Raw genomic sequence first — 144,179 nt, 5'->3', positions numbered from 1 at the left:
TTGCTTCATTTAAGCTAGAGAAAATTTCAAAAATCAATTTCAACTAACTATATTTAATTTATACATCTGTATTAAAAGATAAGCTAAATTGATTGTATTACATCATAAAATATACATCTCTTCAGAATAGTAGAAAGTTACTTGAATATATATTATATCTGATAATCTCACAAAAGCTCAAAATCAGGCTTCAGGATGCCTACGATAAGTGAAGGAACAAAAGTGATTGTAGCGATTCACACAAAAATAAAAACACTGACTGGATATACCTCAATTGCTAAAGTTTTAACTTTGAGAATCTATTAAAGAAAACTTCAACTGATACATGACACCTTATAAAAGTGTTTATAAAAAGGACTCAATTTCCAAGACCTATTTGCTAGTTAAAATGTTTATTTATGTAAAAAGTGCATTGGCAAAACATCATCTAAAATATGAAACAGTGAGAAGTTGGAATTGAAGGATACCAAATCCCCCAAATTATCCTTACCCCCTCTAGTTTTTGTTGTTTATTTTAAACAGAACCTACCTGGCGGCCATAACATAAGCTTATAATTTGGAAATTTCCTTCTGTTAGTTTATTAAAATGTGGGATTTGGGTGGAGGGGGAGGCATAGTGATGTCACTGGATAACTGAGATTAGATGAAAATGGTGTGGGATCAGAAGTACCTTTGAAGGTATAATGTTTGAAAATAACGACGAAAATTCTGTTAACAATTCCATTTTATAACACTTCCTTTCCCTTTTTTTTGCCTCCTCTTCCTTCACTCTTTTTTTCTGAGATGAAATCCCCGTGATAGTCTATGCAATAATCTGCCTCATAACTCGTCATGGATGCAATTGGAAGGCATCACATTCTTTAACTGATATCAGCTTCAGCCTCTTTCTGTTTCTTGTATGACTCAAGTCCTTGTCTGATCCGGTTACTTTTCTGTCTCGCATAAACTATACTTGAATTCTACCTCAGACCCCCGTTGACCGTAAGCTGTAGCAGTCTGTGTTATTTTAACTCCCCAAAGTTTATCAGCTCCTATTTAAAATGTATTTACTTTCACTTGCAGGCTGCTAAGCACTGTGGCAGAAAATCAAACCACTTTGCTGAGAGATTGCTTCAGAACTGAATGTGATCTTTTATACACTGACACCACCACTGCTCCACTCCCAGCCACCCCACCTTGTGGGCTGGTCATTCTTCCGGAGATCCTCTGTTGCACACTCCATTGCAGTGGTTAGTCATTTTTGCTTTAAAAGAACATATTCCTGAAACTTTTTAAAGCAGCGATAACGTGATCATCAACTGGGTGTTCATTATATATACAAAGATTAAATGCCTTTCACATATTTTTTAAATCTTTGACATTAAAACAAATTAATAAAGTAGACTGCTTCCTTCATTATTTACTTTTAGATGAGGAAATTGAGACCCAGAGAACCTACGTTACTTGGCTAAGTGTATATGCTTAGTAAGTCAGAGGGAGAGCAAATCTGTGTCTATCCAGCCTCTCTCTTTCTCATTCACTCATTGAATGTACCATATGCTGATTATGTGTTACCTGCCCCTGGATTAGGATTAAGTATCCAAGTGTCTAGAAAAGTGTGTTTCCTTGTCCTGCGGAGGTGACAGTTACTCAGAAGGGACTGACATTGGCCAAGTGATGACAGTTTTACTCAGGAGTACCAAGAAAAAGTGCACACTATGCAGATATGGAGTGGGATTAGGGACAGAAGCTTTATTAATAGTTATAAACACTTAAACTGAGATCTGAGAAATGAATAGGATTTAGCTGCACAAAGCATAATTATGGGAGACAGGAGGCATCAGATAATGCCTAAAAAATGACATTTTCAAAGTGAAACATGTTGAGCTTCATAAACTGAAACAACAATAGTTGCCTGGGGCACAGAGAAGCCGGAGAAAGGTTTATTTCTCTCTCCCTTTTCAAAGTCTCTTTAAATCGTTATTTATATACCTTGTGTTTATGGCATTTTAAAAGATAAATATATTTTCTTATAATATTTTAATGTTTATGGTAGGAGAATAAGAAAATAATATTTACTAAAAATAAAAATAAAACACATCTCTAAGTCTAACATCGAGAGATAAGCACTGTTGGCTCTTGGATGTTTCTCCTTTCAGACAGCCTCTCCGCACAGGAATATGTATATTTTTACAGGAAAAATATGCACATAACTAGCTGACTGCTCTGAAGGCTCTTCATTAATGTGATATCTGGAATTCTTTTTCATGTCTATAAATTTTCATCTGCAACATAATGCATGAACAGTGTAGTACTGATATGAGAACGGACAGACATTTGATTAAACAGAATAAATATTCGGAAATGGATGTTTCTATGCTACTATGGCTATTTAAACATCACCGTCTAAAGAAGAGGTAAGCTATTTAACAACTATTTTGAAACATTTATTAAGTATGTGGAAAAACCAGTTTTAATCCTTGACTCTTCTTTCTCTCACACCCCACAGATGCCCCTGCATACTCATCGCCTTGCCTTTGTCCCACATCATTATATTCATGTGAAGAAACTCCAAACTCCTGCCTACTGCAGGCCTATGTTCTGTTGCCAAATATCACTGGAAATAATACAGCCATGCTGCCTGGTCTCACTTTATATATGTTTTTAAATCACTAATACAGCCCTTAATGCTGCTGTCAAATCAAATTATATTTTCTGAAGCATTTCTTCTTTCATTCTCTAAGACGACTCTTCCGGACATAGTCCTTTCTCTTTAAACCTACTATACCTCCTGTTAATCTTTACTCTCAGATGATGAGCCCAATTCTTATTAAGCAAAGACAAAAACTGTAAGAATTTGAACACAATTTCCACAAGCTTCCCCTGTGATTATACATACCACCCTCTCTCCTCGATGTGTAGACCAGCATTCAGGGCTCATCCCTCTAATTGTGAAGTATCGCCCATCCACTCTTACTTTTTCAGGGATGTTGTTCCACCAATTCTCTCTGTACCTCTAAGCAGTATGACCGAAGCTTTTTAAATCTACTTGTGTACTGTTGAATCTCCAGAGCCCGGAAGGGCACTTGTCATGGAGTGGGTACAGTTAGTGAATGAAAGATAAAATGAAAAGAGAAAGATATGTCACTTTTCCTTGTCAAATCTCAGCGTTTAATGTATGATACTACCTAACCTGTCAAGGGTGGAATGGAATGATTACTCACTTCCATGGTGGATACACATCTGAAATTAAACATTTCTCAAAAGCAATCTGATAAAAAAAGTCATAAATTCGTAGAGTCAAAGCCTTAATATGACAAATTTACTGTTTTTAGCCTCTTGTAAGTAACAAGGCAAATATTAACATACAATAAAATCTTTGTTTATACAGTGTCAATTTGAGTGAAAAAGTGGAAAACAAAGAAAATTTAACAAATTATAAGGAGTTTACATGTTTAAAAAATTGTGTGTTATTGCAATGACACCCATAAAGCACTTCTATTTGCTTTGGAAATAAGATGCCATCCCAGAGGATTACGCCTGTAGTCCTCAGATGAGAGAACTGGCCTACAAGAGGTTTTGAGTATTCTTTATTATTAGTGGCCAAGTTCAATACCACTGACCACATCTCTCTCTGCAACATTACTGTCCCCTAAAGTCATGTCTGATCGAATGCTGCAAGAGTATCTGATTGATAATCTATGAGCCAGCCACCTATTGATGTGGGAGCCGGTCTCTTTGAGTGGGAATGAAAGAGTCATCAGCTAGTTTCTATAGAAGATATACAGGAACTAAGGCCTGCTGTTAAAATTGTTTGCTCAATGAAAAAAAAATGGTTTCTGTTTGTAATAATCATGCTACTTATTCATGGTCATATATTTGACTGAAAAATATCTCAAATGGAATTTAGCTTTTATATATATAAGGTAACAATACAAGCTGCCAGGAAAAAAATAATAAAAATGTAATTCACTTGCTTGTGAAATCAGAGCTGCAACATCTGCTTGCTTCACCTGCTGAGGAGATTACTCCAGCTTGTACTTTATGGTTAACAACACTGAACACTTTGAAACACACTTCTCTAGTCACCCAACCTGTAAATGAAATACATCAGCAATGCGATTATTGCACTGTGCTCTTTTCACAGGTATAAATCACATTTAAAAGAGTTGCAGTGCTGAGCAAGAAAAACTATAATTTGTGTTTTACTGTTAGTGCCTGAAACTTGACAATGTAAACCAGTGTTCTGAATTTGCAAATAGTTTTCATGGTTGTTATGATGAGTTGACCTCAGCACTAGGAAAGGAAATCAGACTAGAAAGCAATGATATTTTATGGAAACTCTCTCTTTCATAACTTGTTTCTTTCTCTTGTGTTTTGCATACCTTTAGTAGAATGGCCATATAATTTTCTATAGTACAAACTTTTTGGATTACATAGTAATTTTTTAATAAGCATTTTGTAAGACAGAAAAACAAAACCCACAATAGTAGTCAATTCTAAAAACACTCTCTAGAGAGAGTCATTATTAACAATTTAAGAAATATTTATGTATATACACTTACATATATATTTTTATATATCATTATATATATAATTATATATATATATATATATATATACAATTGTAGGTTTACTATATGCTCTGTGGAGAAAATCTTGAAAAGACAAAATATCTAGTATAAAAAGCAAATAACTTCCATACAGCCACCAAAAGTTGAGGATTTTAACATTTTGACAACTTTTTTCAATTGAAGGTTTCTTCTTTTCCTTAGAATTTTCCTGAATAATTACAGTCATGAACCACATAACAATGTTTCAGTCAATGACAGGTCGCCTATGTGATGGTGCTCCCATAATATTAGTACTATATAGACTAGGTGCGTAGGAGGCTGTACCATCTAGATTTGTGTAAGTGCACTCTATGATGTTTGCACAACAATGAACTCACTTAGACACCTTTCTCAGAACATATCCCTGTCATTAAGCAACATGGGACTGTATTTAGATTATAGGTTCATATTTTCTTTCACTTCTTCTGTCTCTTTGTTTCTCATTAACTTTGCCATATCCTTGCTTGACCTTTTCAAAATAAACAATATTGCTCTTATTTATCAAATTTCTTTTCACCTAATTTAATATTTTCTATTTATTAAAAAGTCATTTAGATTTGCATTATTATTATTTATTTATAGATTGAACTACCTAGCTCTTTGGTACTTCTAATAATAAAAGTATTTACAATTTTCATATTTGCAAGATATCAGCAGTTGTTTCTGTTGTGTTTGTTTGATTTTTCTTCTGGTATTTCCAACTCCCTAACACATTTAAACACACAGTGAGTTTCTAAATCAGCATCTAAAAGTGGAATTTTGTAGAATTAAAATAAATTACCTTGAAAAGCATTTCCTAGACTTGGGGTTAAGAATATGATTCTTATACCTAGCTGTACAGTAGAATTACCTGGTGGGGGAAAACTCTAACATATCAGATACTCAAGCTCCATCCTTAGATCCTTATTTAGTTGCTTTGTATAAAGCTGAAACATAGATTTTCTTCTGTTCTTGAAGTGGTTCTAACATACAATCAGAATTGAGACTATTCAATTCAGGGATGCAGACTGCAATCAGAATTTAGACAAAATGATTTGGGAAATTAAGACCTGAAAGTATAAACAGGTTGTTACTAAAAATTTTAATTTGCTTTCTGACCTATGATTTATTTAAATAATTGGTTTCTTAATTTTCAAATTATATTAATTTTACAAATTTAAAATCAGAATAAAAATATGGTTCACATTAATTATAGAGTACTCCAAAAATATACAAAAGCAGCCATTGTCCTTAGGCATGGGCATGAGCAACAATTTCTATTAAGTTCTTGTAACTCATTTTGCCAACTGTCTTTTATTTTCAGAATTTCACCAAATGTTATGCCAAATACAAAATACAGTCCTACCCCTCTTTTTCTTACCCCAATTTATCATAAATTAATCTCTTTGTTGGTCTAGAAATAATGAGGAAAAAAACCAGTGACCAACTGAAAAATCAGAACTCATTCAATAGAATAGCCATTCTTTATCCTGGCTGGGCATAAAATTCAATTTTTAACAACACAAAGAGCCTAGGACTATAGAATAAGAGATTCTGGGTCAGCAGGTCTAGGTTAAGGTCCTGCCATCTGGATGTCTTTTGAAAGGCCCAACAGTGATTTTGGCATGCATCCCAAGAGACGAGCCATAGAAGTTAAGGAATAAAAACACTGATTTATTATGACTAATTCAAATCATGTGCTTCTATTACAGTAAGTGAGCATTGGAGGAGAGGCCAACTACATTCTTTTCTTTTTATGAGGTGTGTAAAATCGCTCACTTTCAATTGACAAAACATGTGACTACATCATTTGCATATTTTGAATCTCACACTAGCTTTATATATTTTCCATTTACCAAAATTTGCCAAAGACCATGATACATTGGCAATTTGTCCTGATTTTCTAGTTATTAATAACTCTGTTGCTATTATTAAATTTACTCTTTTCGTTTTTTGGGACATTTTAGATATAAAGTATTGTAGTTGCAAATTGTATTTTCCACTGGTTATTCTCCATTTATTATCTTTAGTTGCAAGCTCATTTCTCAGCCATTTCTTTAGCCTTAAAAATGATTTTTTTGTGAACACCTAATACATAATGTAAATATTAACAGACCAAAAGGGACAAATAGACAGCAATGCAATAATAGTAGGAGAATTTAAAGCCCCACTTTCATAAATACATAGATCATCCAGACATAAATTCAAGAAGAAAACATTAGCCTTAAATGACATATTAGACCAGATGTACTTAACAGACATTTAAAGAACATTCTATCCAAAAGCCGCAGAATACATTCTTCTGAAGTGCACATGGAACATTCTCCAGGATAGGTCCTATGTTAGACCACAAACAAGTCTTAATAAATTTAAGAAGATTGAAATCTTATCAAGCATCTTTTCCAAGCACAATGGTATGAAACTAGAAATCCATTACAAGAAGAAAAGTGATATATTCACAAATATGTGGAGATTTAATAACATGCTACTGAACAACTGATAGGTCAAGAAGAAATCAAAAGAAAAAATATTTAAAAACTCTTGGCACAAATGAAAATAAAAATACTACATGCCAAAACTTATAGGATGCAATAAAAGCAGTTCTAAAAGGAAGATTCATAGTGATAAATGTCTAAATCAAGAAACAAGAAAGATCTTAACCTAACTTTAACCTTAAGGAACTATAAAAAGGAGAAAACATGAAGCCCAAACTTTGTAGAAGGAAGAAAATAACAAAGATCAGAGTGGAAATATGAAATAGAAGATAAAGAAACAATGGGAAAAAAACCCATGAAATTAAGAGCTGATTTTATGAAAAGATAAAAAGAAAAATGACAACCTTTTAGCTAGATTCACCAAGAGAAAAACAGACAGGACTAAAATCAAATAAAAAAGAAGATATTAAGTGATACCACAGAAATCAAAAAGATCATAAGGAACTACTATGAACAATTATTTATATGCCAACAAATTGGAAAACCTAGAAGAAATAGATAAATTCCCAGAAACATACCACCTAACAAGACTTCACTGTGAAGAAATAGAAAATATGAACAGACCAATTACTAGGAAGTAAATTGAATTAATATTCAAAATTCTCCCAACAAACAAAAGCCCAAGACCAGACAACTGCACTTTTGAATGCTACCAAACATTTGAAGAATTAATGTCAATCCTTCTTGAACTCTTCCAAAAAATAGAAGATGAGGGACTACATTCAAGCTCATTTTATAAGGCCAGCCCTACCCTGATCCCCAAATCAGAAAAGGACACCACAGGCAAAGAAAAATAAAGGCCAATATCCTGATGAATATAGATGCAAAAATCTTCAACCAAATATTACCAAAACAAAGTCAACAATACATTAAAAGGATCATACACCATTATCAAATGGAATTTACTCCAAGGATGCAAAGATTGTCCAATATCGGAAAATCAATCAATGTACTGTACACCACATCAACAAAATGAAGGATAAAAATCATGTGATGATCTCAATAGATGCATAAAACGCATTTGACAAAACTCAACATCCATTCATGTAAAAACTCAACAAAGTGGGCACAAAGGAAACATCCCTCAATGTAATAAAGGCCATATATGAGAAGTCTACAGTTAACATAATACACAATGGTGAAAAGCAAAGGTTTTCCTTGAAGATCAGGAATAAGACGAGGATGCCAACACTTGCCACTTTTATTCAACATAGTATTGGAAGTCCCATCCAGAGCAATTAGGTAAGAAAAAGAAATAAAAATCTTCAAAATCAGAAAGGAAGAAGTAAAACTGTTAGTATTTGCAGATGACATGACATTATATGTAGAAAACCCTAAAGACTCCACCAAAAAATGTTAGAACTAATAAATGAATTTGGTAAAGTTTGAGGATACAAAATCAATATACAAAAATCTGTTGCATGTATATACACTAATAACAAACTATCAGAAAAAGAGATTAAGAAAACAATCCCACTTACAATCGCATCAAAAGTAATTTAAAAACTAGGAATAAATTTAACCAAGATGGTGGAAAACCAGTACATGAAAACCGTAAGACATTGATGAAAGAAACTGAAGAAGACACAAATATGTGGAAAGATATTCTGTGCTCATGTGTTAGAAGAATTAATATTGTTAATATTGTTAGAATGTCCATACTACTCAAAACAATCTTTACATTCAATGCAATCCCTACCAAAATTCCAATGGCATTTTTCACAGAAATGGAACAAACAATCCTAAAATTTGTATGGAACCACAAAAGACCCTGAGTAGCAAAGCAATCTTGAAAAAGAAGAACAAAGCTGGAGGTATCATGCTTCCTGTTTTCAAATATTATTATAAAGCTGTAATCATCAAAACAGTATGGTATGGGCATAAAAACGGACACATAGATCAATGGAACAGAATAGAGAGTCCTCATATGTTTATACATTAGAAGTAAATATATGCATATGTGATCAACTACTTTATCACAAAGGAGTCAAGAATATACAATGAGGAAAGCACAGTCTCTTCAATAAATGGTGCTGGGAAAATTGCATGCAAAAGAATGAAACTGGACTACTATTTCACACCATACACAAATATTAACTCAAAATAGATCAAAGACCTGAATATAAGATCTGAAACCATAAAACTCCTAGACAAAAAACAAAGGCAGTAAGCTCTATGACATCAATCTTGACAATGATTTTTTGATTTAACACCAAAAGCAGAGACAATAGAAGCTAAAATAAACAAGTGAGACTATATCAAGCTAAAAAGCTTCTGCAAAGCAAAAAAAGCCATCAGTAAAATAAAAAGGTAATCTACCAAATGGGAAAAAATATTTTGCAAATTTTGTATCTCATAGGGTTAATATCCAAAATATGTTGGAAAAAACTCATACAATTGAATAGCAAAGAGCAATCCAATTAAACAATGGACAGAGAACCTGAATAGACATTTTTCTAAAGACGACATATAGATGCCCAAAAGGAACGTGAAAAGCTGCTCAACATCACTAATCATCAGGGAAATGCAAATCAAAACCACAATGGAATACCACCTCACACCTGTCAAAATCTCTATTATCAAAAAGACATTTCAAGTGTTGGCAAAGATGTGGAGAAAAAGGAATGCTTGTGTGCTGTTGGAAGGAATGCAAATTGGTGCAGCCACCATGGAAAACAGTATGGAGGTTCTCAAAAAATTAAAAATAGAACTAACATATAATCCAGCTATTCCACCTCTGAGCATTTATCCCAAAGAAATAAAGACACTAACCTGAAAAGATATCTGCACTCCCATGTTCGTTGTGGCATTATGTACAATAGTCAAGACATGGAAGCAACCTATGTATCTGTCAATGGATGAGTAGATAAAGAAAATGTGCTATATATACACAATGGAATACAACTCAGCCATAAAAATGAATGAAATCTTGCCATTTGAGACAACACGAATGGACCACAAGGGCATTATGGTAACTGAAAGTCAGACAGAGAAAGGCAAATGCTGTATGACTCCTCTTATTTGTGTAATCTAAAAAACAAAAACAAAAAATAACTCATAGATAGAGAGAATGATTGCTGATTGTGGTGGTTCCAGAAGAATGGGTGAGTTGGTGACTGAAATAGGTGAAGGTGTTCAAAAGGTATAAATTTCCAGTTACAAGACAAATAAGCCACGAAGATGTAATGGATATTACATGGTGACTATAGTTAAAATACTGTATTGTATATTTGAAAGTTGCTAAGAGAGTAAATCTTAAAAGTTCTCATCACAAGAAAAAATATTTGTAACTATTTGTGGCGATGGATATTATTATATTCATTGTGGTGATGATTTCACAATACAGTAGTTCCCTCTTATCTGTGGTTTTGCTTTCCATGGTATCAGTTACCCATGGTCACCCACGGTCTGAAAATGTTAAATAGAGAATTGCAGAAATAAACAATCCATAAGTTTTGAATTGCATTCGATTTTGAGTAGCATGATGAAATCTTGTGCTGTCCTGCTCCCTCCTGCCCACGAGACGGATCATTCATTTGTCAAGCGTATACATGCTGGACACACTGCCTTCCCCTTAGTCACTTACTAGCCCTCTCAGTTATCAGATCAACTGTCATGGTATCACTGTGCTTGTGTTCAAGTAACCCTTATTTTACTTAATAATGGCCCCAAAATTCAAGAGTAGCGATGGCGGCAATTCAGACATGCTAAACAGGAGTTATAAACTGCTTTCTTTAAGTGAAAAGATGAAACTTCTCAACTTAATAAGGAAAATAAAAAAATGTTTGCTGAGATTGCTAAGATCTATGATGAGAATGACTCTGCTATCTATGAAATTGTGAAAAAGAAAAAAAATTCATTCTAGTTTGCTGTCACACTTCAAACTGCAAAAGTTATCACCATAGTGCATGAAAAGTTCTTAGTATAGGAAGACATGGTATATATAGGGTTTGGTACTATCCACAGTTTCAGGCATCCACTGGGGGTCTTTGAATGGCTCCCCTGCAGATAAGAGGGACCTACTATTTATACAAGTATTAAACCATTATGTTGTACACCTGAAATTAACATAATGTTATATGTAAATGATATCTCAATAAAAATTTAAAAAATGATTTTTTGCTGTCAATTTTGAAGCTATATTTATAGATATACAAAATATGTTTTGAAAGTCCTATCAAAATTATATAGTAAGAGGTTTCAATTCAAGATGGCAATGTAGGAAGAACTTGAACTCACCTCCATGCACAGGCACATTGAATCTGCAGCTACATATGGAACAATTTTCTCTGGAAAAAACCTGAGTGCTGGCTCAGTGACAACTACACATCAGACGAACAAAAAGAAAACCACATGGAAGTGGGTAGCAGAGGCTGGGACAGAGTCTCACCATAAACCCCACCCCTGGTGTAGCAACCCACAATCAAGAAGGAACTCAAAGCTTGGAGATTCTCCCTGAGTAGCAAAGAGTTTGAACCTCACATCAAGAAGCCCAAGTTTTAAGACCTGCACCTGAGAGACAAGCCACAACAACATATAGCTTTGAAAACCAAAGGGGCACACATCCACAAGACCCACACGACTGTAGCAATCCGAAGAATGGTTCTTAAAGAGCTCACATGCTCAAACTCATCAGCTGCAGGGCCCAGTTCAAAGGTTGCCAATCAGGCTCAGACTTTAAGTGAGAAACTCATTTACTTATATTAAAGCATTGGCCTGAGGGACAGGCACCTAATTTAACACACACATCTAGGAGATTGCTGGAACACTCTCTGAGGACAGAGACTATTGATTGACACCTTCATGCTCTTTGTCTGCCTTGCTCTAGCCAGTAGTAACCATCTCTTTTTTTCTTTAAATTCTTTATCTTTTTCCAGTGGGTGCCATCTTCATGCTCTCCCTCTGCCTCACTACAGCCACAGGCATCATCATTACACTCTCCCCTTGCCACACTCAAGAGCACTAGTATCTCCTAGAAGGAAGCTTTTACACATGTCTAATGCCCTAAGATTTTCAGCTACCTCCCAGGATATCTCCCCTTGATTGCCTGGCTCTGGTGGCCAGGGGAGCTTTTGTTCCTGGGGTCTATGAGACTGTAAGAATCAGAGACAATTGCTAGTAGACCATCAACCCCAGGGCACTGTGCAGACAGCTGACTGAAACACACACCACTCCTTCTATGAAAGAGGCCTATTTGCTTGTCAAGAAGTTTTGGCCAGAGAGACAGGCTTCAGGTTTGGCACACACTTAGGAGCCTACTGAGTTACTCTCATGGAATGTAGGCTGGTGGGTGCCATTATTGCATTCTCCCTTTACCTCACTACAACTTACCAGCATCATCCAGAAAAAAGCTTGTACACTCATCTGGAGCCCCAATTTTTGTGACTGCTTCCTAGGGGATAACTTCAGATCACTTGGCTGTGGTGGCCAGCAAGGCTTAGCTTGTGGTCTCAAAAGACTGCATATTCTGTGGAAGCCAGACCCTTAGGCAGCAGCTTTTAATCAGCCTAAAACTAGGTGCTGACAGAGGTCCTCTCCTTTGGGACACCAACAGGTTTTGGCACATCCTCAACTACTGTGAGCTTTTAAAAATATAACAAGTTGCTATGAAAATCAAAAAGATTTGAGAAGCAACCAAGAGCTAGGGTAGAGTTGAACAACAAGCTTAATCTCCTATACAAGGCCACTCTTTCAAGACTCAGAGATGTGATAGTTTCATATAATGCATAGAAACTAACACAGAGAGCCACACAAAATAAAGAAACAAAGGAATATGTTCCAAAGAAAAGAATAAGATAAAAACCTCAGAAATAAACACTAATAAAATGATGATAACTAATTTCTCTGATAAAAAGTTCAAAGTATTGGTAATAAAGATGCTCACCAAACTCAGGAGAAGAATGTATGAACACAGTGAGAACTTCCAAAAAGAGATAAAAAATATAAGAAAGTACCAAACAGAAGTCACAGAGCTGAAGAATACCATAATTGAACTGAAAAATACACCACAGGGGTTCAACAGCAGAACAGGTGAAGCAGAAGACAGGATCAGTGAGGTCAAAGACAAAGCAGTGGAACCACCCATTCAGACCAGCAAAAAGAATTTAAAAAACTAAAAATAGCTTAAGAGACTTATGGGACAACATCAAGCAGACTAACATTTGTATTATAGGGGTCCCAGAAGGAGAAGAGAAACAGAAAGTGACAGAAAAAGTATTTGAAAAAATAATGGCTGAAAAATCCTCTAAGCTGGAGAAATAAACAGACATCCAGATCCAAGAAGGAAGACCAGAGAGTTCCAAATAAGATGACCCCAAAGAGACCTGCACCAAGATATATTATAATTAAAATGTCAAAAGTTAAAGATAAGGAGAGAATCTTAAAAGCAGCAAGAAAAAATAACTTGTTATGTACAAGGGAACCCCCATAATACTATCAGCTGATTTTTCAGCAGAAATTGTAGAGGCTAGAAGGGAGTGGTATGATATTATAAGTGCTGAAAGAAAAAAACCTGCCAAACAAGGAAACTCTACTTGACAGTTATCGTTCAGAATTGAAGGAGAGATAAAGAGTTTTCCAGAAAAGCAAAAGCTAAAAGGAGTTCATCATCACTAAACCAGACTTACAAGAAATGTTAAAGGGAGCTCTTTAAGATGAAAGAAAAGGGAAATAATTAGTAAAGAAAACATGTGAAATAACAAACCTCTCTAGAAAGATAAATATATAGCAAAAATAGTGGATTAATCACTTATAAAACTAGTTTTAACTTTTAAAGGCAAAAAGTAGTAAAAATAACAATAGCTACAATATTTAGGTAAGGGATACTAACTAACAAAATGTAAATATGTGGCATCAAAGACATAATGGGGGGAAATAAAAGTGTAGCACTTTAGAATGTGATCAAGCAAGCTGTCATTGACTGAAAATAGACTGTTATAGATATAAGTTGGTCTGTGTAAGACTTAGGTAACCAGAAAGCAAAACTCTATAGTAGATACACAAAGAGAAAGGAATCTAAGTATACCATTAAAGAAAGTCATCAAACTTCCAAAAAAAGAGAACAAAAGATGAAGAAAGGAAAAGGGGCAACTACAAAAATAGCAAGAAGTTTGTTAAAATGCTAATAATTACATACTGTCAACACTACTTTAAATGTAAATGGACTAAATTCTCCAATCAAAAGACATAGAGCAGCTAAATAGACTTAAAAAAAATCCATCTATATGCTGCCTACAAGAGACTCAATTCAGAGGTGAGGACATAAACAGACTGAAAGTGAAAAAATATATTCCATGCAAATGGAAACCAAAAGAAAGATGAGGAGTTATAATTATATCAGACAAAATAGACCTTTAAACAAAGACTATAATAAGAGACAAAGAAGAGCATTACATAATGATAAAGGAGTCAATCCAAGAAGAGGATATAAATTTGCGAATATCCATGCACCCGATATAGGAGCACCTGAACACAGGAAGCAAATACTGCCAGACTTAAAGGGAGAGACAGACAGCCGCAGAATAACAGCAGGGGACTTGAACATCCTACTTAAACCAATGGATAGATCATCTAGACAGAAAATCGACAAAGAAACATCAGCTTTAAAAGACACATTACAATAAATGGACTTAACTTATACAGAACATTCCAACCAAAAGAAACAGAACACATAATCTTCTCAAGTGTACATGACACATTCTCCAGGATAAATCATATGTTAGGACACAGAACAAGTCTTAATAAATTTAAGAAGATTGAAATCATATCAAGTCTCTTTTCCAAACACAATGGTATGAAACTAGAAATCAGTAAGAAAAAGAAAATAAAAATTTACAAATATGTAGAGATTAAACAACATGCTATTGAACAATCAACAGATTAAAGAAGAAATTAAAGGAGAAATAAAGAAATATATTGAGGTAAACAAAAATGGAAATTAAAAATAAAACAAAATAAAAGAGATGCAGCAAAAGTAGTTCTAAGATGGGAGCTCTTAGTGATAAATGCCTACCTTAAGAAACAAGAAAAATTTCAAATAAACAACCTAACTTTACATGTCAAGGAACTAGAAAAAGAAGAACAACAAAGCCCAAAGTTAGTGGAAGGAAGGATATAACAAAGATCAGACAGAAATAGAGACAAAAATGACAATAGAAAAGATCAAGGAAACTAAGAGCTGATTCTTTGAAAAGACAAACAAAACTGCTAAATCTTTAGCTAAACTCACCAGGAAAAAAGAGGAAGGACTCAAACAAATAAAATAAAATAGAAGTGAGATATTACAACTGATACCACAGAAATACAAAGGGATCACAAGGGACTACTGTGAACAGTTATATTCTAGCAAATTAGACAACCTGCAAGAAATGAATACATTTCTAGAAACATACAAAATATTAAGACTGAATCATGAAGAAATAGAAAATCTGAAAAGGCCAATTACTACCAAGGAAGTTGAATCAATAATCAAAAGCCTCCCAGCAAACAAAAGTCCAGGACCACAATGTTTTACTGCTGAATTTCATCAAACATTCAAAGAATTGATACCAATCTTTATCAAACTCTTTCAAAAAATAGAATAAGAGGAAATACTTTCAAATTCATTTTACAAGGCCAGCAATACCTTGATATCCAAAATAGATGAGGACATCACAAGAAAAGAAAATTACAGGCCAATATTACTGATGGAACATAGATGCAAAAATCTTCAACAAAATACTAGCAAATCAAACACGACAATACATTAAAAGGATCATACACCATGATCAAGAGGGATTTATTCTGGGGATGCAAGGATTGTTCAGGCTCTGTAAATCAAGCAATGTGATATGCCACATTAACAAAATGAAGGATAAAATTCATATGATTGCCTTAAAAGATGCAGAAAAATCACTGCCAAATTTAACATCCCTTCATGATAAAACCCTCAACAAAGTAGTTATAGAGGAAACTTCCCTCAACATAGTAAAAGCCATATTTGACAAGCTCACAGCTAACATCATACTCAATGATGAAAAGCAAAAATTTTTCCTCTGAGACAATGAACAAGACAGGATGCCTATTCTCACCACTTTTATTCAACATAGCACTGGAAGTGCTAAACAGAGTAATTAGGCAAGAAAAAAAATAAATGTCTTCCAAATCAGAAAAGAAGTAAAACTGTCACTATTCACAGATAACCTGATTTTATGTATAAAAGACCCTAAAGACTCCACCAAAAACTGTTAGAAATAATAACAAATTTGGTAAAATTGCAGGATACAAAATCAATATATAAAATCTGTTACATTTCAATACACTAATAAACTATCAGAAAAAGAAATTAAGAAAACAATCTCATTTAAAATTTGATCAAAAAGAATAAGATACCCACGAATAAATGTAACCAAAGAGGTGAATTATCTTTTACACTGAAAACTACAGACATTAATGAAAGAAATTAAGAAGCCATAAATATATGGAAAGACATTCCATGCTCATCGATTGGAATAATTAATACTGTTAAAATGTCTATACTACCCAAAGCTATCTACAGATTCAGTGCAATCCCTATCAAAATTCCAATGGCATTTTAAACAGAAATAGAGTAAATAATCCTAAAATTTGTACAGAAACACAAAACACCCTGAATAGCCAAAGCAATCTTGGGAAAGAAAAATAAAGCTGGAAGCATCATGCTTTCAGATTTCAAAGTATACTACAGAGCTGCAGTAATCAAAATAGTATGATACTGGCATAATAACAGACACATACATCAATGGAACAGAATACAGACCCCAGAAATAAACCTATGCATATATGATCAAGTAATTTATGACAAAAGAGCCAAGAATATACAATGGGAAAAGGAGAGTCTCTTCAATAAATGCTGCAGGGAAAACTGAATAGAAAGAATGAAACTGGACCATCAGCTTACACTATATACAAAAATTAACTCAAAATGGATTACAGACTGGAAGGTAAGACCTGAAACCAAACAACTGAAAAGAAAACATAGGCTGTAAGCTCCTTGACATGGATCTTGGTGATGAATTTTTGAATCTGACATCAAAAGCAAAAGCAGCAATAACAAAGATAAACAAGTGGGACTATATTGAACTAAAAAGCTGCTGTAAAGCCAAGGAAACCATCAACAAAATGAAAGGGTAACCAATAAAATGGGAGAAAATATTTGCAAATCATATATCTGATAAGGGGTTAATATCCAAAATATATGAAAACATAACTCAAGAGCAAAAACAAAAGCAATCCTATTAAAAAGTGGGAAGAGTAGGGGCTGGCCGGTGGTGCAACAGTTAAGTTTGCATGGTCCACTTCGGAGGCCCAGGGGCTGCTGGTTTGGATCCCCAGTGCAGACCTATGCACCGCTTCTCAAGCCATGCTATAAAGTAAACAAAGATGGGCACAGATGTCAGCTCAGGGCCAATCTTCCTCAGCAAAAAGAGGATTGGCAGCAGATGTTAGGTCGGGGCTAATCTTCCTTAAGAAAAAAAAATGTTCAGTGAATGTAGTGCTTATCAAGGCCATGAATTGACAATTGTGAAGATTGAAGTGTTCATTCTTTTTCTTTCTTTCTTTTTTTGTTGGTGAGGAAGATTGGCTCTGAGCTAACATGCATTGTCAATCTTCCTCTGTTTTGTATGTGAGATGCTGCCACAGCATGGTTTGATAAGTAGTGTATAGATCTGAATCTGCAAAACCTGGGCCACTGAAGCATAGCACATGAACTTGACCACTATGCTACTGGGCCGACTCTGAAGGGTTCATTCTTTTGTCAGGATTATAAGACAGTTGGAAAGAATGAACCATTCAGCTCTCTTACTGTCCTTCATCCCATTCTATGAGATACAGAATACAGACAAAAATCAGAGTTTTATTCTGCGCTTACTAATTCTTTCAATCTTTTAATCAAATATGACATCTCATTCTTGACTTAAATCTCACAAAACTCCCAACTATTCCATGAATATTTATTACTATATCATGAATTTAAATACTATAATAGCAAAGTTAAATATACTCTCCTATCTAGGAAAGCATCATATACTACTACTATTTTCCCAAAATATCTTAAACATGGGAAAGTTTAACACATGGGTCCATGAGAACTATTTAGTTAACCAATATGTGAACAAATGGGTGAGTCATAAATGAACATATATCCACACGTTCATAAATAGGTATGTTTTTATGCACATATATAGAAAAACAAACAAAAGCAAAATAAATATGGGGCTGGGACTGATCCACTGTCAGAATACACACTACACTGTAGTAATACATTATCCCAAGATATGGGAACTTGTTTGAGAGTCTTTAATTTCAGTTTTCTCTACCATGGCCCATCAGCGGATGTCAAGTGAGAATTAATGAAAGAAAAGCTGTTTTACTTGATATCATGTGATATAGTCAAAATTGATGGCTTATAATTAATGGCTCAGGCTCTTTAAATAAAGATAAAGTAGTTTATGAAGTACCAGAAGCAGTAAGAAATATGTTATAAAAATTTTTCATTTTATTTTGTCAAGCACTATCTATAAAAGGTCTGAGAGTTGATACTATTTACAAACTAGCAAGTTGGCCTTACTTAGAACGCTGGCAGAAGACAAGCAGAAGACTCACTGATGGTCAGAAACAAAGGATTTCATTACTTATGGCAATAGCAGTAGCTAAAGGAGAAGTGAGAAACAAGGAAAATGAAATTGGAATGGAAGAAAAGTCGCAAAATAAGGTGGTATTAAGTTGATCACACTTGTGGGTAACTGGGCCTTAATACTTCTGGAATCTTTACAGAAGAATAAAGAATGCCTTTTAGAATTGTATCTCTGATTAAGTGTTATCACCAAGATGGCAACGTAGTTTGTTCCTGAGTTCACTTTCTCTCGCAAGAATAACAGCTAACAACTAATCATGAACAAGACACCACTGAGAAAATCCTGGAACATGGGGCCAAGGCTGAAGCACCTCCCAGCACCACAGAGACAGAGGTAGTCCCCATTATAAGGATAAGAGGAGCAGCTACATGCTGCCCACATTGCCCCTCCCCCAGGTGCTGTACTGCACTGAGGATTCCCCTGAGCCCACAGTTCCTCCAGTGAGACAAATGATAAATAAATGACAAACAATAGGATATTTGAGTATATGAGGAAACCGTTTGGTGTAAAACTAATTTGGCCTGAATTTGTTTTCCCAAAAGTGCCTGACGTGGCCATTAAGCATGCATTATATATCTTTCTTAAGTATTTACTGTGTCCCAAAGGCAAGAACAATGCCCTTAAAGATAAGGATGAGGCATTTCCTTAAGGATAAGCATCTCTCCCCAAGCTAGGGATTGATTGCTGACCTGCTGTGTTCGTGGCATTGCTGTGCTGGCAAAGCAATCTCGCCTCTATTATAAAAGGGACATTCCAATCACATGTGAAACATGATCTTTGATGGTATATAACCACTCTGCATACCCCCAGTTTTTTGGAGTGCTCCATTCCTTTGTCAAAGGACTTTCCTGGGCTATATAGTACTTATATCTGGCTTATAATAAACTCACCCCAATTTTGATTTATAGATTGGTTATGGATTATTTGCAACAACACAAGAAAGCTCAGGGTGGACACTCTGTTACCTCAGCATTGTTGGCTGTTTCTTGGGGGTCCTCACTCTGGTCTTGTCTCACAGGGATCATGGGGAAATCTGCAGGACTTCACCACTGGGAACCAGATTGTGAAGGAGAAGTGGGGAGAGACTTGAAACAACCAGTGCTCAGATCTTGGCAGACTGGGCTCCTACTTGCAGTAGCCAAGTAAAAATCCCAACCAACAGTTTTGCTCATCTGCAGAACCAAGACTGTGGTACAGTCTGACCAGGGAACTTGGCGGGGCACAGGTCTACCTGTTTTGGGACCTCAAATGAAGAGCCTTGCTGATGCTGGAGTCTGGTCTGCCCACACACACACTCTCCCAAACCTCCTCCTCCCTCCAGGCAGGGAAGCTGAGTCATAGCCCTGTCCACTACTGAATGTCGATCCCCACCCTGACTGACCAGAAGGTCTGATTGTAACACCTGGGAGGCTGCTTGGTGCCTGATCTCTTGCTCCACCTAAGCATCAGCACTCAAGCAGAGAACCTGACCAGTAGGACTGCCCATCTGTAGAAACAAGCTGGTGACCCTACCTGGCAGATTTGCAGCACAGGTCTGCCTGATTAGCTCCCAAAACAAAAGTCTTGTCAGCCTGGGGTCTGCTCTGCAAATACCACCCCCAGGCAGGAAAGCTGATCCGTAGTCCTGCCCACTGCTGAATACATCCTTTGGCTATGCTAACCAGGAAACCTAACTAGAACTCCTGGGAATCTCAGTAGTCCCTCCCACAGCCTCACATCCCACATCACACATCCCACAATTACAGCAACACTTGGATGGAGAACGCAACCAGTAGCCCTAGCCATCTGGAGAGCTGGATGGTGGCCTGTCAGGCCAGGAAACTTGGTGCATAGTTCTGCCTAATTTGATCCCTGACCAAGAGCCTTGTCAGCCTTGAGGCCTGTATGGGGCCCCACCTGGCCAGGGAAATGAATTTGTGGCCCCACCCACTGCTGAATACAGCTTTCAGCCTACTTGATCAGGAGACCTAACCAGAGCACACAAGAAGTTGCATAACCTATCCTACAGCCCTGCTTACAATGGGACTTAAAGAGCACAGCCTGTGGCCTTTCCTGTCTGTAAAGCAAAAGCAATGGCCCTGTCTGGCCAGAAATTCAGTGCAGGGTCTAACCTGATTCAGGTCCTCAGACAAGGAGCTATGCAGGCCTTGGGGCCTGTTCCACTGCATTATCAAGCAGGAAAAATAATTTATAGCCTTGCCTACTGCTGAGTATACAGAGCCAATCTGATCATCTAGGAAGCCTAACCAGAGATTGCAGGCAACAACAAAACCCATCCTACAGCCTTGCATGGGCAGGGCATTAAGCCAGCACTCCTATCCAACTGTTCTCATCCAGCAGCACACCATCCCCAACCTCAGAGATCAGGCAGTGGCCTCATCCAAAAATAGCAAGCTCCATCTGCCCAAGGATGTTACCAGCTGAGACATCCAGAAGAATAAGATGAGTGAACTGGAAAAAACTATCCCTGCCAGAGTGAACCTTTAAAGTCTGGAAAAGAAAATTGCTTACTTAAATATTCAGATACCAATGTAAAGAATCAAGGATCACAAAAATAAGGTAAATATGACACCACAAAAGGACAATAATAAATCTCCAATAACTGATTCTAAAAAAATGGAGCTCTATGAACTGTCAGACAAAGAATTCAGAATAATTCTATTAAAATAGTGAACTATAAGAACACACAGATAGACAACCAAACTAAATTAGGAAAAAATGCATGCACAACACAAAAAGTTTAACAAAGAAATAGAAACCATAAAAAAGCCAAAATCCTAGAGTTGAAGAACACAATGACTGAACTGAAGATTCAATAGAGAACTTCAACAACAGACTCAACCATGCAGAAGAAAGAATCAGTGACCTAGAAGACAGGGAATTTGAAATTATCCAAAGGAGCAAAAAGGAAAAGAAGTGTAAAAGAGTGAAGAAAGTTTATGAAACTTAAGAGACACAATCAAAAGAAACAATACCCACATTATAAGAATTCTGGAGGGAAAAGAGAAAGAGAAAGGGATAGAAAAATATATTTAAAACAATAATGAAAACTTCCCAAACTTGGGAAGAGAAATGGACATCCTGATCCATGAGGCCCAAAGAACCCCAAATATATTAAACCCAAATAGGGCTACACTGAAACACATTATAATTAAATTGTCAAAAGTCAAAGACAGAGAAAATTTTGAAAGAAGTAAGAGAAAAGAGGGAAGTTAAACATACAAGAACCCCACAAGACTATGGGTGGATTTCTCAACAGAAATTTTTCAAGTCAGGAGAAAATGGGAAGATATATTCAAAACATTGAAAGAAAAAACTGTCAACTAAGAAGTCCATACCCAGAAAAGCTGTCCTTCAGAAATGAAGAGAGAAAGACTTTCCTGAACAAACAACATCTGAGGGAGTTCATCACCACCAGACCTGCCTAACAAGAAACGCTAAAGGGAGTTCTGGAGTAGAAGTAAAATGACACTAAGTTACTTCATAAAAACATAATAGGATAGAGCAAAACTCATGGTAATGGTAAATATATGGTCAAAGTTTGATTCTGTAATATGGGAATAATGGTACATGATTCACTTGAAATTCTGGTTTACAAGTTAAAAAATAGCAAAAATAACCATAACTGCAATAATCTGTTATTGGATAGACAACATAAAAATTTGTAAACTGTAACATGAATAACCTGAAATGTGAGGGGGTGGAGAAATAAAAGTGCAAAGTTTAGGAATGCTATTGAAGTTAAGTTGTTATCAGTTTAAAATAGGATGTTATAATTCTACAGTATTGTATGTAAGACTTATGGTGACCGCAAGGGAAAAACCTGTAGCTATTACACAGAAGAGCATAATAAAAAGCAGAGGGTACTGATACCAAAAGACATCAAAACACAAAAAAAGACAGCAGACTAAGAAGCAAGGAACAATAGATCTACAACATTGAGAAAACAATTAACGAAATGGCACTAATAAGTCCTTATTTGTCAACAATTACTTTAAATGTAAATATATTTAAAATCTTCAGTGAAAAGACATAGAATGGCTGAATGGATAAAAAAGTAGACAAAACAATAAGCTGCCTAAGAGATTCATGTTAGCCTTAAAGACACACAAAGACTGAGAGTAAAAGGATGGGAAAAGATATTTCAAGCAAAAGATAAGCAAAAAAAAATAGCAGGGGTAGCTATACTTATATCAGACAAAATAGACTTTAAATTAAAAATGGTAAAAAGAGACAAAGAGTGTCATTATAATGATAAAGGGGGAATCTACCAAGAAGACATAACAATTGTAAATATTTATGCACCCAGTATCAGAGCATCCAAATATATAAAACAAGAGCTAACAAAACTAGTAAGAGAAATAAACAGCAATATAATAATAATTAGAGACTTTAATATGCCATTCTCAACAATGGATAGATCATTCAGACAGAGAATAAAGAAGGAAACAGCAAATTTGACAACACTATCGACCAAATGGACCTAACAGACATATAAAGAACATTCTATCTGACAACTGCAGAATACACATTCTTCCCCAGTGCATGTGGAACATTTTTTATGATAGACCATATGTTAGGTCACAAAATGAGTCTTAGCAATTTCACAAAGATTGAAATCATATCAAGTATTTTCTCTGACCAAAATGGTATGAAACTTGAAATCAGTAACAGGAGGAAAATTAGAAAACTCACAAATACATGGAAAGTAAATAACACTCTCCTGAAACCAATGGATCAAAGAAAAAATTAAAGAGGAAATAAAAAAGTATCGGGAAACAAAGGAAAATGGAAACATATCATATGGAAACTTTTGAGACACCAAAAGTAGTCCTAAGAAGGAAGTTCATAGCAATAAATGTCTACATTAAGAAACAAGAATTAAAATAACCAAACTCTATGCCTCAAGGAACTAGACAAAGAAAACAAACTAATCCTAAAGTTAGCAGAAGGAAGGAAATAGTGATTAGAGGAGAAATAAATGAAAGAGACAACAGGAAAGCAATAGAAAAGATTAACAAAACCAAGACTTGGTTCTTTGAAAACATAAACAAAGTTGACAAAACTTTAGCTAGACCAACCAAGGAAGAATTAGAGAAGAACAAATTCAACAAAATTATAAATGAGAGGAGACATTACAACTGCTACCACAGAAAGAAAAGATCATGACAGTCTGCTATGACCAGCTGTATGCCAACAAACTGCACAACATAGAAGAAATGGAAAAATTCTTAGAAACATACAATCTACCATGGCTGAATCAGAAAGAAAGAGAAAATTTGAGCAGATTAATAACAAGTAAGGAGATTGAATCTGTAATAAAAAAATCTTCCAATGAAGAAAAGCCCAGGACCAGATGGCTTCACTGGTGAATTTTACCAAACATTTAAAGAAGAAAATGTCAATTCTTAAACACTTCCAGAAAATCAGGGGAGGGAACACTCTCAAACTCATTTTACAAGGCCAGCATTACCCTGATAACAAAGCCAGAAAAGGGTACTACAGCAAAACTATGACTACAGTTAACACTGATGAATATAGATCCAAAAATTCTCAATGAAATACTAGCAAAACAAATTCAGCAGCACATTAATCAAATCATTCACCATGATCTAATGGGGTTTATCCCTGGGATATAATGATGGTTCAACACATGGAAGTCAATAAATGTGTTTCAACACATTAAAAGAAAAAATAATCACATGATCATCTCAATAGACACAGAAAATTGCTTGACAAATTTCAACATTGGTTTGTGGAAAAAGTTTTAACAAATTAGGTATAGAAAGAATATACCTCAACACAATAAAGTCCATCTATGAGAAGCCAACAGCTAACATCGTACTCACTGGTGAAAGGTTGAAAGCGTTTCCTCTAAGATTAGGAACAAGACAAGGGTACCCATTCTCACCAGTCCTATTCAACGTAGTACTGAAAGTCCTAGCCAGAGCAATCAGTCAAGAAAAAGAAATAAAAAAGCATCAGAATTGGAAAGGAAGAAGTGAAAGTGTCTCTGTTTGTAGATGGCATGATTTCATATACAGAAAATCATAAAGACTACACCCAAAAACTGTTAGAGCCAATCAACAAATTCAGTAAAGTTTCAGGATATAAAGTTAACAGACAAAAATCAGTAGCATTTCTATACACTTACCACCAATTATCTGAATAAAATAAATAAATATGATCCCATTCACAATAGCATCAAAACAAAAATACTTAAGAATAAATTTAACCAAAAGTGAGAGACCTCAACACTGAAAACTGTAAGACAGTGATGAAAGAAATTGAAGAAGATACAAATAAATGAAAGTGTATCCCATGATTATGCTATGAAAGAATTAATATTGTTAAAATGTCCCTACTCCCCAAAGCAATCTGTGGATTCAGTGCAATCCCTGTCAGTATTTTAATGGCATTCTTTATAGGAGTAGGAAAAACAATTCTAAAATTTATATGGACCCACAACAGACCTCAAGTAGCCAAAGCAATCCTGAGAAAGAAGATGTTGAGATGCCTCATATTTCTTGATTTCAAGCTATATTGCAAAGCCATGGTAATCAAAACAGTATAGTCCTGACAAAGAAACAGAAACATAGACCAACGGAAAAGAACTGAGAGCCCAGAAATAAAGCCGTGCATACATGGTCAACTAATATTGGATAAGGATGCCAAGAATACTCAAAGGAGGAAATATGGTCTCTTGAATAAATGCTGCTCAAAAAATTGGATATTCCCATGTGAAAGAATGAAACTAGATGCCATCTTATACCACTCACAAAAATTCATTCAAAATGCGTTAAAGATTTAAATGTTAAGATTGGAAACCAGGCCGGCCCCAGGGCTGAGTGATTAAGTTCGTGTGCTCCACTGAGGTGGCCCAAGGTTTTGCCGGTTTGGATCCTGGGTCCAGACATGGCACCACTCATCAGGCCACGTTGAGGCAGTGTCCCTCATGCCACGACTAGAAGGACCTGCAACTAAGATATACAGCTATGTATCGGGGGGATTTGGGGAGATAAAGCAGGAAGGGGGAAAAAAATGATTGGCAACAGTTGATAGTTCAGCTGCCAATCTTTAAAAAAAAAAAAAAAAAGACTGGAAACCATAAAACTCCTAGAAGAAAACAAGAAAAAAAACTCCTTGACATATGTTTTGGGATGATGTTTTGGTTATAACACCTAAAGTACAAGCAACAAAATCTAAAATAAACACGTGGGATTACATAATCTACAAAGCCTCTGCACAGCAAAAAAGCTACCCTATCAACAGGAAAAATATTTGCAAATCATATATCTGATGAGGCATTAATATCCAAAACATATAAAGAAATCATATCACTCAATACCATAAAACAATTAATGCAATTAAAAAATGGGCAAAGGGCCTGAATAGATACATTTCCAAAGAGGATCTACGCACAGCCAATAGGTACAATGAGAAGGTCTCAACATTACCACTCATCAGGGAAATGCAAATCTAAGCCATGATCGGGTATCACCTCACACCTGTTAGAATGGCCATCAGCAAAAAGATAAGTACAACAAATTCTGGAAAGGACGTAGAGAAAAGGGAACCCTTGTGCACTGTTGGTGGGATTGTAAATTGGTACAGTCACACACTATGGAAAACAGTATGGAGTTTCCTCAAAAAATTAAAAATAGAACTACCACATGATCCAGCAATTTCATTTCTGAGTATATATTCAAAGATAACATAAACACTATGTGGAAGAGAGATCTATAACCTAATGTTCATTTCAGTATTATTTATAATAGCCAAGATGCGTGACCATCCTAAGTGTCCATCAATAAATGAATGGATAAAGATAATGTGGTGGATATATACTATTGAATGTTATTCAGCCACAAAAAGAAGGAAATTCTGCCATTTGTGGCATGGATGGACATTGAGGCCATTATTATAAGTGAAATAAGTCAGACAAAGACAAATATTGTGTGATATCACTTATATGTGGAATCTAAAAAGCAGACAATGACAAAAGCGAAAATCTTGTGGAAAAAGAGATCAGATTCGTGGTTACCAAAAGCAGAGGTGTAGGATGTGGAAGAATTGCTTAAAGACAGTCAAAAGGTACAAACTTCCAGTTATAAGATAAATAAGTTGGGGTTGCAATATACAACATGATGACTACAGTTAACACTGCTGTACAGTTTATTTGAAAGTCGCTAAGAGAGATCCTAAAAGTTCTCATCATGGGGAAAAATATTTTTCTTTGTTTTTACATGTATATGAGATGATGGATATTAACTAAACTTATTGTAGCAACCCCTTATGTATATATAAGTCGAGTCACTATGCTGTACACTTAAACTTATACAGTGCTGTGTGTCAATTATGTCTTGATAAAAGTGAAAATAAATAAAAAGATTGTCCGAGAATTAAGAGACTCACATTCACTAGTTTCCGTCCTCTGTTGCTTGTTTCCCGGGTGAGTATTAATGTCCCAGAACTTGCGGGCCAGGCTGGCTTGCCTGTAAGACAAGTTGGCTCCCCCGACATCTCTAATAGCAGCATTAGAGAAGCCCTGGGGACTAAAAGTGAAAGTTGCAATGACTGTGCTTCAGGAGAGATGCTGTCAGCATGAAGTGGGTCAAAGCCAGAAGTGTCCGCTGCAGCCCTGGCCGCTGGTGCTACAGGTGATGGTAAGAGATATGAGGCAGTACACAAGCGCCAACTAATTTAAATCCATATATGTATATATATATATATATATATGTATTTGAGTACATATATGATATACACATAGGAAAATTTATGGAAAAAATTTACTAAATTTTAGCATACATTATTTCAGTGAAGTAGAGTAACATTTGGTAAGTGGGTGCCTTAATTTCCTAGGGTTGCACTAAGAAAGTACCACAAACTGGGTAGCTTAAAAGAAGAAAAATTTATTCCCTCACATTCTAGAAACCAGAAGACTGAAATCAAGGTGTTGGCAGGGCCATGTTTCCTTCCAAACCTTCAGAGGAATGCCCTTCCTTGCCTCTTACAGCTGCTGGTAGTCTCAGGTATTCTCCGGTTTGTGGCAGCATAACTGCAATCTTTGCCTCCATCTTCCCATGTGTCTCTGTATCTCTGTGTATTCACATGGCCATCTTCTCTCTGTACCTCTCTCCTCTTCTTATAAGGACACTTGTCATAATGGATTAGAGTCCATCCTACTCCAGTATGACATCATCTTAACAAATTACATCTGCAATAAGTCACATACTAACGTACTGGGAGTTAGGACTTTTAATATATCTTTGGGGCATACCCAATTCAACCCATAAGAGCAGACAAAGGACACTTTCCATTTGTTAATCTACGTTTTTCTGAAATGTTTGCAAAGAATATTCTGGAAGTCATTGTAGTTTGTCTCATTCTTATACTCAATATTAGTTTCCTTTTTTACATGGCTGTGTATGCTATGAAGGTCAAATACTCATTTACCTAGTTCTCCTTGCTGCTGGCAGTGGCTCTGTGACACAGTCCTGACCATTAACAGAGACATACTGACTGGTTTTTCCTCTCTCATTTCTTTCTATTGTGAAAAAAAACAGGACATCAAGGATCGCATAACAATTTTATAAGCATAAGAGATTAGGCAAGTTTATTTAAAAAAAAATAAAAACCAACAAATACTCCGGCTCTAGCATTATAATATTACCCTAGCAGCCACTTCACCCCAGGACTTCTTGTCACCTGTGAATAAAGCACTCTTTGTGTAAGTCGTTGTTTGTGTTTTCTGTTACTTGAAGATAGATTCATGCCCAAAAGAAACATGTATGCATGTGTTCCTGTTGATGCTTATAACTTTCAAAGACATATTATAGAGAAAGTTGATATCTCAAAGGATATCAGCAGAAAAAAATGTTTTTTGCTGAACATTTTTGAAAACCATTGCAGAAAAAGAGTTGCATTTTTTTATGGAGAATAGATTCTAGAAAACAAATCAGATGTCAATATCAAAAACCCAACAACAACAACACCCACAATGTAAAACAAAGCTCTACTCCTACTACCAAGGTTTTAGTTTTAATTAGTTATTGTTAGTCTCTAAGCAGCCACCCGAAGGCAGTGATTGTATAAAATTCAAGGAGAAGCATCTAATAGATGTTGAATGCTGGCGAGTAGAATTTGTTTTTTAATAAAAGGATAAGTTTTGTTAAGATGTAAGACACAATTGAATAGACTTTCGTCTACGTTATATTTTTCAGAGTAAATATTAGAAGGTTCCATATGCAGTGTTTCTTAAAAAACTTTGTGCATATGTAATTCTAAACATTTATTTTTTATTAATTACTTCTTAGTATTTTATTTTAATAGTTCAAGTAGAATTACATGTAATGATCTATCAAGTTTTAAAATTTAATTTAATTCATGTGAAAGCTTTATCACAGATAAAATGTGATGAGTATTAAGTGATTTTGTAAACCCTAAACTTTAGGTCACAATTACTTATTACATAGATGTCATATTGTATGAATTCTGGCTGCAGAACACACTCATGCATCCTTGGACATTGTTCATCGTTTTTCACAGTCACTGCTGTCTCTTAATGGTGCTTTCCCATGAACTTGGAAAACGTGACTAGAACCCTGAAAGGTAACACAAATTCATCTGTACTTTTTAAAATGTTGATAGAGATATGCACAACCCAAGTGATGTCTCTTTTTTTTTTGTTTTGCTATCTGACTGACAAATAATTTTCTTTTCTTCATATAGTTACATACATAGTTTTACAACAGAGGTACTTAAAAAAGAAAACAAAAAGTCACGTTTTTACTGTCTTAAGAAAAATCTTTTAGAATGTCTTTTTAAAATATTTAGATCACCAATTTTCTTTATTTCCTTAACCTATTAATAATTTGGTCATGTCCCAAGAATTAATTGCTTCTCTATGGATGATGTAATCCATTGTTTCCTTTCACATTTTGTTTTTCAGATGTATATTGATCTGTCTGGATATGTCTTACCAGGATGAAGTATAAAGGGGATGAGTTCTCCTTGCTGAATGCTGAAGGGCATCACAATGTGTATATGATGTGGCATATGCCACCTGGCTGTGCTGTCTTGGAGCATTTTGAGAAGGCTTATGCAGCCAAATCTTTAAGCACACCTGCTGAGTACAGAATCACATGATAGAGAGTGACATTGAAATTCTCCCCCTACAGAACAACACATACACTGTTTCGTCTCAATATTATTATAGATAGCCAAACAAAACTCCTTTCATAACATTTTACAAATAAAAAACACCAATTAGACACATACACACCCAAAAAAATAAATAAATAGGAGGTTGTCCTGCCCTTATTAAGATTTCTCTACTTTTGTCTAAATAAACGACCAATGGAAACAGAAGTAAATACACCACACTTGATAACAAATTGGGACCTGAATAAAGGATATACAATTTCTTTTATCCCCTTCCAAATTTGGAATTGTCGTTTCTTCTAGTCTCAATATTTTCCAAATTATCTTATTTCTCCCAGAGGTAATTTTGAACAAAAATATTCAGGTGAAAACCATGTACATATTTTTTTCTGAAATGCATATTTTCTTTTTTCTTTTATTGAAATCCAAAAGTAGGGCTTAAGCCATAGGAAAGTATAGCTATCAATGATAAATTTTAAACTTTTCTTATTCTCACTATCTCTATTTTCAAACCAATGTGAACAATTAAAACACAAAGTTGCTTTGTATACGGTAATGGTCACCGGACAGATTCCAGATGAAACTAAACGCTTTTTCAGGACCCGTATGTATATGGTTGTCTTGATGAGGATTGGTCCAGGCTCCAGTCCCAGCTGAGCTGCCAAGACAAGGTAGGGATAGGCAAGCTGAAGAAGTATGGGGGCTGAGCTGGGCCTTTATGTGAACACAAAGTAAAATAAAGCAAAGCTATACTTTGTTTGCAGATAATTATGGGCAAATTTTTTAAATTCCATGGTTTTAGAAGACGGATAACCTTAGAACACAGCAAAATTTCTAATTTTTTTCTGTCCGTATAGTTTATTACAAAAGATTCTAAGTTTAATATATAAATTACACTTTATTTATATAACCATTGTATATTTTTACATACAAGAAAAAATATTATTGAAGTTAAATATGTTAATTTTATTTCCTCAACTAAGCCTCTATATTTGGCTTACCCTAAAGACAGTCTTTCTTAATATGTGACACCTGCTATAACCCATTATTCTTCTGCTTATGTTTAAAGGGGACTTCATTGATTAATTTGGCAGAAAAGAGGACTGAATAACAAAACCAAACACACAGACCTTTTGTTTAAATTTATGTTAATTATTTTGATTATCATTAAAGTCTGCATAAAATTAGCTATTTCTGGGAAGTTCCAGTTCATAATTTATAAAGTTGAGAAACTTTTTAAAATGAGAAAATACATTTATGCAAGGATGACTAATAATTAAGACAATTTATTTTATATTTTTTCTTAATGACTGCTGCCACAGACTCATAGTTAGAAATATTTCATGGTTATTAAAGTATTTGATAATTATATTAAATCACATTTAATAACAGACATTTTCAGATAGATTTACTTAAATAAAATTTTATCTGTAATCTCTATTTTACATAAGTTTTAATGAATAAACTTAAAATTCCATACTGCAATAGTTAAACAAGCAAGACCTGGATACAGATAAATATGGCTTTATTTTATTTTATTTTTTTTATAAGATTGGCACCTGGGCTAACAACTGTGCCAATCTGTTTTTTTTTTTTTCTGCTTTATCTCCCCAACACCCCACTGTACACAGTTGGAGATCTTAGTTGCATGTCTTTCTTGTTGTGGGCTGTGGGACGCTGCCTCAACATGGCATGACAAGTGGTGCCATGTCCCAGCCCAGAATAGGAACCCTGGGCCGCCGCAGCGGAGCACGCGAACTTAACCACTCGGCCACGGAGCCAGCCCCTAAATATGGCTTTAAACTCAGGTTTTATTAGTCATTATTTGTCAGATATTGTACAACTTTCTTAACTTCTCTACACTTCAGTTTCTGGATCCATAAAATGAGAAAATAGCAGTAACTCACTACTAATATGAGTTATGTTTATTAAACGATACAATGCATCTAAACTACTAAGTGACAACCTGGCACAGAGTATCTAATAAATCTTATTTTATTATTATTAGTCATTTATTTTGTAGATTATCTTTACCTTAGTAATAAAAGTGAGATAGTAAAAGTGTAACATCATGACTCACCATAGTATTCCATTAGAATAAACCACTTTGGTATATTTTCCTCTAAATATTATATTCAGTTGGTAAAAGAATTTAATTTGAACTTAATTTAATTTGAAATAAATTTAATTTGAACAATTGATTTGCTTGAAATTCACAAGACAATCCTTGTACTTGTACATTTCATTTCTTGCAGTATTTGTAATGTGCATGTTCATAGAATACCCATTGATGGCCCACAGAGGGAATTAATAACAACTGACAGCAAAAGAATAATCCTAGAAGTATTATAGATCCAGCTACAAAGACTATAAAGAAGTTCATGTAGACACTACAGTTGCATTGCATTTTCAGAGTAACATTTAAAACTTATTAGGGTGATTTGGGGACATTTAATAAGCACTTAAAATGCCTCTCTAAAAATACTGGAGGCTGGAAAAGGGGTGGAGCAAAATGGCAAGGTGAGCTGACCGGGATTCTCTCCCCTCCAAAATACAACAAAGGATTGGAAAACCTGAATTTCAGAGAATAAATCTAATGCCAACACGTTAGAGACCTACAATACCAAGAAGGCAGAGAACATGAACCTTGCTGAAGGCCTCGGAGGTGCTGGAACGGGTAGGAGAGACCCTCGCTCCCTCCCCTAGAGTCTGCGATCGCTGCTGCGTGGGTCCAGGGAGGAGCGGGGGAGGGGCCCCCTGACCAGGGGATCATCCAGGACTCCTGCTGCTGGTTCAGTGGAAACCCACTGATGGGGGAAAGCTTCTGTGCGCAGGGACCCAATAAACCCAGGGCCTCGGGAGACCAGGGAACAGAACTGATCTGAATCCACATCGGCGCGTGAGACTAGCAGCGGCTCCCTCCCAGCAAAGCACACTGGGTGCCGCCATCTTGCCCGAAGGCGGAGAGCTCACAACACGGGGCTCTTGACCCCCATCTAGTGGCAACAGGCTGTAACTGCAACCGAATTCTACCACCATGCGAAAAAACCGCTCCTCTACCATCCAGCAATTTATAAAAGCCCCAGACCAGAAGGAAAACAATAAAAACATAGAAGTCTTGAGGACTTGGATTTAGGTAAACTAATTGATAATGACTTCAGAGCAGCTATAATTAAAAAACTCAATGAGGTAGAGAGAAAGATAGAGAAACAATCCAATGAGTTCTGGAGTTACTTCACAAAAGAGATTGAAATTATAAAGAAGAATCAAACAGAATTACTAGAGATGAAAAACACAATGGACCAGATAAAACAGAATACGGATTCCCTGAATGCACGTGTAGACACCATAGAAGAGCAAGTTGACCTAATTGGAGGTAGACAGGCTGAATGGCTCCAGATAGAGGAAGAAAGAGAACTAAGAATTAAAGAAAATGAGGAAAATCTCTGAGAGATAGTGGATTCAATGAGGAGTAAGAACTTAAGGTTCATAGGAATTCCCAAGAACGTGGAAAAGGAAAATGGAGCAGAAAGTGTGCTTGACGAAATTATTGAAGAGAACTTCCCAAATCTAGGGATTGATGGAGAAATGTGTGTAGAGGAAGCTTTCAGATCTCCTAGATTTGTCAATGTAAAAAGATCTACTGCAAGGCACATCATAGTACAATTGGCAAGAAGGAAAGATAAAGAAAGAATACTCAGGGAAGTAAGAAAAAAGAAGAGAATAACCTATAAAGGAGCTCTTATCAGACTGTCAGCGGATTTCTCTACAGAAACCCTATAAGCCAGGAGAGAATGGAGTGACATATTCAAAGCTTTAAAAGATGAAAATCTTCAGCCAAGAATACTCTATCCAGCAAGAATTTCCTTCAGATATGAGGGAGAAATTAAATCTTTTCCAGACAAACAAAAGTTAAGGGAATTTGTAACTAAAAGCCCTCCACTACAAGAAATCCTCAAGAAGGCTCTCATACCTGAAAAAAGAAAAAAGGGAGAAAGGGGTCAAAATCCACAGACTAGGGTGACCGATGGATAGAAGCAGAACAGGATAGCAAATATTCAACTATAGCATTAGGGTAAAGGTAAGGAAACTACCAAAGCAAGGACGATCTTATCACTCTAACTACAAATTCATAACACAAGTTGGAATATGAAATGAAAATAATTATTTAGGAGGGGAAGAGCAAAGGGTCTAAATCAGCATTGGCCAAGTAAGTAAGAGACCACCAGAGAATAGACTATATTATACACGAGGTTCTAAATACAAACTTCAGGGTAGACACTAAAATAAAATACAGAACAGAGTCACAAATCATAAACAAGGAAAAATCTAAGAAACCCAGCATAAGAAATTGCAGTATTAAATGGGTAGGCTAAAGCACACAGGAAAAGAAACACAGGAAAACAAGATAATGAGCGACAGATTGACAGCATTAAGTCCACGTGCATCAATAATCACTCTCAATGTAAACGGATTGAACTCTCCAATGAAAAGACACAGAGTGGCAAAATGGATTAAAGAACAAGATCCAACAATTTGTTGCCTCCAGGAAACACACCTCAGCCCCAAGGACAAACACAGGCTCAGAGTGAAGGGGTGGAGGACAATACTTCAAGCGAATAGCAAGCAAAAAATGGCAATGTTGCAATTCTTATATCGACAAAGTAGATTTCAAAATAAGACAGGTAAAGAGAGACACAGAGGGACAATATATAATGATCAAAGGGACACTTGATCAAGAAGAAATAACGCTTATAAATATCTATGCACCCAACACAGGAGCACCAAGATTCATAAAGCAACTATTAACAGACCAAAAGGAAGATGTTAAAAACAACACAATAATACTAGGGGACCTCAACACCCCACTCACATCAATGGACAGATCATCCAGACAGAAAATCAACAAAGAAATAGTGTAGCTAAATGAAAAACTAAAACAATCGCACAAATAGACATATAGAGATCACTTCACCCTAAAACAGCTGAATACACATTCTTCTCAAGTGCACATGGAACATTCTCTAGGATAGACCCTATGTTGGGAAACAAGGCAAGCTTCTACAAATTTTAAAAAAAATTGAAATAATAACAGGCATCTTCTCTGATAATAATGCTATAAGGCTGCAAATTAATTACAAGAAAAAAGCTAAGAAAGGCACAAAGGTGTGGAGACTAAAGAACACACTACTGAACTAGAAATGGATCATTGAAGAAATTAAAGAAGAAATAAAAAAATACTAGGAAACAAATGAAAATGATAGCATGCGAGACCAACTCATATGGGATACAGCAAAAGGTTTATTAAGAGGAAAATTCATCGCAATACAGGCACATCTTAACAAACAAGAAAAATCCCAAATAAGCAATCTTAAACTACACCTAACTGAACTAGAAACAAAGAACAAATAAAGCCCAAAGTCAGCAGAAGGAGAGAAATAATAAAAATCAGAGCAGAAATAAATACTATTGAAATGGAAAAGGCAGTAGAACAGATCAATGAAACAAAGAGCTGGTTTTTTGAGAAGATAAATAAAACGGACAAACCCCTAGCCAGACTTACGAAGAAAAAAAGGGAGAAAGCTCAAATAAACAAAATCAGAAATGAAAGAGGAGAAATAACAACAGACTCTGCAGAAATACAACGGATTATAAGAGAATACTATGAAAAACTATATGCCAACAGAATGGATAACCTAGAGGAAATGGATAAATTCTTGGACTCCTACAATCTCCCAAACTTCACTCAAGAAGAGGCAGACAATTTGACCAGACCAATCACAAGGAAAGAGATTGAAACAGCAATCAAAAACATCCCAAAGAATAAAACCCCAGGACCGGATGGCTTTCCTGGGGAATTCTACCAAACTTTCAGAGAGGATTTAATACCTATCCTTTGCAAGCTATTCCAAACAATTAGGGAAGATGGAACACTTCCTATCACATTCTATGAGGCCAACATCACACTGATACCAAAACCTGACAAGGACACCATGAAAAAAGAGATCTACAGGCCAATATCACTGATGAACGTAGATGCAAAAATTCTAAACAAAATTTTGGCAACCAGAATTCAGCAATTCATCAAAAGGATCATACATCATGATCAGGTGGGATTCATACCAGGGACACAGCGATGGTTCAACATCCGCAAATCAATCAACGTGATACACCACATCAACAAACTGAGGAATAAAAACCACATGATCATCTCAATAGATGCCGAGAAGGCATTTGACAAGATCCAACAGCCATTTATGATAAAAACTCTGAACAAAATGGGGATAGAAGGGAACTACCTCAACATAATAAAGGCCATATATGACAAACCCATAGCCAACATAATACTCAGTGGGCCAAAACTGAACCCCATCCCCCTGAAAACAGGAACGAGACAATGATGCCCTCTATCACCACTCTTATTTAACATAGTACTGAAGGTCCTCACCAGAGCAATCAGGCAAGAAAAAGGAATAAAAGGAATCCAAATAGGAAGGGAAGAAGTGAAACTCTTGCTGTTTGCAGACGACATGATCTTATATATAGAAAACCCAAAGAATCCATTGGAAAACTCTTAAGAAGTAATCAACAACTACAGCAAAGTTGCAGGGTACAAAATCAAATTGCATAAATCAGTAGCATTTCTATACTCTAATAACAAGTTAACAGAAAAAGAACTCAAGAACACAATACCATTCACAATCGCAACAAAAAGAATAAAATACCTTGGGGTAAATTTAACTAAGGAAGTGAAGGACCTATATAATGAAAATTACAAGGCCTTTCTGAGAGAATTGGATGACGACATAAGGAGATGGAAAGACATTCCATGTACATGGATTGGAAGAACAAACATAGTTAAAATGTCCTTTCTACCTAAAGCAATCTACAGATTCAACGCCATCCAAATCAGAATCCCAATGACATTCTTTACAGAATTAGAACAAAGCATCCTAAAATTCATATGGGGCAACAAAAGACCCCGAATTTCTAAAGCAATCCTGAGAAAAAAGAACAAAACGGGAGGCATCACAATCCCTGACTTCAAAACATACTACAAAGCTACAGTAATCAAAACAGCATGGTACTGGTACAAAAACAGGTGCACAGATCAATGGAACAGAATTGAAAGCCCAGAAATAAAACCACACATCTATGGACAGCTTATCTTCGACAAAGGATCTGAGGGCATACAATGGAGAAAAGAAAGTCTTTTCAACAAATGGTGCTGGGAAAACTGGAAAGCCACATGTAAAAGAATGAAAATTGACCATTGTTCTTCACCATTCACCAAAATAAATTCAAAATGGATAAGAGACCTAAAGGTGAGACCTGAAACCATAAGGCTTCTGGAAGAAAACGTAGGCAGTACACTCTTTGACATCAGTATTAAAAGGACCTTTTCAGACACCATGTCTTCTCAGAGAAGGGAAACAATAGAAAGAATAAACAAATGGGACTTCATCAGTCTAAAGAGCTTCTCCAAGGCAAATGAAAACAGGAGTGAAACAAAAAAAACCCCACTAACTGGGAAAAACTATTTGCAAGTCATATATCTGACAAAGGCTTAATATCCATAATATATAAAGAACTCTCACAACTCAACAACAAAAAATCAAACAACCCGATCAAAAAATGGGCTGGAGATATGAACAGATATTTCTCCAAAGAAGATATACAGATGGCCAACAGGCATATGAAAAGATGCTCATCATTGCTGATCATCAGGGAAATGCAAATCAAAACTGCACTAAGATATCACCTTACACACATTAGAATGACTAAAATATCTAAAACTAATAGTAACAAATGTTGGAGAGGTTGTGGAGAAAAAGGAACCCTCATACACTGCTGGTGGCAATGCAAACTTGTGCAACCACTATGGAAAACAGTATGGAGATTCCTCAAAAAATTAAAAATAGAACTACCATACGATCCAGCCATCCCACTACTGGGTATTTATCCAAAGAGCTTGAAGTCAGCAATCCCAAAAGTCCTATGTACCCCAATGTTCATTGCAGCATTATTTACAATAGCCAAGACATGGAAGCAACATAAGTGCCCATCAACAGACGAATGGATAAAGAAGATGTGGTACATATATACAATGGAATACTACTCAGCTGCAAAACAGAACAAAATCATTCCATTTGCAATAACATGGATGGACCTTGAGGGAATTATGTTAAGTGAAATAAGCCAGTTACAGAAGGATAATCTCTGTATAACTCCACTCATATGAGGAATTTAAAAATGCGGACTAAGAACAGTTTCTTGGATACCAGGGGAAAGGTGGGGTGGGGGTCGGCACAAAGGGTGAAGTGGTGCACCTACAACACGAATGGTAAACATTAACATACAACTGAAATTTCACAAGATTGTAACCTATCATTAACTCAATAAAAAAATTTAAAAAAATACTGGAAGCTAGATGTATGCACATGTACATACACTCCTATTTTCTAATTTAAAAATAAATCATATGCATATCAATCCAAAGTTTTCCTCGAAATTTGTATAGTTGAGCTAGTTGATCAGTAGCTGGATTATACACTTAAATCAACAAGGGCCTAAATTGATATACCAGAAAAGATTATAGAGTGGAGTTTGGAATGAATGAACCAAGAAAACCTAAAAGAATATGTTCAAAGGGTCCTTGAACATAATCTGAAGGTCTGGATAGAGAGACCAAATTAGATGTAAAGCAATGGGGGAGGATGCTTTTTTCCAGGGACTTGAGGTCAGAGCAAGAAAAATTAGAACCCTCAGAAGAGAGAGGATTCTAGGAACATGACTGTTGGAACTCAGCTTTCTTTCCACAACTGAGTATTCCAATCTGTCTCCCTTGCCTAAGTCAAAGGACCACCACCCGGTCAAGGCACATAGGGACAAAAGGCTGTTTGTTCTGTGAGAGTCAAGGTAGAGAGAAGTGGTAGATGGCTTTCTCCTTCACAGTCTGGGTGAGTCTGGGGACACCAGAGTGATGAAGCACAGATGTGAGGTCCTCAAAGCAGAGGATCCTGAGAAGAACCTGATGTGCAGCTATCTGAGCTTTTTGGTCAGCAGAGATTACAACTCATCCTAATCTCACCCAAGGCAAGGAGACCAATAAGGAGGAGATTAAGATGTGAGACCACGCCTGGGCCTGGGAAAGCCTGAGGAGATACAGAGTAGGGAGAATATTTCATATTCCATGGCCTTACAAGTGTAGGGGAGAAAAAAGTTTTCCTTGACTCCCTTAGGGTACTAGCCTGAGTCTGAAGATTAAACTGACAAAGACAGATTAACAGGAGAAAGGCATATAAATTTTACTGAATATTTGCATGTGCACGGGAGCCTTCGCAAGAGAATGATGACCCAAAGAAATGACCAGAACTGGAAGCTTTTATACCTTTTATACAAAGAAACAACAAATTTGGAAAGAATGGACAAGACAAGGTGTTTGGGCTATGGGTAGTAAATGGTAAAGAAGTAATAAGGTTTGTTTATACAGGCTTCTCCATCCTATATTCCTTGTCTGCTGATAACCATGTCTTTTATCCTCCTAATATAAGGAGGGTACTTTTCACATGAGAGATTTCAGGTGCACAAAGAAGAGTCAAGGTGTCCTTCTTGTACTGGCTATTTCTTAAGTACCTTTACTTCAAAATAATCACTATGCCAAAGTGGATATTTTGGAGTGACATATTTGCCACCCTTTACAAGTCTCACTTCTTACTGTTGGCATATGTAATAAGAAGTTTCCACGCTGTATCCACTGAAAGATTGCATCTGCACAGGGTAAGCACGGAACCGAACCTGAGCCCCAGTGAGCCGACTCACTCCATGAAGAACAGTAACAGACTGTGTAAGCAGGCCCAGGAGCGACAGAGAAGATCTGTCACAGGTCAGCTTATTAGAGCAGGTGGGGGAGGATGGTTAAAAACAAACCAAACAAAAATACTACTAAAGGGAATTCTTAAGGTTAAACAGATAAAAATCTGCATCGTTTTAAAAATTTGACCTATTCATGGAATGGAAAAGAGATTGTCACCCTGAATTAGCAGCTTTGGAATTTAAAAATTATTGCCAAAAGCCGGGGTTAAAATATAAAGAGACACAAAAAAGACACATGGAAGGAAACCCAGGACACAATGTACAAACAACATTTCAAGGGAGAGAAAAAGAACAGATGCAGGATAGACAATGATTAAACAAATAATGGAAGGGAATCTATCCAAGCTTTAGGAAGACCTGTGTCTGGAAATGAATGTGCCTATCAAGTTCTAAGGTGAATTAATGAAAAGATAAATATACTTTGCTATAATGAGACAGATTTTTGAATTTTACAGCTAAAGCTAAAATCTTCAAGTTCCTAGAGCATAACTATAATTTATGCTACTGTTAATAATATTGTTAATAATCATAAAATGTTACCTACACAGGAAAAAGATTTGGCATCAAATCTCTCATTTGTAACACTTGAAAGTTGAAGAAGGTAGTCTAACATTTACTGACTACTGAGAAAAAAATTATGTATCTCCCAAATCCTATACCTACTGACATTAGTCATCATCTCACAGGCAGATGATTGATAATGTGCAACAATGTAATAAACTCCATCTAAGAGAGATGATTGAGAAATTACTTAAACCAAATAATAAAGGATCTAAAAAAGAATCCAAGGTTTAGGGACACTTGAAACAGAAGGAACATGCTAAACTACAAGGAGACTTTAATCACAGTGAAGAATTAAAATTATTAACTAGCTTAGTCAGGACTGGGGGCATTCTAAGTCCCCATAGTTGGGGCAGAACAGGGGGTGGGGGATAGGGTAAGTGAAAGTGTTTCTTTATGTCTCTTCTTAGTGGGATGAGTGACATGGACCATCTTGGTGGTGAAGCAGTATACTGTCATGGAGAAATATGTATTTTCTTTTTAAACAATAGCAGAGAAATATGTATCTAATTATAAATGCAGTGTTAGGTAAGGTAATAGAATAAAAGTTATAATTAGAATATCCAAATATGTGGGCAAAACATGAAATGGATAGCAACTTGATAAAAGCATGCAAAAGAATAAGGGAAATAGGAAAGGATAATTTAATCAGTAAACATAAAAAAAGATAGAGAAGCATGACAAACATATACAACCATTGTCCTATGTGTGGAAAGAATTATGACTCCTACTAAAAACCATCAAAAGACTTCAAAAGCATCTGTTTAAGTTTAGGTCATAAGAAATAGACTTAGAATCAATAATGAAGAAAGGTTGAAAATGAAGGGGTTGTCAAAGAGATATCTTAAAAAAAACAAAGAAAACAGAAGCCGCTTCGTTAGAGTCATACATGCTAGGCAGAGAAATTGTCCATGGCTCTCTGTGTTGGCTTTCTATTTCCATCATCACTAAGGTGATGTTATGCAGGGATTTCATACTGATTGTCTGAATTGGCAGAAAATCTCTACTGCTTCCTATCTATTCATAATGGAGCCTCTGGGACTGTAAACATCAGCTTTCAGTTCTTCAGGGAATCTCCTTGTTCTCTGCCTACTTCCCTCTATTGTATTGAAGTTTCCTTTTAAATTCTCCTTTTCTCTTTGCATTGTTAATGATTTTTCTTTGTGAATTTAGCTGCTAAGCTATTAGATATACACAAGCTTATTGCTCTTTTACCTTCTATGTAAAGTGTAACTTTTCTCATGACATAATATTCTTCTTCACTCTGCTTCATACGTTCAACCTTAAATTTCAGCATGTACATGTATGAGGCTAACAAACCTGTTGGATGAAACAGAAGAAAGGAAGAGTGAGCTTGAAGACAGGGCAGTAGGACTCATCCACTCAGAGCAGTAAAAAGAAAAAAGATGAAAAGCAATGAAGATAGCTTAAGGAAATTATGGGACAACATCAAGTAGATCTAATTTTGCCTTATAGGTGTCCCAGAAGGAGAAGAGTGAGAGACAGCTGCAGAAGTCTTTTTGGAAAAAATAGTGACTGAAAGTCTCCCTAACCTGAGGAAGGAGATCCAGATCCAAGAAGTCCAGAGAGTTCAAAATAAGATGAATGCAAAAAACTCACACCAAAATACATTATAGTGAAAGTGTTAAAATTTAAAGGACAGAATCTTAAAAACAGCAAGAGTGAAACAAATTGTTATGTACAAGGGAATCCCCATTAGACTATGAGCAGATTTTTCAGCAGAAACTTTGCAGGCTAGAAGTGTGTGGACTAATAGAAAAAACTGCCAACCAAGAATACTCTGCCTGGCAAAATTATCCTTCATAACCAAAGGAAAGATTAAGAACTTTCAAGACAAAGAAAAGTTGAAGGAATTTGTAGCCGCCCCTGACAAAGGAAGGGTTAATAATCACTGGAAAAAGCTTGCCAACAAACTGTGACCCGGAGGTGAGAAGGCCGGTTAGCCAATGACGGGTAAGACCCCCTGGGGAGGGCAACCTAAGCCAGGCGGCGGCCGCCCGGGGGCACAGATGGAGAAACGATATCCATATCGGGAGCAAGAGGGACCGTTGCCTAAGAGACCTTGCCTGCTCTGAGATAAAAATATAGGAGCACAGCAATAACATGATAATATCAAAACAGAGGCCAAGGGAGGGCTCCTTGAGAAATCACTAAGAATTCTTGGCATTTGCTAATTACTTCATCCAGAACACCTGTGTATGTTTAACAGATGTAAGCTATGTATATATTGAAACGCTGGTTATAATAAACTCAGAGTGGCCATCAGCCCTCTCCGCATCTATCCTGATGTGTACATTGGATTGCGACACCGACAGAATTCATCACCACTAAACTGGCCTTACAAGAATTGTTAAAAGTACTTCTCTAACCTGAAATGAAAGGGTGCAAATTAGTAACAGGAAAACAATGGAAATATAAATGACATTGGTAAGGTAAATATAAAGTAAAATTCAGAATTATTTAATGTTGAAATGCTGGTGGTTTAATCACTTATCAAGTTAGCATGAAGGTTAAAAAACAAAAGTAGTAAAATTAACTATAATTACAATAATTTAAGGGATACACAAGATAAAAATATGTAAATTATAAAATAAAAATAATAAAACTGGGTAGGGAGAGTAAAAATGTAGACCTTTAGAATGTATTCACACATAAGTTGTTATCAACTTACAAGAGACTGTTGCAATTACAAGTTGTCTTAAGTAAGCGCCGTGTTAACCACAAAGCAAAAACCAATGGTAGACACAGATGATAAGGGATGTAAGCATACCACTAAAGAAAATATTAAAATCACAAAGGAAAAGAGTAAGAGAAGAAGAAAGGAACAGAGAAATTATAAAACAGCTGGAAAACAATGAATAAAATTGCAATAAATACATACTTATCAATAATTATTTTGAATGTAAATGGACTAAATTCTCCAATAAATAGACATACAGTGGCTGAGGGGATACAAATATAAGACCTATCTACCTGCTGACTATGAGACTCACTTCAGATGTAAGGACACACACAGACCGAAAATGAAGAGCTGAAAAAAGATATTTCATGCAAAAGAAAACCAAAAGAAAGCTGGGGTAGCTACACTTAAATCAGACAAAATAGACATTAAGACAAACTGTAATAAGAGACCAAGAAGCTCATTACTAATGATACACTAGTCAATCCAACAACAGGAAATATCATTTGTAAACATTATGCAGTCAAAATAAGAGCAACCAAATATATAAAGCAAATATTAACAGACCTAAAGGGAGAAATAGACAGCATCACAATAATAGCAGGGGATTTTAATACTCCACTTTCATCAATGGATGGATCATCCAGACAGAAAATCAATAAGAAAACTTTGGCCTTAAATTACATGTTAGCCAGATGGACTTAACAAACATATACAGGACATTCCATCCCAAAGCAACAGAACACACATTCTTTTCAAGTGCACATAGAACATTCTCCTGGATAGACCATATGTTAGGCCATGAAGCAGTCTTAATAAATTCTAGAAGATTGAAACCATATCAAGCATCTTTTCCAACTACAATACTAAGAAACTAGAGATCAATTACAAGAAGAAAACTGGAAAATTCACAAATATGTGGAGATTACACAACATGTTCCTGAACAACCAATGGGTCCAAGAAGAAATCAAAAAAGAAATCAAAAAATACTTAAAACAAGTGAAAACAGAAATGCAACATACTAAAACTTATGGGATGCAGTGAAAGCAGTTCTAAGAGGGAAGTTCATAAGGCTAACTGCCTACCTCAAGAAATAAGAAATATCTCAAATAAAAACCTAATTGTACACCTCAAGGAACTAGAAAAAGAATAAATAAATCCTAGTTAGTAGAAGGAAGGAAATAACAAAGATCAGAATGGAAATAAATGAAATAGAGACAAAAAAGAAAATAGAAAATATCAATAAAACTAAGAGCTGGTTTTCTAAAAAGATAAAATTGACAAACTTTAGCTAGACTCAGCAAGAAAAAATGAGAAGATTCAAATAAATAAAATCATAAATAAAAGGAGACAACTGATACCACATAAATACAAATATTCATAAAAACCTACTATGAATAACTATACCACAAAAAAATGGACAACCTAGAAGAATTGGGTAAATTCCTAGGAAACGTAACCTGAATCATGAAGAAATAGAAAATTGGAACATAAAATGACTAGTAAGGAGATGGAATCAGTAATCAAAAACGTACCAACAAACAAAAGTCCAGGACCACATGGTTTCACTGATGAATCCTACCAAATATTTAAAGAATGAATACCAAACTTCTCAAATTTGTATAAAAAATTGAACAGGAGGGAACACTCCCAAACTCATTCTATTAGGCTAGCATTACCCTGACACCAAAACCGGACAAAGACATTACAAAAGAAAATTACAGGCTGATATCCCTGATGAACATAGATGCAAGAACCTAAACAAAATATTAATAAATCTAATTCAACAATACTTTGAAAGATTCAGACACTATGATCAAGTAGGATTTATTCCAGAGATGGAAGGATGATTCAACATCCAAAAATCAATAAATGTGATACAACACACTGACAAAATGAGGGGTGAAAATTATATGATTGTCTCAATAGATGCAGAAAAAACATTTGGTAAAATTCACCATCCATTTATGATTTAAAAACTCTTAATGTAGTGGATATAGAAGGAAAGTACCTCAATGTAATAAAGACCATATATGACAAGCCCACAGCTAACGCCATATTCAATGGTGAAAGCTAAAACTTTTTCCTCTAACATCAGGAACAAGACAAGGATGCCCAGTCTCACACTTCTGTTCAACACAGTACTTGAAGTCCTAGCCAGAGCAATTAGGCAAGCAAAAGAAATAAAAGGCATCCAAATCAGAAAGCAAAGGAGGAAGTAAAGCTGAACTATTTGGAGATGACATGACATTATATAGAAAACCCTGAAGATTCCAGAAAAAAAACTGTTAGAACTTGTAAACAAATTCAGTAAAGTTTCAGGATACAAAATCAATATACAAAAATCTGTTTTGTTTCTATACACTAATAATGAACCATCGGAAAGAAAAATTAAGAAAATCATCTCATTTACAATTGCTTCAAAAAGAATAAAATAACTGGAAATAAACTTAACCAAGAAAGTGAAAGACCTTTACTCTGAAACTATAAGACATTGATGCAAGAAACTGAAGAAGATACAAAGAAATGGAAGGAAATTCTGTGCACATGGATTGGAAGGATTAATTATTTTTAAAATGTCCATACTACCAAAAGCAATCTACAGACTCAATGCAATCTCTATCAAAATTCCACCAGCATTTTCCTCAGAAATAGAATAAATAATCCTAATATTTGTATGGGACCACAAAAGACCCTGAATAGCACAAGAAATTTTGAAAAAAGAGAACAAAGCTGGAGACATCCTGCTTCCTGATTTCAAACTACATTACAAAGCTATAGTCATCAAAATAGTATCGTATTGGCATAAAAACAGATACATAAAACAATGGAATGGAATAGAAAGCCCAGAAATAAACCCACACAAATATGGTTAATTAATTTATGACAAAGGAATCAAGAATATACAAAGGGGAAAGGATAGTCTCTGCAATAAATGGTGTTGGGAAAACTGGAAACCACATGCAACAGAATGAAATTGGATCTTACACCATACATAATAAAAATAATAATAAAAATACATAATAAAAATTAACTCAAAATGGATTAAATATTCGAACATAAGACTTAAAACCATAAAACCCCTTGAAGAAAACACAGGTGGTAAACCCCTTAACATCAGACTTGGTTGTGATTGTTTTGGCTTTAATACCAAAAGCAAAAGGAACAAAAGCAAGAGTAGACAAGTGGGACTACATCAAACTAAAAAGTTTCTGCCTGGCAAAGGAAACCATCAGCAAAATGAAAAGGCACCCTACTGAATTGGAGAAGATAATTTGCAAATCATGTATCTGATAAGGGGTTAATATAAAAAATATATAAAGAACTCATACAACTCAAGAGCAAAAAAATGAACAATTCTATTAAAAAATGGGCAAAGGATCTGAGTAGACATTTTTGCAAAGACATACAGATGGCCAACAGGTATATGAAAATGTGCTGAACATCACTAGTCAAGAGGGAAATGCAAATCAAAACTAAAATGAGATATCACCTCACATCTGTTAGAATGGCTATTACCAAAAAAACAAGAAATAAGTTTTGGCAAAGATGTGGAGAAAAGGGAATCCTTATGTACGGTTGGTGAGAGTGTAAATTGGTGCAGCAACTATGGAAAACCATATGCAGATTCTTCAAAAAATTATAAATAGAACTAGTATATGATCCAGCAATACCACCTTTGGGTATTTATCCAAAAGAAACCAAAACTCTAACTTGAACAGATATATTCACCCACATGTTCATTACAGCATTATTTACAATAGCCAAGACCTGGAAGCAACCTAAGTATCCATTAATAAATGAATGGGTAAAGAACATGTAATGTGGGTATATGTATGTGTGTGTGTCTGTGTGTATATATGGCTTAATATTCCACTGTGTGAGTACATACACAGTGGAATATTATTCAGCCATATAAAGAAAGAAATCTTGCCATTTGTGAGAACATAGATGGACCTTGAGGGCATTATGCTAAGTGAAATAAGTCAGAGAGAGAAAGACAAATACCATATTCTCTCATTTATATGTGGAATCTAAAAACAAATACATAGATACAAAACATAGGTATAGAAAATAGATTGGTGGTTGCCAGCGGTGGGGGTGGGCAAAATGGGTGAAGGTGGTCAAAGGTATAACCTCCCAGTTATAAATAAATAAGCATAAGGATGTAATGTACAGCATGGTGACTATAGTTACTAATATCATATTGTATATCTGAAAGTTGCTAAGAAAATAGATTATAAATGTTCTCATCACAAGAAAAAAAATGTGTAACTATGTGTGGTGATGGATGTTAACCTGACTTATTGTGGTGATCATTTCACAATACATAACAATTCAAATCATTATATTGTACACCTGAAACTAATATAATGTCAATTATATCTCAACAAATAAAGAAAAAGAAGGGTTTTATCAACCTCTGTAAATAAAGAAAAAAGGGCCATCTGCAGCATGTTCTTGGTAGTCTCCCGTATGTGGTTTGAAGACGGGGCACTTTCTAATTCTAGCATTCTTCCTCAAAGCTGATGGGGTGGGGACAGATGGGTCCTGAATATCCCCATGACTTGATCACTGTGGTTTGCCAATATATTTTATTTATATTTTATATTATATTACTGTCCAGTGGAGAACAAAGACAAAAAGAAATTAAAATGCAGTTAAATATAGATACAGATAATAAAATATAGGAAATACTGAGCTGGCATGTGGTAGAAATGAGAGGCACTGAAAATTACCTGAACTAACAGAGCCGTGAAAGTCTTTCCGGAGGCAGTTGCCTATAAGCAGAGATTAAATAGGGGCGAGAAGAATATACCCAGCATGGGGATTCAAAGTCTAGAAAGAACCTAGTGATTGTAGAAGGGGAAATAATTTCTGTATAATCAGTTACAAAGGTAAGAATGGCAAGACATGCAGTTGAATAGATAGACAAGATGGAGTATAGGAAGCTATATGAACATTTTTTGAAGTGGAATAACATTGTCAGTCATTTTCTGCTTCTATAAGAAATATAAGAGACTAGGTAGCTTAATTAACAAAAAATTATTTCTGACAGTTCTGGAGGGTGGGAAGTCCAAGATCAAGGGGCTGATCCATTCAGTTCCTGGTGAGTACTTTCTTGCTGGTTTGCAGATGGCTGCCTCTTACTGTATCCTCACATGATGGAGAGAGAGCACTCTGGTCTTTTCATCCCCTTAAAAGGACACAGTATTAAGGTTCTCTAGAGAAGCAGAACTAATAGAATATATATATATATAGGAAGAGATTTGTTATAATGAATTGGCCCCCACAATTATGGAGGCTGAGAATCTCACTATCTGCCATCTGCAAACGGGAGACCCAGGAGAGCTGGTTAATGTACTTCAGTGCGAGTCTGAAGGCCTGAGAACTAGAAGTGCCAAGGGCAGGAGAAGATCAATGTCACAGCTCAACCAATCAGGCGGGAAGGGCTGAATTCTTCCTTTCTCTGTCTTTTTCTTCTCTTCAGTCCCTCAAAGCATTGGAGAATGTCCACCCATATTATGGAGGGCAAAACACTTTACTGAATCCACTGATTCAAATGCTAACTTCAGCTAGAAACATCCCCACCAACACACCCAAAAATGATGTTTAGCCAAATATCTGGGCACCCAAGATCCAGTCAAGTTGACACATAAAACTAACCATCACAAGTCCAGCCCTTGTCAACTTGGTACCCATATGCCCTTGAAGCATACTTAATTTCCAAATAAAGACAGTAACAAGGCCTAACATGGTACAATTATATTCTGTGTACAACCAAAAATTCACTAACCCCTTCCCCAGGAGAGGAGGTACAGACCTCGAGTGAGGTCTATTCTTACCCTTGATATCTTGTGTCATAAGTAATGTGATATATAAAGTCAGTATATCTTACATTACATGATAAGAGAATAAGAGAGAAAAAATGTACACACATACAAACATATTCATTAAAAAAGGAGAAAATAACTCATGACAATAACAGTCCTTGTTTCTGCAACTGGTCATGTGGTTGTAGTTGGTATTTATAACTACCTTCTTCCACTATTTATTCTGTATTCTCTGTGCCTTCAGCAAATACCTCATCTCGTTGAGGTTCTTTATCAGGTTAAGTGACTCAAACCTTCATTCCCGAAATGTCTGGGCCATTAGCAGTCCTGCCTGATTTGAGTTGTTTTAGTTTTCCCTTGACCTTAATCACAGGGCATGGTAATACTGAAACACCCCAAGTGATCTCCTGTATTCTGGACGTACTCTTATTTACCTTCATCATGAAGTAGTAGTCCAATTTCCCACTGGCAGTCAGGATCAATCACCCTAGCCCACACAATAACTCACTACTTTGTTTCTTGATTCAGAAGCATGAGGAGTCCAAAGTGGCCAGGTGGCAGTCCTAACTTCCAGTTCAACAAAATCATTGTTATTTTTCCTGGTGGAAGCATTCATCCCTTTCTAACTAAGACCTTTAGGCTAGCAGAGTATAAAGTCATGAGAACAGAAAGCCAAAATTTTGATAACGGATCACTAGGGGTAATAATGAGTGGTGCCACTCCCACTTCCACCCCTTGATTCCTGGACCCATGAGTCTTGGCTATTGGAGAAACAGCAACATATATTAGACACTGATTCAGAGCACATACGACCTTCAGGAGAACCTTACCCCAGCCATACAAGGTATTACCACGCAGCTGGCATTGTAACTGAGCCCTTGATGGTGGCACTAATTTATGCAGTCCCTTCAGGAGCTGGCATTGCTTTTGATTTATAATTTTTAATTATAGGTAGGCAGAGGCAGTTCTAGTGGCTTCTATTTGGCCTTTCCAACCATAGTAGCCCTCATTCCACGGGTCAAGGAACCAATGTGGGGATTCTGCTAGGTGCTGCATTTATCTATTCTAATTATGCATTCTGGCACTGGGAAATAACCACAGTGTTGGTTTGGGGACCCGCTGGATTCACTATGAGACACATCTGAGCTAAAACTCCATTCATCACCTGACCTCTATAAGTTCCTATTCTGATGGTGGGCAACAGTGATGTTTGAGGTCTTCCAGAATTAGTGTCAGTTCAGAGCCAGTGTCCAGCAGCCTCTGAAAGGTCTGATTATTTCCTTTTACCTAATATAAAATTACTCTGACAAAACGCCATAGGTCCCTTTGTGGAAAGCTAGGAGAGAGATTAACATTAAAAATTTGTCGTAGTGTACCAGGTCCTTCCTCAATGGTACCCGACCTTCCCTTCATTAAGGGAGTTCTGCGTCTATAAACCAGTTCAAATCTGGGAATTGACTGAAGATGTGTGATTCTGTTTTTATGATTCAGGTTATATTTTGTTCACTTGACCTAGAACTTCTATGCTTATACAGATAGAGTAAGAATTTAGTAGGATTCCTATTTCACTTTAGGAACATCATGATGAGTTTGCCAATGCCGGAGATCTGCACAAGCCATACTATTCTGACAGCTTCTTTGAATCTCCTGTCTATTACAGTAACCATGCCCACCTTGCCTTTGGTGGTTGAGTGCAGCCACTTGGCCTCTGCCACCTCCGGATCCAATTTATTCCCATTACCTTTAGGTTTCCCAGTTGAGTGCCTTCAGTTACCATTGTAAGTTCTGGCCTATAGAAAACAGTTATCAAGGAGCACTTCAAGGACGCTGGAGCTCCCCTCATAAATTTATTTCTCACAATATTCATTAAGGGAAGGTTGTCTGGATCCTTCCAGTGTGGGTGAGTAGATCTTCGGTGACAAAGCCACTTTAACAATTCAATATCCCTAAATCTTTGAATCCCTTCCTCCACTAAACCAAAGCTGCTTGGGCATTTCCACTTTTCTCATCGTGGGCTATCTCTTGGCCCATGTTTCAGCCAACCAACCAAGCAAACTGTTAGAGATCTTGCTAATTTTTGAGCTACAATGTTAAATTCAGAATTTCTGCTTAGTGAGTTCATATCCATAAATTCAGCCTGATTCTATTTTATGCTCCTTCTACCATTTTCCCACATCCTTTTCATCCATTCCCACACATGTCCCCAGGTTTCCGTCTATATAAATTAGAAAACCCAAGTAGTTCTTTTGGACTGTAGCACACCTCTTCACAGGTCACACTTTGTACCGCACTTTCAGGGGCCTGCTGGGACTTGAGTTTAGTTATAGGTCTAAAAGCAAAGGGAGCGGTAGGAGTTGGTTCTGAAGAGAATCAGCATTGTCTTGCATGGCAACTGCCTCAGGGGAGGCCACTGCAGTTTCCTCACACAATGCAGGATTTATCCTCTTAGACAGAGGTGGAAAGGCCAATACCTCTGTGGGTGGAGAGGTCAATATCTCTGCGAGTGGGACACTACTGCCACTAGGGGTTGGGAGGCCACTTCTGCTGGAAGTGGGATGGCTAATTCCACTGCAGGGTGGGGAGATTTCTTCCACAGGCAAAAATGACTCATCAGAATTTAGGTGCTCCAAGACCCCGTCTTCATCAGAGTCTTTCCACACATCCTCATTCCAATTTATACCATCCCATTCTTTCTTAATCTACCCCCTCACTTTAGCGGTAGACACCCTGTAAGGCTAGGAGTTCAACTTGTGTTGTAATTTAGCCAGTCTCAGAATGAGGCTTTATGTTTGATTTCAACAATTTCAGCCCTGTTGCTCCAGGAGATGCAGCTCTCCTTCAGGGCATGTTTAGAAGCTCTGATGTCATTTATGCTAAACTTGAGCTGAGAATTTGAATCCCCGAGGCCATCCTTTTCTTTTACCACTTTGTTCTGGGACATTAGGAACCACCAACCAAAGTCAATAGATTCATTAGTTTTAAAAAAAAAGTTCAAAAGTATCATATGCAGAGTCACTGAGCTCCTTGTTTTGTTTAAATCAAGGATTAGGTACATCTAATGCATGTAATTTGCATATCTCTATAAATAGTTCATACCATGGACTATCAGTGCTCTCTTTACTACTAGAAATAGTCATTAGAGTCTTTAAATCTAATCAGAATAGAGACCAAAGTCCAGAAACCTCAGAACCAATTCAGAAAACTCATCCTTAGCATTTTATGCCTCTAGATCCACTCTAAATACCAAAATCTGTATTAGTCAGAGTTCTCTAGAAAAGGAGAGCCAATAATAAATATGTATATATATATATGTATAAATATATTTGAAGAGATTTATTTTCGGAATTGGCTCACATAATTATGGAGGCTGAGAAGTCCCACAATCTGCCTTCTGCAAGCTGGAGACAGGAAAGCTGTGCTTTCGGTACAAGTACAAAGACCTGAAAACCAGCAGAGCCAATGCTGTAGATTCCAGTCTGGGTATGAAGACCTTAGAACCAGGAGTACCAAGGGAAGGAGAAGATTGATATCCCTCTCAAGCAATGAGGCAGGAAGGGATGAACTCTTCTTTCTCTATCTTTTCGTTCTATTCAGGCCCTCAAAAGATGGGAAGATGCCCACTCACATTGGGGAGGAGAAACTGCTTCACTAAGTAAACCAATTCAAATGCTAATTTCATCCAGAAACACCCTCACAGACACACCCAGAAATAATGTTTAGTCAAATATCTGGGCACCTAAGATCCATTCAGTTCGACACATAAAATTAACCATCATAGGCACCAATCCTGTCATGACAGCACCATGCACACAAACTCATCCAAACCCAATTACATCCCAAAGGCCGCACCTCCAAATACCATCACATTGGAGATTAGTGTTTCAACTTGACTGGGGGGGCACTGAACTCAAACATTCAGTTAATAATGAACGTCGTCAGATGAACAAGTTAGGAAGCCCATTTGTGCTGCAAATCTGAGCAGAACAACCCAGAGGAAAGTATCTGCCTAGGATAGTGATAATAAGGATGAACATAAATAGACATATTCAGCAAGTGTAGGAGGTAGAATCAAAAACTCTTGGCAATTAATTGGATTTTGGAGAAGATGAAATTAAATAAGACCCAGGTGTATGGTGCTGAAGGCATACTGCATGGCGTCATGAATAATATATTACAGATTATTAAACTCCCACATCTTTTTCCCCAGGCTTCTTCCCTAAAAGTTGTAAGAACTTGTAAGTAGGTGGAATCTTTATACGGAATGCTCCAGTTCTACCTCAAAGACGTTGATACTGTTTATTTTCTGAACTTTAATGGTGTTTTGCATCTACACATGTTAACATACTAAACAATATTTTGAGCAAACAGCAACCAAAAAAAAATGTCTGTCTTCTCCCAGAAGAGACCTTTTAGCAAGAAATAACACATCAAAGGGAAACACAGCGAGACAGAAAAATGTAAAGAAAGTATTCATAGCTTTCCAAATCTAATTATTTTTCAGTAGTTTTCCCACAGAGAAAAATGTAGACTTAGTTACCAGGGACCATCTCAATTTGCAGAAGAAGTATTTTCAAGAAAAATAAAAAAGATATTAAAATTATTGAGCACCTAGCTTGTACCAGGAACTGCGTTAGATCAACACTGTCACCTTCAATCTCCATAAGCCCTGTGAGGCTTTTCTATTTTAAAGATAAAAAAACAACGTTGGTAGAGTTTACATAAATCATCCAAATGCCAGGGAAGGATGGTGATAAAATTCAAATATAGGTTTTCCTCTTTACGTTAAATGCTCTCCAGAGAGTAAGACTTTCAGAAGTATTATGAAAAATGCAATTTTAAGTTTCAACTCCCTTAGGTATAAAAATTTAACCTCTAATTAAAAGAAATTAAGTTTCCACGTCTAAAAGTTTAGAATATAGGCAATAATATTTTTAAGAAAAAAAATGATGACAAAGCCTCAGGCCACCTCTTCTAGGTGTAGAGCTGCACATTAATGCTAGTTAGACTAATTATAATCTTCTGTAAGGAGCTGTCAAAAGTTCTAGTAAATAACAACCTCTTGGTTTGAATGTTATCAATAAATAATCTACTTAGCATAATTTGATAAATTTAGATATAGTCATTTACTATAAAATGTTATAAGTCATAACAATTTAAATAAATCAATATTATAAGAAGAAAAATAATCAAAAGAAGAACAGAATTTTCTCTTAAATTACTTAATGTGTTAAAATATACTTATTTCTTTTAAGGTCATTTTTTAAATAACAGCATATGTATCTTTTTTCCTATTTCACAAGTTATATTTTTTGATAGAGTCCATAGTCTGCTAAATAAAAACAGTAAGAGTATTTCACAAACTATTGTACAATTTAAATCTTATAAATTTAATTTCACAAAAAAATAGTTACATGTTCATACTGGCTAACTAAAAATTCTATCTTTCATCTCTGGTGTAAAATACTTTATGAGAGATTCAGTTCCAGCACTAAAAGTAATCCTATCACTGCTTTTTTTACATGTTTTACAACAGTTTCTGTTCTTAAGCAAAAAGACCCACAGACTAATTCAGCATGTAAAAGATAATTTTTTAAAAATCCCAGACAACACTTTCAAATCTTCTTTTATTTTCTTTTCTCCTCCTCACATCCAGAACTTCTCCATACGTCACATTTCTTGCAGCTGCTGAGACATTTGATGTTGGTCAGGTCCCATTTTATCCCGAAAACTTTATTGACATCAAAATACAACAGTTAACCAGTATTAAATCCATAAAATATTTACATAGTACAGCACGTTAAGCTTTAGATACTTGGCAATTAAACCACATAAAAATAGGGCAAGACCCTCTACGTGTTCAGAATCAGGTGTTCACTGTCTATATCTGGTGAGTGTATGCTGGTTCAAGAGGCAGCAGAGGTAACAAGTAATTACTTCAGAAGACATCAAACGCCATGATCTGGAAGCACGTTACGATGTTGCCCCATTGTCATGTACCACCCCATCTTTTGCCAATGTAGTCGCATAATTCTAGAAAGGCAGAGGAAACTTGATACAAAATGCAGACAGACAATACAAGACTTACTCTGTGGAGATATCCTACTCATACTACGCACCCACTGTGATATTGAACACAACTAGTCCTAAAAACTAGTCACCATCATCTTGGTTTTTCATTTTGAATGATCCATCAATTCAGCATTCTACTGTTATTTCTCTCCCACTACTGTTAGGCTCAAAGACAGTGTGTATAGCAACCTAATGGCTGTAGACCTAACATGCAGGTTTTTTCCACAATATGGGAACTTCTTTGTTCACAATTTCATTGGGAGGATAAGTTGATAGAACTGCTGTATTTTCATTTTTGAACCACATGCTACCCTTAGTTTTCCTTGAGGCTTTAATCTACTTATTCTGTTTATTTTTATAAGAATACAAGGGTTTCCTTTTTGAAGAGCCAAAATCAGGATCATGCACACCACTGCATTCTTCAAGTAAGAAAACAGGAGACTGACATGCAACATAAATTGGACTTTTCTGTTCAAAAAGTGCTCCATCAGGACAGACTGTGTGCTTCTTCTGTCCTTCTAAATCACATGGCTTTAGAAACTTTCAAATGTCTTCGATGTACCCTTTATAGGAATTTGGGTCAGACACACTGAACATGTATTCTAAGGCACTCGCTGTTTTTTGAAAAGCCCTAATTCTAGACTAGCAATCTGATCATGATATTTTGGAACCTCATCGTTCACAGTCCAAAGTGTAGCCCACATTAGAACGAAAAGAGTGCAGCCAGGAACCCATAAAACACTAGGCAGAAGATCAAGATCAAACCCCAGCTCTTGGCGGTGTGCCCCAGGAACTCTCCAGGGGTTGCATTGCAGATAAAGCACTTCCACTTAGCCAGGCTCTGGTTGAAGGACGTTTCTTTCCTGTCCTGGTGTATGTGCTGAGACGGGGGGAGCAGCGGCCACGCGGATGGAGGCGGCGAGGACACAGGCACGTCCAAGTTCAAGCGGCGAAGCCGGGATGGTGGCGGAAGGATGGCCAGGCTGAGGACACGTCTTCACTGCAGAGTGCGCTCCAACTGCCTCCACATGTACCTTTTAACGCTGATCCACGTGCCAGGCGCTCCAATCAAATGACACCATAAATTAGGTGATGTTTACCATTCTAGAGTTGATGGAACTGAGCTCCAGATTAATTATCTTTCCTTAAGTAATAAAAATAGTTAACGGCTGAGCTAGGTTATAAACCGTTTTCTGACTCCAAAGCCAGTGTTATTTACTAGTACTTGATACCAACACAGTTATGATTTTCTTTTTTCATTCATTCAACAAATATCTTTTGAGCACCATTAAGGCCAGCCACTACTCTAAGTCCTAGGGACACATTAGGAAAAATAGAGAGAGAAATGCCTGCCCTCTTAAAAATGATGATCTGCATTATTCTGTTATGACATTATATGATTTTTAAATATTAAATAATATTCAGTGGCTAAACATTTTAACAACCTTCCAAGTCACAGGTTTTATAAATCCATGTATAAATCTCTAGAACCTATTGCAGAGTGAATGCTATTACCACATTTAAAATTCAGTTTTTCAATAATTTCTAAAATTCAGTTTTAAAATTTACATTTTATCCATAGTATAGAGAAAATAATGAAAAAGCAATTATTTGTGCATGTTTATTATAATTGGCAATAATTTTAAATCCAAACCAATATATTCCAAAATGTTATTTTAGTAGGTCTGTTTACACTTACCAGCAACGTTGAAGTCTCTACGTTCCTTACATAACCTTAAAGATGAGTACAGAGTCAAAGGGGGGCCTTACTGATGACAAAAATTTTATTTAAAGGGGCGTAATATATCTGTAGACAGTCTTATTTTTAAAGATAAAAACATAAACATTATGAAAAACCACTTTCAAAGAAGTAGAACCTAGATCGATGCCTATTTTTCTCTTCGTATTTTTAACACTAAAGAAAACAAATACTGTTTCTCTGTCATACTCAGAAAAGGCAATCGAATCACTTCAAAGAATTCCGGTGTCTTGATTGCTTTGTTCTGAGTGACACTGACAACAGCTGCTCTGTAAACCGGATAAATACCTTGGGCTTGAGACAGGAGCCTGGAAGAACATATCCCTGGGGTTGCTTTATTTGTTGGCTGCCTTACTGATTAACTGCTATACTGAAGACATTTCTTTAATAATTGATATTCCTGTGAGGGGTTCGTTCTCGGGAAGCATCATAAATGCAAGTAGAACTGAGGCTCAAAGACTTGCACATCCACTTATGTGGATCTCAAAGCCCAGTAGAATATTAGATACTTAATGAAAATCTGCATTTTTTTGGACCCTTGAATAGTGTATTCTTTAAAGATTGGGAAGATATGCCCAGAGACAATAATACCTAACTTTTGGGAATGGAGGCAATAGGGTAAAATTACTACCTAAATAGAGTTTGCACAATATGCTTATATACTAAAACCTTGAAAAGTTCATCTTAATTTTACAAGATGGGAAAATTTTTGTAAAGTATATAACATTTCCTGAAATTATAAAAAGAATACATAAACTGTTTAATATAGAAGTATTAATATTAATCACTGTGCAGTAATGTAACCATTTCATTAAACATATTGGTCTCCATATGCAAGTCATAAAGCAACTTTCTTTTCCCAGGCTCTTCAGACTTACTCATTAGCCTGATTCTGTGTGCTTCTGGGATAAATTCATGGGTAAGTCCTCAGGTACTTCCATGCCTCAAAATAGTTCCATTTAATGAGGCAAAATCACGAGTTAGTATAATAATCAGAACTCTGAACCTCAGTCGTGTCAAAGCTTCTCTCCAGCTCCCACTGAATGCCGCTGCAGGTCTGGAAATGTGTACTTGGTAATAAGAAAATGTCAGTTATTTCCTCCTTTGCCAATTTCTCCCCTATTCCCTAGCCTCATCTTCTGATCCCGCAGCCTCCATCAAGGATTTAATCGGAGGAGAGGTGGTTTGGGGTGAGGACAGTTTAATTCTATTCGATCTGCTATTGGCCCTCTCTCGACCTGGCAGATATTCAATGCTGACTGCTTTCTTGAAATGATTTTCTTTGTGTTTCTCAGAGAATCCCCCCTCCTACCCTGACAAGGTCCAACTGCAGCTATGCTGTTAAAGTCTTCTCCAGCTGACCTTTATGCCACCCCTACCCTGACTCAGATTTGTGTCTAATGGGACACTCATGGAGCCTCTCTTGCAGCCCACATCTGACCCAAGGGGAATGTACTTTTGCCCTGCGGTCTATTCTGCCACTTCAAGCAAATAATGATATTCTTTTATCATTATATTTTTTGGCTGCGTTTCAGACTCGCTTCTGTGGTCTGCAGTACCTGGGGATATATGGGAAGCTTTCCTAGTGGTTCTCATGAGACTCTTCTCATTTGGTTTAAGGTGGTGAGGATGAGAAATCCCACAACACTCCAACAATTTCTACCATTGTAATTCTGCTTGTCTCATTAACTGCACCCTCAATTTTCTATCTACCCCTTACATATCCTCAAAATGGATGATGAGCTGAGTTCAAAACCATTTGTCAGCTCCTCTTATGCAAGTTCTTTATACATCTTACAGCACATTCCATTGGAATTTGGGAGTGTTCTTGGCCTTGCACCTCAGCCAATAGGGGCTATTTTGTTCGGATCAGTTGTTGACTCCTTCACTAGATGGTCAAAAACTGCAGCAGCAGCACCACCACAGCATCACCACGTTCATGGTGTTTTGATCCTCACAAATTCAAGCAAGGTTGGCTTCATGCCATTTGCAAAGGAGGATACTGTTATAGACTGAATGTTTGTGTCCCCCCACCCAAATTTATATGCTGAAGTCCTACCACCCAATGTGACAGTATTTGGAGATAGGGCCTTTGGGAGGTAATTAGGCTTAGATTAGGTAGGGTGAGTCCCTCATGATGGCATTAATGCTCTTATAAAAACAGGAAGAGATCTCTCTCTCTCTTTCTTTCTCTCTCTCTCCCCTCATATGCCTCAAGGGAGAATCCTCTGAGAACACAGCCAGAAAGAGCCATCAACAAGCCAGGATGAGAACTTGCATTGGCCCCGGTTGAGCCAGCATGTTGATCTTAGACTTCCAAGCCTCCAGAACTGTGTGAAATCAGTTTCTGTTGTTTAAGCCACCCAGTCTATGGTATTTTGTTATGGCAGCCCTGGCTGGGACAGACACCAAGGTTCAGACTCTTGGAAACATGTCAAAAATGTCACAGCTAAGCGGCTGAGTCAAGATTCAAACCTAGGGCTGTTTGAATGTAAGCCCTCCTCTTTTGACATAGCCCCCTGCTATCTTCTGTGGTTCTGCCCTTCTTGGACATGCTTTTGTGGCAGTGTTTCACAATTTTTCTGCTTCTTCCATAATTGTATTCATCCCTTCACCGAATATCTCCCAGGATCTTAAATTGGGCTGAGACTTATCTTCCCGTTGGCCACCACTAGCAGTACCTCTGCTCATCCTTTTGGTTTGCATTTATGTACTGTTTTGGTCAGCCTGTGTGTGTACATACACTTTGTGTATTACATGTATATGTGTGCATACGCATTTTTATTTACAGTATGTTCAAACAATGCCGATTGCTACATTTTGTTAACTACTGATACCTAGCTCCTTGACATTGGTGTCTGTATAATCCTTTGAAGGTAAAACACATATTTGGATCTCTTCTGTTAGCAGCATGCATAGATCTGAAAATATGATCTAATTGTTACCTACTTAGGCTTTTCCAAGGCCTGCAAGGGATCAAAATGTTTTAGGGTAATTCATGTTAAATGATGTTTGATAAAACCATGTGAGGATTTACATTTTTGATAAACAAAGCATATAGACAAACAAAAGCCAGAAACCTAATGTGCTGTAATTCTATATAAATCCTGGCAGGCCCTCTCTATTACTTTTCATTTGGCAAGTCCTCTCTCTAAAGAAAGAAAGGGCTGGGATAGCACTGGTCCATTGTTAGCAGTACAGCTTAACAACCTTGCACAGAAAATCCATTCTAACTCACTAGAGCCAATTAAATTGCTGATATACTTTCTTATCTGATTACAACCAGCTTAAATTACTGTTAAATGATCTCAATATTCCACATATGATCTGAAATCAGTCAAATATTTCCATATTTCTTTCCTTTAAACATGATATTTACTTGGCATTTATCCAAGTGTATGAGACAGAGCAACAGAAATGTTGACAAGACTGAGATGTAATGATCACAAAACTTGTTAGAATTAAAATATTCCTGTGAATAGCTCAGTGGGGTGTTAAACTTCAGAATATGTAATATATCTCAGTTTTCTTTGATCATGTATGTGTTTAACTGACTGAAGAGAAAATACATTTTCTAGTCACCTGAGGTTATTATTTCAGATCAATTCCATTTTGAAAATAAAATGATACAGCTTCCTACTCTATAAAAAGAGTTGAACTAAATCACTTAAATTTATTTCCAGCTCGGAATTTCTGCGCCTAGATGTGAGGTTTAATTCTTTGTAAAAATTCAAGCTCTCCTATAAATGTGATCAATATTTTTGGGAAAGGAGTCTAAACAGGCAACAGATTATACAAATATAAGCTATATTCGGCACAGTAAGGTGAACGAAGTCTCCCTAATTTCCTAAACAAGTAATCTTCAAGAGAAACTAGAACTCAGATATGTGTCATAGCTGGTTTCAGCATTGCTAAGGAATGTACATTTTGTGTCCTATACCCTAGACTGTACACATTTCAGCTACTAAAATTTAGGCAATTTGTATTATGGATGATGCTGACTGGATAAAATGCAGTTTGAACAGCAAGCTGTCCTTACCAATAATAGAAATAGCACAGCAGAAACTTGAGCCAATGCATATATGCGGTCCTCCTGCTTGTTAAAACCTTAAAACGGTGTTTATTGCCCTATCAGGAGGGAGGGATAGAGGGACCTGCTGTTGTTGTCCTGTAGTATTTTTATTCCATTAGCAAGTGTCATTCTTCAAACCTCATTATTGCTCCTAATGAAGCAACACAGCAAAGCTAAATTCAAGTTAGTATAAAATATTTCAATGAGTTCCTGCAGTGTGTTGAAGTTGGTGAGAAAGCTTTAGAGCAAAGGGCAAAACCAGAGAACAATCTTTCAAGTATCATAATTTCCATGATAAATGATGATACTCCTAGTTCAATATTTGCCTCAAACTGATGCACATATAAATAACACAACAGCTATTTGTAGGGCCAACTATTTCTCCTGGTGCTTCTTCAAATAGTGATAAAATGCTATGGTTTGTGGGCAAGGCAACACACAGCAAAGCTACTTTCTTGAAATCTACAAATCACTGGGCAGGAGTGCTTGTCCAGGAAAACAATGATGAAGACTTTGCTGCTAAATATACAAGTTTAGAGGATTAAGTTTCCCAATTCAAATTCTTTACTGTGTAAGATTTTCATCAGAGAACCAAAGATATAGAGCCCCATTTTTATATATTCCCATGAGCATATGTAAATAAGGCAAAAATAATGTCTTAAAATGCAACTTAAAAAGAGCCTTCTGTTATCAACCAATCTAAGTAAAATGGTACTACCTTCAAGAATAAGTAATGTAAAGTTAGGATGTTTACATTTTAAATAGTAATAAGATTAAAAGTTAAACGGGTGAACAATTACATAAATAGGTGATAAAGTACAAAATTGAAGAAATTTAGTAAAAGAAAACAGGGGTTGAAAAATAGAGCAACTGGATAGATAGTGACAAGGTGGGGGTGGGGTGGGTTGCTGTTTTGTTTCGTGAGCTCAGTTAGACCTTTTAAGGAGGGTGTGGGATAGAGCCGAATTCATGGAGGAAAATCTAGGAGAACCTTTGGGAAGCACATGCCAGGCAGAGGGCAGAGCAGAGCAAGGCCACTGTGGCTGGAGCTGCGAGAGCGTACCCACAGGGTCCTCCACATGCAACTGGCTCACCAAGGGCAGAGAACTTTCTGAAAACAAAGCCAGAATTCAGAAATGCTCCCTAATGACACACATTTTCTGGCATCTTGCCGGATGATAGATTAGATGTGCTGTGGCACAACAGGATCTCACGTCACCCATCAAATATGCCATCAGGCACGCCTTTTGTAAAGTAGTTTGCATGACGGATACATCTAACTAGTAATACCTTCATGAACTTGCCTGTATCTTGGTTTTCTCATTTGTAAATGGTAATAATATTTCTCAACTCCCAGAGGTTTAACTTTATCATTCATTTATTTCCTTATTTTGAACCACATATTTATTCAATTGGATTAATTACACTGTTTGCTTTATGACACACTCTCATAATTTATCCATGGGAAATCTTTTCTTTATGTATTTACTTATCTATAATAATATAATAAACATCTACGAGACAACTGAAAACAAAACCTGGACCGTTGATAACATCTTACATCTACCAGTATGTACCCCCTGACCAAACCCCTATTCCAAAATAACCATTATCCTAAATCTTATGTTCAATATTCCCCTTCTTTCTATGTGTAATTTTATCACTTTTCTTATTTTAACATTTTTAAAAAGACTTTTAATAAAAATTTAAGTTTATTAAAAGGCTGTCGTATTCTATGTAATATTAGGGAGGGTTTGTCATTCTAATGTCTATTGCTATTTCATTAATATTGTTCCATGTAGCTATAATTTTACTCCTATAAAATATTTCAATATAAATATACTGCAATTTATTAATCCATTCTCCTGTCAGTGCGTATTAAGATTCACGCAAGGATTTTGCTATTATAAACCTTTTTTTTTTATTATGTCCTCTTTAATACCTACGCAAGAGTTTTCCTTGACCATATATCTGGGGATGGTATTGCTGGGTTTTAGGACATGTAAATGATTGACTTTATATGACAACATCAAATGTTTTCCTAAGAGGGTCAACCACTTTACACTCCCACCGGCAATGTATAAGAATCCACTTTCTCTCCAATACTTGGCATAGAGCCTCTCCTTTTGAGGAGTCACATGGGAGTTGGCCGTTGAGCAATTTTGTCCCTGGGAAATATTTAGTGCAATGATAAATGCTAATGTGATCTTATTAGTATTCAGAGGTTTCTGTAGCTTGTTATAGATCAGTTACTAATGCAAAATAACCACCACAGTGCGTGGCAAATAGTATTAGTTTGAACCATATGAAATTGCTGTGTTATTAGACTAAAAAAATCAAATGTTAGTAATTTCATATGATTCAAGAGCTGCTTAAGAGATTCCATTGTTGTCCTTCTTCCCAACAATCCTGAATGTCTGTATCAGTAATCACCATATTTTCAGTCGTCATCTCTTTTATCATGTACCTGCCACTATTCTTGTTTATGCTTAAGTGAATCACCTGTATAGAGTTCTTTTTCCAGACCTTTCAGTTTCAGTAGAAGATGACTGATTCTATTTCAATTAACAGTGCCTTTTTATTGTCTCTTCTTTCTATTCTCGAATTCTTAGGTTTGTGACTGCAAATATATTTTTTAAAAGTTCATTATAAAAGATTTCTGCCAACAGTAGTATTTCAAACAGAGCACAGACATTCAAGTTGGGGTAAATGTATTCCAGTCATTAATGCAAGCGCACAAAATAAATGAAAATTTAGGGATAGTCTAAATTTCAGATTGAAGTTATGGTCAAGTGTGGTTAAATTCTGAATCTTCAAATTTCCATTTATGCTGGATGTTTGTTTTGGATATAGGAGAAAATATGAAATAGAAATTATTAATTTGGAAATTTAATCAAAAATTTATTCAGAGTATAGAGAAAATATTGGATTAAAAGAAGAAACAGCAGATTTTAAAAATAAATAGTGACAGCCTGTTTTAAATAAATGAAAACCATATTGCTTCCATATTGAATTTGACTTCTGATTATTTTTAAATATACAGAAACTACAGATGAACATGTGATACTCTGATGTCATTCCTAGTGCCCTGAACAAAATCAGGAGGCTTTTTTTTTTATCCAGAGGTTTATTTTAGTAGAAGCTTAATATTTGGACATTTTGGATATTTGGTTATACAGTCTTGCTCTCCTCCACAACAGCTTTGTGAACGAACAGAGTGCCATTGCATAGATCTCGAGTGTGGGCACAGCTTTCCGTTTCTTTAGCTGTAAACTTGTGAACACATTCATCTAATTTCAGGACCAAGTTGTCACTTGTATGTATAAATCAATTTAACTTATATATTCACAATGAAAGTTTTAAAGTGCTTTTCGCCGTGACCTATTGTTTTGTAATATATGTCAGTGCCTTAGGCTCCTGATAGAATGACAGCATTAATAGAAAGAAAAGTTATTGTCTCTAAATGTCCTTATCAGTGTCCTTATCAAATGGAAAATAATGTTCCCTGACATACACACTATAAAATTCCATTTTTATCATGAAATGAGATCCTGACATAATACAGCAAACCTGACAAATACTAAATTGCTGGTATTTAAGCATAATAAAATGTAGAATTTCTTGAATATCTTGCTCAGTGGATCAACAATGTCTATAGTTTTTAATATACTCACTCATTAAATATGCATTTATGGAATACCAACTATTTCTCAAGCACTATCTAGTTTCAAACTTCAAAGACCTCAGAATCTGGTGAGTAAGTAGACATTTACAAAACCGTAATGCAATGTGATAGATGGTGCAAAATAGGTATTCTGTTAAGGATGAGTGCCTAGTAATGCCTCCTCAGATAAAGCTTTCCAAAGAGATGGAAAATATTTTAACTATTTCTTGAAAAATAAATATTATTTCTCAAGTCATAAAGTTATTTTCCAAACAAAGGAAATTATTCATTTATTCAATCACTGTATAACTCACTCAGTCCCTTATTAAATATACAAGTCAGACACAGAAATAGAAAAGACTCCATGGATCTCATAGGAAAAGCGCAGTATTTGGGTAGAGAGAAAATACCACTGAAAAAAATCAAGTTGTCATGTAATTGTGAAAAAGTACTCAATTACTGTTGACACTAGTAATTCCCTAAAACATGGTTTTTCTTATTTATTTACTTATTATGTGTGCCCAACTCTTGCCTTTAAAGCATCTACAACCTCCAGGAGGAGAAGAGCCTTTTCTGTCTCTGTATCTGTCTTGGATATTAAATTAATGACCAATTTATTGAGTGAATGAATAAATATGCTACTTTTGCTTGGAAAATAATTTTATGACTTTAGAATCCTACATTTAAAATTACACTTAATGTTGAAAGCATCTCCCTAAGCCTGGCAACAACAAATCCAGAACATCTGCTCTCACCACCCCCATCTATTCAATGATGTGCTGAAGCCAGCAAAAGAAAAACAGGAATAAATATTGGAAACAAAGAAGGGAAAATCCGTTCAGAGATGACTTGATTGTTAACGTGGGCTATCTTATGGAATCTAAGAAAAAGAACTCTATTCAAACTATAAATGAAGTTAGCAAGTTTGTAGGATTCAAGATCAACTTCAACAATCATATGTGTTTCTACAGCTGCAAACAATTTGAAAATAAAATAAAATACTACTTAGTAGCATAAAACACATCAAAATTCTGTAAGAAACAAAACAAAATGTGATTTTAGACCTGTATAAAACATGAGTGGAAGTATCTAAAGAAAATAGAGATATACACCATCATCATGAATTAACAGAGTCAACATAAATGGAAAAAACCCTAAATTTTAACTTTTAATTTGAGGTACATTACAGTTCTATATGTAAAATCCTACATTAAATCTAAAACTTCTTGATGACATTTTATAATATCTTCAAAATCTTTGGAAAGACAGAAATTTTTTAGACAAGACTTAAAAACATTTACCATAGGAAAAAAAACAATCAAAATTATAAACTTTTGTTAATCAAAAGGAACTTTTAGAAATGAAAAGGTAAGTCACATACTGGGAGAAAAAAATGCAATGCTTATGTCTGACAAAGAACTTACATCTAGAACATGTAAAAGAACTTTTATAATTTTATGGTAAGAAGACAAACACCCCAATTGACAAAGTAGGCTATTTGAATAAACTCTTCACCAAAGAAGTCAACTGCTTGCAATGATTCCTGATCAGAGAAGTGTAAGTTGACCCCATCATGATGATATATCACTTCGCACCCACTAGAACGACGAAGAATGGATGGCAGTACCAAATTCTGGAAGGATGCGGAGAAACTAGAATTCTCATATATTATTGGAGGGAATGTAAAATATTATACCCACCTTGGAAAAGTGGTTTCTCATAACACTAACCACGCACTTACCCTATAACCTAGCAATTTCCCAATGTATACTTTACTGAAGAGAAATGAAGACTTATATCTGCAATATGACTTTAACAAAAGTATTTCTAGACATCCTCTCATAATGGCTAAAAACTGAAAAAAACCAAAATATCTGTTTACCAAGAGAATAGATAACTAAGTTGTGGCATATTCATACAAAGGAATACTATTTAGCAAAGAAAGAATGAACTAATGATGATGTGACAGCAAGGATGAATCACAAAACTATTTTGAGCAAAAGAGAGAAGACATAAAGAGTGTTTACTATATGGCTTATTTTATATAATATGTAAAAACAGGTAAACTAACATACGATGATAGAAACCAAAACTGAATGACCATGAGAGTGGAGATTGACTAGAGGGGAGCATGTGAAAACTTTCCTGTACGATGGAAAATATTTTATGTGTGAAATTTCATTGTAAGGATGTATAAATTTGACAAACCTTATCAATTTGCACATTAAAGATGTGTGTATTTTCCTGTATGCAGATCTAACACAGACACACTCATCAGACACATTTATTAGCAGATATGACATGCTGAAAGAAATTAGTGAACATACAGTAGGTGAGAGGAAAATTCACAGAAATACAGAGGAAAATAGAGAAGAGAGGTAAGAGATGTAGAAAATACATCAGGAAAATCTAAAATACGTTTAATTGGATTCAGGGAAGGAGAAGAGTGAGAGAATGGGACAAAGTCATACTTAAAGAGATACTGGCTGAGAATTTTCCAAAATTGATGAAAAAAATCAATCGTAGAATCTAGGAACTCAACAAACATCAAATGGGATGAATAAAAAGAAATCCATGAAGAAATATCAGAACAAAACTGCTGAAAATCAAAGGTAAAGAGAAAATCTTCAAAAATGCCAAAAAAAGAAGAATATAAGGTGGCCAAAACATTTGAAAATCTATCAGTGAAACTAGGCACGTTAACAAAATAAAGTGGAAAAAAGTATCTCTATAGATGCAGAAAATGCGCGCAATAAAATTCAGCATCTGTTCATGCAGTAAGAATGATGAAATGCCCATAAGAAAATTGGTAGATATTAGAGATATGGGGGCAATCCTAGTTCTGCCATTACTCAGCTTAGTTATCCTGGACGACTCTGTTACCTACCATCTCTATATACCTAAAGACAGACAAAATCGATAACTTTGAAATCCCCTTGTTAAAAGGAAATCTTTTAACACCTGATGTGCAGAACAAAAAATAAGACAGTTTCTCCATTTTTCAAAAAACATGTTTTTTTCTAACCACCAGAATGAATGATTAAGGACACTTTAATATCTGCACAATTTTCCAATAAGAGCATCATACATTTCTGTAGCAGGGAGAGTTCTGAGACAGCCCCCAAGACTCTTCCCTCTTGACTCATATCCCCCCAAAAATCGCCTTCCCTTCTGTGTGGGCAGGATGGGGAATATGATGGATTTACTCCCATGATTAAATTATATTACAGGACAAAAGTAAAAAGATTTTCAGATATATATAGTTAAGGTCTAAAATTAGTTGACTTTGAGTTTATCAAAAGGGAGATTATTGGGCAAAAAACGGGAAATTATTGTTTGTGAATATGAGTCCCTAAAAGGAACTGGACCCCTCTGAAGGAAGAGATTAGAAGTATGAGAGAGACTCTCCTGCTGGTCTTGAAGAAGTAAACTGCCATGTTTTGAGAGGGCCAGGACCTGACAGCAGCCTCTAGGAAATGAGAATGACTCCCAGTCCACAACCAGCAAGAAAACAGGGACTTCAGTCTTAAGAGAAACTGATTCTGCCAACAACCTGAATATGCTTGGAAGAGGGCCCCAAGTTCCAGATGTGAACACACCCCAGTGACACCTTGATTTCAGTCTTCTGAGACCTTGTGCTCTTTGATGCCTGGACTTCTGATCTGCAGAAACTGTGAGAGAAGAAATAAGCATTGTTTTTAATCTTCTAAATGTGTGAAATTTGTTACATGGCAGTAGCAGACTAATCGAGTTGCCGTAGAAGAGCAATCTTATTTTATAATTCAGAGAAAGAAACCCTTATATTCCATTAATTAATTGACTTTAAACAAACAAGTCTAGTTCATTTATAACTGCTTATTTACAACTTCTAAAATGTTTAGAGATTATATTACCATTTTAGGAAAATTGAACCATAAAAGGGGATAACTTTGTTTTTCAAATACACTTTATTTGATGTTTGACATTCTCTTTTGATATTAGCCTTATTTTTAAGTGTCCTATATAGTGGTTGCCCATTCAGAATTTCCAAAACTTTTCATGGATTTGTTTGCTAATAGTATGTAGCGTGATAATGACTTCCAATTAAATGCTGGATGTTAAAGTACTAACTCAAAATGTGTTGTGGATCTAATGATGTCAGAAGGGGAGTCATGTTACTAATAGCTCTGTAAATTAAAGTGAATTATGGTCTGGAAAACTCTACTTCTTTTCAAAGTACTTTCCCCAAACCTTTTAGATTCCCTTGTCTGGATCTCAATTAGTTATATTGATTTTTCCAAATTATTGTATTAATTCCAATTATTTCACTTAAAAATGCATCAGCATACTTTCTCATGTGATTCTTAAGAGCTCCACACATTTTCAAATTGAGACAGTCATACGAAAACAGCCTGATTTTGTAGGAAAGAAATGCAATTGAACCCACACTGTCTTTATTTGCTGATGTCCATAAAAAACACACGCTCTGTAATTCTATGTCTAACAGAGTTGTCCTTAGACTAAAAGTACTGGGTATGTCCACACATATTCTTAATTACCAAGTACAGGTTTTCTTTGAAATCAAACAAAGCTTTCAGTTAAAGTGAGATATACAGAAAATAAAGCCTGGTATTCTGCTGATGTGTAAATAAGGTCCTAAAGCTTTATTGTTCAGGGAATAAATCTTATCACTTCTCTGCTAATACACTTCTGTGATATTGCATGACCTGCACCTCCAACTGTGCTAGGAATTTCTCTTCAAAAGGACTATAATATGGCAACAAGGCAGGGGGTGATTTACATTATCATCTTATTGTGATTGTATCAAAAATTCTATTCTCTTTAATTTGAGAGTTTCAGAGGAAGTCAAATAGAATTGAAATGAATTGATAAAACTCATTGTGTTTTCTATAAAAGTTCTTGGCATAATTGCCCACACTTTAGTCTGATCTCATTTAAGCCTGTATTTATTATTACCTTTAAATTGTATGGTAATTAGGTTAATAGCATGAGGGCAGGACAAATTAAGATACTTTCACTGCAAGTTTTCAACCTGTGTCCTACTGCCTATGACTCAATTCATGATTCTTTTTGATTAAAGAGGATACATCAAGCTACTGACCCATAGATTTTTAACTAAAGTCTTAGCTGAAATCATGCCTCCTGATGTTTGAAATAAATATTTTATTAGATATGATAGTAACCAACATAATTTATTAACCAATGACAAATATTTGGAAAGGCTTAGCTTGTTTGCGAATTTTGCTGAATGTTGTCCTGCTGGGAGGATAGAAGCTCTGAGGACTTGTAATGAGCCACACAGTCCTAAGTCTGTTCCCTGAGGGAAAAGCCATTATGACGTTGTGACTGTTAAGTAATTTTTATATATCTGGGGCCTTGAACAAATTACTCACTAGATTCAATAAAAAAAGCAGCTCTGACACAATCTGTAACTTGCACTCTAGTATTTAAATAGGACTAGATTGTGAGTTTAAACCTAACGTTACCCAAGACTATAAAATAAAAACTCTAATTCAGAACATGATTGCTCTATTATAACTCAAGTGTATGTTTTCACCAAAAGCCTCTTTCCAAGGTTGCTATTATGTAAGTTATCCAAGAACTGGACTTTAAGTTATTAAAACCTGGTACAGTTGAGAGAGAGAAAGACCTCGATTAGCAAGGAAACCAGTACTCCCCAATATTTCTGGTTCAGGATGTGCTTTATGAATTCCCATTTCTATTTAAAATATTTTTTAAGTGGGAAATTAAATCAGTTTATTATTTTCATTAATATAAAAGTGCAAGTAAGTCACTTGGTAGATTGGAATAGTGATGGATTCAGTGTCAGGGGACTTAAGGTAAAATCCTCGCCCTGCATTTACTAACTTTATGACAAGGAGTGGATCAACTAAACTCGTGAATAGGAAGAAAGTACCCAGTACAGAGATGTCCTCCCAGAGATGTCAAGAGCTGAGACTGGAGGAAAGCGAACTGTCTTAGAAACAAAGCAAAAGGGAATTCTTCTCAAAATGAAAAAGATCTGACTCTGTAATGTGTTAACAAAATCTCTGATTTGTTTCAGTGGGAATTATGATGAGGCATGGAAAGCAATAAGTAACTGATACGGATAAGGATCTGAATAGTGTTAAGACTGACACATTTATTTTCATTAGCACCAGCTGGAAGATAACACCAGGACTATGTGATATTTTTAGGTAACTTTTTTTTTACTTTATTTAATCAATATGTAATCATTTTTAAAGAAAGGCTTTGGGGGAAATGAGTAACTTTCTATCATAGAAAGAATTTATTCATTTACAATTAACCACAGTTGTTCTTATAAACTACAGAGTAAAGGAAGTCCACCAATGAATAAAAATTATCCATATGAGCCTGGAGACATCACCAATAATTCCGCCAACTCATTGTAACTATACTGTGGTGGCCACATGCTGAACAATTGAGTTGGTTGCTTATTATGTCTACCTGTTTTAATATATTGACCATTTTAGCAAATAGATTATTATAAAGTTAATTGTAGAGCCTTTGTTAAATCAGTCACTGAAATCTTAAATAACTGGTTTTACATTGACCAGTTAATATTTTAATTTATGGAATAATATTACATTGACCAGTTAATATTTTAATTTAAATTATGGAACTGTGGACTACGAAAATATAGTGAGTTGCAATAAACCAAATGGCATTATATCCTATTTTAACTGTGCATTTTATAATTTAAGTTGCATCCTTAATATTTTTGCGTCTCCATTGGATTTGTGTGGGAATTTCCTAAATCAAATACTTTCATAAAAAAATTGTAAAACCATCCTGGTAGAATTTACTGTGAATAATTTTTAAAAAAGATAGAATTGGTTTTACTGCTTTATTTCTACTGCTGTGAACCTGGAATCCGCAGAGGAAGATTAATTTATTCATGACCTGGAGTTCACAGAGCCCATAAAAGGCAGAATTCAGGGCACACCCTTGAGTTACAAACCTTGCTCTAGAGCCCATGCTCCTAATGGTTGTATATGATACTGTCCTGCTTTGGCTGATAATGACTTTGAAATAATACTCATCTCACTCATTTGGATCTTAAAGTTCAATGAATAAGAAAGAGAAATAAAAGGGGCAGAAACTTGATTTATTATGTCAAATCTCTAATAAAAATCAATCTTCTGTCCCAGATGCAACCCAGGGGAAAGTTTGGTTTTCGTCTCACACCAACACTACGATGTCCAACTGAGATGAGTTGCATAATGGAGTTTGATATATATAGTTTAAGAACACTAGGAATACTGCCAAGAAGTAAAGTGAACTGAGGAATCTACCAATATAAATACGAGAAAGGAGATCTATAAAGTGTCTGCATTGATCCAGACAGATGATAAAGAGAGCTACAAAAATTTAATCCAATATTTTGGTCACTCAAGTTCTCTTCAGTCTATCCATAGCATTTTAATCTCCTCTTCTACCTTATTCAGTCTTTACTAAAATTCTGATAGTCATCTCCAATTTCTTCCTTCAATCATTTGTAGCTCATATGTTTGTCTTGGACGTGTGGGTATTTCCAATTCTCAATTTCTTTCTCAGGATTTTCAGAAATTTCTTTTATCTTTTGCAAGGCATCTTTAGAGTCTTTAATCTTCCTTCAGATATCTTTGCATTTCCATTAAATTGCATCTCTGCTTTAATAAAGTTTAGACACTTTCAATTCCGAGAAGCCTTGATCATATTTTAAGGTGATGCTTGGGACATCCAGTAGGCTTTAGAAATGCAGAAATTGACAATTCTATCACATTTTCCAACTTTAACTCTCTGGTTAACATAATATTCTAGGCAAATGGTTCTCCATTGTGCTTGCACATCTGAGTCATATGGGGGTTTTGAAAAATCCAAACACATGGGACTTACCCAGAATCTCTAGAGGAGGGACACCAGCATGGATAAATTTTAAAGCTCTCCAAGTAATTACAGTGTGCACTCAAGTTTGAGAACCTTGGACTAGAATCTCTTTCTTGTTAATTGATTAGATGACGTCTTCTCTCATTACAAATGCATAAACTATTGGAGCAGGCGATTAGGCTGTCTTTGTTCACCTGGTAATCCAGCGCCTAGCAGAATGCTTGACAGAGCATGCAGCAAAGAAAATCTGTTAAAGGAACGAAGAAAGAAATGAATGCTGCTTCAGTTTTTCCAGGTGTCTGTAACTTTGTGATTGAATCATGGTTGAGCTTCTCTTCCTCAGACTTGCAGTTTTAGGAAATTAATTTTATCAAGTATCCCAGAGGGATCTAGGCTTACATGTTAAATAGGTTTATAATGATCTTTAAACCAAACAGCATTTAATTAAATTAGCAGAGTGGCAGACCATCCCAATACTCTGAACATGAGACAGAGCGTCGCTTTCCGGGTTCTGGACTACTTGGAAAACCACAATAATTCAGAAGACTCTCTAATAAGCATGGACTCACTGCATGCATGCTTTGATACTTATCTGATGTCCTATTTATGTATCTTCTCTTTTTTATTTTCTAGAAGTTTTTGTCGGATTAGGTTGTACTACAGTATTTTTTTGGAAGTGGTAAAAATTTTTAATTTTATGAGATCTTTTATACCATTTACTTTACAAACACCAAAATATAAATAAAGCTCATAATTTTATAACTTAAAAAGGGCAAGAGGAGTGTTCTAGACTGCAGGTCTCTTCAGAGGCTGCAATGCACTGGCTGTGCGCCAGGTCTGGCGCGGGCGGCCAGCTCTCCGCGGTGAGGCCCGCCTGACCGTCCCGTGTGGTCAGGACTGTCCCGCCTGGTTAGTGTAACCTGTTCGCAGAGGGCGGATTGCAGTGGACTGAGAGTGAATTTACCCAAGGGGAAGGAGCGTGAGAAGGCAGAGACTAAAGGAAGGACACTGCAGGGTTCCCACCACAGGGCTGGACATTTAGCTCCCCGTGGATCCCGTTAACCCCAGGGAAGTATGGCCGAGGGACAATTGTTTGGAAAAAAGTATATTTTGAATTCCATTTGTAAAGAAAGAAAGGAAAGCAGTGACATAATGCCCAGCGTTGGAGCCAGTTAAACCGGAAAACATTGGTCTCTTCAGAAAATAGTTTAAGGAATGAGAGGCAAGAAAGAAAGGACGTTCATCTTGGAAGGACCCAAAGCTCTTTAAAAGTTTCAAAGAGTGTTATGATAGCTGTTTAAACCACTTCTGTCACCATAATGGATGAAGTACTTCAAATTTAAATGGTAACCAGAATTCTCCTCTCATTTACACTAAGAAGCTGAGATGACTTGAAAGGATTTCTCATTTTAAATATTTACTTTACAGTATTTAACTACTGTTTTATTGAAAGCTGGTTATCTTTCATCTACTTTATTATTGCCTGGTCTATCATTGCCTGTGAGAGTGTGTGTGTGTGAAAAGTAGTGAATCTTGTCAAAATAGGCTGGAAATCTATAGGCAGTTTAAATCTATTCCCTTTTTTTTTTTTGGATGAGGAAGATCGGCCCTGAGCTAACATCTGTTGCCAATCATCCTCTTTTTGGTTGAGGGAGACTGTTGCTGAGCTAACATTTTGTGCCAGTCTTCCTCTATTTTATATGTGGGATGCTGCCACAGCATGACAATGAATGGTGTATGGGTCTGCACCCGGGATCTGAACTTATGAACCCTGGGGCCGCTGAAGCAGAGTGCGCGAACTTAACTGCTACACCCCTGGGCTGGCCCCTTAAATCTATTCTTAATTACTAATGGTAAACAGTTTAATCCATTACCACATTCACAGTGGAAACAGCAAAACTGTTCTTGAAATGTCAATTTTGAATATTCTGGAGAATTTGTTATTAGGTATCATACTTCATGCATTCACATGCCAGGGGGCTTTTATTCAACTTGAGGGAAAAAAGTAAAATAACATGCACTGAACAAAGGAAGAAGTGCTGCTATGCACCCTAATAAAACCTTTCATCACTTCTGCTTCCCTCAGGAGCAAGATATATGATGATGAACTTCTGAGAATATTTATGGCACACTTGTCGCTGTCACCGTGAGTTACTGCTTAAAGCAGAGTTTGCAGACTCAAATGTCTACAGTGGGTGGGCAGGTAATGTGAATGCTTGAAATATGCCAGGTTGAAAAATATTCTTCACTTACTTAAAAAAAATGCACTCCTAATCTTTTCTTGAAACATGTAGCCCTCTGGGTCAACTTTTACTTTTCCCACCTGTGAAATAGATAAGGGTCCAAGTGGTGGTTTGCTTTCCTCTTTGCTAGGAGAGGAATAAAAGTGGAAGAGCGATGCTGAAAGCCCCTGACTCTTGACAGCTAAGTGCTGCCATGGCAACAGGGAGGGATGGGGAATGTAGCAAGGTGGCCCGCTGGCTCCTTATCCAAAAGCACTATGGCTGACTGGTTCCTGGACAGTGCTGGCGTGCCGACAGGCCCAGCTCTCTGGAGTGTTAAGAGAAGCTAGAAACCTGTATGTTTACAGAGAAGAGATCAATTTTTATGGAAGTAGCTAAGTCTTCTGTTTTTAAATAGCGTCCCTTATAAATGGAGGGGAAAAAATTAGAGATGCTATCTGTCAACCAGGTCTAGCTCTTGACTCACCATTATATAACCTCTGTTTCAGAGATTTAAATTTCATAAATAAAATCAACTACTTTTAAAGAAAATGTTATGTCCACATGCAAAAACATGAAGTTTGACTCTTACCTGACACAATATACAAAAATTAACTCAAAATGGATTAAAGACCTAAATATAAGACCTAAATCTGTTACATTCCTAGGAAAAAAAAAGGGAAAAATGTCACAACATTGGATTTGGTGATGATTTCTTGGATATGACACCAAAACCACAGGCAACAAAATAAAAAATAGGCAAGTGGGACTACAGAAAACTTAAAAACTTCTGTGTGCCAAAGGAAACAATTGACAGAGTGAACAGGCAACCTATGGAATGGGAAAAAATAATTGCAAATCATATATTTGACAAAGGGTTAATATCCAGAATATGAGGAACTTCTATAACTCAGCAATAGAAAAAAATTTAAATTAGGCAAAAGACTTAAATAGTTATTTCTCCGAATAAGATATACAAATGCCTAGTAGGCACACGAAAAGGTGCTCAACGTCACTAATGATTATGGAAATTCAAATCGAAACCACAATGAGAGGTTACCTCACACTCATCAGGATGGCCACTTTCAAAAGAATAGAAAATAACAAGTGCTGATAAGGATGTGGAGAAGTTGGAACCCTTGTACACTGTGGGGAATGTAAAATGGTGCAGCTTTTATGGAAAACAGTTTGGGGGTTCTTCAGAAAATTAAAAATAGAATTATCACATAGTCCAGCCATCCCACTTCTGGGTATATATCCAAAAGAACTCCAAGCAAGATCTCAAAGAGATATTTTCACACCCATCTTCATCCTAGCATTTTTCACAGTGGCCAAGAGGTGGAAGCAACCCAAATTTCTATTGACACATGAATGGATAAAGAAAACATGGTATATACTTACAATGGAGTTTTATGCAGCCTTAAAAAAGAAGTAAATTCTGTCACATGCCACAACATGGGTGAACCTCGAGGACATTATGCTAACAAAGAGATATAGTCACAGAAAGACAAAGATTGTATGATACCTCTTATATGATGTATCTAATGTAAAAATAAGAGAAACAGAAAGTAGAAAGGTGGTTACTGAGGGCTGAAGGGAGAGAGGATTAGTATTTCGTGGGTTCCAGTGTTGCAGGATGAAAATATTCTGGAGATGTTTGCACGACAATATGAATACACTGAATACCACTGAACTGTACACTTAAAAATAATCAAGAAGGTAAATTTAAAATTACGTGTTTTATTACAGTGATCAAAAGAAAAGTATTACCACATTTTAGAGCTGTCTCATATGCAAGATCATTACAATTTGGAGAACATTTTTAGATTTAATTTAATACTCTCTTTGCCTTTATTTATTGAATACACAATATGTATTTAAAGAATTTATTTTAAAGTACTAAGAGAGCTATGGATCAGGCACAAGGAATTAATCACAGGAGGTTTTTTTCATCACTGCTTCATAACTGAACCAATTTTAATGGTACCTATAAGAAGTTAACTAAATACTTCAGCCAGAGGCCACATAAATTTGTGTTTCATAAACGTAAGTAGCCACTTCTAAGGGGAATACTGTCCATAACATTTCTGCAGAAATTTGCCAATAGCATTAACAGAAAAAAGAAGTCTGCTTTCTGTAATAGCTGAAGATCGGTCCTGACTTACCAAGTTCTGCCCTGAGTTTTGACACTCTAACTGTGCCAGCAGACTCAGATGCTGGGGAGTGCTGGCTTTTCGTGGGGAAGGGAAATATAACGTTAAATGATCTGGGGTGCCTTCACAAATGTTGCTTGAATAAAGTAGGTTTTACACACACACACACACACCCCCCCTCCAGCACTGGCTTTCCCATGACCCCTTTTCTGATACCTGATTGTGATATCCCCTACTGCACTGAGAAACCCTGAGCTCCTGCCCTTCTAGGGGGTGCTACTTCACCTCTGCCTGATTATTTCTCTTGTTATTTAGAAAAATATCCTTAAAAATGGCAAATGATCTTTTCATGAAATCTATATAATCCCAGCATGTTGAAAAATATCTAAACTCAAAGGGGAAGTATAAAAAGTATATTATTGTTAGTGGCTTTGAGCCACGTAAAATCATAGGAAATTTGTACTCTGCCACAATTACAGGCAAGGGCCACCACCATTTGGAATGAGGATGTTTTTCATGAAATCTTTCAAAATTTCCATCTTGACACTGCTTATGACCATCCTCAAAATATGGAAAAAGGTTTACTTACTGTAAAGATCTTACTTGTAATTATATTTTTAGATATTGATTGTTGAAGTGGAAAACTGAAGAATATTTAAGAAAAGCAGGTAGGGCTGAGAGATAGCTTCCATGTTGAAAATAACCATGCTAATAACAGTTTGGTTATCTAACTTCTGTCATATTCATACATAATACTAGAACCCTGTGGTCTTATATTTAGCATATTCATTTAAAAAATTTTTATTACATCAATGACACCTAGAGTCAGGAACCAAAATACTTAACAAGGCATGTCTCATTACAATTTTTGAATAACTATGTTTAGCTTTTTCTTGTATTGACAAATAATCATCTCAACTGCTTGTTTTTTTCTTTTATTGTAACATACATGTTCACATTTTTAGGGTATTGGTTTAATTTCTTTCTCCATTGATGGTAGTCCTTTAAAAATAATATATTCTTTATAACCTCTCACTATGAATGGAAGAATCAGAGTAAAACAGCCAGTTTTCTAGCAATACATATACATATTTAGTGAGGAAAAATAGATATTTGGTGAAAAAGACTGTAGAAAAATCCAATCATTGTAATTGCATAAAGGTAATGAGGTTATTTTTCATAACTCACTTTTCGCTGGTATAGAAGCTATAAATTGAAAAAGCAAGCTCTCAGGAATAGTCAGAGGTCATTACCCACACCTAGAAAAATATTTTTGCATCTCTAAAATATGAATAACAGCAGGTTATAAAATATTTGGAAAGACAGCAATAATTACATGGACGTATATTTTAATATATACTCTGTCAAACTAAATTGCAGTCAAAGCTATACGTTGTTTTATCTTCCTAATCATTTTTCTTATTTACCAAAAGTTCAGTTATGTTACATTAACAACACATCTATAAAGATGAATTTACAAACTACCTTAACAAGTAATTAGTGAGGAACATTAAACAGATAAGAATCAAAAGTGTTTAAAGTAGACTTTTTAAAATTTGATCCTAATTATTTATTCTGTATGTGTATTACTTTAAAGGAATATATTATCTTAAAGGTCACAAAAAACTTACATAGATCCGTGTTATCCTTGGTTCTAGGACAAGGTTACCACGTTATCTTTACCAGATTGGACTTTTCCACTTTTAAAGTTAATTACAAACCTCTACGGAGCACGAACAGTGTGTCAGCATGGTGCTAAATCACATGCATGATTATACTTTATCCTCACCATCGACACGGCCAGGTGATGGGCTTAATGCTTAAAGGTCAGTTAACTTTTCTTCACCCAGCTAGTTAGAAACAAACTAAAAGGCATCAAATCAAATATGATTGTTTTCTGGACTGAAGGTTTGTGTCCCCACAAAATTCATATGATCAAGCCCTACCCCTCAATGTGAGGGTATTAAGAAGTGGGGCCTTTAGGAGGCAATTAGGATTAGATGATGTCATGAGGGTGGCTCCCTCATGAATGGGTTTAGCACCCTGGTAAGAGTTAGGAGAGAGCCCCCTCCTTCTCTCTGCTCTCTGCCCTATGAGGATGCAGTGAGAAGACAGCCATCCATAAGCCAGGAAGCATGGCCTTAACAGACACCAGATCTGCCGGCCCCTTGATCTTGAACTTACCAGCCTCCAGAACTATGAGAAATAACTGTTTGTTGTTTAAGCTACTGAGTGCATGGCATTTTGTTACAGCAGCCTGGACTGACTAAGATAATTACTAATGAGTATATCTCCAAACATTCAACATAAAATTCATAGATTTGGAGCTCTAATTTTAAATTCTAAGTTTACAAAGGAAAAAACTTTTTAAGAAACTTTTCCCCCATTCTTTTTTAAGTTGTGAAAATACGTAGATTCTAGCTTGGAGTTACTTTTGTATCTGCCTTTGGATCTGGGAGAAGAGGAAGAAAATAAAATGGGAAATCTCTGCTTAAGAATTTCTAATGACAATCACCTCATCACATAGATTTGAGACCTAAATCCACACCACCTGTGCAGTAACTTAAAAACAAAATGAGTGATAAGGCTTGTTAGTTACAAGGTGCCCAAGACATGATGGGGTGAGAAGGGCCACTCACCCTGTGGGCACCTTCCTCAAAACCCTCTACCCCAGTCTACCTATGAGGGAAACATCATCCAAACCCAAACTGAGGGACGTTCTACAAAATATCTGACCAGTGATCCTCAAAACTGTCAAGATCATGAGCATCAAGGAAAGATAGAAAAACTACCACAGACCAGAGGAGACGAAGGAGGCATGACAACTATAAGTAGTGTGGAATCTTGAGTGAGTTACCGGAAAATAAAAAGGAAGTTAATGATAAGACTAGTGAAATCCAAATAAAGCCTGGAGTTTAGGGGATCAATGTTGACTGTTCAGTTGGAACAAATTTTCCATAGTAATTTGAGATGTTAACAAAGGGGATCACTAAGTGAAGTAGACAGGAACTCTCTATGCTATATTTGCAACTTTTCTGTGACTCTAAAACTATCCTAAGATAAACACTTTATTTAAAAAAAAAAAAAAAGCCCAGGCTTACAATAAAGTTGAAAATAATCCTGAGTTTGTAGTGCCATAAGTATATGGTGGAAGCAAAGTCAAATCCTCTCTTGAGGTACATAATCCCAAACAAGCCTTCAAAAATGTCCACAGAAAAAGTTAGAAGGAAAATGTATTCGTAAAACAGAATCTCAAACACTGATGAAAGCAAGAAAGCAAAGAGCCTTAAATCAGAGCCTTCAAAAATCCGGAGCAGTTATAGGATTTATGACACATAGTATATTCAGTTGAACCACAATGTTACACATTTCATATTCTTCAACATAATCTAATGAGTATATTTATATTAAAAAATTTGAAAGGATAGTGAAAGTAAGATAAAGAAAAATTTGTCCATAGAAAATGACCAGAGGGATCTGAATAAAAAGGAAATTGAATTTGTAGAAAGGAAAATATAATGATTAAATATGGAAACTAAATTAATGATTTAAAGAGCATACTAGACCTAGCCAAAGGTCAAATTACTGAACAAGGATTACGAGTTAGGTGATTATTTGAATACAGCAAAGTAAAGCAAAGAAGTAGATCATATAAAATGGAAGGCAAGGCTCATGGAAGATAGAAAAGGGCAAAACATTTACCTTAATTCTAAACAGATCTCCAGCAGGAGAGGAAATATGAATTTAAAAAGGAGAATATTTGAAGAGGTTATGCTTAAAAAATCTTCCTGACTGATGAATGACAACAGTTTCATATCTGAAATCCTAGTGTATCTTGAGGAAAACAAATATAGTGAAATCCTTTTTGGGGACTTACTGAAACTTTAGAACACCAAAGAATAAAGTAAGAGCTTAAAAGTTGCAGAGAGAAGAAAATGACAATTCAGCAACTCACCTTGACAGAGATAATGGAAACCATAGACAATGGAATTGTATCTTTAAAATGCTTAAGAAATTCACTCAAGAATCGTAATCCCATGTATCTATTTTTCAATAGCATGTTTTAGACAAAAACCGAGTACTCACCTTTGAGAGTACTACCACAAGACTCTCGATAAAGTTGTTTTTGAAAGATGTATTTCAGGAAGATGGTAAATGATCTACAAAAGAAGGTTTGACTTGCAGGAAAGAATAGTGTGCAAAATAGATGATACCCATGAGAAAGGCCAAATAAACATTGCATTTATAAAACAGTAATAATAATTTACACTTTGTGGGTTTAGAAAATAGAATTAAAGTAAAGGCAAGAAGGATCTGTTAATAGAGAGGAGAGGTGCCAGACATGATAGCAATTTAGTTTACTTATATTCTTTGGGATATGAACTAAGGTATTCACTAACTTTAGACTTTATTATTGTAAATATGCATGATTAAATTTAAAGTATAACTACTGAAAAAATGGAAATACACTGTGAATTTTCTAAATTGTAAAGGGGAAAATGAAATAAAAATTCATTTCAGAAACTGACTAGAAAGAAAAAAAGAAGTAGAAAAAGGCAAAAACATAAGGCACAAATAATACAATAGAAAAGAGTATGAATATATCCATAAGTGTGGATGACTATACTCTCCAATTAATTGAAAATTATTGGTTACACACAGGTTAAAAGACACAAATATAAACCATAAGGACCCAGTAAATATTTGAAATCAAATGGTGGGAAAAATTATACCATCTCTAACCAAATATCAGTAATTAATAAAATATTAATATCAGACAAAAATACATGAAGGAAAAGCATGACAAGAAAAAAGGAACAGCACTCCATAATGGTAGAAGTTTCACTAATCAAGATGATATAACAACTCAACGTATGTTTCCCCTAATAATCTAGCTTCAACTATAAAACAAAAGGTAACAGAACTACAGGAGGAATAATTAATTAATAATAATTACTTATTTAATTATGAATTAACTAGAATTAGTAAGTCTACCATCATATTGTGAGGTTTTAAGACAGTACTCTCAGTAAATGACAGATCAAGTAGACAACAAATTCAGTAAAACATGCAAATCAGTTGTCATGATTGACACGCATGCATAAAACATTTATCTGAGACTTGGAGAATGCAGGATTCCTAAAGCACAGAGGGCACAATTTTAAAGTTACTAGTTACTAACCAAAGGAAAATCTCTAGAAAATATTAAGGAATAGGGTTATCTGGGCTACTTTTCAGATTTATATCTGCAAAATTATATACTAATAGTTATTTGAGTGTTATAACTAGAAATATTTTAAAATAATATTTGGTGTGGCTTATGATTGTATCACTTTGAAATTAACATGAGAAATAGACTTTACATTAAATTGGATGAATAAGACAAGTTATTAATTTCATGTGAATACATTATCTGATTTGATAATGAAATTTAAAGAGCTGTCCATTTTCAATTTGTATGAATACATTAATGTTTGAAAAATATTATATGTATGTAATATATATGCAGAAAGCAAAGAATGAGTTATCTTTTTTCTATCTTGTCTGATGTATTTCAGGCGCACTTTTTAATTAATGCACAAATTAAGAGCTTCACCAAAGAAAACTTCCCAAATAAATAAAAATTGTTTTAACCACATTAATATATGTAAATATCTTTTCTCCCTTTCAACATACTTTCTGAGCTCTAAGTTACAGCATCCAGTATAACTTGAAATTTGTTCCAGGTGCTCTTTATTGAATTTTTGAAACAATTTTTATTCTCTGAAAATAATATATTAATATGATGGACACTCATTTATAAACGTCCCAGTCTTCAGTAAATCTTAACATATACTATGTTCACTTCAGATTTTTAAGAAATGAAATTAAGTATTAAATATAGCAGCTACAAATGAGACCCCGTTTCTTTTCCCTTTCCCATTGTCCTCTGCTGGGCGAGACTCAATCCAGCAGTCTACATTTTTTCGTACTATGAACAATGAACAATAGTATGAACTTCTTGTGCAAATATCCTGATGCGCATTTGTGAAAATGTCTCTAGATTATACATATAGAAGTGGAATTACTGAGCCAGAGAGTTTGACCATTTTCAACTTTAGTAGATATTATAAATATTGCCCTCCGAAGAGTTTTACCCATGTCCGCTTACCCAGGAGTGCATGAGTTTTTCTCTCTCCACCAATGCTTGCTATTTTCAGAGTTTAAACATTCTGGCCAAGAAGATGTTGGATAAATGTCATTTCCTCATGGTTATAATTTATTTATTTGACTACTTGTAGTTTGAGAGTATTTTCAAAGTTTGTGGAAGATCAAAGATGGCCAAGAACTCTTTGAAGCTTCTCTCGCTAAGAGTTGAGGTGTATGTCCTCACCCAAGAAAAGAGGTAGGCTCATGATTTGCTGTGTCCAACAGAATATGGCAGAAGTGACATTGTGCCAATTTTGGGGCACAGGTTTGCATTTTAATCTTCATGTCTTTTGGAATGCTCATTCTGGGGGAAGTCAACCACAATATAAGAGGTCCAGCATATTAGGATATGATATTAGGAAACCTAACCCTCTTGGCAGTATGCAGAGATGCCTGACTAACCCTCAGCTTTTCTAGCCATCCAGCCTGAGTGCTAGATAGTGAAAATCATGACTCTAGCCCCAACCACATTCTGACTGAAACTGCTTTAGAGATTCTAAGGAGAACTTTCCAAATAAGCCCATTCAATCTTGGATGGTTCCTTACATAGCGGTAAGTAACTAGAGTATTGGTTTATTGGTGATTCAAATATCCTCTATAGTAAAGCACCTTTCCATATTATTCACTCATTTTTAAAATAATTTTCCTTATGTTAATTAGGATTTGTAAATAAACATTCTGGATCAGAGGTTTCTGTATATTGCGTCTATACTTACCTACTCTCAGCTTGTCTTCTTACTTTATGCACTCTTTTCTGTGTTGTAAATTCAAATTCTAAGGAATTCAACTTCTTTCTTTTGTTACATTCAAATTTACTCTCTTTGGTTTTCTCCTTAAAAATAGGAGTGTTCTTAGCACAACTGGAAGGACCTACAACTGGAATATACAACTATGTACTAGGGGCTTTGGGGAGAAGAAGGAAAAAAAAAAGATTGGCAATAGATGTTAGCTCAGGTGCCAATCTTTAAAAAAAACAAAACAGGTGTGTTTTACCGAACATCAATAAAAAGCTTCACCATTAGTTTTGTAAAAGTTGTATAGTTTGCTTGTAACGCTTAAATTTCTAACCTACCTGGAACTTATCATTGTTATATATAGGGAGATGTGGATACACATTTTATTTTCCACTGCTCTACATTATCTCTGCCATATATTATGTTTTCATATTGGCATTGAGCTGCTTCTAAGCGTTTCTTTTTTTTGTCTTTCATTGGCCTATTTGTCTATCTGTATATCAATCACATGGTCTTGATATAGCTTTGTAGTAAGATGTGGTGTATGCAAGATTTATTCTCATCCTGTCCTTCAAATGTTTCTTGATTATTCATAGCCTATACTTTTCTATATAGATTTTAGAAATAGTTTATTTAGTTTCATAAAAATCATTTGGGTTTTGAATGGAAGTGCACTGCATTTATAGATTAACAAGTCATATCATTATTGGAAAGTTCCAATAGTAGAGTATCTATGCTTTTATTCACGTGGTCTCTTAAGCACTTCATTGATGATTACATTTTTTCAATATAGGCCTTTCGTATATTTTATTTGGTTCATTCTCAGTTGCCACATAGTTTTGATTACTATTGTCAATCAAGTCTTACTATGTTACATATCTTAGTTTGACATCAATTGTGTATTGAAAACAAGTGACTTTTATTTATTTACAAATAATTTTTCCGTTTTGCTTTTGATACTGGTTACTATAATTGGTAAAATTATATAATATAATTCAACAAGTAATGTTGAAAAATAGTGGTGCTGGTGGACCTCCTGATCTTGTTCTTGATATAATTGATAGATTCTATGCAGCTTCCAACAAATGTGACTTTTTCCTTATTGGAAAGTGTGACTTTTCAATAAGTGTGATATTTTTAATAGATGTTTTACATAAAATTACGGAAGTTTCCTTTTGTGTCTATTTTGCTAGGAAGTTTGAATAATGGAAGTATGATGAATGTTGCGTATGTCTTTTCTACTTTTTTTTTTTTTTGAGGAAGATTAGCCCTGAGCTAACATTTGCCGCCAATCCTCCTCTTTTTTGCTGAGGAAGACTGGCGCTGAGCTAACATCCATGCCCCTCTCCCTCTACTTTATATGTGGGGTGCCTACCACAGCATGGGACAAGTGGTGCGTGGGTCCACACCGGGGTCTGAACCAGCAAACCCTGGCTGCTGAAGTGGAACGTGCAAACTTAACCGCTGTGCCACTAGGCCAACCCCTCTACATTTTTTTAAAATATATTCTTCAAGCTTTTCTCTTTAACTCATTAAAATAGTGCATTGCATTAATTTCCTACACTGAAGCATCCTTGCATTCTTAGAATAAGCATCCTTAGTTATGATTTATCATATTTCATCTAATCTAACATGCCATTGATTGTGAAATGCTTTATCATTTAATGAACATCCAAAGAATAACAAAAATAAACAGTATCCTGTAAATTATGAGCTGATAATTTCATATTATTTAGAATTATTTCATATTTATTGAAAGATCTGTTAGGTTTACAGAAATAGTTTTTCTTATCACATTATAATATAATCTATATTATATATAAAGAAATAAATTCCTCAATGAACTTTATTTTTTTTTTACATTCAGAGTTTGAGTGTATTGCAATAACACACTTTAACACAGATTTATCTATGTGTGAGGATTTTTATTTCCTAGTTCCCATAAAGCACTTAGTTGTTACTTTGAAAGGAATATGGAATTGAGGTCATTCTTTCAATAATAAATATTTACTTTATATATATTTAATTTCTTCTCCATTAGGTTTTAACTTTAGTTCAAATGCTAATTCATTCTGTTTTCTTGTTGAACCTATTTGAAATGGAAAATACCTTGACAGACAAAATGCCAACATTAAAAAACAAAACAAAACCTAAAATGACAGTAATAAGAACAGCTGTGAACAAGGTCATGCCTGTGTAGTTCATGGAAACTACTCCCAAATTTGGTGACATTAACGTAGACACCACTCTAACATACGCAAGGACTGGGCAGGACTGCAAAAGGAGGGCCATTTAACATATGTCTCTACATTTCAAAGTTAAAAATTAATCTAATAAGCTGCTAAATATAACACTTTCTATCATCTTAAGTGACAACTATGCTTTCATAAAGCAAAAAAATGAAAAACATATATGAAGCTATTTATATATGATTAAAATTTGGCAAAATACCAAAGAATATTGAATTTATTTTTGTGCATGCCTTGGTATATTCTTAATGGGTCAGCAATACTCAGATGACTAACAAGAAAAGAAATACATAACTAATAGTTTATTTTATTCCATAAGGCTCATTTTCCTAGACTCGATGTCAAGAAAATTTATAATTTAGTTGTTATAGTCAAGTATGGAACATAATTAGTGTTTTATTGAGAACATTGAAATTGAAAATTGAATTTAATTTTATTAACAATTAGTGAATTTTAATATGTTTTCTTCAAAGTATAAGTAAAATATAGACATAATTTTAGTTAATCTTTAAAATATAAAATCTATTACTATTTTATTTTATTTTACTTTTTTTTTTGAGGAAGACTGGCCCTGAGCTAACATCTGTGCCCAGCTTCCTCTATTTTATATGTAGGATGCCTGCCACTGCATGGCTTGATTAGTGGTGCATAGGTCTGCACCCAGGATCTGAATGGGCAAACCCCAGCCCGTGGAAGCAGAGTGTGCAAACTTAACCACTGCCACCAAGCAGGTCCCGTATTACTATTTTCAAATGTAGAATATAAATCATAATGGAAGAATATAAAAGTTTTAACCAAAAATTTTTTAATAAATGTGAAAATGTTTATTTTACTGCAAATTGTACTAAATATTAACAATATATTCAAGTTCTGTTTCAATACGCTTCTTGTAGCCAATGTAAAATATTAGTATCACAATTAGATATTAGATCTAGACCTATAAAAGATATTTAAAGTTAATATAGTTTCTTTAATATCACAAAATACTCCTCAGCTACCGTGTGCAATTCTTTGATGTACTGCACTACGAACCACAAATGGGAACTGTAAGAAAACGATAAAATGCGTGCTCACCACAAATAGGAAGTGATACTTGTTATAAATGATCAGTTGCGTCCACACAAGTCTAGAGTTAATTCATCTCTCTTTTCTCATGCTCCATTTGTTTTCTGTTGCTTCTCTAAGAGGTAGCGCAAACTTGATGGCTTCAAACAAAACTGATTTATTATCTTGTAGTTCTGTAGGTCAGAAGGTCAACACACATCTAACCAGGGTGAACTCAAGGGTGTGGGCAGGGCTTTCTTCCATCTGGAGCCTCTGGGGGAGAATCCATTTCTCTGCCTTTTCCAGATTCTAGAGGCCACCACATTCTTTGACTCCTGACTCCCTCCTTCATCTTCAAAGGCAACAGAGTTGCATCTCTCTGATCTTTTTCCCACAGGTATTCAATCTCTTTGATCACAGCCAGAGAAGATCCTCTGCTTTTAAGTTCCCCTGTGGTTAGTTCAGCTCCACGTGGATAATCCAGTGTAATCTCCCTGTTTCAATGTCCTTAACCATAATTACGTATGCAACATCCCTTTTGCCATGTAAAGTAACATATTCACAAAACCTGGGAATTAGACCCTGGAAACATTGGGCAGGCCATTATTCTGCCTACGACATTTACATAAGCACTCTCTCTCACCACAAGTCCTTCCCATACCCTAAAGCCGTGTTTGTTTCCAACATACAGCAGCAGAGACCAGTCATGTCCATGCCATTCAGATGTAAGCCACTCGGCTTCAAGGGAAAAAGATGTGGAAGAATGTTTCTCTGGGACTTAAATAACGTTACTCCAAGAATAGATGCTATGTTTATCAGTTTCTTATGCTAATGGTGAACGTCAGATCACAGGTGACAGAAGTCTCCCAGTTTTCTTTGAATATTTGCATTTTTGTATTTGTGATAAATATGATTCACCAAGGACTGGGGCTCAAAGCCCCTAAGGACCCTTCCTTTTTGGGTTTAACTGCACTTTTAAATGTAAGTACAAGCTTACTATAATCAGGATGCCTTCCATAAAATACTGAGGACCCAATAAACCAAAGGAATCAGCCCTGGTTTCGTTACCATGTGTCAGAGTCATTCTAGCAGTTTACTGCTATTCCCAGATTTCCTCTTTCTAGGAGCATGTTAAACTTGTACTTCCCTGACTACATGAAATTAGTGTTAGTTCAGAAACTGAAGTTTTTGAGATTTTACTCTATTTGCAAGATAAGTTAGCTGTCAGAGTTTTATATTTACACCCTGACGGAAAATCTGAGGCCTCTGGGTCAGACAAAAAGCTTATTATTCATGGAAAAAGCACTAATAGACAAAGTAACATCATAGCGTCTGTTCCTAAGTCCCAATCCATACACGGTGATATGGTGGGGGCTGGATAGTATTTGCGCATGCATTGGAATGCACTATCCAAGAGGAATTCTGGGTTTAGGAGACTTTGACCTTATACAGGGATGCTGGTAACGCACTCATTTTTTCTTCAGGAGAGAGAGAGAGATTGTATCTTTACTCTGGAAGGTAAACTAATCTTCTCTAGAATTGGAAGCAAAATGTTTTCATCTTTAAACTTTACTGAACATTACTCCTAACTTTACTATTCTGCAGTATATTCTTATACTAACATCTTTACCATAGCTTTGAATGCCTTAGCTCACATCATGCAGAAATGTGAGATACTCATGAATAATTGTCTCCCAACATCAGACATGGTCATATGACCTGGTGTGGTTAATAAATTAGGAAGGAAAATGATAGCATTTCTTCCAGATGGAATCTTTTAAGAGTAAGTTTTCACTACGTTCCTTCCTCTTTCCTCAGTGACCAGAAAAAATCTAGATGACAGATGCTACAGCAGGTAGCTTTCCAGAATTACTATGACAAGAACAAAGCCTATCGTGACCCAAGATATGCATATAAGCAAGAAGTAAACCATTACTCTTTAAGCTACTAAGATTTGGGACTTGGTTGTTCATTACTGCTACATAATTTAACCTTTTCTAACTGATACACCATGAAAATTAGGTGTCATGTTCTCTGGCTTCTGGCTCCATCTATGCTTTTTTTACCTTCTGATACATCTCTTTGTTTTACTTAAAAGACAGCACATTCTCCAAAGTATTTGGTAGTTTATGCGTTTTTTCTTGTGCTCAGTCTTTATCTTACCTCTCCATATCTCCAATGGATAAAATCCTGCTCATTTTTCAAGACAAAGATTGTGTCACCTTATAAACAACGTCTTCTCTAATTCCTCTGAAGAAAATTATAATTTTCAACCACACCACTATTTGATAATTATGTTGTGTATTTTTTCTCAATTTCTGCTTTGTTTCATAGTCGTATGTACATATCTCTGGTACAAGGATTAGGCTACTGGAGATCAGGAGTCAAATCAAAGAACTCAGCACCAGGCTCTGCACTAATTGGAGGTGTTAAATGCTTACTGAGTTGCATGATTTTCAGTTTTAACATATTTATAAGCTGCTAAGGGGTATGCAAAACATCTTATAAGTGAGTTAAAATTCTACTTTTATATAAAGAGTCTGAATTTGTTAAACGTATTTACATTATTATAAACTGTAGAAATATAAATTGCAGCAAAGATATATCTACTTTTATCATAAACTCCAAATGATTTATGTGCCTGCATGTGTGCAACATAATACACTCAGACGCCCGAAGAGGCTATGTGGGTAAGCAGTTGGGAGGGGTACGGTGCTGTGGCGAACTGGAGAGCACCTGTTTCCTTTCAAAGAGGCGGCCACTAATGAGCCCTAACAATTACATGATGAAGGAATGTAGGGATAGGGATACAAGATCTTTGAAATTACCAATCAATGCTGAGCATAAGAAATTTATGCGAAATACATTGATTTTAAAAAATCAGGACAAAACAATGAATATTGCCTGGTTTTAACTTCAGGTATGTGTTCTACGTATATTTTTATTAAACCATCCATTACATGTTTCATGAAAATAAATTAATTGGCACAGTCACATAAGAAATCATCCAAAAGACAATTCATTGATTTTACAATTAAATCATCTCTACGAAAGTTACTGTCTTTTGCAAATTGTTGTTCTGATGCTTTTGTCTTTAATCAATCCATTCGAAATCACATAGAAACATTTAATATTTAAACTATGTAATTTTCAATAATAAATAAATGGGAAGATTCTATCACTTTTATCCATATCATATAATTGTCTTTGCTTTCTTCTCTGACAATTCCAATTGCTTTGAAGATTTTAAATTCCCTATTTAAAATTCCTAACAATTGTATCCTATTTGCGTTTTTCTCTTAAGAACTTTGCACATAGAAGTACTGTTTCCTTGAACTCCCAGTTTCCCCTATCCCATCTAGTTTCTTTTTCTCAAAAGGAAAGGATAGCTTCAATTCCTTTGACTTGTTTCAAAGTCTTAATTTGTTCTGAATTGAAAAGATGGACAGGCAGCTATCTTTTGAGGAACATGATGTCGGTTCCCAGTATGAAAAATGAAATGCCGGGCATTTGACGTCAGTCTACCCAGCAGGAGAGAGGATTTCTACCTTTCTTTTGCTCTAAAGTTAATTTTCTGAACTCATTCTCAATTCAAGTTCTAAGGTTTCTGAGAAAAATCACATTTAAGCTCAGGGCACCACCCTATCATGACAATAAATTATTATTTTTATCTAGATTTTGTTTGCAACACAAATACAAATTAAATTGTCCTAATGAAGACTCCAGGGTTGAAAATGTACACCGCTCTTTTGCTGAGAACTTGTTCCACACTGCTCCACACTGCTTTTCTAAAGCTGCGCCCACATGATGTCCACAAGGTACTGGTCCATGGCCTTTCCTTCTAGAACAGGAAATAGTTTTAAGGATCCCTTTTCCTCCGTAGGTCCAGGTCTTGCTCCAGCACAGGACCCATTACACTGTGACTTGAATGGTCAATGAATGCATTTGTTTGAGCACATTTTATTTATTGAATTTTAAGATATAAAAACAAATAGAATCTAATCATAACCAGTAAAGTTCAAACTTAGGGTCAGCCTAAAACTGTTCATACAGGTTTCTTGATATTGGCCATGATATGCTTATTTTTTAAACACTTTTTATATGTCAGTAATGTGGAGAAATTGACGTAATTGCAATCAAGCGTGGCTTAAATGTAGGATCACAAGATCTGTAGTAAAATAACTTGCCTTCTGATTCTTATTATTTATTCATAGGTTTAACTGTTAAATGAGATAAAGCACAAAAATGTTTATCCTAGTGCTTGACATATGGGAAGCTTATGTTTTAGATATTTTAGTATTGCATGTGTATGGGCCCCTTCCAACATCCTGGGCAACATGCTCACATTTTCTTACATATTTTGTAAGTTTTACAAAGTTAAAGTAGTTTAAATCTCGAGATTCCATTGGTGTTGCCTCTCCATCATTCTTTTTCTTGTGCTAAGTACATTGGAATCGCTATGGACATTTTGAGATCAGCCTAAGGGGAAACTGAGGTGGAAACATTGGTTTAGGGTTAAGAGATACATGTGTGGTTTTGCATTGTTTCTATGTATTGTTATATTAGTTTTCTATTGCTGTACAACAAATTACTACAGACTTAGTGGCTTAAAGCCGTACTTATTTTTTATCTACTAATTTACGTAAGTCAGAAGTCTGAGCATGCTGAGCTGGGTCCTATCACTGGAGTTTCACAAAGCATAAATCAGTGTGCTGGCTTGGCTTTATTCCTTCCTATAACTCAGAGTCCTTTTTTTTAACATTTTTGGTAAAATTAAGTTCCTTGCCTTTGTAGGGCTGAGGCTTCCATTGTCTTTCCCTGTTAGCCAGGCGTTGCTCTGTGTCTAGAGCCTCCTGGGTGCCTTGCCACGGGGCTCCCTCTATGGGCCTTCTCACAACCTCATGCTCTGAATCTCTTCCTTCAGGAGGAGCCAGTCTCTCTAGGGCTTACCTAATTAGGTCAGGTCAACCCAGAAGGATCATTCTTGATCAGCTCATAGTCTGCTGATTTAGGACCTTAATTACGTCTATAGAATCCCTTCATCTTTGCCGTGTAACTAAATTATGAGAGTGCTGTCCATCATATTCACGGTTCTGCCCATACTCCAGCAGGAGGGATTACACAGGACATGTACACCGAGGGGCTAAAATCTCGGAATTTATCTCAGACTTCTGCCTACCCTAGTTAATTACTGCTAGTCCTCCCAGAGTAGACACTGCTTTCAGGAACACGCCTACCGAGTTCTCTGATGACTTACTAGGCTTGTGACACTAAGGAGCAGAGCCAAATAACACACAGCACAAATGCGGCCTTCAGCACCTGGTGAGAAAAGTACCAGGGTTTATAAATCTAAGACAACCTGAAATTCCCTGAAGTCTCACAGCATGCATGAAAATTGGTAGAATTTCCCCCAACTTTTACAATAATCCTAAAAAATTTACATTGTACTAATGAGCTGTGAGGTTAAAAGAAAGTTTTCAGAACTACAAATTATAAAATCCCGATTCCAGTCAACCATGTTAGAGGAAAGACTAAATCATCTTTCTCTAGAAAATGTTGTCATTTAAAGAGGCAAGGAATATGCACAGAAAACCTGTAAGAAAATATTTATTATAGAAGTGCAGTTGTTATTCCTGCTTTTTAAATTGTAGATATATATGTGACATTTGGCAGCTTTTAAAAATTTGTGATGTTTTATTTTATTAAATTTAGAAATATTTAATTTCTAATTTTAATTCTTTTCCTTGAAGAGCCCCCATATTTTATGAACTTAGGTTTCTGCAAAATCTGTTGCTCTATTATCATTATTATAATAATTATTATTAAACTATGATATATACAGTTAGGGGGTCATGTATCCTAAGATCTCTGCAGTTGGGGGGAAAGTAATACATGTTCATTATTAAAAATATTAAAAACAGAAAATATAAAAAAATAAATAAAACTTGCCCCAAACCACATAATATAAAGATAAAATACTCAGCATTTCATGGTAGAATCAAGCTATTATTCCCTAAGTGATCTAGAGAGGTATCTTATTGGTTATCTTTTATTATGAGTATGGATCCACTGGATGGGCACTTCTTATAGGTTTTCTTTTTAAAATCATAGGTACAACGCATCATACAAGAGTTCATGTTTTAGTTTCTCAAATGTAGAGTAAGAACTTTAAAATAATTGTAGAGCAACTGAGGACAGATTTCCAGATTTTGTATGATATTTCCCTGAGAAAGTGCCTTTTTTAGCATCCTGGCATGTAGGATGTTCTAAAATATTAACTTATGTGTCATTGAAACAATTTTTCACAATAATATTTTTGCAGAGCAAATTCAAACACATCAGCTTCTTAGCTCACTGGAGTGTAGCTTACCCTCCTAGAACATTTAGAATGAGCTGCTTTTCTATATATTTTACAGGGAATTTTAAAACATTGATTAAATAGTTGGTAGAAGCGGGGTGAGTTAAGAGGAAATTTACTGAATATCATTCATATATGTTTGCTTTGCATATATTCAAGTACGTACTTACGGGCACAATTAGGATTCTTTTGTTTATCCTATTATGCAATGCCTTTCTTTCTGGTAGGACAGCATAGGTATTTTTCTCTGTCATTAACCATGTTTCTACAATGGCAATTTAACCTTGATTTTAATTTCACCATGGCTGATTTAAATTGGCAATGAGGTTCTTTCCAATAATTTGTTTTGAGAAGAACACAGGAATATTTTGCAAATCTACACAGTAATGTCAGTGTTCTTTCCCTCTAAGTTATTGCTGCTTTCTTATGCAATTTTACATTTGTCTTTTCTGTTAAAAGAAATTGAGGAGTTTGAGCTTTTACAATGTTTTACCATTGTTTGCATTTTAGTTATATAATTCTCCTAATTTCTAGAATATTTATTCCCGTGTATATTTTTATAATCCCTTTCTTATTCTTTTTCTTTCATTTCCACTGATGTCTATTTTAAGGTTGCCAGATATGTCGAATAAAAATATAGAATGCCTAATTCAATTTTAATTTCAGACAAACAATGATGGTCAATATTTATACTAAAAGAAAAAAATTATCTGAAATTCAAATTAAACTGGGTATCCAGCATTTTCTGGCCATCCTACTCCATCCTTTTCAATTGAATTTTGAATTAGTATGCTTCTAGCAGTTATTGTCAAATAATGAAATTATATGACTCTGCACTTGCCTCCCACAAAGTTTGGGCCATAGTTTTGTTACTAGCACATTGGCTTCTTGTCCCCCAGGATGGGAATCAAGAGACAAGAAGTGGGAGCAGAAAAGTGAAATGTTATTAGCTTGTGCACATGAGAGGCACAAGGGAGCCGGAAAAGCCCAGGAAAGACCAGAGGCTGCAGAATCTGGATCTTGGCAGCCTATATCTGATTCTCTAGCTTTCCAATTGGTTAAGGGTCTTATCTTGTTAGGCGAGGGGTCTTGCTGATGGCCCTGTCTCATTAGACTGATTCCTGTCTCAGTTTTGTTTGAGTATTGGCACTGTTTTTATTTAAACATAATATTATGTTTGTCCTTTTGACTGCATTTTTACTTAGTTATTATGCAGAGTTTTAAATGTGTATATACTAGAATATTTAGAGCTTTATAAAAATTTAATAATTTCTTTTTTGTTGTTTTGTCTGTCAATATATTATGCACAATTTAGAGGAGTTGTGGAAATTTTGTGAAGGTTTCTTTGTACTTAATAATTTGATTGGCAATAGAGAGATAGTCATGCCAGACGCTGTTTTAAGTAACTGAAGAAGAAAATCTTGCATTTGCTTTATAACAACACTGTGCAGACAGCATTGTTTCCATTTTGTAGGTAAGGGATCTATGATTCAGAGAGTTGCAATAACTTGCTCAAGGTGTCGCATTTTACAAGCAAGGTTGTTGGATTGAACCATAGGACTTCCTGAACACAACTGCTGAGCTCAGTTGCAGCTCAAACAGAACCCATGAACTGAGCACCACTCACTGTCAGTAGCTGCACCTCAAAAACCTACCCTGGTTCTTCTGGACGCAAGAGAGGATGTTCCTCCTTCTCTCAACATTTCGCTTGGTTAAAATTGGCAACATGCAGCTCTTAGATTCACCCACTCTGCTACCCAACTGGTACTTATGTCACAATCATGTTTGGGACACAGCAGTTCCCAGTTTCTGGCATCAAACTAACTCCAGACTTAGAAAATCTCTGCTTTGGCAAAAGTCTGCCCATTGGCTTTGTCTTTTCATTGGTGCTAGCATTTTAGGTGCTTTGTTTTACTTACATTGGGCTTTTGACATGGAGTTTCTATATCTCTGATTCTTGGATGGAAAGACCTAGCAACTTTAACCCTGGTTTCTTATGCAAATCTCTCTATTCTTCCCCCAGCATTATTAATAGCTTGTAAACATTTATTAAAATTCCATCTCACAAGATAAATGTTGTTCTCAATTTTAGAATTAGACTTCTATCCTTGTTTGTTTATAGGATTTGTTAAAATCTTTCCCAATATATGCTTATTTCCAAAAATTATTCTTCATATACTTTAATACTAGATTCTTTTGTATTAAAGCATCAATTTTTATTTTAATTCTTCTTGAAATTGTAATGTTTATGAAAATAAAATAGTTATTGATGCTTCATTGAATTACTTTGCCTTGAATTTCATTTTTTTAATTTTGCTATTATGAAAGCTCTTTTTTTAAATACTTGTGCTTGTCTGATATCTTTGGTTTTTAGAATTTCTATTTTATACTTAGGTATATCTCTTGTGAATAGCCTACATATTTGATTTAATGCAATAGGAAACTGTTATTTTTTAAAACAGTTAATTTATGTTTATTTTTAAAGCTGATATGTTAGATGTAAAGAATTTTTCCAACTGTGATATATTTTACTTATATAGCAAAACTTGTCCATTTCTTTTATATTTTATTTACATATAATAAAAAAGAATTTTCTATAGACATATTCTAGGATGAGTCTAATTGTGCGTATTATTTTTATGCATGACTTTTGACTCCTAAGTGTACATTGCTTTCATAAAAGTATAGCTACTTTTGGAATCTTGTCAGAAGAAAGGATATTGACTACTTTAAATAAACTGGAATGGACTCTAATCTGAGTACAATCTCTTTTCTATAGTACTGTTCTCACTTATCTTGAGTTATTCTCTATAAAAAAATCTTCTGCAAAATGGTTTCTTTCCTATTTTTTTCTTTCTGGTTATTTTTTTTGTTGCTTTTCCATCACTATAGGCAGTTTTACATTTTACCTTACTTTTGCTAGTGACAATTTGAAAACATATCCTAAAAATATATTTCTTGATGATTCAGACACAATTTTAAACTGGGAGGACTGGCACCACTCTCAGAAAAAGGAGGAAATGAGCAAACCTTTCCTTCATCGGTAACCAATTATTTTGGTCGTTACTGTATTAACCCAGAATTTGACAGATTTTACTTCCACATGTGTCTTTTTTTAAGGATCATGTTTTATATTTCCGTTTTTGCAAACATCGTTTCTATTCAGTATTTTCAATTCTCAATGCAGCTCCATTTATGTTTCTACTTCAACATTCTTGAGATATTCTCATCTGTATCTCTGTCAGCTAGATTATGTTTTCCTGTGTTGCTTTTGGTTTTCATTATTGCTTTTATTTTTCCTTTCAGAAAAGCTATATGAGTAGAAAAAAATTGTTGAGTCTGTGCACACTTGTGACTTTCTCCAATGCAAGATATCTTCAACTTGGGTCACAACTCGGGTCAACTTGGATAAAACATTCCGATGGTGAGAAATATGAGACAAGGAAATATTCAAGAGAAGATTTCCTTTCAATTTTTAAAAAAGTGAAAATATCTACCTTTCTAATATTGAGACATTTAAGCAAGAAATTAAATAAAGTTTTGTTTTACACTCTGTAAACACTGTCAACAGTTTCCTAATTTTTGTGTATAATTGTTTCAACTTCTAGAAAAATCTAATAAAATGTACTAAAATATTCTTATCCCCCAAAGCACAAAGCAGAGAATCATGTGCATTTCAGCCTTTAGGAAAAGAGATTCAATATCACTACATAAATCAGTTCTGACCAGTGGAGTTATTTATAAGGAATTGCAATACATACACATCACATATGCCATGATTACAGGAACAAGCCTATAATTCGACAATATCAAGTTAATCGACTCAGTGTAGTAGCAGCCCTCTTCAGATAAACTGTGGAAAATGGTCAGAGGTAAGTGTATTTTTTAAGGTTTAGGTTCCCACCAAAGAATTTTGAGCAAGATCTAAGGGAAACGGGATGGATGGTGGATCAGTTTTTCTTTCTGAGGCAGATTAGAAATGGAGATTAACCAAGGATGGGGGGCTGTGCTGAGAATAAGCACATCCATGGCACCATAGGTTAAAAGACAAAAGCAGTATCCCTCGGAGGGACTGGTGATGGCAGTCCACAGCCACCGCGTGACCTCGTGAGAAGCTGTGTTTCACGTTAACTTTGCAGCTCATTTTATCTCTAATTATCCTCCCCATCTAAACCTGCAGGGCTGCTTTTTCTTTTTCAGTCTGATATGATCTTTATTCTTCCAAAATCCAGATTGTTTTCTACTCTTTAAAATGTGAATATCTGACTTAGGGCTTTTTAGTTCTTCAAGGATAGTAGTATCAACTTCCGCTCTTTCAGCTACAACATCCAAAAAAAGAGTAACAATTAACGGCTTGAAGGCGTGCGGTATGCAAAATAATGGTCTCAGATGGTTTTAGCAAAGGAATTAATAAAGCCAGAGGAGGTTTGGAGAAGGTGAAAGTTTGACTCAGTAAAATTTTTTGTCAGAGGGAAAGAACAAGATCTAAGGGAAAGTAGGAATAACATCAAATATTCTGAAACAGGAAAAGGGAGCATATTGCAGTGCTTGAGATGATAAGAAATATGGCTCAGAAGCAGTAGTCACTTTAATAGCAATAGCAGCTGGGGCTCTGAGAGTGTAGTTCCACTGCATACATAAATGTGCAGAACCTATGAAGTGGGATTGTCACTGTGTCTTGAATTTGTGGGAATATTCTTTCTTTTTACTTATTTTTAATTTTGCAATTTAGCATCGTTCTTTTTATCCCTTCTGCTATTTGGTCGTCTGAGGAATATTTACAGTATTTGGAAAAGAATTGGCTTCAATTATTTTATTTTGTTTATCATTCTAAAAGTAATTTTTTCTGATTAGCTCACAAAGTATTCAGTATTCTATTCATCATGTCAATTCTATGTCCAAACAGTCCAATTCTGTACCCTAAAGAGCCTGCAAATTCCCTTTGTGTTTTAATCCCCGCATCCACTGATTTGGCCCAGGTTGTTATCACTAAGTGAATAAAATCACCTGTTATATGGTCCCCTCCCTTGCTTTTGCTTATTCTGCAGACATAGAGCAGCAAGAAGTAATTTCTCTAACACTAATTTGAAGATCCCAGTCTCTTCTCCTCATGCTAAATAGGATTTGGTAAGAAATAATGAGGTGCTGTTCTTTTTCAAATAAGTTGTAAAACTTTGGATATATCATAATGAAGTTGTTTAAATCTGTATTTTAAGCTTATTGTAACTTGCTTGTTTATAATTGCAAGGAACTTGAGATTTGAAAGGTCCAGTGACCTTAATATTGTTTATTTTTCTGTGAACAATTTGGAAAGACAGAAGGCATTCATAGTTAACATGCTGTCAAAATCTATAATATACTCTCAAGTGTTTACTTCAGTTTATCTTACTTTGTTAGAAATTAAGTTAAACATAGTTGTGACAGTACTTTGCATTTTCACTGTAAATTTCAAACATTTTAAACATAAGTTCCTAAAATTCAATCTGCTTTCACTCCTTTACTTATAATAACTCCCTGCAAATGGCAAATAAAATATGATTAGTGCTATGAGCAGGTTAATTTCAATAGCTTATTAGAATACTTTTCATATGTATCTAAGCATTAAAACATCTCAGGGGCACAAATACTATCAAATAATTATTCCTCTGAAAATAATCAGAGATGAAATGTGTTCAAATTCCAGATGGTTATAACAAATAATGGGACACAAAGCCAAAAAAAGAACATTTTACTGGCTTTTTAAAAAGGAAGATCATCTACCTTCCACCTCTAAGGTAAGTTCATTCTAGAACATTTATTATGATATAAACACCCTACTTGGATTTTTAAAAACTTTGCTTGTCTCTTGTGTCCTATAATTCCATAGCTGTATTTCTGCAATAGCTTATAATAATTGTATGGTATTCACTGCCCAGATTACATTGTTTATTGATCTCCTGGTTTCTGAAGAATATCAATAAAAAGGAAAATAAAACTTTAAAAATAAAAACTTTAAAAATAAAACAGCTAGCTATCTTTCAGTAGGCTGTCTTAAATTTGCCAAAATACAAGATGTATTCAGTTAAGGTGCTTATAATTTATTGATAATTTTCCACCGCTTCAAAAAGAAGAGAATTGAAATTCCCATTGTTACTTTGAAGTACAATCTATCCCTATGACAAATCAACTTGTATAATTAGTGACTACTGTCTCTTGTTATTGACAAAAGTATCTTAGTTTATGGAATACATTTAATGAAGGAGGTATTTATTTTATGAGAGAAGTTCAAATGCGATCACTGAGTCTTTAGAGGTCTGTAGACGAGAAAAAAATTGTTAATACAGCATCTATTATGAATGATTATTCAACAAATTTCTTGAACCTAATAATCTAGATGGGAAATTATGTTCAGTGTTTTCAAACTGCAGTGGAGAGGAGGAAAGTCATTAAAAGAGTAACTTTTGGGAGACATTTATCTAACCTCTCCTTGTACTTTTTTGGTGGTGATGGTGATGGTATATAGGTTTTATTTAATGAGATGGTAGGCTACTGTTAGATACATTAAGCTGAGGAAATATTTTCTAACAGTAATTAATAATATATTTATAAATTCTAAAAGTCTTTTATATCATAGTAGACTAGCAAGATCTTGTGTTTAAGACAGGAGGAGTTCCAATCACTGGTAGGATAATCTGAGGTAGATCATGAGGGCCCTAACATGTCTGCTCAAAAAGCAAGACATAGGCTCTTGTAGAAAATTGTCACTATAATAACGAAAATTGAAGAGTAGAGGCAGATGTCTTTTACAAGAAGTCTTTGGGGGAGGGGCTAGAGAAATTTTAAAAGATGAAGACATTTCATTCACTTTTTTCTTCATTTGCATGTACCTAGAAGGTTCTTATTGGGCCAAGCATTTAGGAAACCAGGCATCCAGGTTCAGTGGGTTGACCTGGCTCAAGTGAGTGGTTCTCACTTGCCATCTCCTATGAGGGTCCAGTCCAAATGAGGTGGCCCACTAACCTGGGTGGCAGCTGTTGCTGGTTGTTGCCCGGGAACTAAAGCTGGAGTATAGACCAGAGTTCCTGTATGTGAGCTTGCCACATGGCTTGGGCTTCTCTTCTCACAGCACAGTTGGTTTTTGAGTGAAAACTTCCCAAGAGTGAATGTCCCATGAGACAAGAAGTGACAGGTGCTTGCTACTAGGCCAGTAAAGGGCTATGCTTGACATAGCATAATTCCTGACATATTGTAATGGTCACAGTAGTCAAAACTTTCATCCTACCTCAGCCATGATCAAAAAAATGGATACATAAATTCCAATTTTGATGGGGACATGGCAAGGCCACATTGCAGAAGAGCATGTGGAATGGCAGTTATTGTTGCAGTTCTACTCGAAAAAGGCAATCTGTCACATTTATAGTAGAAGTAACAAATTGGGGATAGTTCTATGTGCCTTGTTAAGTATTTAGACATATAAAGTTTTGCCAGTGACTCTTACATTTATCCCAACTAGATAGGTCGACCTGTGTCATTATTTATATCTTGATTTATATTCTGTATAGCTGATATATGACAGAGATCTGCATTAACCAGGCTTGAGTCAGCAGCTAGAGTTCAAGGTAGGAGTGCATTCCCTCACCACAAAACCTAAGACCCTCATAAATGTGCTCCAAGTACAAGATGAATTCGGAGTCTAGTAGTGTGAGGGTAAAGCATATAAATTCCCTTTAAGAACACACCGACAGAACTTGGGTGAGAAGGTAAACCCAAGTTTAGGTTCTGTTGACTCATTAGGTCACCGTTTACCTTTCAGTGTAAGGTAGGCAGTCTGCACTAAGATGGTATAGTTTGCTAATATTAGAACATCAAGCAGCAATGTCTAACAGAACTCAGTAGCCAGAAATCGCCTTATTTCATAAACATCAAATCATCATATTCTTTAAAAGAGTTATCTTAATTTCTCTATTCCTTCCTTTCTTTTTGTTTTTTTGCTCTTCTTTAGACATTATTTTGATTTAATCTGTTTATATTTCTCCATGCAAAATAAGTAATTCACGCAGAATAGTGAATGCGAGTGTGCATGTGTGTTTGTGTGAGTGTGCAGGTGAAGATCCCAGGGGGGTAGAATATCAGGTAAGCGGAGTAACAGGAAACTCCTGCCCAAAGCCCTTGTCCAAACAACAGGAATTCAAACACATTAAAAAGCCACCTAACGTTTTCTATTCAAGAAAAATATTTTATCTCTTTTTATTTCGCAGATTCCTTCTCATGGCTTTGAAAAGCTATGTACTCAATAAATGATTGATGTGTAGATAAGAAATATGAAGACACATTTCAATCAACCTTGTATGTACCTGTGGTTCTTTCAGTCAAATTTTATGAGCTCTTTTACCAAAAAGCACTGCACTTTTCTCTCTTGAGGGATATCATACATTAATGAAGCTGTGACTGATAAACTTGAATATGTGCACACAAAAAATGTGTCTCATGTTACACCTGGCCATCTTTCTTTTACCATTTGTCTTTCACCAATTCCTGATTATGAGATGTATCAAACCTACTCATATGACATGTGACACATATCAGTCCTCCTTTGGGAATTATTGATGCTTGTGGTTTCTGTTCTTAGGGGCTTCCCTCTTCAGCTGGTGGGATACTTTGAGTTCCCAATCCTCTGATAAGGCTGAACTCACATTGTCTTTAAGCCTCAGGTTATCTCCAAGATGTCTCCTAAATCTATTTGATAAAGTGTGAAGAATTCAGTTCTTTTCAATAAAAACTCTCTCTCTGTATTCTCATGGGAGGTATTAATTTCTAACTACTTTAAGTGATTATCATAATGTCAGTTAAGTAAATGTATGTGAAAATAGTTTGCGAAATTCAGGGGACTATAAAATGTAAGTTATTGTTATTAATACTCTTTTTTACAGATATACAGCAAACTGAGATCTCCATAACTTTCTCTGAAATTGATGTTTGCCATTCCTTTATTTTCTTCTTTAGTTTACTAGTCCCATGTAGGTTCAGTTTTCCCTCAAACGCTTAAAATAATTCTGATGATATTTCCTCATTTAAAGCCATCCAATGGATTTTTATATTTTTTTAATATAGATCAATTTAATTAACATCGCCTACAAGGCCCTGAAGGATCTTGCCCCACCTTCATCCATCTCTTGCTGGCATTTGAGCTCTTCTCTTACTTTCTTCCTTCTCACTATTCACACTGCATCCTTGGTGCCTCCCTTTTTAGCTTCAAAAAAGTAATTAATTCACTGACACTTGAAGATTTCAGGAAGTCTATTCCTTTGGCTAGAAATTGTCCTTGCTCCCCCTAGGCCTTAGTTTAATTACCTTCTAATCGACCCTTAGACACTCTGAAATTATAGGTGGGTCTTTATTCCTACCTGGCTCAAAATTCTTCAGGAATGGTCTCCAAAGTGTGGTCCCTGCACCAGCAGCATCAGCATCTCCTGAAGTTACGAGAAATGCAAATTCTCAGGCCCAACTCCCAGATCACTGAATCAGAAACTCTGGAGGGGAGGCCTGGCAATATATTTTAACCAGCCCAGTAGGGGATTCTGATGCTTACTAATATTTGAGAGCCGCTCTGCTACAATGCCTTCTCATTATATTTAAAAGAATTAAAATTATTTATTATATGATATGTCAGTCCCTTTGGAAACTTGTTTAAGAGATGTAGACCCTCGGGGTCCCCTCTCTTAGAAAAATTCAGTAAGGTTTACAAAGTATACATTTTTACCTAGCACCCTAGGTTATTCTTTACCAGAAATATCTATTTCATCCAGCCCTAAAAGATGACGTCCCTGTCTGCAGCTCAAACTGTGCCTAATTCCACAACCCCTTCCCGTTAAGCTCTAGGTCCAGGGCCTTCATTTCCCCTCTGTCCAGAATGGTCTTAACCCAGATATTATGGCTTTCTCCTTCACTTCATTAAGATCTCAACTCAAAAGTCACCTTAACAAAAAGGCTTTCCCTGAGCACCCCATAAAAACTATGGCAGGACCGTCATTCTCTATGCCCTTATCTCATTTATTTCTTCCTAATACTTGCTACAGACACACTGTGTTTATCTGTAAACTTCCCTTGGCACCCCTCAGCATGAATAAAGAAGGAATACTACAAACAGTTTTGTACTATTAAGCTGAAAATACGTTACCTGGTGGGAAATGGCTAGGGAGAAGGTTGCCAGGTCATGAAGGGCACATCTACCATCTGTGATAGGCATATGATGCCAATTAAAATGTAGATTCCTGACCCCATGTTGACCCTGCTGGGCCAGACTTTCTCGGGGTTAGGCCCTTGAATCCAGCAAGGGAAATGAATCTAGCAAGTTGACCAGGTGATTTATATACACAATGTTTTAGAAACACTAATCTAGGGAATTGTATCTATACCATACTCAGGATAATAGGAGACCATCTAAAGATGTAAAATATTTTGTTTTAGGTGAGTCTCCCTAGAGGACATGTAAAAGATGTCATTGAATAATGCTAGAATGGAGACTGGAAGAGAGGCTATGAATGCTTTAGTAGTGCAGATAAGGCACTATCTTTCCTCGCTTAATTACACTACTAACAGTAGATATGGAAAGAAAATAGTTTTGAAAAAATGTAAAGACATAAAACCAGTAAAATTTGGTAACAGAGATATGGAGCTATTAGTTGAAAGATAGTATTCAGAAAATTCAGATGATTGCCAGGTACCTGGGATGGGGGACTGAATAAATGGTGAAAACTGTGAGAGGTTGGTCCAATACTTAGCATACGAAAATTCTTTTCATAAGAAAGTTCTTTCGATACTTTCCTCATGTCAAAAACAAAAACACACACTCTTACGTAAAGTGTGGTATTTTACCTATGTATAAAATATTTCAGTAGTAACCTAAATAACAAATTCAATTTTTCTTTTCTCTTTTCAGAAAATACAAAGTTCAACTTGGCTATTTGATATTGACTGTGACAGTCCTTGAGAGCTTGTGATACTGGCTCATATACCTAAGTGGTGATTTGAACTGTAATGCCTTACAATTGATAACAGCAGCATAAGGCTTAATATGGACTAGATTATGATTATATTAGCTCAGTCACCGTTATTCTGGAGGTTGGCAGAGTTAAATGCAATTCAGAATTTGTTTGCTGACCATTTTAACAGCATACACTCAAATAACACTTTTTCCCCCTTTTCCTTCCATTAAATATTTTGAGAGAGAACTTTCTTTTTTAAAATATTGGACTGATACCATGAGGTGTAATGATAATGCTAGATAATAACTCATGTACATTCATTTAATTACTGTCCTGTTTTAAAACCAAGCTTGACCCAAAAACATTCATTGATAATAATATTTCTGAATTATGCCATTAAAATTCTTCACTAGAAATTATATTGAAATAATGTATATGAACATAAACTGTTTCTATGCTAATACTTCCGTAAATTTTTTGGCATTATGTAAGCGATTGTGGCCCTCTATATTACCTTAGTTGACCTTTTAACGTGTAACTCCTAAAGTAATCGAATCAGTATTTTATAGCCGTATGCTATCGCATTTCCTTGGCTGTCTTGATTTACTAGCATTGCCATTTCAGCGATGAGTTATTGCTTAATTATTGCTGTAATAACCTATTGTCGATCATATCTTAGGTGTTGTAGAAATTGACAGAGTGCATTTTACTTTCTTGGGAGGTTTATACCTAATATTCAGTCATATCAAGTGACTCCATTGTCATTAATAGCGCCATTAATACCATCTGTGACGGGCATATGATGTTTATCAACAGTGTGGGGAAATGGCACATAGATTTTGACAATTCACTTGAACACAACATGTAAAGGTTAGTTCAGTGAGCTGAGAGAAAACCTTTTGTTATGGAGACTTTTATAATTGGCTATATTTAACCTATAAAATATTGATATCATTAATCTCAATATTGAGGTTTTGAAGGAGTGTTAATTCTTATATATGTACTATAAATATAAACACACATACATATGCATACATATATGAATATATATACACACCCTCTCTCTCTATATATATGTACATATTCTTTCCTTTAATGCTTTAAAGTTAACCAAATGTTAAATTTAACAGATATGTTAAATCAATCAACTATGTTAAATTAAAACTGCATATGAATATCCTTTTCTCATGCATCCATATGCCTAAGATAAACTTTCAAATAAATATAATATTATTTTAACATTATCTGATAACTCTTTATTTTTTTAAAAGAGTTTATATTTCTATAGTATTTATACCCAAAGTAAATTTAACATTTGATTATCCTTAACAGTAAAAGAAAACGCTCAATAACTATTTTATATTATTTTCCAGTAATTTAATTTGAATATATCATTTGAGAAACTTACGTAAATAATAAGTTTAACTCTACGCAACAACTTCAGTGCATTTAAAGGTACACAGTCTGCACCAATTATTAGCAGAGGCAAAACACTCTTAGTGTTCACAACTATCTTGTTACCTGGGTTGGTGCAGAATACAACTAGTCACAAAAGTTAATTTACTTTTTCATATTATTTTTTGCATGTTTCCTAACTGTACAAGCAATGAAACATTTTGTTATATAGAGATCAAAGGAAAAGTATACATCTGAAAATAGCTTAAGGAACTTTAATTTCTTTAGTGTCCCTTTCAAATGCGTTACATTGACAATATCAATAATGTACTATTCTTAGAATATTCTTAGTTCTATTTTTAGAATTATTATTAAATATAATGAATTTCTAACTATTTGCAAAGGCCACAACTGATCTTACATAATGACATTAGTCACCTAAATTGCTCTTGGAACTTTATTATTCCCATTCCTAAAATTTTTTGTAGCCTGTCATTGTTTCAAATATCAAATTATGTAGCCTGCCCTTTTTATAACTCAAAGAGCGTTTAAGACTTGTAATGTTCAATCATTTAAATCCCCTAGAAGAGCATATTTTTCTGCTGTGATAATTATGTTCTACCTAATTAAACTCTGTCGTGACTAAGTACCAATAACAAATTGGCAAAAATGGGAAAATTCTATTAATAGAAGCAAAATTAGACTTATACTCTAGGTCTCAAAATATCTTATAGCTTTCAATGTAAATGCAGCCTATTCTCACAAGCCAGCCTGTGTATACAGAGCTTCAAGTGTGGATCATGGAGTAACTACCAAGATAAAGAAGATATTTGGTAATGCTGTAAGTTTTCTTAAAGTCAGAAAACGCGTATTTTATAATCAAATCCTCATTCCAAATTATTTTCCTATTAAAAAATGGAATAAGAAATATCTTAAATTCATTTTCATGGATTATTTATACTCTTGAATATATTCAGTCTATTCTCAGAGATAGATCATTAAGTATCTACTTCTCAAGAAAGCTAGGATCATGAGTTTTAATTTGATGTGATGTTTAATTAGGAGGAAAAGCTATGGAAAAATAACGTTAAGTCAGTTAAAATTGCTTCTATTTATTTTACACATCTTGACTGCAAAAACTCCATTTTACCAAATATTTTTTACATTTGTTTATATATTAATTAACCGTTTTCAGATTTGTTTTATTTCCAAGTTAAATGTGGAACACGGCTATGTAGATCTGTGGGTGTGCTGTTAACTATATTTTTTTATTAATGTTATGCTGGATTCCTAAAAAGAATTGAGGATATAACTACCCTTTCAATGACTTTAAAATATACATTATAGCTTTAAAATATCAATTTTGGGGCTTTTAAAGATATTTAAGCTTGTAAGTCTTCCTCTGAGGGTAGATTTCACTGTTCCATAAGTTTAAGAATACAATATTCTTTTCAATACTTTCTAGAAGAGTTTTTCTTTTTTGAATTTCATTTTGTTCTGGGGCAGTGGCTCTTAAATTTTAGCATGTATTGCAATCACCCGGAGAACGTGTTAAAATACAGATTGCTGGACCACTCCCAGAGATTCTAATTTAGTAGATCTGGCATGAGGCGCAATAATTTGCATTTCTTACAAGTCCCCAGGTGATTTGATGCTGCTGAATCAGGGAACACACTTTGACAACCACTATGGTAGGCTTGTGTAGCAGTGTCCTTAATTTCCAAGTAAAGATTTTTGTTTATTGTCAATTTTTTGTTATTGATTTATTAGTGGAGTGAATTTGGATCAGAAAATTGAGCTCACTTTAGGCATTTTAGGTTCAAGGGACATAAGGAACAGATATGAAGGCTGGTTCCTCCCCACCCATCTGGCTCTGCCCTGTGAAGGGTACAACTCTCTCTGTTCTTCTCCCAGGCAGAATAGTACAATGTATTTATCAATGACGTTAGTTAACTGAAGAATCAATGGCTTCCTTTTGTCAGTTATGGGTCTGGTGTGTATCCAGTTGACCCATAAATCCAGATTTGAGAACCAATCATATGTGAAATACTAAGAAATGATTGTGTAGAACTTTCTAGAACTTCCTGATACCTACATGACGTTCACATGGTGAAATATGCAGTATACACTTGTTTTGTCTTCAGTTATGTTATTTTTGGTTAAAAATTATGAAATTCAGAATTCATGTCTTAAGCACTGGATTCTTCAAAAATTATATATGTGTATTACTATTTTCTTGCTTTCACATAAGGAGGAAATGCATACAGTTTGGCAAACGCAATTTATTTTATTTATATTGAACCATCTGCCTGCCGGGCAGTTTGAGGCTTTTTTCCCCCTGCTATCGTGTCTATCTAAAGGACTTTCCTTTTAAGAAGTCAATCTTGAAAGCATTGCCAATTAGTTTTAACTTCACAATATGAATGACAACCTGATGAATACCATCACAGAACACATCATTACTTGAAAATTTGGCAGTTATAAAGAAATTCACAAAAGCAGTAATTAAAATTAGCAGAAAAAGGCAAACTGCTTCATCTTGGTATCTTCAATAAAAACATACCCTTATATGTTAATGACGGCTTTCAGTGATATTTTCAACAACTTTTCTACTTATAGTGTAAATCTTGTTCTTTCATTTCCCAACTCTAATCTTCAGTAAGGAATGAAAATGGAATGCAGTGTTAGAATTTCAGGAAGGAACAGCATAAGGTTACCTTGACATTTTAAGTATTCACATCTCTCTGTTATTCTAAAATGCTAGGTTCATTATAGCAGTGGCATGACATCACTGTTAACTAAGAGGTTTCAGAAAATTTGAAGAACGATGTAGAAACACAGTTATCTGACGTAAACTAAATAGAACTGATGACATGCTAAGCCATACATCAAACTCAATGTACAAACATTAATATTTTTCTCAGTATAAGATTTATATGAAGAGGGAGGCGAGGAATATTCTTCAGGACAGAGAGACGGGGTCAAAGGTACTATCAGTTTTACAATTGCATTGTTTAGAATCTATTTGAAAATAACAGCTTTTCAACATTCAAACTGTGCTACAGTGCCAAAATAGTAAGTGCATAATTTCAATTGGATTGAACAAAAGATATTCTTTCTCATATAGTCAATAAAGTATCCTTAAATAGAATGTCCAATTTCAAGCACTGGTGAATTATGATATTTCTATTTGGATATTATTAGCTGATTTGGAATCATATATAATATATAAAGTGTAACCATTTTCCATGGGGAAATGTCTATGAAATAAATTTTAAAATTGTATCAAAGTTTTAAGCATAATGTAACAGGTTGCTTAAAACAAAAAAGTTTGAGCACTGTCCGTGTCAACCAATGGAATTCAGCTAAAACAAAACTTAAGGGAAAATATGTTTATTAAGGGAAAGAAAACAAACAGAAAAAGCAATCAAGGTATTAACTTAGAATAGGAAATACGGAAAGCTAGTGAAATTAACAGGCATTTATGTAATTTTTCCAAATGTGTATCCAGGTGTCTCAAAAAGAATATCTTTGAAGTCTTTATCAGATAACGGATTTCTATATGTATTTCAGTCAATTTATAGACTGTCTATTCTACTCATGTGTCAGTACCACATTAATTATAGAGCCTTTACACTATGCTGTAATATCTGGTAAAACTTTTTCCTTTTACATTTTCCTTTTAATTGCATCCCTAGCTATTCTGCAATGTTTATTTCTCCTTATGAACTTTAGTATCTACTTGACTAGTTTCCTTTTATTTAATTAATTAATTAATTTATTTTTTGAGTGTGTATGTGAGGAAGACTGGCCCTGAGCTAACATCTGTTGCCAATCATTCTCCTTTTGCTTGAGGAAGATTCTTGCTGAGCTAACATCTGTGCCAATCTTCCTCTATTTTATGTGGATGCCACCACAGTGTGGCTTGAAGAGCAGTGCTAGGTCCACGCCGGGGATCTGAACGGTGAACCCCAGGCCATGGACGCTGAGTGTGCCAACTTAAGCATTATGCCACCTGGCTGGCCCCTTGACTAGTTCCATTTTACAAAGATCCTTGTTATATTTATTGAGGTTGCCTTAAGTCTACCAAGTCTCTTAGTTCAAATTTTCTTACTCCAAGGATTATCTTCTTTCTTACACATCATAATGTTTGAGAAAAATAACTCCCAGATTTTAGACAGGTTTTCAGAAGGGCATTGCTTTTCACAGACAGTGACATTCCATGCATTGTACAGTCAAATGGAAAAGGTGCATTCAAGGATAATTGAGAATAGAATGACAAAATTATAATTATATATATTAAAGACATTTTTTAAAAAACTAAACACTAAGATATTTCAACTCATTTTATTAAGATTGTAGAAAGTCAACAAGCCAACAACAGACTGCAACCTACATTTTTGCAGAAGATTATTTACTATATGATCTTTAAAATCTGAGAGTAATTTCCTAAATAGTATCTAATAGAGTAAAAATAAATATATTTTTAAAGGTACACTCCTATTTGCCACATTAAAATATTATTTTAGATTCTCATTTGCAAAGATATATTTTTTCCTAGCTATAAATATTTTTCTACAATAATATGATCAAAGTGAGTTATAATATGTATTTCCTACTCTTAGGAATTGTTTATTTCTGAAAACATTTATCTATTTGATACTGACTGTTCTAAATCAGTAAACAAATGTGAATTGACACTGCAGAATTTATTCTAAAATCACTTGAAATTGGCAAACAAAATTGCTTTAAATACTAGTGAAAAAATAATTATGCTTAAGGAAGTAACACTAATGATGAGGGTTTAGAATAAGACTCATTTAAAGTATAATAGCAATTGTCTAGGACACAAACAAACAAAATTAGTTACACAACAAAGCAACACAAAGAATACATGATGAATTAGCCTTTTGGCCTTAACTTTTATTTGATTCCACTACCTAAACATACAATGTCAATGCATGTTGCCTTCTTCACTTAAAATGGATTCAAAGATTTTCCAATTATTAACTTGAGACTCAGAAGATGATTCTTGCAACTAAATTTGTTAATTAGAACTTTTAAATTAAAGTTGAGAAATCACTTTCTATAAGAATATACTACTGGGGCTGGCACGGTGGCACAGTGGTTACATGAGCACATTCTGCTTCAGTGACCCAGGGTTCGCCGGTTTGGATCCCGAGTGCAGACCTATGCACTGCTTGCCAAAGCATGCTGTGGCATGCGTTCCACATAAACTGGAGGAAGATGGGCATGGATGTTAGCTATGGGCCAGTCTTCCTCAGCAAAGAGAGGAGGATTGGCGGCAGATGTTAGCTCAGGGCTAATCTTCATCAAAAAAAAAAAAAAAAAAGAATATACTACTGAAAATACAGTTAAATTGCACATTTTCTACAGTTAAATGATAATAACCTTTTTCAACCAATTTGAATTAATGTTTGACAGCACCTATTATTGAAATAAAGCAAAAAAAAAAAATCTGATGAAATTTTATATAGTTTAAAATTTGTTTTCTTTATTTCAATAAAAAATCGTATATTCACACACTATGCGCACACACACACGTATAAAACATGATGATGCTTGATAGATTTATTTTTATAAAATTGCACTTCCTAAACTAATTTCTGTCTGTTAAATTGGCTTGAACCTTTGGTTCTAATTTATTGAAAGAATTGAGGAAGCTGTTGCAATTTGTTTTAGCACAAAGTGTCCATTCTCAAAAAATCAGATTTGTGAAATTTAATTTTCTTAGCAAGGGACGCAATAATCTAAGATAAAGGAAACAAAAGGTATAATTTTCTAAGCAAGGAAATGAATATTGCAAAAACTGGGTTTGTAGCCTACATTCAAAACAACTGCAAATGCTCTGATTTGTGTCTGCCTTCCAAATGTGTTTTCTACTGGCTGAGTAGACTGAACTAGAATTACACTGATCAGTTATCTAGCTTCTTCAATATGAATTGAATAAAAGAGGTTAATGTTTTTAAGTCTGGGCTCAAAGATTATCTCCAAAATGCATAGCCTATAACTACTGTTTTTGTAATTGAAACGTTCCCCACATATACACACTCATAAACCTTAAGTTGGATATTTTCTTTTTTCCATAGCACTTATCACATTCTAAGATAGCATATAATTTACTTATTTATGATGTTTACAGTACTTAACCTGCCTCATTCCTTGAGAATATAACTTGCCATGAGGACAGGATTTTTTTTCTGCTTTGTTCACCAGTGTATCCTAAGAACTTTGTCCTATCCCTGGGCTTAAACAAAATATTTGTATGTGAGTGAGTAACTTATTATACTGGATCCTGAAGGGATCAAATCGCCTATAGTTTATATATAGACTTAAGGAAATTTTTTCAATTTTAAGAACCCTACAACTTTTCCTCGGGAAAAGCAGGCAATTTAATAAATTATACAACCATTAAAGTTAAATTAATGGGGTAAAAATTTTGTATTTTCCAAACTGCACAACTACTGATTATTATAACATGTAGGTCAGAACTGCTACTAAAATCCAATCAAAATGGTGGTGACCACGGCAGGGTACATGACAGGTTTTGAGAGGATGCTAAAAAGGGGAAAAGAATTTAGGTAGGTAAAGAAGAACATGGCAGAGATATCAGACTAGTAGAAAGGAAAAGCAAAACGTTTAGTGTGAACATTCTGTTTGTTTGTTTGTTTGTTTGTTTGTTTGGTTAGTTTTTTTGAGGAAGATTAGCCCTGAGCTAACATCTGCCGCCAATCCTCCTCTTTTTGCTGAGGAAGACTGGCCCTTAGCTAACATCTGTACCGATCTTCCTTCAGTTTATATGTGGGACACCTGCCACAGTATGGCTTGACAAGGGGTGTGTAGGTCTGTACCTAGGATCCAAACCAGCGAACCCTAGGCCACTGAAGCAGAGCACACAAACCTAACCGCTGGCTCCCAACACATTTTTTGGTTTTTTGAGCAAATGTTTCAAGTACTTGAAATAAAAAAGTTCAGAAAGAAAGGGTATGGTATAGTAGAATCAGTCCTTGAAATTCAAATAGAGCTAAGATTTAAATGTCTGAGTTCTCTCTCTAAAAGGAAATGCTTAATAAATTAAAAAGCATGACACCCCTTTAAATGCAGATACATAGCTATTTAAGATAATAATTGTTTTAAGGAAATTATAGGAAAATCTTTCTCTTACAAATTTCTCATTTAAGCTTCAGCCACACTAGTGGGCTATCACTGTAACATGCCACATTCTTTGAACCTCTGGGACTTGGCTGTTAATGCTACTCAGGCTGAAATAATTTTCCTTCACAGTCTGCCTTTTTTCCGTCATTCATCTCTCAGCTCAAATGTCGTCTCTACTGAAAGGCCCTTATGAGCACTCTAGCTAGCTAATGTGGTACCCACTCAAACCCCACCAGGCACTCCCTGTATCAGTTACATATTTATTTGCTTCATAAATTATGTGACTATCTAGTTAAATAAGCATTTAAAATATATTTTTTACACTATGTATTTATTTTCTGTCTTCTCAACAGCCCCCCCCCATAAAAAGGAAACTTCCATGATAGTTGAAAGGTTATTATTCTCCCCGCCTTATTCATTACAATAATCCTGGCACCCATAACAACTGGAACATAATTGGTATTCAATACATTATTCTTGAATCAATGAATTATTCTGAGCAGTCCATTAATTCTGGTCTCAGGAATAATAACTTGCCGCAATACCTTAGGCGTGTTTTTGTTGATGTGGTCCATGTTAATATCTCTACTTCAGAATAAGAAACATGTATTTTGCTGCTAAAAAAAATGTTAAATTCGAGGACTTAAATAATGTAGAAGCTGTCCCAATCATTTATGTATATTGAGGTTTTAATTTATTTGTGAAAATAAAAATATGAAATGAATTACCAGTTAATTACTAATTAAAATATACTTAATATAGAAGTTGATTATATATACACCGTTTTTAACAATGTGATAAACTAGAGCTTTGGTATAGTATTCTGTAGTAGAGAGGATAAGTAAGGCAAGATCATTCAAGTCAAATCAATTTATGAATTACCAAGGAAGACTGTTAAATTGCTAGCCTGCATACCAACAGCTATTTCCTGCCCCCATTGTATGTAATATTTTAAGCAAATTTATATATATATGTATATAATGTATATATGTGTATAAATACACATACACACACTTTCCTGTAAAAGATTTACTTTTTAATTTTTTTTTAACTATTCACCTAGAGCAGTTGTTTTCAACCAAGGAGATTTTGACCCACAGGGAATGTTTGGCAATGTCTGGAGACGTTTTTGGTTGTCAGAACTGAGGAGTGCTTCTGACATCCTGTGGATAGAGGGCAGGGATGACACTAAACCTCCTACAATGCACAGGATGGCCTCACATAACAAAGAATTATCTGACCTACATAGTCTATAGAGCTGTTATGGACTGGATGTTTGGGTCCTTCAAAATTCCGATGTTGAAGACTTTCCTCCACCCCACCATGAGATAGTATTAGAAGGTGGAGCCTTTTGGAGATAATTAGGGTTAAATGATGTCAGGAGGGCAGAGCCCTTATGAATGGGATTAGTACCCTTAGAAGAGACATGAGAAAGCCAGCTGCTCTCTGCTCTCCGTCTTATTAGGATACAACGAGAAGTTGACAGTCCGCAACTCAGAACAGGGGCCTCACCAAAACTCAACCATGCTGGCACCTTGATCTTGGATTTCCAAACTCTGGAACTATAAGAAATGAATTTCTGTGGTTTATAAGCCACCCAGTCTATGGTACTTTATTATAGCAGCCAGAAGAGATGAAGTGCTAAGGTTGAGAAGTCCTTACTAGAATTAGGCTTTTAAGTATTTTGATATTTTGCTTCCTTTGTAACATATAGCTCTGAGATTAAAATATACCAATTGTCCCACAAAGGGAAAGAGATAGCTCAATTTTAGCTACATGACAGTTTATTTTAATTGGCAATGTTCAGCAAGACTATAGTCTTGTAGTCGTGGTACTCGTAGTGGCAACCAAATCATTTTTTTAACTTAAGTTTCATACAACTAAGTCCACAGGCCTCCTTTGGATCACTTTACCATGCTCTGTTTGAACCATCTTTTCATCTTATTTGTATTCTAGGTTTACCACGTACAGTACTTGGAAATACACTTCAGAATTTTCAGGTTTAGTTTGTTCATCTGGTATGGGTAGTACTGTGTTTTTAGAATAAATATCTAGGTGTTTTGCAAAAGCCTCCTGACGATTCTTTGCATAATAGCGTTTGCCCTGGTATTCTTAGCACCATCTTCAGTACCAAAAGTTTGTGTCTTAATCAAAAAGACTTGCTCAGCTTCTTTGATGTGCATTCTTACTGATTTGTTGTCACTGTATAGATGATCAATGGGTGTTGACATGATATTGGTAGATATAAATTGACAAATGTTTCACCACCCTGCTCTGCTCAATGTTTTCCTGACATGTAGTCTGGGTGATGGGATGAATATAATAACATCACCTGCAGTAGCAGTCAAATTCAGTCTGACGTATTTCATAAGGCCAAACACAAACCAAAAAACCACAAAGGCATCACTAAGTTGTGCCTCCTCTGTGCAATAAAGAATTGTAAGAATGCATAATTTAAAAAGAAAAATAAAGAAAAAGAGCAACTTGCAAACTTGACTAAATGTGTCATGAAGGTACATCTTGGAAATAATGCATTAAACAAAATTAGAGTTTCCAAAAATGTTTTTCATTTAAAATGTAAATCCTTGCTTCAGGAGAACAAAAAAATGGAGAGGATGGGGCTGGCCCCATGGCCACGGGGTTAAGTTCACGCATTCCTGGTGGCCCAGGGTTTCACTGGTTCAGATCTTTGGCGCCGACCTACCACAGCTCATCAAGCCGTGCTGAGGTAGCACCCCACACAGCACAACAAGAAGGACCTACAACTAGAATATACAACTGTGTACTGGGGCCTTTGGGGAGAAGAAGAAAAAACAAAAGATTAGCAACAGATGTTAGCTCAGGGCCAATCTTTAAAAGAAAATGGAGAGGATAAGAGAGACAAATATGGAAAAAGAGAAGGAAAAGATATCTTGACAGTTGATACTTGTTACCTTTGCTTCTATCTTTTCTTAATTGATACGTTAAAATAACTCTATTTATAGAGATTTACACTTTTTAAATGACCGTTCTTTGTATCATCTTTTCTTACCTGAGTGAAGAGTTTAATCAGAAATTGTCCTATTTCTCAAGAAAAAAGAAAGATCTCAAATAAACAACCTTACTTTACACCTCAAGGAAGAAGAAAGAGAACAAACAAAGCTCAAAATTACTAGAAGGACGGAAATAAGATCAGATTGGAAATAAATGACATAATTGTCCCGGGTGAACACACAGCAAAAGACCTCAACAAAATATTAGCAAACTGAATCTAACGATACATTAAAAGGATCGTACACCATGATCAAGCAGGATTTACTCCAAGGATGCAAGCGTGGTTCAACATTCACAAATCAGTCAATGTGATGCACAGCATTAAGAAAATGAGGATAAAAATCATATGATCATCTCAATAGATGCAGAAAAAGCGTTTTAAAAAATTCAACATCATTTATGATAAAAGCCTTGACAAAGTGGGTATAGAGGGAACGTAGCTCAACATAATAAAGGCCATATATGACAAGCTCACAGAAGAGATTATACTCAATGGTGAAAGACTGAAAGCTTTTCCTCTAAGATCAGGAATAAGACAAAGATGCTCAATTTTACCACTTTTATTTAATATACTATTGGGAGTCCTAGTCAGAGCAATTAGGTAAGGCAAACATAAAAGACATCCAAATCAGAAAGTGAGAAGTAAAACTGTTACTATTGGCAAATAACATGATATTATATATAGAAAACTCCAAAAATTCCACCAAACACTGTTAGAACTAATAAACGAATTCAATAAAGTTTCAGGATACAAAATGAATATGCAAAAATCTGTTGCATTTCTATCTAATAATGAACTATCAAAAAGAGAAATTAAGAAAATAATTCCATTATAATTTCATCAAAAGAATAAAATACCCAAGAAAAATTTAATCAGGAAGTGAAAGAACTATACTCTGAAAAGTATAAGACATTGATGAAAGACGTTGAGGAAGATACAAATAATTGGAAAGATATTCCATACTCATAGATTGGAAGAAATAATATTGTTAAAATGGCCATTTACTATTGTTAAAATGCGTCAATTACAGATTCAACGCAATTCCAATCAAAACTGGAATGGCATTTTTACGCAGAAATAGAGCAAATAATCCTAAAATTTGTATGGAACCACAAAAGACCCTTAATAGCCAAAGCAATCTTGAGAAAGAAGAACAAAGCTGGAGGCATCACTTTTCCTGATTTCAAACTATATTACAAAGCTGTAGTCATCAAAAGAGTGGTTTCAGCATAAAAACAGACAAAAAGAAACAGAATTGAGAGCACAGAAATAAACACAGACACATACAGTAGATCAATTTAGGATAAAAAGAGCCAAGAATATACAATGGAGAAAAGACAGTCTCTTCAATAAATGGTGTTGGAAAACCTGGACAGCCACATGCAAAAGCATGAAACTCGACCATTATCTTATACCATACACAAAAATTGACAGGAAATGAACTAAAGACTTGAGCGCAAGACCTGAAACCTTAAAATTCCTAGAAGAAAACAGGTAGTAAGCTCCTTATATCAGTCTTGGCAATAATTATTTGGATCTGACTCTAAAAGCGAAAGCAAAAATAAACAAGTGGGACTACACATCGAACTAAAAAGCTCTGCGCAGTGAGGTAAATCATCAAAAACTGAGAAGGCAACCTACGGAATGGGAGAAAATATTTGCAAATTATATATCAGAAAAGGGTTAATGTGCAAAATATATAAAGAATTCATACAATGCAACAACAACAAAAATAATAATAATCCAGTTAATAAATGGGCAGAGGATCTGAATAGACATTCTTGCAAAGAAGACACATAGATGGCCAAAAGGTACATGAAAAGGTGCTCAACATCACTAATCAAGAGGGAGATGCAAATCAAAATCACAGTGAGATATCACCTCACACCTGTTAGAATGACTATTACCAAAAAGACAGGAAATAACAAGTGTTGACTAGAATGTGGAGAAAAGAGAACACTTGTGAACTGTTGGTGGGAATGTAAATTGGCACAGCCACTGTGGAAAACAGTATGATGGTTCCTCAAACAATTAAGAATAAAACTACCATATAATATTAGTAATTCTGCTTTTAGGTATTTATCTGAAGGAAATGAAAACACTAACTCAGAAAGATATCTTAATATCCGTGTTCATTGCAGCATTATTTACAATAGTCAAGACAAGTAAGTAATCTAAGTATCCATTGATAGCTGAGTAGATTAAAAAAATATGGTGTATATACAATGAAATATTATCTGGTTATAAAAAAGAATGAGATCTTGACATTTGTGACAACATTAATGGATCTTGAGGGTATTATACTAAGTGAAATTAGTCAGAGAAAGATAAATACTATATGATCTCACTTACATGTGGAATCTAAAAAAAAAAAAAAATCCCCAAAAATCCAAACCGAAAAAATCAAACTCATAGATAACAGAGAATAGATTGGTGGTTGCTAGAGGCGGGGGCATGGGAGTGGGCAAAATGGGTGAAGGTGGTCAAAAGTTACAAACTTAAAAGTAAAAGAAAAAAGACACTATCTTTTCTTTACAGTAAGTGCAAATAAGTATAATTCTCAAACACACCAAGTTAGTAGGTATATTTGAAGAATATATGGGTTTGATAAAATAAAATTTCTAATTCAGGATGAAATTCTAAACATTTGAATAGCTAACCAAGCAAAATTTGAGATAAAAATTTTTGTGAATACTTAGGTAGTAAATGTGTGGAGAATGAAAAACAGAAAGCTTCTAGATCCATCTTTGTATGATCCTTTTCCTTTCAGATATAGCCAAGATTTATTTTTGTCAGAGCCTATTAACACCTTGCTTTCAAAAAACTTGAAACTACACATGATTCGTTTTGATATTTTCAAGGGAAAATTTTATTGCTGCTGAAACTGGTTGTAATGTTTAAACATCATAATTTACTTTTAAGTTTTGAAAATGTTTGATACTTGATATTAATATCAAATTGAGCTAAATAGGTATGTGTGCATGTCCCTATATAGGGCTGTATGTTTAAGAATTATGGTAATATAATAAAATGATTTAAAATTTTTACAGGAATTTAAACAGAGGACATTAACTAACGCTAATTCTAACAAATTATTACTCCCAGCATCAAGTTCAATAGAATTAATCAAATTTTTAGTGAAGGAATTCTCACAAGCTGCTATTGTCTTTGAAAACAGTTGACACATTAAGTTGGATTATATATTATACTCATGAACTCTTACTTGATGTGCATTTCTATATGTGTATTTTTATAGATTTTCCATTAACCTTTCCTGAAAGAGAAAGAAAATATTTTTCACAAAGCAAATAGTAATTTAGCAATATAATCATCACACTATATTTTTATTTCACCAAATACATAAACTAAATGAACTCAATCGCTAGACCTTAGTGCAGGATTGCATTTGCGGCATTGTTTCATTCATTTATTCATCATTACGTCTGTTTATTATTTTAACCAACCCCCTCATCTTTAACTGCACTCTGTCCCTCATTTCACATACCCCATTAGATGCAAATGCTTGTCGTTTATACTTCCATCATGTCTTTGAAATTTACCTTTGCTTTCCCTTTCCATGACTACATTTGTTTAATGCTCCATCACTGACGTCCTGACATAACCAAGAGGAGGGAACCGTTAGTGAAGCCTACTGTGTCCCCATTTGTGAAGGGAGGGGGTTTACTCAAAGGATGAGGTTCTTTGTAGAAAGGTAGAGTAGGTTTATTCTGTTTGTTTCTTTGTTTTATTGCCCTCCCCTAGGAGATTTTAACAAGTTCTTTTAAAAAACAAAAGCCAACAAAGAAGAACACTAAGCCTCCTTGAATTCCATGATGATGCAGTGTTGGTAATGCTTGATGAAATCGGGAGATTTCAGTAAATACCTAGGGCAGCCGTAGAAGTAGCCCCACCTGGGCCCAAATGCAGCTCCACAGCTGCCCCTGGTTGCTGCTTACTCAACAGGAGTCTCTAAGTCGCTCAGTAATGTGCCACAGCCTAGATGTGTGCAGGACTCCCTCTGGTACTAGGTATACCCATCCAGTTCAAGTGCTTACTCTCTTTCCTTGAAAGAAAGCACCCTCCATTTCCGCCATCTATGCTTATGACTTCCTCATTTTCTTCCACTCTGTGGAATGATTTATATTTCCAACTTCACTACCATCTGAATTTCAAGCTTAAATGGCACCTCTATCCTGCCAGCTGCCAGGTTTTCTCAAGCGGATGATTTGACTTCTAACTTCACTAATCTCTTCTTATGTGGGATTGCCTGTTTCCTAAGAAATTTCTCATGAGTGTTATACTTATCATTTAGTATAGCTACTTGTACATGACACAAGTTCCATCCTAAGGATAAATTATTTGAGAGTAGGAATTGTGCATCATACAATTTTCACACAGTGGTTTTTAATGAAAAATTGTTAAATGCTGAATAAACATTTTCATGCTGTTTTTATCATGTATCTATTAATCATGTTATAGTAATGTAAACTTACATTCCTATATATAAATGTATAAATTGTTGCAGTTGTGGATGTAAGTTGTTCATATCTCCTTTCAAGAGAGAAACTCCCACAAGAAGAATCCCTGTCTGACTGCTTCCTATTGTAACTGCCATCAGGAACTGCCTCAACTTTCAAGGTGAAGCCCTGAACATCCTGGAAAACAATGACAGAGGATGGCACTGGTACAAAGGCAGAGGGAAATGCCCAGTCTAGCGTAATGAATAAGGTCTTTGAAAAGTTCAGGAAGAAGTGTGCATACAAGGATAACGGCATTGGCTGGTATTTACAAAGTTACACTGGTACTCTACAGAGAGATGATGACAAACTAGGTGTGGCTAAGGGTGGGAGCCAGAGAGCCTCCAGCATAGCTGACAAAGAGGCCCTTAGCTTTTGCGGTGTGAGGTAGGACCAGGTGAGAAGCAGACTCCGGCTATTATTGTTAAGATCATGAAGCTACAAAGGCTATTGAATGCTCAGCCTAAGCAGGTAGATATGCTATGTTTAGAGAGCTGGTTGAGAAAACCTGGGTTACCGAAGCTTAGAATCATAAGACCTGTGTGGATTCCTCTGAAGATTGTAACTCTGAACACTTAGAGGCTTCAGAGGGAGCTCGCCCTCTCCTGTTAAGTATTAGCAGTTTCCTGATGTGGGAATACACTGCAGAGTCTTCCCTGCAAGGCAACAGGTGCCCCCTCAAGAGCTGTGTCCACCTTCTCTTCTGGCTGCCAGATTGATAAATAGGGTTAAGTTCCAGAATAACCTATATGGATATATGCCCATTTTTATAAGCCATGAAGTTATCATCAAATTGGGTAGATCCAGCAACAGTCCTTTGCAGGATGGAAATGATAATCAAAGATTGAAGCTGAGAGGGATTAGAAGGCACAAGTAAATTGCACGAGCACATGGGCTAGATTTCCATGTCACCCACCATATTTGCATCCCTCCCTCGTCTTGTATCTATGGGTATATGGAGGGAATATGAAAAACCCAAGCTTGGTTTATGGATAGATTGGGTCAGTATATAAAGCAAATCAAAAATAAATGGAAGCTACACTTCAGCCACACTCAGTAGTAGATTTGAACGACAGCGGGTGAGTAAAAATCTTCCCAGGGGACACAGCTTCTATTGTTACGACGGTACATTTATTTTATGAGAAAGGAAATATGGCCAGAGATGAGAATATCAGTTGTGAATGGCCTGAAAGTTAAAGGACTGGAATATTAGATAAAAAGAAGTCTAGGGAAGAGGCATGTGGACAGACATACGCAAATAAGCATCAAGTATGAAAATTTTCGTGTCAGATAAAGACACTCACCAGAGAGCACTCACCATAGAAAAAGCACTGAATAACCAAGTAGACAAAATTACTCAGCCAGTTGATATTAAACAGCTTTTGCCATTGGCTATGCCAGACCTTGCGTGATGGATACAGGAATGGAGCAATCATTAGGTTAGAGAAGGAGACCATACATGAGCCCAACAGTACGGACTCTCACAATCTAGCTTCTGCCTTCTCAGAATGTCCAGCCTCTCAGAAAGAAAGACCAATTTTGAAGCACCCGTACAGCACTTTTCCGTGGGAGGGAAAACCATTCACTTGGTAGCAGGTTGACTCTGTTGGGTTCCTCCATCCTGGAAGAGGCAACAAGTCATTCTCACAGGAATTGACACGTATTTTGAACGTGGGGTTATTTTTGTACCTACAAAGCCCCAGCCAACATCCAGTGTCTCGGGACTTGTAAAATGCCTGATACACGGGCATGAAGTTTCACACAATATAGCATGTAGCCAGGGAACACATTCACACTGAAGGAGGTGCAGGACAATACAACTGGCACGTACACTCAACAGAAAATAATTAGTATGGTTATTTCTTGAAGAAGGAAGCCCAATAAAGTTCACGTTAGCATTACACACATCCTAAGCTTTCCCAATGGACCCATGAAAATTCAGAATTACAGCGAAAGTGGCCTCTAAGTAATAATTGTAGTAGAACTTTATGTTCTAGTTATAAGGTTAAAAATAGAATCTACTGGTGTAATCACATGTTTTCTAAACACAGATCATGATTTAAACTTTAATATTGTGTAAAAACATTTCAAACAGGTGAGCAGAATTAGGAATATTTAAAGCTTTATTACGGAAATAAATATGGGCAGCCACTTGAGTCATTAAGTGTATTTTCAACTGCGAATAAAGAAAGGAAGCTAAAACAAAATATAGGCAATCATCAGATTAACAAACTCATTTCCACTCTCAATTCTCACAGCTAATACTCGTGCACAAAATGGTGTGCCACAGGAAACAGTAAGATAGACAAATGTGGACAGACAATAAACTGGCTAGAAATTGCAGAATTTCAGGTATAAGCATGGTTTCAGGAACTTTACAGAAATATGTTTACCCCAGATATCCCACACAATGTGCTGAAATGCTACCTTAAATTCCACCACTTGTGTTTTTTGTTTCAGTGTAATGCTCGCTAAATGCATACTATATATGCATACTATATTTAAGTAAAAAAATTCTTAGAGATGGATTAGAGGAGAAGGTTTTGCTTGCAGAAACAGTAGTCTAAGTGGCTAAAACCAATCACACAAAATATTGCTGGGAAAAATAAATAATGCTGTCAGCAAAAGTCCTCTCCCTTCCAATAGAGAAGGGGCAGAGAACAATTGTGTTACTGGGTAAGTATCAACAGATTACATGCATGTGACGTAAAACAAGGATGGTTGCAGAGTCTGGACAGAATTTCATGCAATTTATACAGAAAAGTCAAAGAGAAGAATGAAAACATCTCTCACTTCTTTGAAAAACAAGAAAATACACCTTGTGTTTGCTTCCAATACCTCTCCTGTAGGGCTTCTAAATTAATCTTGGAGGTTTGTGTTTACACTTCCAAGAATCAGAAGGCCCAGGACTTTGTATTGTAAAATCAAAGGCTTTGTCTTGCCAAGAAGACACCCTAAGAGGAGAGAGCGGGGAAGAAGTGCCCCTCTCTCCTTTGTTAAACAAAGAAGGGCTTAGCCATCACACACTTTACACACAAACACATTTTTACTAAGGCAGTGAGGCACATAGGTCTAAAAATATTAAAAAAATTAAACTTTTTTCACTCTCAAAATTATCTTTTTCTTTTGAGTCAATGGCTCTCAAATTCCCCTTGGGTATGCTTTTAATTTATACATAAAATTTTATGAGTATAGGCCAATGGCATAGGTTTCTTCACTAGTTATTTAGTTCTGTTTTCTTAAGAGATATCTCCCCTGAATGGAAATGTTGACTGACAATTCTATTTAATGAATGTGGCTAACTTAATAAGTGGTTTCATTTTCAAAACAACCATTTAATGCCACAATGTGTACCTTTTCTCTGAGGAACTGATACCACAGAGCCAAAGCCCTTCCCAGACAAATCATGCTTCTTTATTTTTTTAACCTAGGGACCAACACTGGCACTGCCAGTTGTTTTACTTTCCTGAAAATGTGGTGGAAAGGGTGAAAGATCTAGCTCTGCTATTTACTGCACAGTCCTTTGCTCAATCTCCTGCATTTGTCACACAACACGTTCTTGCTTGCCATACCATGCATGACTCTCAGGCTTTCTCCACTTTCATTGAACAATCAGTGCGATTTCTGCCTTCTGTATACACATACTATATATGCATCCTAGAAAAAATCGATCTCCTACTGTTTCTCCTTTTTCTATTCTTAGTGGAATTATGCATTATCAGTTCTCTACCATTTTGTTCTGTCATTTCAGTGGGATTTTGGTTGAAGAGGAAATAAAAGTTGGTAATTGCCGTCTTAAATTAGAATCCTAAACATAATTCTGACATGTGTGTACCTTGGTACTTTATTCCCACTGCCTGGAATACTTTGTATCCCCTGCCATTTCCCTAACACATACCTGAGAAAATTCCTAGGTAAATTTGAAGACACAATAAATTCCCCCTCCATATTGGCATTTGAGGAATATATCAATGTGTAATTCTTAGGGGAAGCAGTATTCTGCTTTCTAATACCAAAACCAAATGGTTTGGCTGCTAGACTTCTTTGTTCCTTTGACAACTGACATGTAGGGTATGGGTATTTGATCTAAGATTTGCCAATTTGATGTGCTATCTGGGGCTCTGAATTCAGATGCTAATGGCACATGGAAGCATGTTAGCTAGGCAATAGATTTCTAATAAATTCATGTTCTGTGTAGTTAACTTTAGTTGATTTCTGATATGTTCAACTAAGATCTCTGACTGATACAAATGCTGGTAACGGGGTACAGGTTTCTGACAAGAAATTCTTAGGAAGTAGGGACAATTTGAGATTGGATATTTTGCTTAATTCAGACTGATTGCAGTACAAATTTATTTTTAGTATTAGAATCTGGCAGTCCAAGACACGTACTAATGAAAGAGTCGGCTAAATTGATGGAGACTATCTACTGGAATGAGGTGCTTTAAGCCATTGGGATTTGAGTTGGCTACTTCCTAAGAGAGTAAGAAGGACAGGAGAAATTTAATAACTGCAAGGTGGATTGGCTGCCACCACTGACATAGAAACCATGGAGAAAGAAAATACCATGTTAAAATTCTTTTATTTTCCATCAACCCAAGTACTGTGACCTCGCTAAAAGAATATCTTATCTCGCACAGCCTCAGGGTGAAAACAGCAAATAAAAATTTTATTCTATGATTTGCTGAATTGCTGCTCCAGTTCATCAAATTGAAGATGCTAGTTATTATTAATATTAATACCTCTACTTCATATACAACTATGAGAAAAGAAATAAAAATTACTGACCTCAACTCCTTTGGAAACCTGGAAATGAGCCCCTCGTCACAGGCAGGGAGAAGAGAGATCCCCCAGGCACAATTCTCATGGAGCAGTAGTAACCCCAGCAAGGAAAGCCAGGGGCTGCACCAGGCCGTGCAGCATGTCCTTGTTGTGCAGAGGTCCAGCCCCTGGGAAACTACTCAGACTGGCTATTCATGGGGCACGCGAACAAGTTCCTGAGCTTCATTCCTGAGCCCAACAGGAAGGGCTTCCAGCTGCTCCTGGCCAACTGTTGCAGGAACCGCTGAAGGAGTGTCATGGGGAGGCTCTCCTGTTTGAAGGCGTCAAGCAAACCAAAACAGCAGAAAATATTGGATATTCTGTAAAATAAGAAATTGAGAGAATATAATTTATATGTAGAAAGCTGCATTGACAGAAACCAAGAGGTGGTGAAGCCGGAGCTGGTCCTGAGGGAGCAGGGTATCATCGACATCCCCCAGCTCTTCGAGCTCATGGGGAACTTCAGAGGGACCCTCAAGGCCATCCTGGACAACTTCTACATCTACCTCGCTTGGCTCAAGGAGGTGCACTGTGGCACCAATGTGCACCGGATGCCTTCTCCTTCAGGTGGTGGAAATTGGTGCCCTGATCCCCTTCCCCCTGTCATTCTCTCCCTCAGGATGCCCCTAGCCAGAGGCTCTGATCCCCTGCAATTTGGCATAGCAGGATCTCCTGGGGACATTTTGGCTTTCCAGGGGGTGACCAACCTCCCCGCTGTGGCTTGCTTCTTTCCCCTGTGCCCTGGCCCCTGGGCAGCATCCCAAGATGGGCTTGGCATTATGAGCTCAGTTCTGCTGTGAGAAGCTACAGTGAAGTTTCATAATAATAAAAAAATAAAACCTAAACTAAGACATAAGGTTTTGATTTGATATAAATTGTTTTATATTTATTAGAGCGCTATAGATCTATTTAGACAAAATTTTATCATGTATTAATCACTCATATTTCATAAAGGAAACTGTAATGGAATAAACTAGTTAAGCTATTACTAAAGTGTCTTTAAATTCAATGTCTGAATTTTTTAATCAATTTTCTTGGAGTAATTGATATATTAGTTTCTCTGTGCAATATTTTACCTACATCCCCAAGATTGTTGAGGGTGAGGCAGCATTTCTTTTTAAAAAGTGTTCTATTATAATCTCTGGAGTATTCATTCAAGCTTCTGAGACTCTTCTTCAAGTTTTGATGCTGCTCTGTTCGAAATTCACTAAACTGTTATTCATTTGCTCAATTGAATCACATCAAGGTTAAACAACTCTGTCCAAAATGCGAATCTTCTGACAAATTGAGTGTCAACAATTGAACAATAGTCTAGTCTGTCACATGAATCTATCTTACTAACTTCTTGGTTCTTTAAATTTTAATTCCTCTTTTCTAAAGAAGTTGGCAATTTCTTCTGCCTCCCTTTGCATTATATTTAGTTTGATAGGCTGCTCTGTGGCACCTAATTTGGAGCCAAAGGTTAACACACCTTCCTCTGCTTGTGGGATGCTTTATTTCTATAGTACCTTAAGCCAGTGCTTCTTATGTGCATGTAAATCATGACCATTAATTTTATGTGTCCACTTGACTGGGCCTTGGGTGCTCACATATATGGCTAGGTATTACTCTTGATGTGTCTGTGAGGGTATTTCTGGATGAGATTAACATTTGAATCGCTAGGACTGTAAGGCAGATGGCCCTCCCAGAAATTATGGGTGTGCCTTGTCCAAGCCGTTGAAGGCCTGAATAGAGAAAAAGGCTGAATAAGGGAAAATGTGCTCTTTCTGCCTGATTGTCTTGGAGCCGAGATCTCTGTCTTCTGCCTTTAGGCTCAGACTTTGACCAGAACTACTATACCGTCAGCTCACCTGAGTCTTCAGCTTGCTAGCTGCAGATCTGGGAACTTTTTGGCCTTCATAACTGAGCGAGAAATTCCCTATAATAAATCATATATAGTATATAACAATATATATATAGTAAGTAACATATATATATATTATTGGTTTCCTTCTCTGGAGGACTCAAACTAGTAAAATGAGGATCTGTTAAAATGCAGATTCTGATTTATTAGAGTTGCAGGTGGAGGGATGAGAGTTAAGAGTCTGCCTTTGCCCCAAATCCCAGATGATGGCAATACTTGAGTAGCAAGTAGCAGGGATGTCAAGAGTTTGGCTTTTGCTCTGTAACAGATTATGAAATTGTGGTAATACGCCCATTAGTATAAAATATACACTTTCTGTGAACACAGTAAACTTTAGTTTTAAAAACAAATTGAGAGAACCTGTATCTCATGATTTTGTAGTTTCTTTCAGGGAAGATAAATCTATAAATCTGTAAATGACTTTGTACCTTGCTTCAGGAAATTTCTGAAACTCAATATGAAGGAGACAAAAATGCCCCACAAACTTTGCCCAAGCCCCACTAGTTCTGTGCATTAAAAGACTCGGCTTAAACCACTTGAGTCCAGACTCCCCCGAACCATATGTCCATCTACTCCTGACTTCCTCCTACCAAGATAAAGACTGTAAAGGTGGTATTTTCCCTTACCGCAATGAGGTCAAGCAAACTAAGGTTTGCTTTTTAACAGGCTGTCTGGTGAAAATTCATAAAGGTCTTTTTGTTGTTGTAGTTTTGAAATCATAGCTTAATTTTTTGGAGACATTTTGAGTGGCAATTAAATACAACACTTGTCATTTTGACAATGTAGACAACTCAATTTAATGATAACATGAAAAGCAATGAATATCTTTCCACAATTGTGGATGGTAGCAACAAAATCAAGACTGCCACCTGACCCACAGTGCATGTAAGATACCGTTTTTTGGGAGGTGCATCCAAAAATCAGTGATGTTAAAAAATGATGTTAAAGTATACATTTAGAATCTCTGAAATACAGTTCTTCATAATCTATTACTAGATATCATGTTCACATAAGCACTTTGTTTAGTAAGGAATGGAAAACTGAGAATAGAATTAAACTATTTAGGAGACTTCCAAAGTCCCAGAGCAGGACTGGCTGCATAAATTGTAGGACCCAGTGCAAATATGAGTCCCTTTGTTCAAAAATTAAGATTTTAAAATGCGTTAAACCAGTCATGGGAGCTTTTAAGTTCAGGGTCCTCTGCACCTGCATAGGTCACATGCCCAGGAAGGTGGCCCTGGCTCACCACGTGTGACACGTTGAAACCTCAGAGTCAGTGCAGCCTTGTGGTTAAGAACACAGAGGGGAGAGCCAGTCTACTTTGCCCAAGTCTCAGCTTTGCCATTGACATTTTCACCGCATTGAGCAAGTTAAGCAACTACTGCGAGCCTAATTTCCCCATCTGTAAAAGGTGATAATAACACCTACAAAATAGGAATGTTAAGAGTATTAAATCCATTTAAAACAAGCTAAGTGCTAAACAGAGATAAAGTCTGTTAGCCTGAGGAGGCTGATTCCCTCTCCTCTTTTGGTCATTTAGCAAACGGCTAGTTCAACAGGGCAGCTAACTAATAGCATCCACATCGATAAGCAAACTGTCTAGATGAGCTCCTCAGGTTACTGAGCACTATTTCTTGTGCCAGAGGCGTTCATTATTATGTAGCTGACTGAATGTTCTTAGCTCCTTTGCCGTACTTAGAGTCTGTCTTCTGGAGCCCCTTCCAAGGTTCAGCCAGCTGTTCCCAGGCCTAAATACACCTCTGTGCAAACGGTGAAAGGATGGGGACACTCATTCTGCTGGAGATATATACACATATTCATATATATACTGCCTGTTGCTACTGGTGAGTGTGTCCCCCCTCCTTTGCACAGCAAATGCACAAGACAGTACTAAGTACAACGTATGTGCTTTGTATGTTTCCTGTTAGATATTAACTGATAAGACTATATCTGCCTGCCTTAAAGATATGGGAATTTCCTTGAAAAAGAAAATTATTTCTTATTCCTCCTTGCATTAGCTTCATATAGCTGGCTTAACAAATAACCACAAGTTTGGCAGTTTAAAGCAAGGTAAATCATTCTCTCGCAGTTCTGGAAGCCAGAAGCCTGAAATCAAGGCATTGGCAGGGCCACACTCCCCACGAGGGCTCTGAGGGAGACTCCGTCCCACGCTTCTTCCTAGCCTCTAGGATTGCAGCCAGCAACACTTGTCAGTCTTTGACTTGTAGCTGCATCACTCCAATCACCACCTCCATCATCACATCACCTCCTCCTCTGTGGCTGTCCTCTCCACTGTGTGTCTGGCCCTACCCCCCCTCCCCCTTGCTCTTATAAATACACATATGATTGCACTTAGGATCCATCCATCCAATTTGGGAAAAGCTAATACTGTCAAGATCCTTAATTTAATCCCATGTTTTGCTGTACAAGACAACACTCACTCTTTTCACCATATAAGTTAATAGTCACAAGTTTTGGGCATTAGGACCTGGATGTATCTTTTGGAGGGAAACCATTCAGCCTCCTACATTCCCCATCACTGTCTTTAGTCTATAAGGCAGGCTTTCTCAGCCTTGTCTGTGCTTTGGAATCACCTGGGGAGCATTACAAAGTCCTGACACCAGAGTTCCACCCCAGGAATAGCAGTGTAATTAGTGTGGAGAATGGCCTGGTCATTAGGAATCTTTAAATCTCCCCAGTTGATTTTGAAACTTAGCCAATGTTGAAAAATATTGAATAAGGTAACAGCTTAAAATTCTCTGGAGATTGTCAATTGAAGACAACTTTGAAAAGAGGCATTATACCAAAAGATTTTCAGTGTTTCATTTTAGCCATTTACATTAGTAATTTATGTTATAAGAAATCTGACGAATGCAGATAGGGGAGATTCTGATCACATAATTACAGATCTGGCTGAATTAATCAGTATGCATCTATCTGCTAGAGTTTCTGGATTTGCTATGGTGGCATAAACAGCTCTGAGTGGTCCACGTTATTGATCAGGTGGCACTGATAGTGTATATGAAAATGCCAGCAAATCCGAGTAGTGTGTTGAGAAATAAATCCAAACAATTTTGACAGAAAAAATGGTGGAGTGAATTTCACAGGGTCCACTAACGTCCTAAAGAAATACTCTGGGAGGGCCCAGAGGCCATTTCCCCCACCAAAAAGCAAGAGCTATACTTTGGAGAGGGGATGGGATATCATCATCTTTGAAAAGTGATTGGCAATTTTCAATAGACTGTAGATGCTGGTAGAAGTTTCTGTAGTTGAAATGGATTCAATTTAGCTGCATTCAAGGGAGTGAGAGGACCTCAAGGAGGCAAAGATCAAATAGTGGCACCCAACTCCAGAGGCAATGGAGTGGTTGCCATCATAGATTGCAGAGCTGGCAGGGCCATCAAAATGGTCCGCCCTAAGGGAGCCTCGTAGATTCTAATTGTTCATGACACTAAGGATTGAAATTGTGGGCAGACTCCCAAAAGTCATCTTTATTTTTAATACAAATTTTTTTGACTCTTTAACTGAAAAATATATATGTAAGTGTATATACGTACATATGCATGTATATATGTATCTGTTTCTGTATGTTTGTATATGTATGTATGTATATATGAGTGTGTGTGTATATATATACTTGTATACAATAATGAGTGTGTATGTATATATATATACTTGTATACAATATATACTATATATTGATGTATATACATATCAAGATCCTTTAAAAAGATTTTGAGTCATAGTACCTAATGCATTTCCAGAAATGTGTGACTTCATAGACAGAGCTCATTAAATGAAAGGTAGACTAGATATCCTTGCGAGACTCTCTCAGAATGATTTCTGATGTACGGACTACGCTTATTCCCGTAAGCCTTTTGTCAGTGAGACCAAGGGACATTCTCCAAGGTAACTATGCCTAGGGAGAGAGAAATGCTAGATAATTCAAGGAAATTTAGACACAGACTGTCAGGTAACACTAGATATTGTCACATGGTTATGCCAACCAGCTGTATTATGATAGACAGCACCAGAAGTATAAACTGGTCCCACTTCTCCACATACTTGTCAATCAATTATTTATGACTGTTATTGTCAATGTGTGTGAATAATATGGGCATTTATTTTAGAAAATGTAGTTTTGATTCACATTTTCCTCTTGAGAAATAGTGTATTTTTATATCCATTCATATTTCCCTTCTTGGAATTTTTTTTGATGTCTTGTTCTAATTTTTGATTGAGTGGTATTTTTTTTAATTTACATTTAGAAATCCTTCATATATTCTGGATATTAATCTAGTTTCAGTTATATTTCCGCTAATTATTTTCTCTAATTTACAGATTTTTTTAACAGGCTCTATTTTTTTTAACGTAGGTTCAGGTCCACAGCAAAATTGAAAAGAAAATACAAAGAGTCCCCCTATACCCCTTGGCCCCACACACAGCCTCTGCCACTAGCAATCCCATAGCAGAGTGGTACATTTGTTACAACTGACAGGCCTACACTGATATATTATTATCACCCAAAGTCCATAGTTTACATTAGGGTTCACTCTTGGTGCTGCACTTTCTGTGGGTTTTTACAAATGTATAATGACATGTATCCACCATTATGGTATCATGCAGAATCCTTTCACTTCCCTAAAAATCCTCTGTGAGTAAACTGGGAATGCCAGGGGGAGAGGGCAGATTGCATTTTGCAGTGGAGTAGTCAGGAGAGACTTGAGGAAGAAGAAGAAATTAGTCATGTGGATATCTGAGGAAGAGCCTTTTTGCAGAGGGGCTAGCAAGTGAGAGGCTCAGAGGTGCCTTTTCACAGGAACAGCAAGGAGGCCAGTAGGACTGAAGCGAGGTGAAGAAATAGCAGGAGGCCAAATTTGTACTCAGCCCTTCAATGACTTTTGCCAACAATTTTGGGTTTCCTCTGAGTAAAATAGCCAGACATTGGAGAAGTTTGAGCACAAGAGTGACTTGATTTGATTTATGACTTAGAAAGATCACTCTAGATGTACCATTGAGGATAGACAGCAGTGCAAGTGCAAAAGCAGGGTGACTGTTTCAGAGACTGACTCTAACCCAGGCACGAGATCATGGCCTACTTGGACTGGGGTACAGGGGAGAGAGTGAAATGTGGCCAGATTCTGCATGTATTCTGAAAGACAACAGGATGTCCTGAGGATTAGATGTAGAGAGAGTGAGAGAGACAGTTGGGTCAAGCATAATTTTATCTTTCTGAATTCAACTTGGAAAGATTGATGCAAAAAATCTGGGACTTTTAATGTTCATTTCAACCTAGGAGCATCCAATGCCCAGTAGCAGCTGTGCCAGTCCAATAGTGGTGGCAGCAACCAGGTCCAGTGGGGGTTATGCCACTGTTGGTGCTCAGTCTTCAGCAGCAATGATGATGGCGTCTCAGCCTGACACTTACTTTAGTATGAATTGTTTGTAGACTAAGCTGTCTGGCTACTTTTTGTTCCTGCCCATTTTCCAATCATTATTTGAGCTAAAAGATATGTTTTAAATGAAACTCATTGCTGCAAGGTTAACTAGAGTTGGTTTCTGTTATTTTCAAATAAGAAACTTGAGTTATACACAGATTCTTCTGAGTCGCTAGGCACAAGGACAAGGATTATGTTTCATTCTATTTGTGTGCAGTGCCCAGTTATAGTCATGCCTAATGCATTCTGTTAAATAAGGAATAAATTGTTAGGAAAGGAGTAAATCAATGGATGAATTAATTAATTGCTTGAAAGTATTTGAGGTTGCATTATCTTCAGAAATGCCTAGAAATTTTCTACCATAGAGCTTCTTGTTTATTAAAAGCTACATATTACTTCAAAGTGGGGTTTATTTGGGAGGAACAAAGGCAGTACACATAATTCAAAGTAAAAAGATAACCTGCTTTACTTTTAATGTGCATTCTTCATGTATCTTTGATTTTCAGACCTCATCTATTAGAGGAACAATCTGTAAATTGGAGTTTGCTTTCTGAAAGCTTTTCTTTTTATGTGTTCTTTCTACATATAATACAATGAAATAATATAGATCTAGACACCCCAGATTCTCAGACTTGCAACATTTCTGAAATGTAGGGGGTGAAAAAAGAAAAATACTAACATAAATTTTGAGTAGGAAAAACTAGCAATATTTAAGAAAAAAAGAAATACAGAAGGTTATTATGTTGTGTAACTGGTTGGTTCCCTTATCAGAAAGAGCGGTAATGTTTTTAAAAGGTCAGCTAGTTTTTAATACAAGATACACAAGACAACAGAGAGTGAAAGAAGCAAATTACTGAAACAAAAGAGAGGGAATTGGCTTGCATCAGACACAAATATGAGAGCAAAAAAAACGTAACTTTACTGAATTTGAGCTCGTTGACAGTAGACAGTTGATCTTTACATTTTTTTAAAGAAAACTTTATTTTTTGGAACAGTTTTAGACTACCAGAAAAATTGAGAAAATACTGTGGCATCCTTATTTACCTCCTCACTGAGTTCCCCACATTATTAACATCCTAGAATATTATGGTACATTTTTTTTTACCGTTAATGAACCTCTACTGATAACATTATTACTAAATAAAGCCATAATTTATCCAGCTTTCCTTAGTTTTTACCTGGTGTCTTTTTCTGTTCCAGGATCCCATCCAGGACACCTCACTACACTTAATTTTCGTGTGCCCCTAGGCTTCTCTTAATGGTGACAGTTTCTCAGACCTCCCTTGTTTTTGATGAACTTAAGAGTTTTGAGGCATATTAGTCAAGTATTTTGTAGGATGTATCTCTGTTGAAATGCATCTGATGTTTTTCTCATAATTACACTGAGGTTATGAGTTTGGGGAGGAAGAGTACACAGAGGGTAAGTACTGTTTTCTTCACATAATATCAAGGGCCCGTAATATCAGCATGACTTATCGCTGTTGTTCACCTTGACCATCTGTTTGAGGGAGTGTTTATCAGGTTTCTTCACAAGAAGCTTACTCTTTTCCTCCCCTTTTATACTGTATCCTTTGGAAAGAAGTCGCGATGCATGTACAGCCTACATTTGAGGAGTGGAGAGTTTTGATTCTTTTCCTTGAGGACAGATTATCTACATAAATTATTTGGAATGTTTCTGCAGGGGAGAACTTTATTTATGATATTATTTTATACTTTGGATTATAATATAATATTACTTTCCTTTATTGATATTTGCCATCAGTTGTTCTCTCGGTTGGCTCCAGTGTCCCTTTGATAAACTCCCTGTCAACACAGGCTTTTTGTTTTTGCTTTTATTTCGGGATTCCCTTCCTTTCATATACTATAAGATGCTCCAGACTCATCTTGTATATTTTCTGCCCCAGTCCTGGAATCAACCATGTCTCCAAGGAGCCCTGCTTTCTTTTTTCCTTTAGATGGAGAATGGCGTTAGAGAGCAAGATCTGAGCGCCAGGTGTAATCACTATTACTGCGACACTGTTGCTTCTAGGCCCTCTCAGCTGACAAAGCACAGAAATACATGAGTATAAGATGCATGTTAATACACGTATTTGTAAATATTTCTATGCACAAACATTCATATCTATATTAAGCTACACATGAGTTCATATTGATTTTGTCGACCCTAATCTATTACCACATGGATCATTCTAGGCTCCTTCCTTTCTTTAGCTGTAAATTTTCACTCTAATTGTAGAGACCTGACTCTCACTTTACACCATCTGTTTACTTAATTGTTTAGTTCCAGTGTACATGTATTTCAGTGTCAGAATTCTTAACCCCTATCCCCATAGGGGGAAAAAAAAAGCTCTATGAGTGAAATATAGTGTTTATGTGTAGTTCTTTTTGCCTTTAGTCTTACAGACTCTACTCACTTCCAAAGTTACTTAGGCCAATACCTTTTGCTCCACTCTCTTCAGTGAAGTTGTTTCATACATTTGTGATACAGTTACATTCTCTTGCCATAGTCTCCATTCCTTCCTAGGATCTCCCAACATCCTATAGTTTTGCCCTTTCCAGAATACCATATTGAAAGCATGCAGTAAAAATCCTTTTCAGATTGGCTTCTTTGACTTAAGCATACGTCTTCAAGTTTTATTTATGTCTTTTCATCTACCATGTTTGTACCATCACACTTTCCTTTTAATTCTCTTGGGTCTTCCTCTCTTTTTCCATTTTTTCTGTTTTTAATTGAACATTTTATATGATTCCATCTTTTATCCTCTCTTAACATATCAGTTATACTTCTTTGTTTTTAATTTTTTTATTGGATGCCCTAGAATTTGCAATATACATTTACAACTGATCTAAATCTACTTCCAAATAGCACTATTCCCCTTCATGGGGAGTTCACGTACATTATAACCAAGTATTTACAACTCCTCCCTCTCTTCCCTTATAAAATTGCTGTCATTCATTTCACTATTAGCCGTATACTATAATCACACAATTCCTTGTTACTACTATTAATTTAAACACTTGTGTATTTGATCAATTAATAATACTAAACTATGATACAATATTTTACCTTCATTTATTTCTTTTTAAATTGCTTTTCCTTTGTAAAATATAGATCTAATTTTCTGACCTATATCATTTTCTCATTCCTGAAGTACTTCCTTTAACATATCTTGCAGGACAAATCACTGATGTTGAATTCTTTTAGTTTTTGTTTGTCTGAGAAAGTCTTTATTTCTCCTTCATTTTTAAAGGATAATTTTGCTGGATATAGAATTCTAGGTTTTGTGTTTTATCCTTTCACATTTTAAATGTTTCACTGAGCTCTCTTCTTGCATATCTGGTTTCTGAAGAGATGTCCAATTTAATTCTTATCTTTTCATCTCTACAGACAAGGTGTTTTGTTTTTCGGTTTACTTTGGAGATTTTTCTCTATCTTTGGTTTTCTGGAATTTGAATATAATATGCCTAGGTGTCAGTTTTTGGTATTTATTCCTGTATGGTGCTTACTGAGCTTCCTGTATCTGTGGTTTGGTATCTTTCATTAATTTTGGAAAATTCTCAGCCATTGTTACTCTATTTGCTCTATTTTCTCTTTCTTCTCCTTCTGGTAATCCATTTACATAGAGGTTACATCTTTTGCATTTGTTCTACATTCTTTAGATTTTTTTTTAAATTCTTCTTTATCTTTGCATTTAAGTTTGGGGAAGTTTCCATCGACATAATGCTAATTTTTTTTTCTCAGCTGTGTACAGTCTACTGCTAATCAAAGACATTCTTCACTTCTATTATAGTGTTTTTGATTTTGTATCATTTCATTTTGATTCTCTTTTAGGGTTTCCATCTCTCTCTTTATATTACATGTGTTCTTGCAAATTGTCTACCTTTTTCATTAGAGTGCTTAACAAATTAATCACAGTTATTTTAAACTCTCTGTCTTATAATTTCAACATTTGTGCCACATCTGAGTCTGATTCTGATGCTTGTTTTTTTGTCTTCAGTCCGTGCTTTTTCCTGACTGTTACCATGACTTGAAATTTTTTTCAAAATTGGACATCTTTTTCAAAAAGCTAAACATGATATATCAGGTAATAGGAACTGGGACAGACATGCTTTTACTGTGAGGTTTCTATTAATATGGCTAGGAGTTGCACTGTGCTTAAGGTTTGCTATAAAACCGGCATCAGGGTCTTCAAATTTCTCTCGTATCTTTATTTTTATCTCCCTTGTAGTCTTTGTGTTTCCCTAAGAATTTCTTTCTAAATATAGTCTGTTCCTTGCATCACTTCCAGTATAATTCCCTATTATTATATTGGAGCCCTGTGAAGTGGTGGTAAGGGAATTGGGGAAGATATGTGTTCCATAATTTTTTATTAAATCTCAGTCTTTTAGTTGGTTATGACCCTCACAAGTGTATCTTACTTTTTTCTTTGTTTTGTTTTTCCCTCCCTCTTATATGAGATTGGAAGGCTAATGAGTGCTTGTGTTAGGTAATTGCACCTCTGCCTCCCAAAAAAGTAAGAGAGCCCCCTTCTAAATTGCATCCCTCTAGGAGTTTCTCACTCTCAAAATAGTCCAAATGTGGTCTCCAGCAATTCATCAAAATTATCATTTAAGTGTTCCTATTAGTTTACGGTTCTAGTACCTTCTGCGCCAGGTTAGCTGTGTTTCTCTGTAGTCACCCATCTCTCCAGATTTTGAGTTGATGATTTGACTCTCAAATTTCTGATGAGTCTAGGAAAAATATTTATTTTCAGTTTGTTCAGGTTTTGTCTCATGCTGACAGGATACCCAAGGCATTTATGTGTCACAGATAAGCTGGAAGTCTGATCTCTACATTTCAATCTCATGATAATAAGACAGTACTTAGCACCCGAAAGGTAGAAAGTACTGATATGTAGAATACTCAGACAGTTGCTCTAATGGAAGGAAAAGTTGAAGTCAGCAGTAGAAAATGAAGTTTGAAAGTGATGTCACCAGTAAAAGAGAATAATAATAGAGAGCAGTAGAATATAGAGGAATAGAGAGTAAAAGCAACAGGGAGAACAGGTGTCAGCACTGTAATTTCTAAGAGGAAGTGAACCAAGGCTTAAATAAAAGGTGTGTATAAATTGTAGTGTGTGTGTTCATACAGTGGCTATGATACATGAAATTTTGAAATTAGGACATCAACAACCAGCTTATTTGTGACAGCTCATTCATAGTGATGTAATAACCCCAATGATCACACATAATTGATGTTTAAAAATAGTTTTTTTTGCTTAGAATAAATTTATTATATTCATGTCATATTATTTCCGTTTTAATCTGCTACCTAAATGACTCACTGTAATTTATTTAACAGATAATTATTAAACATACCCTACATACTGGAAATAAGCAGATAATTGAGAAAAAGTCAAATGATTAGTGCAGTGGTTAAGTTTGCACGTTCCACTTCAGCAACCTGGGGTTTACTGGTTTGGATCTCAGGTGCGGACATGGCACCGTTTGGCAAGCCATGATGTGGCAGGCGTCCCACATATAACATAGAGGAAGATGTGCATAGATGTTAGCTCAGGGCAAGTCTTCCTCAGCCTAAAAAGAGGAGGATTGGCAGCAGATGTTAGCTCAGGGCTAATCTTCCTCAAAAATAAAATAAAATAAAATAAGCTTAAATAATCTTGAATAGTTTCCTGTTTAATGTTTTCTCATTGCAGGAAAATATCATGTAACTACAAATGATGCTTGAAAGCTCACAGGTCAGTCTCCTACATTAATGTATCTTTATACCTATCAAGATTGTGGTATGAATTATATAGACTTATGGTAAGTATTTGTTTAATTTAATATTCAGTAACATATGTACCTAATAAGAATTATGTTAAGGCAATATAGACATATAACAGAATAGGCATATATAAGTCCTTCCAACAAGAATGAAGATAATATTATGCTACTTTTAATTATGGTTTCAAAATTATTTACTTTAAATATATTTTATATATGATACATATGAATAGTCTTATTTTTCCACAAACTTATTCCATATTTCCCAACAATAAAATGTATGTATTTTAAAATGGATTAAAAATCAAGATACTAAAACATTACAAACCAAAAGCCAAGATCAATACTGTTTTCTTAGTTATGGCATGAATTAATAGTAATTTTATAAAGATGAGACACCACTCCATTGATAGTTCCTTTAAAACCACATAAAACACAATAATATATCCTGTTTAATTCTGATGATTAACATTTACTCTTTAAGTGTTCACTTGATTTGCATAGGAATGATAGAGAATTTTCATACCCATTTAAAAGCCCAATGGAATGAAGACAGTTTAGAATCACAATTTTGAGGAGGAAAATGATACACTAAAATTAATAAATTAGAGCATGACAGTAACTAAAATCCATAAAAGAAAGATCAATAGATTCAGCTACATCAAAATTAATATACATATAAGGCAGCAATAAACACATTTATACCTAAAGGGAGAATATTTTCAAGTCATGAAACGCAATGTTAATATAACTAATGTGCATTGAGCACTTACAGATCAACAACAAAAAAGACGAACACCCCAAAACGTAGGGGTGTAAGAGGTATAAACAAGTATTTTGTAAAATAAGTAATTATGATAAACAAATTTTACAAATAACACTGGTTTGTATAGGCAAAGAAAGATAAAAATTGAAAAAAATGATATAATGCTTTTCTCTTCTTAGATTGGAATGCTTAACAAAATTTTCAATACCAAGTCTGAATGAGCTTGTGGAGAAATAAATGTTTTCTTGCACATATGGAGATGAGTCATTGCAAACTTCTGGAGGGCAGTTTTTCTATATATTTGAACATTTAAAATATGCATATTGGTTGACCCACATGTCCTACTTGTAGCAATGGTCCTACAGAGTTAATAAAACAATTGCACAGAAACATGTCAAGATTTTGCCACTACAGCATTTATTATAGTAACAAACCAAAATAAAGCAAAAAACTGAATATTCTAGACATCCATTACTAAGAACATGCTGAAATAAAATAAAATATGTTAATACTATACATTACTAAAAATTCATGAAAACTGGAACTACGTGTTTTTAAAATCAAACTTTTTACTAATGTATCTATTTTCAGACATAGGAGAGTAATTTTAAAGACTTAAATATTGCCAATATATATGTATAGTACAATTTTCTGTGTGTACATATGTATATTATAGTTTGCTTTATTTGTTAAGACTCTTTGAGGTGCAAACAACACATAGTCCAACTAAAGGTAAATTATGCCACAAGGTGGTGTATTTGATCATATACAATGAAGTCTAAAAGTTTGTGTTGGTTTGATCCAGCAGTTTAATAATATTTTCATGGGCACAGATTTTTCCAGTGATTTTATCTTCCTGTCCACTTTGTCAAATTCATTCTAGAACTTTTCCTATTTTGGTTGTAGAATGGCTGCCAATTGCAAGACTAGGGCACGTTCATCTCCCTCATGTGTATCTATACGGTTTATAACGGCTCACCATCTTAAAACCAATGAGAAACTTTCCTAGAATTTTAAGCAGATTTTAAAAAATTATATTGTATATGTCCCTCCTGGACTATTCTCTGGAAATGGAAACGGGGGTCACTTTTATATTATCCACACCCCAAATTGTAGCTAGGGGAGATAAAGTCTCTCTTATAACACAAGACTGAATGGAGTAAGGGTGAATTTAACCCCCTCAAAGGGCCCTGTGCAATTAGAAGCTAATGCTAGGTTAGTAATCAAGGTTACATATTGCAGGAGCATATAAAGAACTATCGAAAGCGTGTTCATCAAAATGTTAGCAGTAGTTATCTGTAAATGCAGGAACTTGAATATGTAATAATGAAAATTATTATTTTATAGTTAGATTGAAAAATACTGCTCCAAGATTTTTTCTAGGTTTATTGAGATATAATTGACATATAACATTGTGTAAGTTGAAAGTATACAACGTGATGATACATTAGTTAACATATCCATTACCTCACATAATTACATTTAGTGTGTGCGAGTGGTGAGAACACTGAAGATCTACTGACTTAACTTTTAAGTATACAATATAGCATTGTTAACTACAGTCACCATGCTGTACTTTAAATCTCCAGAAGTCATTCACCTTATAAATGGAAGTTCGTACTCTTTGACTAACATCTCCCCACTTTCCCCACCTCCCACACCCTGGAAACTACCAATCTACTCTCTTTCTAGGGGATTGGCTTTTTAAAATTCTCTACATAAGTGAGATCATGCAGTATTTGCCTTTCTCTATATGACTTATTTAACTTAGCATAATGTCCTCAAAGTTCATCCATGTTGTCACAAATTTCTTCCTTTTTATGGCTGAATAAATTTCCATTGTGTATGCATGTGTATATATATATACACCTCACTTTCTTTATCCATTTATCCATCAATGGACACTTAGTTTGTTTCCACATCTTGGAAATAATGCTGCTGTGGACATGAACGTGCGGGTATATGTTACTATAAGTTTTTCAACATTAATTTGATTGGCAAAATATTTGGCAAAAATTGAACCAAACTTTATTATTTTTGTTAACCTATTCTGAACTCCTTCATATGTTTGGGAGATTGACCACTTCATAAAATTTGGTGCGGGGTAGAGTTTGCCTTTAACTATGGAAGAAGAAAAGACCAGATACTTATTTTTCCAGCCTCTCTTGCTTAACAAGTCAAACCCAGACTCCTAGGCTTGACATATTTTGGTGAAAAGCAGCATAGAGGATAGTGAATCAGCTCTGGGTCAGTAGCAAAGGGGATATCTGTTTCCAGAAGGAGCGCTGCATAGAGCCTGTGGGGCTCCCATCATCCAGCGCAGGCCCTGTCTACAGTGAAGTCAGAGACACAAATATTCAGTAGCAGAGGAAATGATGTCCCTGCACAAATAGCTCTGACATTTAATCTTGAACTTAGCTGTGATTTTTACAGCCTCCTTTGATCTCCTCTGTTTCCCGAGCCAGGTTCTCCAGTTCGTCCTGCATTCCTGTGAGGGACTCAGTACATAAACTGCTTTTACATTTAAATCTGCTTGAACCAGTGTCTGTCTGCAATTGAGAACTGTGGCAGAGAGAGAACACCTGCAGTGCAGTGGAGAAGAGGTTTGCTTCCTGAGGAATATATTTAAAAGTCACATAATACAGTCTAGATAAGAGATTTGGAACGTGTGAGCTGGCTCCAGCATACCATTGCTTCTAATTGCAAAGATGTTCTTTATGATACTCACAGAATTTAGCATAAAAATAGTACTAAATATTAGCTCTAATTTCAGGAAGGTTCTCAGAAGGTTTGGTTCCTTATAGAGACCATAGCTGTGGAATTAATATGTGAGTTGTCAACTTTCTGAGTATTGATACCGTTGCTCATTGGATAAAACAGTTCACAGAACTGTTGTCTTATGCTTCAGAGAGGACTGTGGAACCCCCAATCATTACAGGCTTTATACCTAACGAATGTAACGCTGTGATATTGGGCGTGACACAGTTAAACAATAATGCCTTTAGCCACAACTTAGGCAGCCTGGTGATATCCTACAGGAGATGTCAAAGTGCTTACACTTCTCAGCACTGAGGGACTTGTGTGTGTTTTAAAACTCAAAAAAGATAGGGCTCCACTGAACAGTGAGATTTAAAATTCTCTGCCTGTAGCCACAGTATCTGAAAAAAATAACTACTTTAATGAAAATATATAGACACCAAAGAAAACTACCCTTGGTAAACACAGAGTGCATGGGTTTGAGAGAGAGTGAGAGCAAGAGCCAGAAATAGAGATAGCAACGGATAGCATCACAAAAGCATAGTGACATTACTCGAAATGATCAAACAAATAAAATTCTACCATTAAAAATCTGAAGATGCACTTTTTACAGGTTTTCTTTGAGCAAGTGCTCTTAGGGAAAAAAAGGAATTTAATGAGAACAATTTAGAAAGAAGCACAAATTAGATACCCTAGCAGAAGTGTGAGAGATACATAACAACAGTCAGCACTTACCACGTGCCAGACACTCTTATAAGTATTTTAGATGTATTAATTTATTTAATCCTCACAAAAATCCTATGAGATGTACAATTATTATCTTTAATTTCGAGATTAAACTGAGAAACTGAGGCTTAGAGATATTGAGCAGCTTGTTGAAGGACACACATCTAGTAAAGGGGTGAGCTGAGATCGAAGCCAGCACTCTAATTCCAGAGTGCACGCTTGACCACTATGTGTCAGACCACAGAAAGACAGGAAACATCTGTAAAAATTCAGATACAGGATTAGAACAGAGTTAGAAAAGCCTTTTTCAGTTCAATGAAGCATAAGTCAGAGCACACACAGATGTTAGCAAAAATTTCATAAGAAACATCAATAGTCCTAAAAGTGAACTATACATGCATCAGAAGATGATGCATTTGTTGGAATATAATGCAGCTAGCTGGTCAAAAGAGTCAGCTCTGGGCTCTCCTGATGAGCATGGTTTCACAAAGTGTAGGAAAAACATCCCGCATACACTATGCTAACAATAAACATGAGGCAGATTCTGGATACACACACAGTAATTCAAAAAATGCTATGTGGCTCAATTAAGTTCATAAGAATATGATATAAATGAAGTCGTGCTGTGAAAACTTTTGTTCATTTATAGTCAATGAGTATTGTTGGAGCAGCCGCTATGTTGCAAGCACTTGGGATTTCTCAGTGAACTAAAAAATAGAAAGCCCTCTACTTAGAGATGTATAGTTTGACAGTTTAATAAGAGAAAATAGAGCATCAATGATATATACAATATGCCACAAGGTGATTTTCAGATTGATGGAAAAAAAGTAGATAATGCTAATGGAAATTGGATATGCAAGGTTGAGATGAGGGTTGAGTGTGTTTTTTTTTTTTTTTTTTTTGAGGAAGATTAGCCCTGAGCTAACTACTGCCAGTCCTCCTCTTTTTGCTGAGGAAGCCTGGCCCTGAGCTAACATCGTGCCCATCTTCCTCTACTTATATGTGGGACACCTGCCACAGCATGGCTTGACAAGCTATGCCATTTCCGCACCCCGATGGAACCAGCGAAACCCCGGCCGCCGGGAAGCAGAACGTGGGAACTTAACCGCTGCACCACTGGCCGGCCCCGAGTTTTTTTTTAGAGTTAATATTTGAGCAAATCTTGAAGAAGATGGTAACTGGCAACACTTGTGGTATTTACGGCAGTACAAACACCCTAAGGCAGAGGAGAATCTTGTGTGCTCAAGAAGCAGTAAGAAAGTCAGTACAGCCAGGTGATTCAGGAGAAAGGTCCTGGAAATAAGCTCAGGGAGATGATGGAGGGGCTGGGTCACGTAGGGCCTTGTAGGCCATCTTACGGACTTAAGCTTTTATTCTAAGTGTATGAGTGCCATTGCAGGGTTTTGGCTAGGAGAGAGATATGATCTGATTAAGATTTCTAGAGAATCATCCCGGCGGTCTGTTGCCTAAGGAATGGGGGAGGGGAACAATAATAGAAGTAGACGTTGCTGTCGGGGACCTATTGTACTAGTTTGGGAAAGAAGTGATCATGGCCGTGAGCAAGGTGAGTGTAGTGGAAACACACCCAGCAAAGGGATGTAAGAAAGAGTGGCAAATAATGTAGGAAGAAAACAAAATAACTGAGGTGTCCTGGAAA

The 144,179-nt window shown here is 35.7% G+C and overlaps 1 pseudogene; it reads right to left on the bottom strand.

Annotated features, from left to right (window-relative positions):
• Positions 1-55,129: 55,129 nt before the first annotated feature.
• LOC124238664 (sodium/potassium-transporting ATPase subunit beta-3-like) lies at positions 55,130-119,922 on the bottom strand (annotated as a pseudogene).
• Positions 119,923-144,179: the final 24,257 nt, after the last annotated feature.

This window comes from Equus quagga, chromosome 4 (genome assembly GCF_021613505.1).
Source record: "Equus quagga isolate Etosha38 chromosome 4, UCLA_HA_Equagga_1.0, whole genome shotgun sequence".
Classification (NCBI taxonomy): domain Eukaryota; kingdom Metazoa; phylum Chordata; class Mammalia; order Perissodactyla; family Equidae; genus Equus; species Equus quagga.
Note: the sequence above shows the minus strand (reverse complement) of the source record. Positions and strands in the feature narration are given on the sequence as shown.